Here is a 118,007-nt window from a genome sequence, read left to right on the forward strand (position 1 = left end):
GAAGGGCTTAGAACACTGCCTGGTACACATTAGGTGCTCCATGAAGTTAACATCATGTCTTCATCTCTGCAGGATGGTAACCTTGGCCCCAAACAACTGTTTGCTGAAAGACTGAATGAAAGAAGTAGTCCTCAGCCCTCTAGCTCAATGGGTGGGGTGAGGTTTTATTTTGTTTTGTTTTGTTTTTCCCCTGTGTGTGTGTGGGGGGGGGGGATTTACCCAGAGCTTTGTGCATGTAAGGCAAGTACTCTACCAACTGAGCTATATCCCCAACCCTGTGGGGTAAGTTTTGTCTGGAGAAGCTTGAATAGGTTTGAGAGGAGAAGGTTGTGGGTGGCTGGCAAAGGCTCTTTGTAGGGTAACATAGAGGATCACAGCTGTACTGCCATGGAATTTGGAAAAAGGAACAGAAAAGGGGCTGGGGATGTGGCTCAAGTGGTAGCACGCTCGCCTGGCATGCGTGCGGCCCGGGTTCGATCCTCAGCACCACATACAAACAAAGATGTTGTGTCCGCCAAAAACTAAAATAAATAAATAAATATTAAAAAAAAAAAAAAAAAAAAAGGAACAGAAAAGCATAAGGCCTGGATGATTCACAGCTGAAATGAAGTTTCTGTGGTTCAAAGAAGGTATCCGCAGGGTTGGGAACTTCAGAAAACCCTTCTCAAAACAGAGTGAAGTTCAGAATATCCTCCAACCATGGGTGATGTGGTTACTGAGAAAGGGACTAGTTGGGACAAAGGGTTTGATGGGAGGGTGGCCCAGGGCCTCTGGCGGGTATCCTCCTTCCTTTCTCCTTGCTGCCTAATTAGAGAAAGAAGTGGTTGAAAATTGCATTTTGAAGCCACAGTGCCCTCTGCTGGACCTGGGGTCCTGGGGGCAGCAGCAAGAGGAAGCATTGCTGGGTGATACAGGAAGCAAGTGACCAGATTGTGCACAGGGATGTTCTGCACCAGTTGTGGTCTTTCCCACTCCCTAGACACCCCTGAAAGATTGCACACTTGAAATCCCTTAATGAGAGTTCAGAAGCCTATGCCAATTGAGCAAGCCCTAAGTCTGATTGCCTATTGGTTCATCTTTATTTATCCACAGTTGGGGTAGTTAAACATGTATTATATTTAATTTATTCCACTTCATAATCCTTTGGTGTCATAGGACTGCAGGTAGAATTAAGTAATAATAGCAGCTGAAAATCTGATGGCTGTGCTATGTGGCAGATGTTGTTCTTACATTATTTTACAGATGAGGAAACCGAGTCACAGAGAGTTTTAAGTCACCTGCTAATGTGACACAGATGGAAGACCAAGCAAGCCACTGTTTCTCTGAAATAATTAAGACCATTTCCCCTTACCTGAGATAGGGCGACCTTCCTACGTTGTATGTGTCTGTGTGTGTGTGTGTGTGTGTGTGTGTGTGTGTGTGGATTTTTTGCGAGAGAAGGGGATGCTGGGAATCAAACCCAAGTTTTCTTACATTCTGGAAAAGTCATCTACCACTGACTTACACCCTTAACCCGAAGACCTTCCTACCTCTGTTTCTGATTTTTGAACCACTGATAGATAATTCCTTAAAAAAAAAAAAATTTTTTTTTTAGTTGTAGTTGGACATAATACCTTTATTTTATTTATTTATTTTTATGTGGTGCTGAGGATCGAACCCAGGGCCTCACACATGCTAGGAGAGCGCTCTACTGCTGAGCCACAACCTCAGCCCTGATAGAAAATCAGTGCTAACATTTATTGGTTTGTTGTTCATGTAAGGGAAAAAGAAGTAATACATTTTCTTCATCCATGGTAAGGTTCATGGCTGAGACCCCTGTCACAAAAGACAGACAATGAGAGAAAAGCATAATCTATTAATTTAACCAAAGTTTTATATGACAAGAAAAACTTTGAAAGACCGAAAGACCGCTGGGGATGTGGCTCAAGCGGTAGCGCGCTCGCCTGGCATGCGTGCGGCCCGGGTTCGATCCTCAGCACCACATACAAACAAAGACGTTGTATCCGCCGAAAACTAAAATGAATAAATAAATAAATATTTAAAAAAAAGAAAGACCGAAAGACCTAGGGAAAACTGTACACTTTTGTGCTGAGGCTGATGGAAGGATGGGTATTTGTGGAGAAACACAAAAGGAAGTAAGTTCTAGCTGGGTATGGTGGCGCACACCTGTAATCCCAGTGACTCAGGAGGCTGAGGCAGGAGGATCACAAATTCAAGGCCAGCCTGGGTAATTTAGTGAAAACTTATCTAAAAAAAAAAAAAAAACATCAAAAGGGCTAAAGATGTAGCTCAGTGATAAAGCACCCCTGGGTTCCAATCACCAGCATCCCATCCTGCCCCCCCACAAAAATAGGTATGATCTAATAGTATTAACCTGGGAAGTGGAGATTTGGCAAGACCTGGTTTTTCAGGTTCTTTCTTGTATGTCTATATGATATGCCCTCTTAGCTACAGGACAGGATACCTGTCAAATAAAGGGCTTATGACTTATTTTAAGGGAAGGTAGGTTAGGACAGCTGTCTCACCGAAGGCCATAAAAGGTCAGAAAGTGACTTTTCCAAGAGGGAACCTTTAGTTTTGTTCTTAAAGATTTTCAACTGATTGGATGAGGCCCACCCATATTACTGAGGATAATTTTTTTTTTATATATATCAGAAATTGAACCCAGGGGTACCTAACCACTGAGCCACATCCTCAGATATTTTTATTTTCTTTAATTTTGTTTTGTTTTTTGGTGCTGGGGATCGAACCCAGGGTCTTGTGCATGCAAGGCAAACACTCTACCAACTGAGCTATATCCCCAGCCCATTTTATTTCTTTAATTTTGAGACAGGGTTTACCTAAATTGTTTAGGGACTTGCTGAGTTGCTGAGGCTGACTTTGAACTTGTGATCCTCCTGCCTCAGCCCCCTGAGTCGCTGGGATTACAGGTGAGAGCCACTGTGTCCGGCAAGCTGAGGATAATCTTTAAAGTCAACTGATTGTGGATATTTTGTACCACATGTATCTCCACAGCAATGCCTACATTAGTGTTGGATGAAGTACCTGGGTACTAGTATTGTCTATTTGTTGCACCAAACCAGCAAGGAGAGTCTCTGGAGGGAGACAGCTAAAAACAGTGAGGTCTACACGACATAGGAAAGTGAGAAATGATTTTTCTTTGCCTTGGCCATATTCTGCTGGTTAGAGAAGCAAGTTGTGGGTCTTGCCCATGTCAAAGGGAGAGGATTACACAATGACATGAATACAAGGAAGGTGGGTCATCTTAGCTTGTCTGCTTAGAAGCTAAGCCTCAGAGAGGTCTGGAGAGCCCTGGGGCATGTGGTGGTGATGCTGGTGGTCTGCTAATGGCTCCTTGTTGGAAGCCTCTGCTCTACTCCTTGCTGGTTCCATTTCCACATGCCAGCTGGGGTGTGTGTCAAGGTTCCTATCTCCTTCACACTCTTGGACAACCTGACTTCTCCTGAATTCCATTGTCACAGGCAGGCCTAGGATGTCAAATCTGAGTCTTAGCTCCAGATGGTGTCTGGTTCTCATCTGCTGTATTTCTAATCAGGTGTCTCATAGTGTGGTGAAAAGACTCTGGCTCAGCCACAGCTCTCTCCCAGTCCCTGTCTGACGGCTGCTGCTTCTTCTTTTTTGTTTTATACTGTGGATTTAACCCAGAGCTGCTTAACTACTGAACTACATCCCCAACACTTTATTTATTTGCTTTGAGACAAGGTCTTGCTGAATTGCTTAGGGCCTCTCTAAGTTGCTGAGTGAGGCTGATCTTGAAATTGCAGTCCTCCTGCCTCAGCCTCTCTAGTTGCTGGGATTACAGGCCTGCATCACTGCACCCAGCCCTATCTGGCTTCTTTTCCTGGAAAGTTCCTTGACCTCTGTCCCTCATTTTCCTGGACTTCCTTTATCATTTATGTTGTCCACTCTCTTTCTTTTTAAAATCTCACTGGACAGGTGTGGTGGTGCACACCTGTGATCCTAGAGGCTTGGGAGGCTGAGGCAGGACTATGGCAAGTTCTAGGCCAGCCTCAGCAACTAAGTGAGGCTCTAAGTAATTTGTCTCAAAATAAAAAATAAAAAGGGGTGGGGATGTGACTCAGTGTTAAGTGCCCCTAGTTCTATCTCTAGTGACAATAAATAAATTAATTAAATTAAATATTACTTGGAAATTATTATTATTTACTTGGTGTTTGTTTAGATTTATTACTAGATTTATTACTCTTGTTTTTTTCTTTTAAAATAGTTTATTTGTTGAGATATAATTCACTATGATGAGTGTATAACATGGTGTTTTTTAGTATATTCACAAAGTTGTACAATGATCACCACTACTACTCTTCTTCGTCTTTTTTAGACATTGATAGACCTTTATTTTATTCACTTATTTATATGCAGTGCTGAGAATCGAACCCAGTGCCTGACATATGCTAGGCATGCGCTCTACCATTGAGCCACAATCCCAGCCCACCACTACCTAATTCTATAACATTTCATCACTCCCCACCAAAAATCCTGTATCTACTATCTGTCAATCCCCATTACTCCCTCCTCCTCCTACCCCTTAGCACCCACTAATATGCCTTCTGAATCTATGGACTTGTGATTATGGACATTTCATATAAAAAGAATTATACAATGTTACCTTTCGTGTATGGTTATGTGTGCACGTGGGTGTGCTAGGGACTGAACCCTGGATTTTGTGTAGGCCAAACAGGTACTCACTCTACCACTGAACTCCTACCCCAGTCCCTATCAGACTTCTTTTTTTGTTGTTTTTGGTACTGGGGATTGAACTCAGGGGTTCTCAACCACTGAGCCATATCCCCAGCCTTTTTTTTGTACTTTATTTAGAGACAGTGTCTCACTGAGTTGCTTAGTGCCTCACTATGGACTGCGGCTAGCTTTGAACTTGTGATCCTCCTACCTGAGCCTCCCGAGCTGCTGGGATTATAGGAATGTGCTACCACACCTGGCCTATCTGACTTCTTTCACTGAATATTTTCAGTGTCCATCCATGTGGTAACGTGTACTTCATTCCTTCTTATAGTTGAATACTATTTATTGGAGATTTTACATATATATAATTTTGACTATGTATTCATCTGTTGATAGGCATTTGGGTTGCTTCTAATTTTTGCCTGTTATTAATAATTCTGCTATGAACACTTGTATGCATGTCTTCATCCCTTCTGGCATCTTGGACCTTCCATATGATATCACTTCCCTTCTACCAGAATGGAATCATTTAGAATTCCTTTCAGTGAGGCTCTTTCAGTGAGACTGGTGATAAACTTTCTTGGTTTTTACTTGTTTGAAAATTCATTCTTGGGGTTGGGGTGATGGCTTAGTGGTAGAGCACTTACTTGCCTAGCATGTGTGAGGCCCTGGGTTTGAGTCTCAACACCATATATAGATAAAGTAAAGGTCCATTTACAACTAAAATGAATATATATTTTTTTAAAAAGAAATTCATTTTCTCTCTCTTTTTTTTTTTTGGTGGTAGTGGGGATTGAATTTGAAGTTGTTCTACCACTGAGTTTCATTCCTGGCCTTGAGACAGAGTCCACTAAGTTGTCAAGGCTGGCCTTGAATTGAGATCCTCCAGTCTCAGCCTCCTAAGTTGTTGGGATTTACAGGTATGTACCACCATGCCCGGCTATTTTATTTATCTTGTTTGTGATTGTCTGTATTTCTAGAACTGTGGAAAGATACTTCATCATTACTGAAAACTTCTCAGCCACTATATTTTCTTTCTTTTGTTTTTTGAGAGAGAGAGAGAATTTTTTAATATTTATTTTTTAGTTTTCGGTGGACACAACATCTTTATTTTATTTTTATGTGGTGCTGAGGATTGAACCCAGCTTCCCGCGCATGCCAGGCGAGCACGCTACCACTTGAGCCACATCCCCAGCCCAGCCATTATATTTTCAAAATCTTGAGTTTGTCACATCCTGTTGTTCTTTACATCTAGAACGCTGATTAAACTATTTCACTTCTTTTCAATGTATCTTCCACATCTCTCAAACTTTCTTCTTTTTTTTTTAAAGTATCTTTTTTTTAGTTGTAGATGGACACAATACCTTTATTTTATTTATTTTTCCGTGGTGCTAAGGATTGAGCAGAGCCTCACATGTGCTAGGCAAGCACTTTACCACTCAGGTATAACCCAGCCCCCTTCCTCCTCCCACCCCTTTTCTTCTGCATTCTGTGTAATTTTTTCTATTCTACTTTCCAATGTTTTTCTATGGTCCCACTTTCTTTTAGGTTTTGGCCTGGAAATTCATCTCTCTCTCTCTCTCTCTCTCTCTTTTTTTTTTGGTGCTGGGGATTGAACCCACGGCCTTGTGCATGTGAGGCAAGCACGCTACCTACTAAGTTATCCCCCCAGTCCCCTCATCTCTCTTATCATATATCTGTGATATTGTTAGGGAGGACTTTGTTTTGTTTTGTAAAAAAAAAAAAAATCCCTTATCTAGCATTTGAATTTGTTTTCAGTGGGAAAGTTAGTGAATAACTTATCATTACTGGAAGCGGAAGTCCTTCCATCCTCCTCATTCTGTTTGATGTGTTCCTTCTTCCTTGTGATCCAAGTTGGGGCCACTCTCCAAAGACTGCCTGGAGGATTATCTCTAATCCTACTATATTCCCACCAGCCCTTCGCTGTTGAACTTTCCTGCCTGAGAACCAGAACTGATTCTCCTATGAGTGGCAGCATCTTGGGACTTCTCTTGCATGGTTTAGGTGGGTATTGATTCATGTCTTCTATAGCAGATGATCATCTCAGAAAATGCAGGAATACTTTATCAGTCGCTTAAAAACCTATCAAATCAGAGGGTGTTGTGGGGACAGGGGAGATTAAGTTTTTGGTATCTAACCAGACATTTGATGATGCAGGATAAGACCCCTCTTCTTCCACACCACTGTACTAAACCCCTGTTGGCTCCCCCAGGACCTCCTACCCAGAGCTGGAGGCTGCCAGGAGAGGGAGTTAGGATTTATGCACCCCATGTCAGAGATCTATCTCTGGGGCCAAGGAGGAGGCTGAAGGCAACTACATTGCCTCCGTACGACAGTAGGTGGCAGCACATGCATTACTATGGCAGCCCTGGGACCTGTTTGCACACCTAACTTGAAAGACATGAAAGAATATGAATGCTCCAACTTGGAGCCTCTTTCAGCCCCCAAGATTCCAAACAGGATTCCTCTTCAACCCTCTCCCTCTCATATGCTAAGACCTCACCTACCAAATTAATTTCCGGTCCAGTGTTGTCTAAATCTCCTGAATTGCTGAGAGACAAGTGTGGGCCACTCTGTCTGGCTGATTAGAATTTTAAATTTAAGTAATAAATTAAAAGAATTTTATGAAAATCCAGAAGTCTGAACTGGGGTTTTAGCTCAGTGGTAGAGCACTTGGCTAGCATGTGTGAAGCACTGGGTTCCATCCTCAGCACCACATAAAAATAAATAAATAAGGGTATCATGTACATCTACAAATATATATATTTAAAATCTAGGCGTTCACCTATGTAAAACAAGCATGGTAAAATATTAAACAAGACTGAAACCCCAGAAACTATAATAGACTATGTAAAAGTTAAAATATTTTTTAGATGGAAAAATAGAACATAAACACTGTCATTTGAAAAACAGTAGATTTATAAAAAGAAATTTAATATAGATGGCAAACCATGGGTTTACAGCTGTACTATACAAAATGATATTACAAATTGACAAGAAAAAGACAAAACCACCCCATAGAAAAATAGCAATGTTGGGGCTGGGGTTGTGGCTCAGTGGTAGAGTATTTGCCTAGCATGTGTGAGGCCCTGGGTTCGATTCTCAGCACCACATATAAATACATTTAAAAAAAAGAATAAAGATACATTGAAAAATAGCAATGTCATGAATAAGTAATTCATGGGAGAATTATTTTTATTTTATTTATTTATTTATTTATTTTTTAAAATATGCATAGATCTTTTTTTTTTTTTAATATTTATTTATTTTTTTAGTTTTTCGGCGGACACAACATCTTTGTTTGTATGTGGTGCTGAGGATTGAACCCGGGCCGCATGCATGCCAGGCGAGCACGCTACCGCTTGAGCCACATCCCCAGCCCTGGAGAATTATTTTTAAAAAGACTCAAATTCACAATTAGACAAATAAATGAAATATCAAGTAAAAATAAAATGTTATTCTGTATCTACTAGAATAACTAAAACAAAAGGCACTGAATACTCTGCTTCCTGGCAGGAAAATGGAGATAGTTACACACTTGGATATTGTTGGGAGAAGAGGAGGGTGGTACAGACTGCCTGGAAAGCAACTTGGCAACTTCTATGAAAACACAGCTAGAAGCTGGGCCTGGTGTTGCATGCCTATAATCCCAGGAACTCCAAAGGCTGAGGCACAGTTTGAGGCTAGGTTAGCAAGGCCCTAAGCAATTTAGCAAAACCCTGTCTTAATACATAGGCAAATAAACAAATAAATAAAAAAGGACTGGGGATGAAGGTTAGTGATAGAGTTCTTGCCTACTATGCTCCAGGGCCCTGGATCTGGTCACCCCCATACAGCAAAGTAAAACAAAATAAAAACACCCCTCATCTAGCACCAGGCACAGTGGCATGACTGTAATTCCAGACACTTGGGAAGCTAAGGCAGGAGGATTGCAAGTCTGAGGCTAGCCTCAGCAACTTAGCAAGACCCTCAGCAACTTAATGAGACTCTGAAAATTAAAAAAAAAAAAATTAAAAAAAATATTTTTAAAGGACTGGAGATGTGGCTCAGTAGTAGAGTGCTTCTGGGTTCCATACTTAGTACTGAAAAAAAAGAAAGAAAGAAAAGAAAAAGAATTGACCTCTTCTGAGTTGCCCTTCGCCCACACTGTGCCCTTTACAGATTCCTTCCTTTCCCTATACCCATGTACCCATGGGCATTGAGGATCACATCTGAATCATGTCTGTCTCTTCCACAGATTAAATATTCAGTAAGTCTCTTTGAGTGATTGCTTCTTCACCCATCCTGGACAGTCTGCAGATGGAAGGTGGGTGCCATAGCCTCATGCCTCACAGAAACTCCTAGAGCAGTCCACCTCAAATTTCTTCTCCAACTCTTTCTTCTTGTGCTGGGGATCCAATCCAGGGCCTTGTGTATCACATGCCAACCATGTGCTCTATCACTGATCACCCACTCCAACACACCTAAAAAAATCTTTTTTTTTTTTTCTTTTTTGCTCTGCTGGGATTGAACCCAGGGGCCTTATACATGCTAGGCAAGCACCCTATCACTGAGCCATGCTCTCAGCCCTGGAAGCCATTTTTTTTTTTTTTAAGAGAGAAAGACTTTTAATATTTATTTATTTTTTTTTGTTTTCGGCGGACACAACATCTTTGTATGTGGTGCTGAGGATGGAACCCGGGCCGCACTCATGCCAGGCGAGCGTGCTACCGCTTGAGCCACATCCCCAGCCCCTGGAAGCCATTTTTCATTCCTTTTCATCCTTTCTCTCATTCCCAACATCTAATCCATTATCTTCCTGCCAAGTCATCTTCAAAATATACATTATTTATTATACGTAGGGGATACAGCTCAGTGACAGAGTGCTTGGCTAGCACACACTCCCCAGGACTGAAAATAAAACAAAAACCAAAAATGTTGCTTTCTATTTCTATTGCCACCACATTAGTCCAAGGCATCACTGTGTATCATCTCATTACTGCTTTTCTTGTATGGATCTTCCCTTATTTCCATTTTTTTTTTTTTGCTGTAGCTTTATTGAGGTAAAATTGAAGTACAACAAAATGCACATATTTGAAGTATGCAATTTGATCTGTTTTGACATATATGTAACCAATGCAATCAATATAAAAAGCATTTCCATTACTTTTTTAAAATTTGAAATCATGCAGACTGCGTTTCCTGCATGTTTTATTACATTAGAAATCAATTACCTTAAGCTAAATAGAAACCCACCCCCACATGTCAACTATTTCAAAATTAAATGGCACACTTACAAGTATTTCAGAAGAAAGCACAAGAAAAGTAAATAAAAAGTGCTTTGAACTGAGTAATAAGAGCTTCTGTAGGATGAAACAGTACTCAGATGAACATTTATGACTTAAAGTACTTGTATCAGAAAGAAGCTAGAATAACAATCAAATTATTTTCAAGTTATATAGTAGGAAGAAAAAATAAGAGCAGGGACAGAAATATATGAAATAGGGAAGAACTAATACAGCTAAAATTTGATAAAAAATAAACAAGTCTAATCAAGAAAAAAGCAAGAATATGAAAATTAATATCAGTGGAAAGGGAGCTATCAAAATAACCCTACAGATGCTAAAAATATATTAAGGTAATATTACAATTTTATGCCAACATATGTGATAGCTTACATAACATGGCCTTGATCCCTCATAATCCTTACTGGACACAGAGGTATTGATGGAGCTCTTGAAATATAAATAGGATCACACTGCTTCTTTTCTCTAAATCTGTCAAAAATGTCCCTCAGGCATAGAGTATGCTCCAACTCTTTACAGGAACTTCAATATGGTCCCAGGTGGGCTGGTGGTATTTGGCTGTCATTCTAGTGACTGGGGAGATAGAGACAGGAGGATCAAAAGTTCAAGGTCAGCCTTAGCTACTTAGTGAGGCCTTAAGTAACTTAGCAAGCCTGTCTCAAAATAATTATAAAAGTGTGGGGGAGAGATGTTGGGGATATGGCTCAGTGGAAGAGTACCTCAGGGTTCAATCCCCAGCAGTTGGGGGATCTGCTTCCCCCACTTCTTGCAGTGCCTCTAACCAGGGCTGGCACCTAGTAAATGATGAAAATGTGGGCCCTTTGTTTAAAAAAATAATTAAGAATTTCCAGGGGCTGGGGTCGTGGCTCATGGTAGAGCACTTGCTTCTCATGCATGAGACCCTGGGTTCGATCCTCAGGACCACATAAAAATAAATAAATAAAAATAAAGATTAAAAAAATAATAATTTCCAGGAAGCAACAGCAGAGTATTAAACCAAGCAAGAGATCCTTCGGAGTATGGGACCTTTCTGAGTATAGAGCCCTGAGTGACCATCCCTGCCTCTGTCTCTGGCGGTGCCTAAGCCTGGAATACTCTGCCCCAGTTTATAACTCCCAGTTCTCAGCTCAAATGTCACCTCCTCCTGAGGTCTCACCTGACTTGCTGAATTTAAAGTAGCCCCATCCAGTTCTTTTCTCTTACATCATCCAGTGTTATTATTTTTTCTTAAACACTTATCTGCCTGAAATGATCTTGTTTTTTCTTTGTGTTCTGTCTGTTTCCTCACCGGCTCCCCAGGCTAGAACATGAACTAGATGAGAACAGGGACTTTCTCTGTTAAGCTCAGTGCCTCTAGCACCCAGGATGGGCAGATTCAGACTAGGCACATGGTGTATATTTAATGAATAAGGGAATGGATATGATAAAGAATGCCCTCCAAGAAGCAAGTCTAGCATCCTGGCCCTCTATTGCAGGGTGGTGGTGGGGCTGTGTAGCAGCAGTGCTTTCTTTCTTTCTTTTTTTTTTTTTTTCTTTTGAAAATGCTCCTCTCCTCTACTGCTTTAATTCCATCCCTTTTCACACAGTTATGTTCCTGTTACTGGAGATGAAATTGATGACTACAATGAAGTCCTAGACCAGAGGTTCTGATAGAGTAGATTGAGAGACAGGTGCTGTGGTGCACACCGGTAATCCCAGCAGCTTGGGAGGCCGAGGCAAGGGAATTGTGGGTTCTAAGCTAGTCTCAGCAATTTAGCAAGGCTCTAAGCAACTTAGCAAGACCCTGTCTCTAATTAATTAAAATATTAAAAAAGGGCTCAGTGGTTAGGTGCCCCTGGCTTCAATCTCTGGTTTAAAAAAAAAAAATCAGGTCAGGTAATGGCCCCAAACACCAAACAGAAAAAGTTCATGGTGAAAATCAGGAGAGGAACCTTAATCAATATGGCTATATTGGCAAGGCAAAGTGAGATCAAGCATCTCAGCCCTGTGTTTGGAGTGTTGACATGAGCTGCAGGCTTAAAATGAGGAAGAATTAGGGCAGGGGATAAGAAGTATGCATAATTAAGCCATCTTGGTCAAACTGTGGTCTGGTTGATCATTATCTCAGTTCTGGTTCTGCCAGATGGCTCCAGAAAAGTCTTTATCAGTGGAGGGGGCAATCTTCATTTGATGCTCAGGATGTTTATCTATCAGACCTGTGATCCTGGAAAGAGGAAATCCGGTTCTCATGAGTCACTTGCTCCTTGTTTGGGTCCCGGGACAGTCTCATCATGTGTTATGCTCCTGCAAGGCTGCGCTGTTCCAAGAAGGTGTAGGGTAGTGACTGCAGACTTCCATGTATCATCCAGGGATCTGAAACAGGATGCTGTAAATGTTCCTACAAATCTTGTCTCAATCTTGAAGGGGAATGAAATAGATTAAATAAATTTAGGCTTCATAAGACATGCATTATATACATATATACATCTATCAATCTCTCTCTCTCTCTGTACTGGAGATTGATCCCAGGGCCTTGTGCATGGTAGATGAGCACTGTACAACCAAGCTGCATCCTTACCAATTTTTAGATGAATATTTCTTAAATAATTAATATGCCTATCTATATAACTGAGCAGGTCACAAATATAAGGTAATAAAGGAGACAGATACAAAATGAAGAAAGAGCTGACAAGATTTATCCTACTTTTAGTTATCCATTGGGCATCTTGCAAGTATAGCAAAGACAGTCTCTCTAACTTCCTTTATTATTATAAACAGACCATATTTGAACAAATTACTTGACCTCTCTGAGCTTTGCCTCTCTATCTGCCCAATGAGGATAATTATGCTATCACCTCTTTGCATCATTTTGGGACAAAAATGCTGTGATATCTATAAACTATGTTATTAGTTTAAGAGAGGCAGTGGTGAAAGTTGGGTGCAGTGACATGTGTCCCAGCTACTCAGGAGGCTGAGACAGGAGAATCACTTGAGCCCAGGAATTTGAGGCAAGCCTGGGCAAAATAACAAGACTTTGTCTCAAAAGAAAAGAAAATACCAGGTGCATTAGCAAATGCCTGTAGTCCCGGTGACTCAGAAGGCAAGCATGAGGATCACAAGTTTGAGGCCAGCCTCAACAACTTAGCAAGAGCCTCAGCAACTTAGCAAGATTCCATCGCAAAAAATAAAAAGGACTGGGATGTAGCTCAGTGGTAGAGCAACCCTGGGTTCAATCCCCAGTATCAAGGGGGAAGGAAAGGAAGGAGGAAGAGAGAATCAGTGGTAAAATGAGAAGGACACAGGGTTCTGGTTCTAACTCTTCACTGACTACTGTGTGACCCTGGTCAAGTGATTCTACCTGTTGGAGCCTCTACATCATTGTCCACAAAATGGTTGTGGTGATTAAATGTGGTGGTGCAGGCCTGTAATCTTAGTGACTCAGGAGGCTGAGGCAGGAGGTTCACAAATTCAAGGCCAGTCTGGGCAACTTACTGAGAGAGATGCCTGTCTCAAACTAAAAAATAAAAAGGTTGGGGATCTAACTCAATGGTAAAGTGCCCCTTGGTTCCAATTGGCAGTCACACACACACACACACACACATACACACACTCACACACACACACACGCTTTCCCTTGGCAAATATGGGACCATTTAAACATCAAAATGAGTAACAATTACATTGGTTTATAAAACTGAAGCAGAAGCAGCAGCAGCAGCAGCAGCAGTCACAAAACTATAGTGATATCCTAAAAGGGTGGAGAGGAGAAAACTCTTCTTTATAAAATTCCTGTTGTAAATGTAAGAGAAATGATAGAATTAGAGATGATAGAATTTTGTAACTATTGTTTGTAATAAAGTATTCAGGCAAAGGTCATATGTGGATGATAAAACCATTGAGTGAAAGGTGGTTGAAAAATAAGCTGGGCCTGGGCTGGGGATGTGGCTCAAGTGGTAGCGCACTCGCCTGGCATGCGTGCGGCCCGGGTTCGATCCTCAGCACCACATACAAACAAAGATGTTGTGTCCGCCGAAAACTAAAAAATAAATATTAAAAAGGCTCAGTGCTGAGCCCCTGAGTTCAATCCCCGGTAACGGAAAAAAAAAGAAAGAAAAAAAAAGATATTTACATGGTTTCAAAGTATTATCCTTTACAATGTAGCAATTGAACTGAAAACCCTTTAGACAAGAAATGAAACTCAACATTATCAAGATGGGGATAAATTGATACTATGTACCTCCTAACTGAGAAAAAGATACAACATCAGCTATTGAGTTTTAGTTTAGTTTTGTTTTTTGGACTTGACCACTGAGTCACATCCCAAGGCCATTTTTGTATTTTATTTAGAGACAGGGTTTCACTGAGTTGCTAAGCACCTGGATTTTGCTGAGGCTGGCTTTGAATTCACGATCCTCCTGCCTCAGCCTCCTGAGCCATTGCTATTACAGATGCACCATTGCATCTGGCCTGAATACTTTTTTTTTTCCTGACATTTCATGCTCTTTGATGTGTTCCCTGTTCTCTGATGCCATCATTTTTTTTTTTTTTGGGGGGGGGGGTGGTAGGAGGCAGTGCTGGGGATTGAACCCAGGGCCTTGTGCATGCGAGCCAAGCACTCTACCAACTGAAACTATATCCCCAGCTCTCTGATGCCATCTTTTGTCTCCATGGTTATTGTAATTCTTTTTATGATTTCTTCATCTCTTTTCATTATCTCTGGCTCCTCTGATTTTATTTTCTGTGTGTGTGTGTGTGTGTGTGTGTGTGTGTGTGGTCTCTTTCCTAGTACAGGTTCCCTTCAGATGTCTGGTAATTCTGATTTTATACATAAGAGGGAGGGACTAAAAAGCAGCTGAGTGGAGGGGCTGGGGATGTGGCTCAAGCAGTAACGCGCTCACCTAGCATGCACAAGACGCTGGGTTTGATCCTCAGCACCACATAAAAATAAAATAAAGATGTGTCCACTAAAAAATAAATATTAAAAAAATTTTAAAAAAGATGTTGTGTCCACCGAAAACTGAAAAATAAATATTAAAAAAAAATTCTCTCTCTCTTAAAAAAAAAAGCTGAGTGGAAGCTCTGTATGAATGGGGATTCCTGAAAGATGCACTTCTCTGCAGGGTACTTGAGCACGAACCTGATCTTCATGTTGGGGAGGACTACTCCCACCGTCTATTGTGGATACATGAAGATCTTTCTTCCCTAAAGCAATTTCCCAGAGAAGGTTCCTATGATCTCTTAGCTGGGAGAAATTCTGACTCTGACCAGACTGTTGGCCTTTGCCAAATCCTCCCATTTCAGCAGCTGTTTCCTCTTTGGTTGTGCCAGGTATGCTAAGATCCAGAGCCTACCTGGTTCAGTCTTTCCATGAGAAAACTCTCCAGACCTAGATGGTAAAAGGGATTTAGAGTCTAACTGCTCCCCAGCCTGCCTTGGAACCAACCCTCTGCTTTCACCCCCATCCAGACCCTCACCATCAGTGGGTACCAGGTGCTTCCAATAACTAGGCTTTGTTCATACTCCTCAGTGTTAATCAACTTTCCTGGCATCCTGCACTCCATCACTTAGTTTTCTCCACTCTACTAAAGCCATTTACTTACCTATGTTCTACAGTTTCCAAAATATTATTGACAAATCTTGTCTGATATTGATCCTTCTCCAGGGCTCTTTGTCCGTGAGAGTTTATGCTGTTTTCATTCATTTGTTATTTTAGTGGGGTTTGGAGAGAGGAGGTAAATGTGTGGTGTGTATACATGTGATTCAACCTCATCAATTACCCTAAAGTCTCTTTACACCATTTATTTTCCTTGCTTCCCCTTAGACAGGGAATTCACACTGTATTCTGCAAGGGCTGGAAGTTGTGTGTGGGCTGAGGGTAACAAAAGGGTGAAGGATATACACTCTTCCTCTGAAAAATTACATTCCACTTGACTCTTTCAGGGTAGAGTAGGGGCCATTTTTCTTTTTCTTTCCTTTTCTTTCTGGATTCACATGCTGAATCTGGAGCCTTGTGCATGTGACCCAAGCACTCTATCAACTGAGCTGTATCCCCAGCCCGCCATTTTTCCATTGTGTTATTTTTGACAACTATTCTTTTCAAAATCAGGGAAGTCCTGCTACGGATGTTGGAGGACTGGGTGAGGTCCTCAGAAAGGGCATAGGATGGAAAAACTTTTTTTTTTTTTAATACTCGGGATTGAACTTAGGGATACTTGAACACTGAGCCACACGGAGCCACATCCTCATCCTTTTTTTTTTTTTTTTTTTTGTATTTTATGTAGAAACAGGGTCTAACTGAGTTGTTTAGTGCCTCACCATTGCTGAGGCAGGCTTTGAACTCGCAATCCTCCTACCTCAGCTTCCCGAGGCACTGGGATTACAGGCATGTGCCACCATGCCCGGCTGAAAAACTGATTTTTTTTTTAAATTTATTTATTTATTTATTTTTAGCTTTAGGTGGACACAATATCTTTATTCTATTTGTATATGGTGCTGAGAATCGAACCCAGTGTCCCACGCATGCTAGGCGAGCGTGCTACCACTTGAGCCACATCCCCAGCCCCTGAAAAACTGATTCTTAACCCACAGAAAATCAACACTGGGCAGGCACAGTAGAGATTAATTACTAAATTCGATTTTCACAGTTTATAAAAAGCTTGCATGGCAGAGCAGGGCGACATATCCGTAATCCCAGTGATTTCCGAGGCTGAGGTAGGAGGATCACAAGTTGGAGACCCGCCTCAGCAATTTAACAAGAGGCACCTGTCTCAAAAAAAAAAAAAAAAAAAAAAAAAAAGGGCTGGGGACGTAGCTCAGTGGTAAAACACCCCTGGGTTCAATCCCCAGTACTCCCGCCAGGCTCTGGATTCAATCCCCAGCGCACACAAAGTAAACTGAAACCCAGAGAGCTTTAATTGATTTGGATCAACTTCAGTCCCTTGAGAAATACTTCTCTCTAAGGATTTCTGGAAAATGTCAAGCTCTTTGCAGCCTTGGGCTGTCAAGTCTAGTGTTCCCTCTGCCCCAAGGCTGCGAGCCCCTTGCTGTGCCTTAGGACCAAGGTCGTTTTAAGGTGGTCCTTCTCACTACTGCACCCAGTTACTTTTGACCGTCGTTAATGTTCAGTTATGCAATTATTTTACTAGTTACTTGACTTCTCTCGCTGGAATGTAAGCCCTATGAGAGAAGGGACTCTTCCTCTTTCGTCTTCAGGGTGAAAAAAGATTGGAAACTAAATAGGCCAATTACCGCGATTTGTTCATTACACATTGTCTACATGTATCGAACTGTGGTACTGTAAGTACCCTATAATAAGTACGAGTATTATGTCAGTTAAAAAAAAATACACTTAAAAAGAAACTGGTTCTAAAGTCTGCATTTCCAGTCATACATGATGCTGCCATTTGGTGAATAAAGGAAGACAGACTTCTGCGTACATAGAAAAACAACGATGAGAAAAGACAACTCGAGAAAGAGCAAAAGCAAAACATCCAAACTGAGCCGCACCTCGCCTTTCTGACCTTTCCCTCCGGAAGTGCTTCCGTCTTTCGGGCTCGAGGGCGCAAGCGCGGCCCCAGAGTTGCTCTGGGGGTTCGCGGAGCGGGGACTTGAAGGAAGGTTCCGCCTCCGGGGCTGGGAGACGCGTGCGCCGACGCAGCTCTCGTCAGGACGCGCATTTTCGCTCGCTCACTCCCCAGGCTGCGCGCGCCCGGTGGGCGTGGGAGGAGGCGGGGAACGAGGGAGGGGGGCGGGCGTCGCGGGAGGGAAGGAGCGAACCGGAGAGCGTTGTCCTGAGAGGAGTGAAGGCGGCAAAATGGCGGATCGCTTCTCCCGCTTCAACGAGGACCGAGACTTTCAGGTAAACACGGGCCTCGCCGAGGATCCGGGGAAGCCTCTGGCGGATCCCGGAACCTCCTTAGCTCCTGTCTCCCGGCCCGCTTTCCTTGTGGGCTCTGGTCGGGCTGGCGAACCGCCTCACTCTTCTGCCTCGGATTTCTCAAGGGGCCTCTCAGCTTGAGCCGAGGCCGCATCTCCTCTTACTTCCATTCTCCTATCTTTTAAACCCAGGTTTGGCTTTGCGTTTCGGAACCCCAGCCGGGCGCTTTTGTGGGGGGCTGTGTTTTCGTCGGATGACGGTCCTGTGCAGGCGCTGGACAGGCTCCCAGGGGAAAAGAGGGTTGGATGGGGTTGGAAAGGCTTGGGGTGAGTGTTGCCGAGGCCAGGGCTTTCAACGCCTGCCAGGTTTTGCTCACACGGATCTTCTTGGGGTTACTCTCCGCTTTTTCTTTACTGCGATAAATACATCCTTCTATTGTCTTGATTTTCCTTTTCTCTTATCCAGGAAAAGGGTACTTTAGCTATTATCCGCTTTTTTTGTTAGTCAAACATGGACATTTCTCCGGGTATTGATGCTGATGTTGTTATTAGGCCGTTATTTGGGCTTGGAAAACAATAAGTTATAGGAATGTGGACCGCTGTAAGCTTAACTGCAAATCCTACCTCCAAAGGAGATTTGTAAGAAGCATAATGATAATGGCTTTTCCAAGTGTGTGATAACAAGTGCCAAAAGCTTGATTTTGACCCCCCCCCCCCAGACGTTGGTATGGAAAAATACCCTTGTGATGGCAAGTTTTATTGGGCGGTGGGGGAGCCTGAATAGAAAACTCGTCTTTTGGCTGTTTAAAATACATAGCTGTTGGGCATTGTTACTGCAGAAATATCAGAGACTGAAAGATTTTGTAGAAATTGGCTATTTCTAGGTAAAATACGTCCTCAGAGTCCCAAAGAAACCACTGCATTACTACCGCATATCCTGGCAATAGCAATTTGGGTCAGGGGATGAACCTCAGAACTCAAGTTTTTAATCCCGCTGCAGATCTTCCTCAAAGCAACACGGGGATACTCTAAATGTGTTTCAGAGAGCAGTTTGAAGGTTTGGAATTCCTTGAGATGATTGGGTTGGTAAATAAACAGGTAAAGCAGCTTAACAGTTTAAAACCAACGCTGTTGACAGTGTAGTATATAGAGGGCCATGAGAAGTTTTGCAGCATTAAGGGATCTGGGGGTGTTGAAAAGCCTTGTGTCTGCTGTATAGCTGCAGCACAATACAGAACCTCAGGATATTGTAAGAATATCACGGAGGTCCACTGAAGTTTGAAGCAGTTTGTACTAGCCATTTGACCCCTGAGAAAGACTTTTTAAAAAAATTTATTTTTTAGTTGTAATTGGACACAATACCTTTATTTATTTACTTTTATGTGGTGCTGAGGATGCAACCCAGGGCCTTGCACATTCTAGGAGAGCGCTCTAGGGCTGAGCCACAACCCCAGCCCCAGAAATACTTTTTTTTTTTTTTTTTAAAGCACGCACCAGAAAACATGATTGGGCTGCAATGTGTGAAACCTTTTTTGGTAATTTCTAAGGAGACATATTGATAATGAAAACTTTCAAATGCCTTTTAGAAAAAAAAATTCCAGGACTGGGGACATAGCTCAGTTGGTAGAGTGCTTGCTTTGCATGCACAAGGCCCTGGGTTCAATCCCCAGCACCAAAAAAAAAAAAAAAAAAAAAAGAGAGAGAGAATTCCTAATAAAATTGAAAACATAATATGGACAGTTTTAAGTTTTGAGGAAAAATGGCTGTCAAACACAGAATTTCAGCCGGCTTATCAAACAGGGTTTGCAGGACCTTGAATGAAGATTTTGAAACTGTAGAAAGCAGGATGTGAATGCTGTTATACACACACACACGCACACCAAAAAAAAAAAAAAAATTGAGGTTATACTGTACCTTTTCAATATCCAGTTTCTGAGATGAATCTCTTCTGAGGGGGTTACTGTAGGACCTGATTTTAGTTGTTTAGTGGTCATTTGAAGATATATACGATTTAATTTTCTGCTTTTATGTTGAAATAACCCACTCTTGCTGTGTTGGGTCATCCAGGAAAATTTTGTTTTTTAAAATTCGTATGTTCCAGCATTTGGGGTAAATAAGAGTATTGGGAATGGAAACCTTTTAGACAATTATAAGATGTTAAAAACTTTTATGACCGCCCCCCTCCTCCTTTTGGTGGTGATTGGTAGCTAACCCAGGGAGGGCTTTGCACATGCTAAGCATGAGTTACATTCCCTGCCTGTTTTATAAGTATTATGCTAACATTTCTATAAAGCATTCATTTAAAAATACTTAGAGGCTGGGGGTGTAGCTCAGTGGTAGAACACTGCATGGGGGTGAGGTAGTGATGTGAAAACAGTGTGGTTTTTTTTTTTGGATGGTTTACTAAAGGGAAATATATAGATTGACTTTTATTAATGATGCCCTTTGATTTAAAGTTATTGGAGAGAAATGAAATGTAATAGAATGCTCCTGCAAATAATGTATCTGTAACATTTTTCAAGTTCAGATTATTCAAGATTAAAAGTGGCCTCTTTTTAAGGTTTAAGTGATAAATGAGGTTAAACCACTGACTACACTTGAAAACAAACCCATGGTAGGTTTCCAAACACAGTGAATAGGTCTTGTTGCTTTAAGCAGATCTCATAGCATTGGAAATTTCTCTGTTCATCTTCTCTGGTAAGTTCCAAATGATTCTCTCTCTCTCTCTCTCTCTCTCTCTCTCTCTCTCTTTTTTTCCTTTAATTTGGAAATATAATTTGAGATTTTAGAATTTCACTCTTTACCAATTTACTATGAAGTGCAAATTTTAGAGCGTTTGAATGTTATCTCTAAAATAGTTGGGCTTATTATTAGACTTTTGTGAACATCTAAAGTTTCAATTTTTCTTTCTTTCTTTTTTTTTTTTTTTTGGTGCTGAGGTCACACACAAGACCTCAGGGGTACTAGGCAAGGGCTGTACCACTGAGCTACACCTCAGCCCAAAGGTATTTTGTCTAATATAGTGAGAGGCTTAACTTGTATGCCATTTGAAGCATTTATGAATATAGGCAGTAATTGTTACCAGTGATATACATTTTTTAAATTTGGTAACTATTGTAATAATACAGAGGTGCCTGGTGTGGTGCATGTTTGTAATCTCAGTGACTTGAGAGGCTGAGACAGGAGGATCAAAGCCAGTCTCAGCAACTTGGAGAGGTCCTAAACAACTTAGTGAAACCCTATCACAAAGTGAAAAGGGTTGGGGATATAGGTAGCTCCTTAAGTTCTTAAGTTCTTATCACTGTCAAGAAGCCTCCCTAGATGGGTATTGGGGAATACCCCAAAACAAAACAAACCCCAGATACTTTTCTATGAGGCTTATGTGTGTTGTCATACTCTTCACAATAACCCTACAATGTAGTATTACTTCTATTTTCAGGTGAAATAGCTGAGGCACAGAAAGTTAAGGAAACAGATGTGTATAATACATCCATTAAATGGCAAAACCTGGATTCAGAATGACTTTTTGACTCCTGTGCTCAAATTATCTCTGCTGGCAATTACATATTTTATATAGCTGTACATGAGTCATCAAATGTGGAGGATAAACTTATAGGTCACAAAGTATAAGTGAGCTTTTAGAAAGGTGATACAATTACAGTTTTTACTCTGTTCTGTTTTGTCCAGATCTGTTTCTTTTTGATCTGCCAGAGGCTTTTAGGGAGGCTTCTTGACAGTGATAAGTTACACCGTGTCAAGGATATATTGTTAACTATTTTAGTTTAGTTTTGTCTAGGTTATCCCCTTGCTAGGAATCAAGCCTCAGGGCCTTGTCCATAGTAGGCAGGTGCTCTACCATTGAGCTATACTTCCAGCCCCTTGACTAACTTTTTAAAAGTTGATTTGATATATTTATTTATTCATTTATATATTTTTGTGGTGCTGGGATCAGACCCAGGGCCTCATGCCTACTAGGCAAGTTTTCTACCACTGAGCCACACTGTATCCTCCCCTAGGACACAACACCCTCACTTCATTTATCCACCCACCCACCTATCTATCTATCTATCTATTTATTTTTATGTGGCACTGAGGATCAAACCCAGTGCCTTGGTCTGGGGTTGTAGCGCAGTAGTAGAGTGCTGGCTTAGTATGTTCGAGGCCCTGGGTTCGATCCTCAGCACCACATAAAAATAAAATAAAAGTGTTGTGTTCCAGCTACAACTAAGAAATAAAATATTTAACAACAACAACAATATCAACAAAAACAAAAAAACAGTACCTCACATGTGCTGGGCAAGCACTCTACCACTGAGCCACAAACCCAGCCCCCCCCCCCCCTTAGTTTTTTATTTATTTATTAGTTGTAGTTGGAAACAATACCTTTATTTCACTTATTTATTCTTATGTGGTGCTGAGGATCGAACCCAGGGTCTCGCACGTGCGAGGCGAGCGCTCTACCTCTGAGCCACAACCCCAGCCCCTCTCTTAGCTTTTTAAAGTGGTATTTTATCTTTGGAAATCTGTGTTATCTAGGCTGACTTTTTTTTTTTTTTTAAATGTTTTTAAGAGTTTCAACTATTTCTTTAAGAATCTGACTTCAGTTTCTGAATGAGATGGGACTTCTACCTGTGTTTACCAAATAAGACATTTATTTACAGATCAAAGTGTTACACAAACTAATGGAAAATACATATTGTAATTTAAGATACAAATGTAGTCACCGTTTTGAATTTCAGATCCATTAAAGAAAGTTTTTTTTTTAATTTTTTAGTTGTAGATGGACTCAATATCATTTATTTATAAAATTTATTTTTTGTAGTTGTACATAATACCTTATTTATCTATCTATCTATCTATCTATCTATCTATTTATTTATGGTATTGAGGATTGAACACAGTGCCTCACACATGTGAAGCAAGTACTCTACCATTGAATTACAACCCTGGCCCCAAGAAAGTTTTGATCTACGTTGTTATGTAGCTCTAAGATGCTATTAAGATACAGTGCTTTGGTAGAGCAATTGCCTACCATTTGCAAGGCCCTGGGTTGAATCTCCAGCACAGGTTGGGGGCTGGTGTGTGGTGTTTTATATTTTATTGTTTTTTATTGTGCAGCCATTAATGGTGATGCAGCTGAATGCTAGTGAAGAAATGTTCTTTAGTATGTTTACTTGCAGAGGACTATTAGTTGTTGTTCTTAGTCTTTTTAGATTTTTTTTTTTTGTACTGGGGATTGAACGCAGGGGCACTCAACCACTGAGCCACATATGCAGCAGCCCTATTTTGTATTTTTTATTTAGAGACAGGGTTGCACTGAGTTGCTTAGTGCCTTGCTTTTGCTAAGGCTGGCTTTGAACTCTCAATCCTCCTGTCTCAGTCACTGATATTACAGGCTTGCATCACCACACCCAGCTTCTTTAGGGTTTTAATGACAGTAATTGATCAATGAGGCCAAGCATGGTGGCACACACCCGTAATCTCAGAGACTTGGAATGCTGCAGCAGGAGGATCACAAATTTGAGGTCAGCTTCAGCAATTTAGTAAGATCCTAAGCAATTTAGAGAGACCCTCTGTAAATAAAAGATAAAAGTACTGAGGTTGTACCCAGATTAAATCCCTCCTCCCAAAAAACAAGTAAAAGTTGCCCAAGAAATTTTTAGAATTCATATAAGTGATTATAATGTTAAATAGCAACAAGCAAGTTAATGTTTTATTTGTAGAATTCCTTCTTGTTTGTCTTTTTTTATTTTTAAGTGCTGGCAGTCAAACCCAGCCTTGTGCAAGCTAATACTGCTATACCTCCTGTCCCCTTATTATGTTTCATATGATTCTAGGATATGACCTTCAGATTTTTCTTAGTTGAAACATTAAATGAAGAGGTTCATACTTTTAAGATACTTAGGTCACAGAAGCCGATTAGTACATTGTGTGGTTCTATGGAATAGAATTGGCATTCTAAAGCAGGGATGCCAGAGATGACATATGGGCGAGTGTTTTAATCATTTCCTGTGTCTCTTTTCCTCATTTGGAAGAAATGCCACAAGCTATGAAAATCAGTGTTAGCTTTGCTCAGGATACTGAAACTTAGACAAAATCATTTCTGTTTCCAATCCCATAGTATGATAGGTCGCAAGGATTGGAACCAATAAAATACCAGTTTCAAAATGCTGATGATAAATCGGTATGATTATTAATATATGCAAAATGATAATATTATTGGATAATATATTCAAGAGTGACCAAAGATCAACATAGGGAAGGTTCCCTGAGTGAAGAGGTGTTCGCTTTGGCAGCACATATACTAAAATTGGAATGATACAGAGAAGATTAGCATGGCCCTGCTCAAGGATGATGCACAAATTTGTGAAGCGTTTCATTAAAAAACTAGAGTGAATGGTATATAGTTAAAAGTAGAAAACACTTGAACATGTGGGACATATCAATACCACAGAGACATAAGTTTTTTTTTTTTTTTTTGTGGGTTGGTTATATTGGGGTTGTGAAGAACTGTGATTGTAGGCTTCTCGTGTACTTAGGCATGAGAGGCCATTAAGAAGCATATTTGTACAAATATACTGTTGATTGGTATCTCAGGGCTGTTCTAGTACAGTCAAAAATATAGAAAAACAGAAGTCCCTATTGTATTTTTTCAAGTACAGTTCTCATTAGAATACTCTGCAGAGGGATTCTTTTATCACATTTTCTTAGGTCTTAATGATATGTTATATAGTGAACATGAAAATATTTGACTTAAAAATATAAAAAACATATGTAATTAGCCATTGTGATTATGCTGCTTTATATCTGAGATACATTCCCAAGTGATTTCTTCTGGGTTTGCAAAAAAATTTTTGTATTTTTAATTTTTTGTCTGAGACCGAGTTTTGCTAAGTGGCCTAGGCCAGTCTTGTGATCTTCCTGCCTAAGCCTCCTGAGTTGCTGGGATTACAGGTCTATACCACCATGCCCATCATGAAAAAAATTATTATTTTTGGTGCCAGGAATTTACTCCAGGGCCTTGAGTTTGCTAAAGCACATGCTCCATCATTGAGTTATACTCCCAGTCTCATGATAAAATTCTTTTTTTTTTTTAACCATACAATTTATTTATATTTTTTTTAGTCATACATGACAGCAGAGTGTATTTTGACATATAATACATACATGGAATCATAATGTCTATTCTATTCTGCTGCCCTTCCTATCCTCCCTACTGATAAAATTCTTTTAGGAGCTAAAAGGTATAGCTCATGATAAGAGCATGTGTGAGGCCCTGGGTTTGATCCCCAGCAATGCAAAGAAAGGGAAAAAAAAAAAAGTTTTCTGAAAGGAAGTAGCAGAAATTCATGAGATTTTGAATTATGGATCTGAAATTTATGTAGAGGTTTTGTCTTTGTTCTTATGACTTAATCAGTTTCTAATATTTTATTAATGAAAATGGGTTCTAGCTTGAGGTATATATATATATATATCTCCAGGTATTTTTTTGTTTTGTTTTGTTTTAAATATTAGGAGTTGAACCCAGGGGCACCTAACTACTGAGTCACATCCCCAGACCTTTTTATTTTTTATTTTGAGACCGGGTCTTAGTAAGTTGCTGAGGTTGGCTTTGAACTTTTGATATACCTGTCTCAGCTTCCTGGGCCACTTTGATTACAGACGTGCACCAATCCAGTTCTTGAATTCTATTAAGTACCTCCTTTGAAACAGCCTGGTACTTTTGCTTGTATGTCTGGCATTAATCCTTTTTTTTTCTTTTCTTTCTTTCTTTTTTCTTTTTTTGGTGGTGCTAGGGATTGAACCCAGGGCTTTGCATTTGAGGCAGAGAGGCAAGCACTCACCAACTGAGCTGTATCCCCAGCCCGGCATTAATCCTTTTCATATTAGCATTGCCATTTAGAATTAGTGAAAGCAGATTCATGATAATTACCAAAAGAATTACAAATGACCACCACAAATACTGAAAGAAGTCATTGATTTGATATTGCAGTGAATACCAGAAGATGTTGTAATGATTTTCCATTTATAAAAAGTGAATTGTCCATTTAACTGTGGAAGTCTAACCATATTTGTTTTAATGCATAGTGTTAGTACAAAAAGTTAAATATGCCCAACTTCAAAAAAGGAATATACTGTATTGACATGCTTATATTAAGTGATTTTTTTGAATTTTAAACAAATGTTTAGTATTTTTTTTAAAAATATTTTTTAGTTGTTGATGGACCTTTATTTATTTGTATGTGGTGCTGAGAATTGAACCCAGTGCCTCATGCATGCTAGGCAAGTACGCTACCACTGAGCCACAACCCCAGCCCAAATGTTTTTTTTTTTTGTGTGTGTATTTATTTATTTATTTATAGTTATACATGGACACAATATCTTTATTTTGTTTATTCATTTTTATGTGGCGCTGAGGATCGAACCCAGGGTCTCACATGTGCCAGGCAAGCGAGTGCTGTCTTTTACCTAATTTAGGAATGAATAGAAGAGAACATACCTAAAGTTGTTCTCGCATTGTAGGTAGATTTGTAGCACACAGTGTTTGAATAAATGTTATAGATAGTAAGGAATTAAAGTTGTTAGAGAGCAATACAGGAGATTCCTATTACTTTCCTTAATTATTCTTTTCTTATGACATCTCGAGGAAGGTAAATTCTGCATTGCACGTCACTAAAGCTACCAGAAAATCTTTATTTATTTATTTTTTTTCTTTAAATATTTATTTTTTTTTTAGTTCTCGGCAGACACAACATCTTTGTTTGTATGTGGTGCTGAGGATCGAACCTGGGCCGCACGCATGCCAGGCGAGTGCGCTACCACTTGAGCCACATCCCCAGCCCCAGAAAATCTTTATAATATTACATTTGGTCTCATTTCATGAGGTTCCAATTATTAGTTGTCATTAATTTGTCATTCTTTGGCAATTACATTGATTTCAAAGAGGAATTACAATTCATTTTAGTGTTTTATAGAATTGAAATACAAAATGGCTCTCCAATTTAAAAGTTATAATAAGAAAAAGTGGTCATGTCTTCTGACATTTTAATAATGATAGTAGGAAAAGTGAACACATCTTTTGGGTCATATAACATTATTTTTCCAGAGTTAATGAGGGAAGCAAAGCTTAATTTTTGTTTAATCATTTTGTAGACAGTGCTGATCAAAATTGAGAAATTAATTTGTTTGTTTTGTTTTTTGGTACTTGGGATTGAACTCAGGAGCAATTTACCACTGAGCTACATTTCTGGCCTTTTTTTTTTTTTTAAAGAGAGAGTGGGAGAGAGAGAGAGAGAAATTTTTTTTAATATTTATTTTTTAGTTCTCGGCAGACACAACAGCTTTGTTTGTATGTGGTGCTGAGGATCGAACCCGGGCCGCACGCATGCCAGGCAAGCGCGCTACCACTTGAGCCACATCCCCAGCCCCATTTCTGGCCCTTTTTAATTTTTAATTTTGAGACAGGGTCTCACCAAGTTGCTTGGGACCTCACTAAGTTTCTGAGGCTGACTTCAAATTTGTGATGCTCCAGCCTCCTGGGTTGCTGGAATTATAGGTGTACACCATAGTGTCTGGCTACTTTACATCTTTACAAATTTTGTGTGTGTGTGTGTGTGTGCGCGCGCTCACGCTAAGGATTAAACCCAGAGCTTCACACATTCTGACTAGACTATACCACTGAACCACACCCCTAACCCATTATACCAGGTCTTGACTATAGAAAAAGTTAAAGAAGATGCTTGCAGATTTTTTGGCTGTGGTCCAATAATTTTATTTTAGTTATAAGTAAAATTATGAGGTATCTTAAAGGGCAAAAATGGTTGAAATATTAATTCGCTTAATATTGCTTTAGGGTATCACCTGTGCAAGAGATATTTACCTTTTTTTTTTTTTTAATATTTATTTATTAGTTTTCAGCAGACACAACATCTTTGTTTGTATGTGGTGCTGAGGATCGAACCCGGGCTGCACGCATGCCAGGCAAGCTCGCTGCCGCTTGAGCCACATCCCCAGCCCCAAGAGATATTTACCTTGAGAATAATTTCTAGAATATAGACCAATTTCTGAAAACTTGGTTAAATAAAAAATATTTGGGACTGGGGGCATAACTAAGAGGTAGAGTGCTTGACTCCATGTATAAGGCCCTGGGTTTAATTTCTAGAATTACCAGGAAAAGAAGAAAAAAGTGATTGTACTAAGAAGTGTGTGTATGTCTGTGGGGAGGAGTTATTTAAGAAGTGTCTCCCCACTTCCTCAAGGACTTCTAGATCAAGGGGTAGGAAAAGTAATGATGATGTTTAGTTTGTTATTCTTAAGATTGACATGATTAACAAATGAATTGTACAGTTAGTAAATGCAAAACTCCTAAGGAAAGAATCTTTAAAGTGGGTTGATTAGACATGCTTTTATGGAGAAGCTAGTTTAAACTGGATCTTGAAGGATGGAATTGCATCTTTGCAAAGGAAAATAATGGGAGAACATTTATTTGGAGAAAATAGCCAGGGCAGAAGAAAACAAGTAGGAGCTGAGGATATAGCTCAGTGGTATTTTACTTGTCTACTATGTGTAAGGCCCTGGGTTGGATCTCCAGAACTGGAAAAAAGGGAGAGGGGAGGACAAAGCAAAAGCTAGGGCTGCAAAGTAAGTTTTATTTTAGTACTTTAAGCAGGAATGCACTAGTAATTTAAGATGTTTTTATTAATGGATAGACATTAAAATTCCTGCTTTCTTATATCAAGATTAATTGATATTTAGTTTTGTTGGATATGCTATATCCATACAATTAAAGGTCTTGATAACCAGTCTCTGTTCACCAAAGTTAATGTGAATGGAGCCCCATGAATTGAGGATATATATAGAGAAGTAATAATAATAATGGACCATCTGATTTTAAGCTTGGTAGGGTAATGAATGAAGACTTTGGGGTTGTGGGAGATGGTGGTAGTAATGGTGAGAAGGTGAAAAGTTGGTAGGATCAATATATTTTAGGTTCTGATGGGACTTAAGACTTGTTAGAGGGACTTGTTTGTGTGATTATACCAGAGAAAATGATCTGGGAAGATAGAAGTTGGTGGTGGTTGGATAGTACAATGTTGAAATTATTGTTTATGACCATGAAAGTGAATAACTAAGGTACAATGGAAGACAGGATGGTTGTAGGAAAGGAAGTTAAAGAACTGAGGCACCAGGACGTTATCAGATCATTTAACCTGGAGATGATAATGATAATATTGTATACTTGTATACTGTCATGGCTTAAGAAGCGCCTTTATTTCATTCTTTTCTGATTATTCTAGTACTTTAGGGAATTAAATAAAATAGTATTTCCATTTTATGGATGAGAAAATTGAGGCCCAGGTATATAGTTTATCTGGTGCCGAGCTGAATTTTATTTGTTTTGTTTCTTTTGTTTTGCAATATTAGGTATTACTTTCATTATTTTTTAATTATTTTTATTTTTGCATCCTCAATGGTAGCAGAGACCCTGTAGTTTAACAAACATTTGTTCAGATCAAATAAGTGGAAGAAATAGTCATTTGCTCATCTGAGTCATACTTCCCTGTATAAGTCTTTCCCTGGTTCAACATATGGATCTAAATAAAACCTTGCTTAGGGGGAGGGAGGAGGAGACGGAAAGAAGGTTCTGGGAAGGAGATTGAGCAATTAATGTTGCGTGCATGGACAATTAGAGCATTAAAAAAATCCCATTATGTACAATTATAATGCACTAATAAACTTTTTTTTTTTAAATGTTGCCTAGATTCTGACAAGATCAAGCACAATATAATTTCATATAAATTTAGTTAAAATGGGCCTCAGGGAGAGCAAATTCCACTTCATGAAGAGAAAGAATCCACCAGGTGTCTCATCAGGAGATTCAGCTTCAGTAATCGGCATTGTAGGGGTAGTCCGGCAAATTAGCCTGGTCAGCCGGGACACAGATCCTCCAGTTTCTGTTGAAGCTGAGTAAGGTAGCCATCTCCTCATCACTCAATTTGAAGTCAAAGACCTGAAAGTTCTCGAGAATACGTTCTGGGGTCACAGACTTGGGGATCACCACCACATTCCTCTGGATATGGAACCGGATCAGAACCTGGGCCGGGGATTTTTTGTGCCTTGCAGCAATCTTCTTGATCTTAGGGTCCTCCAATAGTGAAGGGTTTTCTGGTTTAGCCCAAGGTCTATCTGGAGAGCCCAGGGGGCTGTAGGCTGTGACAGTGATGCCCTTAGAATGGCAATATTGGATCAGTTTCTCCAGGGTGAGGTATGGGTGACACTCGACCTGGTTAGTCACTGGTTTATATTTGAGTCCAGGCTTATTCAAGATCTTTTCAATCTGGAAGTGGTTGAAGTTGGAAACACCAAGAGCTTTCACCAACCCCTCATCCACCAGCTCCTCCATGACCTCCCAGGCATCCAAGAATGTTTCTTTACTGATGAGGTTGTTGCCTTTATCATCTTTGGGGAATAAGTCCTTCCCAGCCTGAAATCCCTGGGGCCAATGAATAAGATAGACATCCAGATAGTCCAGTTTCAGATCCTTGAGGGTCTTCCGACAGGCTTCCTTCACAAGCTTCCTCTCAAAGAAGGTGCACCACAACTTGCTCACAATAAAGAGGTCCTCCCGCTTCACCACCTTCTCTTGGATCTTCTCTTGGATGGCTTCTCCCACCTCATTTTCATTCTGATAGATGTAGACACAGTCTATGTGGCGATATCCTGCATCAATGGCCACCTTCACGGCTTCTTTGACTTTGTTTGGGGAAGACTTCCAGGTGCCCAGACCCAAAATGGGCATCTTGGTTTTGGTGCTGAGCTCCACAAAGGTCGCCATGGTTGGTGCAGAAATGGCTTTGAGAGAGCAAATAGATGTCTGGCGTCCCCGAAGACAGGGTCTTGCTAAGTCGCCTAGACTTTCCTCCAGCTTGAACCTGTGATCCTCTTGCCTCAGCCTCTGGAGTAGCTGGGATTACTGCATCCAGTTTTTTGTTTTTTCTCTTGTGGGTCTGGGGATCTGACCCAGGGCCTTGTGCATATCAGGCAGGCACTTTACTAGTAGAGCTATAATCCTGGCTCTAGAGCTGAGTTTTAAACTCCAATCTTCTGATTTCTATTGTATTTTCTTTCTGCTGCACTGTGTAGCTTGGCCTCTCTTGAAGGAGATGAGTGTTGGTACCATATCAGTTTGCAAAGCATTGTTTCTCATGTGAGGTAGAGTTATCTGCCAATTAATTAACTGGTAAGAAGTAGTTGGTATACTTGTCTTTTTTTTGGTATTGGAGATTGAACTCGGGCACTCGACCACTGAGCCACATCCCCAGCCCTATATTTTTGAATTTTATAAAGAGACAGAGTCTCACTGAATTGCTTAGCGCCTCACTTTTGCTGAGGCTGGCTTTGAACTCACGATCCTCTTGCCTCAGCCTCCTGAGCGGCTACAGGCATTTGCCACGGTGCCCGACTGGTATAATTGTCTTTAAAGATGATTTTTTGTTGTTGTTTTAAAAATATCTTATGTAATAAAATTAATTGATTGTTTATGGCTTCTTGTTGACATTTTCACTATGTGTAGGTCTATCAGACAATCCCATTTAATTTCCCCAAAATTATTGCGTGTCCATTTGTTAGCTTGGCATCATAAAAAGATAGAAAACAGGGCTGGGGATATAGCTCAGTTAGTAGAGTGCTCGCCTTGCCTGCACAAGGCCCTGGGTTCAATCCCCTGCACCACAGGAAGAAAAAAGAAAAAACCGACCAAAGCAGTCCAGTTTGATCATTTGTTTCCAGAAAAAGCATAGATTGGGGCTGGGGTAATAGTTCAGTGGTAGAGTGCCTTGCCTAGCATATACAGAGAACCTGGGTTCAATCCCCAGCATCATCAAAACCAAAGAAAGAAAGAGACAAACAAACAAAAACCCCAACCATCACAGCAAGAACACAGAGTCAATTGGAAAGGAGTTTGATACTTCTACTTGAACTTGACAGTTCAAGTTAGAGGATATTATAAACTTACCCCTGACTATTATGATGTAAAAAATTGACTGCTCTGTTATCTGGTGAGAACAGAACAGTATCAGAGTAATATCAGCTACTATTTGTGGATTACGTATTTCATTCCAGCTCTAGTACCAAGGAATTTTAGGATATTTATCTAATCCAAGATACCCTCCAAACTAGATGGTGGTGGTGGTGGTATCCCCCATTTTACTGATGAAAAAGCTGAGTCTTAGAGAAATTTAGTCTACACAGTTAGTAAACTCAGATTTGAACCTTTTCTCTCTTAAGATGCGACTTTCTTTGTGGTTCCTGATATCATAAGTGTAAGATCCAAACTCACTAATCTGGCTTAAAACTATCTGATGCCATTATAACAACTGTACTTGATTTCTTCTTTTTTCTCCTTGTTGTCTGTATCCTGGGATTTTTATTGTTACCTGGACATGTTTAGGCTCTTTGATTATTCTTGCTTTTGCATATGTTGTCAAGAATGCTCTTCTCTCTAGCAAATTCCTACTTATTCAAGGGTTATGCAAATGAGCCGTTCTCTTGGTAACTAGTGCTGTCCCACAAGAGTGAGAATTTGTTCACTCCCATGAGACAGCATTAATCCAAGTATGAGAGCAGAGGCCAATACCTACCAAGACACCTCACATTAGGCCCTAGGGGACCGAGGCCATCTCTGAACTACAACAGCCCTCTACTGGGTACGGGCCCACATCCTTTTGCATCACAGTGCATGCTGTACCACCACATGGGGTTAGGGCTTAGTTCCTTTTTACAGGGGTCACAGCATACTTTCTATGGCAAGTACTAAATGCCACCTATAAAACAGTGGCTGCTGTGGTATTGGACCAAGCTCTTACCTTAATTTTGATAGTTATACATTCCTAGGAATTTGTTCATTTCTTCTAAATTTTCACATTTACCCTCATAAAGTGAGGGTAATATCTTATGATACCTTCAGTATCTGTACAGCTGTTAAATAATTGTTTTTAAACTTAAAAAAAAAAAAGACTCCATTTGATGTTATCTCTGACATTGATATCTTCCCTAGGCAGAGTTAGTTGCTTCATTTTCTGTGCTATTACAACATTTTGGTCTTATTTGAGTAATAATACTTTTATTAGTAATAGTAGCACCTGATACAGCACAGAGTACTTACTCTGTGTTCGGCAGTAAGTTATGCACTATTATCTCATGTAATCCCCACTAACCCCATAGAGTAGATTCTATTGTTACTCCCATTTTACAAATTAAAAACTTATCCAGGGTCACACAACTAACAAATCAAAAGAACTTCAGTAATTTTGGACTGGTCTCAGCCTTTAATCACTGTGTTGTTTTACCTCTCCTATTTTATACTTCTGATAATTTCTTACTTCCCTGGACTTAAGAACTCTTGGAATGCAAAGTCTTTCGTGTTTTCCTCATTTTTCTTGTATTGAGTCACAATTAGACACATAGAAGTTGGTTTTATATTTTAATTGATGAGTAAATAAAGACAGGCATTTAGCCTGTTTGCTTTAGATGCTCTGTGCTGAGCTGTAATAAGATGTTGCTTCTTTTGTTACATGTATATAGCTACATGCTTTGAATTAGTAAATTCTGAAATAGCTTTTCTTGCATGTCTGAAATAAAAGTGTTCCTTTTTTTTTTTTTTTTTAAAGGAAGTCATAGGAGAGAGAAGCTTAGTAGAATCTGAGAAAAATGTTCAGACCTAGGGACTCTCTGCTGTGTGGTGGATTATCTAGGTTGAACTGTTAGTTGCTGTGGTATCTTATAAAGTGAGTTGAGGGATATTTCAAGTATGAAGGTTGTGTTATGGATAGTTAGAATTTGAATTTGTTTTAATAATTACAATAATCACCTTTTAGTTGTGAGTTTCTTTCTGTGTGACATATTGTAAATACATGTGTTCTTCTGTGGACCATTGTGGAATTTTGGTCAAAGTGTCTGAATAGAGAATCTATCATATCAGCCAGTGAAAAGAAACAATGCAGCATTACTGTGGGTTCTAGAGGAATTCCTAACTATTATTTCTCACCTTTCTAAATGCTTTAAGAATTGTTGAGCCAGGCAAGGTGACACAAGCCTGTAGTCCCAGATACTTTGGAGGCCAAAGCAGGAGGATCGTAAATTCAAGGGCAGCCTAAGGAACTTAGCAAGACTGTTTCAAATTTAAAAATAAGGGCTGGGATGTAGCTCAGTTGTAAAGCGACCCTGGCTTCCATATCTATTACCAGAAAAATAATGTGGAATTCAATTACAATGAGTACATCAGACTGGCTTACTCCATCCTGGAACTTTTATCACTCCCACTCCCCATTCCCCATTCCTATAAGCAGGCCTACTCTTGACATTTGTAGGACTTGAGTCAAGAATCCAAATAAAAGGCCATAAGCAAAAAAAAAAAAAAATTATTCACAATACCTTTATTTCACTCATTTATTTTTTACGTGGTGCTGAGGATTGAACCCAGGGTCCCGCGCGTGTGAGATGAGTGCTCTACCACTGAGCCACAACCCCAGCCCCCCAAATTTTTGAATTTAATAAAAATATAAACCAAACAAATTGACACCAGGTGTGGTGGCACAAGCCTTAATATCAAAGACTCAGGGGGCTGAGGCAGGAGGATCACAGGTTCAAGGGCATCCTGGGCAATTTAGTAAGACCTTGTCTCAAAATAAAATGAAAAGAGCTGTGAATATAGCTCAATGGTCAAGTTACCCGGGAAAGACACAGCTGTGGGATTATGTGGATGCCAAAATCATCATCAGTTAACAAATAAGATTCTACTTATATTGATAGGGCAATCCCTGTCTATATTTAAATTATCATCAAAGCTAAATTTATTTTCACATTTGTCTCACATTTGGAAGCAGAATCCTTGACCTGTAAGCAACTAAAGCTACTGTGTATTTTCATGATACACAGGGCAGGTCAGCCAGGTTCTATTTTCTTGGATTTTTGTTTTTATTGTTTTTGGTACTGGGGATTGAACTTAGGGGCACTTGACCACTGAGCCACATCCCCAGCCCTATTTTGTATTTTATTTTAATTTTTTAAAATATTATTTATTTATTAGTTTTTCGGCAGACACAACATCTTTGTTTGTATGTGGTGCTAAGGATCGAACCTGGGCCGCACGCATGCCAGGCGGTGCGCTACTGCTTGAGCCACATCCCCAGCCCCCTATTTTGTATTTTATATAGAGACAGGGTCTCACTGATTTGCTTAGCCACCTCATCATTGCTGAGCCTGGCTTTGAACTCACGATTTTCCTGTCTCAGACTCCCAAACTGCTGGGATTACAGGTGAGCCTGGCTATTTTCTTGTTTTTGCTTACTGGGAATAGAACCTAGGGCTTCACACATGCTAGGCAAGTTCTACCACTGACCCACACACCCAATCCCATATTTTATTTATTTGTAATTAGAGCTAGCATAAATGGAGGCTTTTGAGGGAAGGTCAGTGGGTATACGTATATGCATATGTACACTTACAATTTCTTTCTTTTTTTTTTTTTTTTTGATACTGGGGATTGAACGCTGGGGTGTTTTACCACTGAGCTACATCCCTGGTTCTATTTGTTTACGTATTTATTTTATTTTGAGACAGAGTCTAACTAAATTACTGGCATTGGCCTTTAACTTGCCATCCTCCTGCCTCAGCCTCCCAAGTCCCTAGGATTACAGGCATGCACCACCATGCCTGGCCCATTAAAAAAAAAAAAATATATATATATATATGTATATATATATATATATATATATATACCCACACATACGTATGTGTGTGTGTGTGTGTGTGTGTGTGTGTGTATGTATTTGGGGGGTGGGTACCAGGGATTGAACTGAGGGACACTTGACTACTGAGCCACATTCCCAGCCCTTTTTGTATTTGATTTAGAGTCAGGGTCTCACTGAGTTGCTTAGCACCTTGCTTTTTGCTGAGGCTCGCTTTGAACTCATGATTCTCCTGCCTCAGCCTCTCAAGCTGCTGGGTTTACAAGCACAAGTGTGCCATCACGCCTGGCTCCCAGCTCCCCCCTCTTTTATTGGTGGTGCTGTACCTACCAACTGAGCTATATCCCTAGCCCTCCTAGCCCTTTTAAAATATTTTATTAGAGATAGGATCTTGCTCAGTTGCTTAGGGCCTTGCTGAATTGCTTAGGGCCTCACTAAGTTGCTGAGACTGGATTTGAACTCACCATCCTCCTGCCTCAGCCTTCCAAGTTGCTGGGATTACAGGTGTACACCACCATGCCCAACCCAACCAATTATTATTAAAACTAAATTTTAGTAATGCTCTATAGACATAGGATCTATTAATTTTACTAGGATGACCATATGTTCTGGTTTATATTTTTTGTCCTAGAATAATATTTATTTCCTTTTTATTCTCAAAGTGCCCTCCCTGGTTTGTATGATACATTATATGATCATCTAGCCCTAAAGGGATTTAATAGATTTAATGAGGTTTTGAAAGTGGTGGCAAGCAGTAAAAAATACTTTTCCAAATCTGTTAAGGCCTTCAAAGTAATCAGGTATCATACTGACTATTTTTGGAAAGAATGATTTGAAAAAAATTTGAAGGCAGGAGAGGAGACAAGAAATAAAATATCTATTATTATCACTCCACCTTTGATCACGATTATTACTATTGTAGTTTGTATCCTGAGAGTTAAAAATTACATCTTATTTTTCTTTCTTCCTCTTCTTTTTGATTTTCTAGCATAACATTAAAAAGAGTGAAAAGTAAATCACCTGTCAAAAATGACCACTCCAATTACATGGGTGTTCTTTTCACAGCTACACATATAAGCATTTTCTATTCTTCCTTCTTAAAGGATAGCATGCAGGCACATTGTTTTTAGCACTTAGGTATTTATATTTTGACAATATGTCTTGGAGATTATTCCATAATTTTGAAAATTTTTTTTTTTTACTTTAAAATTATTTTAGATTTGTAGAATAGTTGTAAAAATTGTACAGAGAATTCTGGTATACTGCTTGCTCATCTTTTCTTACTAAAATATCCACATAATCACCATAATAAAATTACCTAAACTAGGAAATTAACATGGCAGAGTATTAGTAACTAAACCACAGGTATTATTTTAACAGTTTTTATAATAATATCCTTTTTCTATTTTAGGATCCTACTCGGGATTTCACATTGATTACATTTAGTTATTTCTCCTTTGTCTCCTCTAATCTATAATACTTTGTCAATCTAGTCTTTGTCTTTTATGATAAGCAAAAGATTTTCACTAATTCTGCCTTCTATAGAGAATATTGTTTTAGAATTGTGGAGGTTTTTTAAATTTTTTAATTCTCTGTGTATAATACAGTGGTGGAAATATGGAACTAAAAATAGTATTTTTAGTTGTCAGTGAACCTCATTTTATTCATTTATTTACATGTGATGCTGAGAATTGAACACACTGCCTCACACATATGAGGCCAGCACTCTTACCACTGAGCCACAACCTCAGCCTACTTTTTTCTTTTTTAAATTTTTTTGTAGTTGTAGATGGACAGAATGCCTTTATTTTACTTGTTTATTTTTTTATGTGGTGCTGAGAATTGAACCCAGTACCTCATGCAAGCTAGGCAAGTGCTCTGCCACTGAGCCACAACCCCAGCCCCTACCCTCAGCCTACTTTTTTAGTTTGAGACAGGGTGTTGGTAAATTGCCAAGGCTAACCTTGAATTTGTGATCCTCCTACTTTAGCCTTCAAGTCACTATGATTACAGGCATGAGCCAGCTGTATCAGTTTTCTTATTATAAAATAGGAATGGTAAAAATGATCCTGGGGGCTGGGGATATACTTCAGTTGGTAGAGTGCTTGCCTCCCACGCATAAGGCCCTGGATTTAATCCCTAGCATCACCACCACCACCCCCCACCCCCGCCAAAAAAAAAAAAAAAAAATCCTGAATTCAGCAGCTGATTGCCAAATACTACACTGAGTATTTCACAAATTTATTAGGTAAAGATTTCTTGAAGGTATTATACAAACCTAAAAGAAGCTGAGTGTGTGTGTGTGTGTGTGTGTGTGTGTGTGTGTAGTGGTACTGACCATTCCAAAACCTTTATTTTAGTATGTAAATCTTTTTTTTCTTTTTAAAGAGAGAGAGAGGTAATTTTTATTTATTTATTTATTTTAAAAAAATTTTCGGTGGACACAACATCTTTGTTCGTATGTGGTGCTGAGGATCGAACCTGGGCCGCACGCATGGCAGGCGAGCGCGCTACCGCTTGAGCCACATCCCCAGTCCCTAATATGTAAATCTTTTATTTAAGGACAGTTTCAGATTTACAGAAAAATTGCTAAGACAGTATGGAGAATTCCCATGTACGTCTCATACCCTATACCCAGTTTCTCCTATTACTAAGATTTATGTAGTTTAGTACATTAGTTACCATACTAATGAACTAATAGTGATAAATTATCATTAACAGAGTTCCAAATTTTATTCAGATTTCCTTGGTGTTCCCTAATGACCATATTCTGTTCCAGGATCCCATACAGGATACTTCATTTTTTTTAGTTGTTATGTGTCTTTAAGCTCCTCTAGGTTGTGACAGATTCCACCCCCCCAACCCCCCACCTTTTTTTGAGGCCTGATCTTACTGTGGTGCCCAGGCTTACATTAAACTCCTGTACTAAAGTCATTCTCCTGCTTCAGACTCCTTAGAAGCTGGGACTATAGGTGTAGGCCACCACAACTCTTTAATTCCTTTTTTTTTTTTGGATAGAGCTATTTTAATCTTTAAGGCAATCCTCTCCAAATCTCCACTGTCATGTTCCACGATTAACCCTCAAGGTCACTCCAGGTGAACTGGGCTGCATGAAATAATCACATAGAGACAGAGAAATACCTTTTTCTTTGGGTACTGTGATGGCTCCTCTGATCTTAGGGGTCCTTGGATAAGTCGTTCAAATGAGGTAAGGGGTCAGGTTTCAGGGGGTTGAGTCTAGCTTCATGATGTTTGCTGTCAGCAGATTGACTGACATCAGGGAGTCTATACCCATCTCATGAGCTGTGTGGGGATCATGGCCGAGCAAGTAGAAGGACCAGAGCAAGGCCTACCCAAATGGAGGGGCAATGTCAGTTCAGTCCACTTTGTGCACTCAATGCTCATAGTTCACATACACAAAGCCCATGGCTGGCTTGCCACATCTCATCACTCAAGGCTAAGGGGTGCTCATTTCCTATGTGCCAGCTCCCGACATTACACTGTCTTTTATGTTCTCCAGAAGTTTTCCGTTACCTACTCCCAATCCCTAATAAACATTTTTTGTTTGTTTATTGGTGCTGGGGATTGAACATAGGACCTCTTTCTCTTGCTATCTCCCTAGTCCTCTATTAAACAGTTTTTAATGAAAAATCATATTGCTCTCTTACTCTTTTTTTCTTCTATCTTTGCTCATCTAGTAATCATACTATTCTTTCTCTTAATATCTGCAACTACCACATAGAATAAATATAGCTCAGAGAATAAATTCATACTCTATGAAGGCAGCCTTTGGTAGGATTGGTACTCTACCATTCCCCCTATGGGACAGACTGCATATTTCTCCTTAGCTCCCACTCTGGCTGAGCTCTAGCTCATTTCCATTTCCCAGTCTTGCCAGACGCTACTAATCTGTATTCCTCCAACTTTCTGTTTACCCCTCTGCTGTGGTACTTATCATATTATAATTCTCTGTTTACCATAAACCATGATTCCTTCCAGGTATTCTTTCTTTATTTATATGCCTTGTATCAAGACAATTACTAGTAGATGGCAGAAAAATTACTGAATGCTATGTGTTGGGTTACAATAATAACATGTCTTTATTAATTTTTTTTTTAGTTATAGAGGGACACAATATCTTTATTATGTTTATTTATTTTTATGTGGTGCTGAGGATTGAACGCAGTGCCTCACATGTGCAAGGCAAACCCCAGCCCCTCTTTATTCATTTTTAAAAAATATTTATTTTTTAGCTGTAGGTAGACACATAATATCCTTATTTCATTTTTATGTGGTGCTGAGGATCAAACCCAGTGCCTCATGTGTGCTAGGTGAGCACTCAACCACTGAGCCACAACCCCAGCCCTCTTTCTTCATTTTTGAGTGGGGAGGTACTAGGCATAGAAACAGGAGCACTTTACCCCTGAGCTACAGCCTCAACCATTTTTATTTCTTTTTTTTTTTTTTTTTGTACCAGGTATTGAACCCCCAGGGCTGCTCATTCCCAGCCCTTTTTTATGTATATATATATATATTTTAATTTGTAGTTATAGATGGATAGAAAAATAAATTAAAAAATGCCCAGGGCTGCTCATCCCCAGCCATTTTTTAAATATTTTATTTTTAATTTGTAATTATAGATGGACACAAATAATAAATTTAAAAATGCCTTTTTAAATTTTTTTAATATTTATTTTTTTAGTTGTAGTTGAACACAATACCTTTATTTTATTTATTTATTTTCTTATGTGGTGCTGAGGATTGAACCCAGGGCCTCACACGTGCTAGGCAAGCACTCTACTGCTGAGCCATAACTCCAGCCTCAGTATGCCTTTATTTTATTTGTTTATTTTTAATGTGGTGCTTAGGATCAAACCCAGTGCCTCACACATGCTAGGCAAATCTTCTGCCACGGAACTACAGCCCTGGCCCCATATTTTATTTTGAAATAGGATCTCACAAAGCTGCTTTGGGCCTCACTAAATTACTGAGGCTGGTGAACTTGCAATCCTCCTGCCTCAGGCTCCCAAGATGCTGGGATTATAGGAATGTTTTGAGATAGGGTCTCAATGAATTGCTGAGGTTGGCCTTGGACACCCCCTGCCCTGGTACTGGGGCTTAAACTCAGGAGTACTGGACCACTGAACCACTTCTCAGCCATATTTTGTATTTTATCTAGAGACAGGGTCTCACTGAATTGCTTAGTACCTTGCTTTTGCTGAGGCTGGCTTTGAACTCTTGATTCTCCTGCCTCAGCCTCCCGAGCCACTGGGATTACAGGCATGTGCCACCGTGCCCAGCAACCTTGGACTTTTGGTTCTTCTCTCAGCCTCCTGAGTCGTTGGGATTATGGGCATATGCCATTTTTCTTGGCAGAACACATCCTTTTTATATAAACACAATGAAAAGATGATGTTTGTAGTGGTTTTCCCCCCACATTTTCTATTGATGCATTATAGTTGTACATATTGATGGGATTGTTATTTTGTACAGGTTTTTTTTTTTTAAGTTAAGTCAGCCTCTTTATATCAGTGGTTTCATAGTTCTACCTTTTCCAGAATGTTATATGTCATTGTAAAGACTCAGTACTTTCATATTTTTGCTCTTACCCTAACCCCTCATATTTTCAATCTTTTAAGGTGATTTGTGCTCTAGAAATTGGGCCTCTTAAGTTGTTGTGTTTTGTGTGTGTGTGAAATGTTCCCCCCACCCCACCCCCGTGGTGCTAGGGATTGAACCCAGGGCTTGCATGTGAGGCAAGTACTCTACCAACTGAGCTATATCCCCAGCCCAAATGTTCTTGTTCAAACATTTTGTTAGACTGAAGCTTAATCATACATCTAGATATGTTACCTTTTGGAATAGCTTCTTGTCAGAAGTGAGGAAACTGTGCTAGAAGTGTCTTTAACTTTGGAACATTGTGATTCCCCACTTATAAAGGTATATTATTAAACACAAATAATAATAATGAAATACAAATAATATCTGGGTGCCATGGCATGTGCCTGTAATCCCTGTAATTTTGGAGGCTGAGGCAGGAGGGAGGATCTCAAATTCAAGACCATCCTCAGCAATTTAGCAAGGCCCTAAGCAATTTAGGGAGACCCTGTCTTAAAAAATAAAAAGGACTGAGGACATAGCTGAGTGGTAAAGCACCCTTGGGTTCAATCCCTAGTAAGGAAAATAATTATAGATATTGTTAAATGTTCAGGCTACATTGTAACAAGTAAAAAAAAAAAAAATGAGGGTTTCTTTCTCCATTTCATTTCTTAGAAGTAGCCATTTTTGTCAATTGGTTACCTGTCAGTTTTATGGTACATTTTAAAATTTAAATATTGTTTGGAAGAAATGCTTTAGAAATGTTGAATATGAGTTTATTCTCGTTTTTATTTATTTATTTTTTAAATTAAATACATAAACTATTTTTTCAAGCAGTTTTTAAAGATTCACAGCAAAGTTGAAGGAAAAGTAGAGTTCTCATATATCCAATCTCTCCTTTACAGACAGTGCCTCTCCTCCCCAGTCATCCTGCACATGTGTTACAGTACATTTGTACATTTGTTACAATAAGTGAATAAGTATGGATACTTCATTAGCAGTCAAAATACATGGTCTACTTTAGGGTTTACTTTTGATTTTGTAGTTCTATGGGTTTGTACAAATGACATGTGCACACCATTATATAGTATCATAGAGGATAGTTCCGCTTTCCTAAAAATCTCCTGTGCTCCACCTGTTCATTCCTTCTTCCCCACAACCCCTTAGGAACCACTAATCTTTTAGTAAATCTTTTTTTTTATTGATTAAAAAATGACAGCAGAATGCATTACAATTCTTATTGCATTACAATTCATATTACATATAACACAATTTTTCATATCTCTGTTCGTATATAAAGTATGTTGACACCCAATTCTGTCTTCATACGTGTTTTGAATAATGATGTCTATCACATTCCACCATCTTTGCTAATCCCCTGCCCTCTCCCTTCCCCTCCCACCCCTCTTCCCTATCTAGAATTCATCTATTCTTCCATCTATTCCTCCCATGCTTCTCCTCCCTACCCCACTAAGAGCCTCCTTATATCAGTGGTTTCATAGTTCTACCTTTTCCAAAATGTTGTATGTCATAAATTGTAGATTTTTCAGATGGTCTTGTATATGTGAATGCTGGGAATTGAACTGGGGACCTCTGTATGGGCTAAGCACACACTCTTACCAATGAGTTGCACCTTCAGCCCCTGTTTTTCTTTCATATAGTGTGTTTTTGTGTTGTGTCTTAGAAATCTTTGTCTAGCCTGAGGTCACAAACATATTCTCCTATATGTTTTCTTCGGGGTGGGGGGTACTATGTATTGAACCCAGATGTGTTTTATCCCTGAGTCACATCCCCAACTATTTTTATTTTGAGACAGAGTCTCACTAAGTTGTTTAGGGCCTTACTATGTTGTTCAGACTGACCTTGAACTTTAAATCCTCCTGTTTCACCCTCTGGAGGTTTGTATAACTGCACCCAGCTAGAATCTTTTGCCATTTTAGGTTTTATATTTAGGTCTACAAAGCATTTTTTTTTTTTTTTGTACCAGAAATTGAACCCAGTGGTGCTTAACCAGTGAGCCACATCCCCAGCCCTTTATTATGTTTTATTTAGAGACGAGTCTTGCTGAATTGCTTTAGGACTTTGAGGCTGACTTTAAACTTGCAATCCTCTTGCCTCAGCCTCCCTGGCTGCTGGGATTATAGGTATGCCACAGTGCCCAGTTTTTTTTTTTTTTCTTTTTAATGGGTATTGATTCCAGGGCCTTACACATGCTAGGCAAGCATACTATCACTGAACTACATTCCCAGCCCATATTAATTTTTTAAATTATGGTTTGTCACCATTTGACCCAGTCATCCCACCAGTTGGTATATACCCAAAAAACTTAAAATCAGTATTCTCTCGTGATGCAGTCACATCAATGTTTATAGCATCTCAATGCACAATATCTAAGCTATGGAACTAACCTAGGTACAACTTCAACAGATGAATGGATAAAGAAAATGTGTGTGTGTGTGTGTGTATACACACACACACACACATTGTGTGAGGCAAGCACTCTACCTCTGAGCCACAACCCCAGCCAGCTAAATTGATTTTTTTTCCCGCATGTAGATACCTGGTTCTAGCACCATCTATTGAAATTATAGATAATTATTATTATCTATAATAATAATGCTATTATTTCTTCATTAATTTGTCTTTGTACTTTGTTGAAGATCAATTAATTATAAATGTGTGTCTTTTCCTAGACGCAAACTATATTATTTATCCTGATTAGTAGCTCATAGATCCAGAATAATTTGGAAATCTAACTAGCTGTCTTTAGAAATTTAAGTATCTGTTATTTGTTGATTATAGTTTGTTACCTGTGGTATTTTCTAAAACAACTTTAAGCTTGTAAGATTTTGCTAATGATTCATCATCTGTTTGGAAAAAATGAGTAATTTTGTGTGACGGGGCAAGGATGATCTTGACTTTTCCTAGAAGATGTTCATTTCCTTTTCTTCCTATTTTTGTTTTTTTTTTTTTTTTGGTACTGAGAATTGAGCCCAGGATTGCTTGACCACCAAGGTATAGCCCCATCCCTGTTTTGGGGGTGGGGAATTCTGGGTATTGAACCCAGGGCCTGCTGGTGTGCTAGGCAAGCATTCTACCATTGAGCCCCCAGTCTCCCCAACCCTTTTTAAAAATTTCATTTTGCGTTAGTTACCTGATGTAATAAGTTGCTTTTCTTTTCTTTTCTGTGCTAAGGATCAAACTCAGGACCTTGTATCTGCTAGACAAGCGCTCTATTACTGAGCTATACTTCAGCTCCTAGTTGTTGATAGATTTTTTTTTTTTTTTAAGTCTAAATTTGTGCTGAATGTGATGAAGTGCTCCTGTAAACCCAGCTACTCGGGAGGCTGAGGCAGGAGGATCTGAAGTATTTGAGGCCAGTCAGCAATTTAGCAAGACCCTTTATCAAAATAAAAAGGGCCAGGGATGTGGCTCAATGGTAGAATGTCCCTGGAATCCCCAGTACTGGGGGGGGGGGGGGGGAGTCTGAATTTGTGATTTTTTTTGTAGTTGACTGAGAATGAAAAGCTTAAAGCTTAAAATAACCCCTCATTTGATTAGCTTATTAACAATTTTGATATTTATTGCTTTTGTAAAATAACTGTAGTCTTTTTTTTTTTTTCAGGGTAATCACTTTGATCAATATGAAGAAGGACATTTGGAAATTGAACAAGCATCACTTGACAAGCCTATAGAATCGGTAAGATGATCAGTGCTAAATTTTAGGTCTTAGCCAGTTAGTTAGGTAGTGTTCGTGTGACACTTGATGTGAGTGAAGTTAAGCTTATTAATAACTGATAGTATAGTTAGTTAGAGATATTTTCTTGCATGCCCTGCAGTAATCAAATGAGTTTGGGATGTGATTTGATATTTTTAATACATTGGGAAATTAGTCCAAAACATGGAAAAACAAATTGGAATTTCAATGGAAAAATATTATTTTGGCCCATATTGATATTCTGATAAAGATAGAAAGTTCAAGCTTAGTGTTTTTATAAATTAAATAAAGGAGTAAAATGTATTTTGATCCTTTAATACCTTTCTTGGGTGCCCAGTCATATGTGAAGTGATTAGAAATGGTTAAGAAATAATATATTTTTTTATCAGACTTTAGTGAAACATGATAAACATGGTTTCTGTAGCTTTAATTATGTCTCTCTTTTTTGTTGTTGTTGTTGGTCAAAAGTTAATTATATTTTTCCACACTGCTTAGTTTGGGGCATTAATGATACCAACTCGTAGAACAAGGAGATTTATTTTCCCTTTCTCTTAATTTAAAAAGAAATCTTGATTTTTTTAATATTATTTTTATTTTGAAAAACCCATATTTTAAAATAACACAGTCTGTTGTTACAATGTCTAAATGTCATTATTGTCAGCATTTAATATTTGTGCTTAAGTGTACATAATTAATAAGGGCTTCATTGAGTCATTGGAAAAACCTGATTGGGGAAAAATCACCAAAGAGGGAATCTTAATCTTTATAGTAGTCAAGACAAACCCCTTCTCTCCCTTTAAGAAACACTAGCTTCTTTTCCCTTAAGAAAAAAAGTCAATTTAGTGAGTACAGAGTACAAATACTTATAATTTTAGCTTTTTTGAAATTGTAACATAGTAAAGGATCAACATATATTTATGTTCCTAATTAGGTTGGTGTTGTGTGTGTTTGTGTGTGTGTGTTTAGATGTTTACAGAAATTTACACAACTTGGGGTGTTCGACATTTTTCTTCCACAGCAGTTGGCCCATATTAGCTAAGCAGCCATGATCTGGTTTGTATTGCACGGTCTGCCTTTTTTTAATTTCTTCTCTAGGGTTTCTTTCTCCCCCACCTCCCCTTCTTATTTCTGTCCTTCTGGTCCAGTGAACACTGCGTATAGTATCTTCTGTCTTAATGTGCTGGCATGATGCTAGACTTAGGCATGGCAGTAATTGATGACGCATGTGATAATGCTGCAGAGGGAGAAGTCACATCTGATGTGCTGAAAGTCCAGTCTTGAGTTTTGACATAAGGATAAATTGCCAAGCCCACTTTGCTAAGTTAAAACTCACTTTATGCCTTGCTCAGTATCATTTTGGGACTTATCATGAGGCAGAATTTTATAATGAAATCAGTAGCCATGATCAGTATCTTGTACTTGAGAAATAATTTTTTAAATTTAATAAATGTGGTTTTTTGGGGTCAAAGTTCAAGAACAAACTGTCAGCAGAAAAGCCCAGTACCATAGTCTATAAGGTGTATAGTTGGTTAATATACTTATATAAACTATAATTCTAAGTATTCTGACTTGGCAGTAGCAGGAAATTTATATTTAAATACTAGGCTGAATTTGCAGCCTAGTATTTATTATTATTATACTCAACAAAGTATTAAAAAGCATTAAGTGATACGTTTTATAATAAAAGCTTTCTTTTGGGGCCACAAAACTTATTTCTGTGGCACATAAGGCTAATGCTACTTTGCCTCACAATGTCCAGGATTTTTTTCTAGCACACATCATAGGGAGAGCACTGTCAGAAGAGAGTCGAAAGGGCTGGAGTTGTAGCTCAGCAGTAGAGCCCTTGCCTCATATGTGTGAGGCACTGTTTTCGATTCCCAGCACCACATATAAATAAGCAAATAAAATAAAGGTCCAACAACAACTAAAAAAGAAAAAGAAAAAAAGAAGGAGAAGACGACAGTTTGAGTAATCATTGTTGAGAAATCTCAATGAGGAGGAGAACTAATATATATATATATATATATGTCATTTATTAAATACTATTATCTTCTCCATTTAAAGTAGCAAGTAGTATAGTACTCAGACTGTATATTTATTTTTTTTTTGTAAATAAACACGTTCAAAGGTGTATATTATACTAATAAGTATGTTTCTAATGAAAATTTACTCCTGGAAACACATATATGCATTATTTAAGTTAAGTAGTAGTTACAGCTTCATGGCCTATATTGGGTTAGGTAGAAATGGGATTCACAAGATAAGCTACCTAATCATTTGGGTGTAAAACTTAAATTTTAAAAGAAACTCCCGTGATTGGCATCAAAGTAGTAGGTAGTTTTCCCCCACTTTTTCTCCCCCAAGAAAAAAATCCCCTGTTACCTAAGGAATTCCCACTAAATAATAAGTATATATTGCGTTATATGGCTGGCTGGCTATATTGAGCTATTTTTGTTCTTAGGGGGAAATGTCGTTGCTTCTAACACAGAAAGAGACTCTGCTGAATTAAAATCTTTCTCTGCAGCAATATCTATTGAGAGGTGCTGACTGTTTTGCTACAGCATGCAACTCAAAAGTGGCTGGAAATATGCAGCTTTGGGAGTCTACAGATCATTGCAGGAGCTAAAGGTCTAGTCATTTTTTTTTTTTAACAAAGGTAATCTGCAGCAGCTGGTAACCGTGGAAGTCTCTGCACAGGTTTGTGCCAAGAATATGCCCGTTGAAGGGTTATTGTGAGTATAGGATTAAGGTCTTTTTGTTTTGTAATAGGGTGAATTTGATGCAAACTAACAAGATGGGAAATGAGATTTGAAGATGTAATAATGCATTATATTTTTAGTGAACTTCTGAAGTTAGATTTCTTAGTGAGATGATACAAGTATTTCAGTTAAAAACACATGAAAATTTAACTTTTGTTAAGTATTTAATATCTACTGTAAAGTTCTATTTTCCTTTCTTTATTTCAACCAACCAAATATCCTTTGATGAAATTTCTGGTCAAGGGTGAAACACTTTTCTAAGAAAATTATGAAAGAATTGCTAGACAACTTGATTATTTGAATTAAAGTAAAAGTGCAAAGTATTAACTTTTATCCTTATTATAAAATCTCTTTTGAACTTGAATTTTAAAAAGCCATTATTGCTTTATGATTTTTAGATCCCAGCCATTATAATTATAACCTCCATGTACTTACAATATTTAGAAAACAAAATTTTATCTAAAGTCATAGATCAAGTTAGGATTGCATCATACTTTGAAGAATTGGTTGGTATGATTTAGGATGTCTGGTCCTTATGACTATAATTTGAAGATGTGAGAAATCAGATGGGGGAATGATGTTAAATTATATAGGTGGCAAGATACCTACATTATAGACTTAAAGTATGCAGTCATTGTTGCAGTTGGAAGTGCAACTACCAATAAGCATTAATTGGTTTTTGCTCTATCTTACTGATTAAAATCCTGGCTTAATAGTTGTCAGGTTGATTGAGTAGATTTTAAAAATTAGTGTCACTTCAAATTCTAGTTGCTGATGTTTAGTTTGCTTGTCTAGGGATTTAGAAGTATATGTATAGTTGGATTTTTGTCATGTTGCATTATCTGTTTAGATCTGTGGACTCCACTAGTTCCAAACTGTAACTCTATAAGACTGCTGATTTGACATTTAGCAGTGACCATATGTGGACTGCACTATAAATGTGCTTCTTGGAGCTGAATGGTGTAGCATTACTATATGGCTTTTCTCTCTAGTCTTCATTGTGTCATCTGTAGTGAGCTATAGATTTTTTTTGTTTTGTTTTGGGAATTTTTACAACCTGTTGTTTGCATGGGTTCACCTAGTAGCATTTGGTTCTTGCTTACACAGTCTTTGATACACAATCAGCAAAGCTTACAATCCACTCAAGAGACTTGCTATTTTTGTCACTATTGAAAATAAATATGCTAAAGTGTGTAAATTGAATGTGGCTGTCAACTAAAAGAAAATTCATTGTGAAATTCATCTAGTCACTTATATGCCTGTAGCATAACTTTCTCCTGAAATATAATACTGTGTTTCCTTGTATAAAAATTTGGATTCAGCCCCATACAATACAGTAAAATTTTATCTTTGATTTGGCAGGCACGTATCATACATGTTGGTGGTACTTTTGCAAAAATAGTCCTTATTACTGTGGTGGTATAAAACTACATGGAGCAGAGAGAACTTCCTGGGAAATTTTTCTGCTTGATAATTAATAAATTAAAATGTTGAGAAATACAAATAGTTAATGAATATTCCCCTTTCTACCCCCTTTATGGGGATCAAACCCATGGCCTCAGGCATGCTAGGTAAGCGCTACCACTGAGCTTCTCCCTCCACCCATCTTGCTTTTTAAATTTTATTTTGAGACTGAGCTTGCTAAGTGTTGCCCAGGCTGGCTTCTAATTTGCCATCCTCCTTTCATAAGCCTCCAAAGTAGCTGGAATTATAGGTATGCACTATCATACCTGGCAAGTGTTTTGTTTTTTTTTTTTTTTTTAATTGCTGATGTTGTTTTCAGCATATTCATAGTTTTTTTTTTTTAATATTTATTCTTTAGTTTTAGGTGGACACAACATCTTTATTTTATTTTTATGTGGTGCTGAGAATCGAATCCAGTGCCTCACACATGCTAGGTGAGCGTGCTACCAATTGAGCCACATTCCCAGCCCATATTCATAGGTTTTTATGATACACATTTGTTGCTTTCAAAGATCTTCCCATTTAAAAGTTGTACCTCTCTTCTCACATAATAGAGAAGAACAAAGGTTGGAAATATGGAAGTTTTACAGCTTTTTTCCCTGGTACTGTGAATGAAACCAAGGGGTGTTTACTACTGAGCTATATCTTCAACCCTTTTTTATTTTTTTTATATATTTTTTGGCAGCGGCAATAGGAGAAGGGTAACCAGAGATTGAACTCAGGGGCATTAAACCACTGAGCCACTTTCCCAGCCCTAATTTGAAGTTTATTTAGAAACAGAGTCTCTCACTGAGTTGCTCAGCACCTCGCCATTGCTAAGGCTGACTTTGAACTCGATTCTCCTGCCTCAGCCTCCTGAGTCACTGGCATTACAGGCAGGTGCCACTGTGCCAACCTTTTTTATTTTTAATTTTGAGACAGGGTCTTGCTCAGTTGCTTAGTGCCTTATTAGGTTGCCGAGGCTGGCCTCGAACTTGTAATCCTCCTGCCTCAGTCTCTCAAGTCACTGGGACTACAATCATGTGGCCACCACACCCAGCTTCAAAGTACAGCATTTTAATCGTACATTTAAATTGAGGGGGAAAAAATAAGCCAACTGAAGTAATTTTGGTGAAAAAAACATTGGCTTTTCAGTTCAGCTTTATTTTTTAACCACAATTAGAAGAACTTTATTTCCAACCAAAAAGCATGCCACATAGCCACCATTTTGAATCTTGAGAACAGTATGTAACAAATAGGTGGTGTGTGGGAACTCTCTGTGAATCATGTGGAAAACCAACTTTTTGCTTATCACCCTTGGGCAAAATACTGTTGACATATTAATTATCTTAAAATTTGGATTTCCTTGCAACTTTGTTAATAAATTAAAACGAATAAAAACTATTTTTTTTTTTTTTTGAGACCCCATCTTGTCATGTTGCCTAGATTGGTCTTGAATTCTTGGGCTGAAGTGATCCTCCTACCTCAGCCTCTCTAGTAGCTGGTGCTATAGGCATGTACCGTCATTCTTGGCTGGTTTTTAGTCACTATTATAGTGACTGAAATAGTAAAGAGTTCATTTAAAAAAATTTTTTCCTTATAGTTATTATTTTAGAGGTAAATTCAGTATATATTGAATTCTATCTAGATTACCTATTGGAGTTATAAGTTATTTATGTCAATTTACTGTTATAAATAGCATCCAGGAATAATTAGCAAAATCATATCCCTAAATAGGAAGAATATATTACTTTTTTAATATTTATTTTTCAGTTTTCGGTGGATACAACATCTTTATTTTATTTTTATGTGGTGATGAGGATTGAACCCAGTGCCCCGCACATGCCAGGCGAGTGTGTTACCACTTGAGCCACATCCCCAGCCCAAGAATATATTACTTTCTGTAGGTTGGTGATTGACTCCCTTTTTTAAAATTTATTTTTGTGGGATACCAGAAATTGAACCCTGGGAACTTAACCACTGAGCCACATCCCCAGCCCTTTACATTTTTTATTTTGAGACAGGATCTCGATAAGTTGCTGAGGCTGGCTTTGAACTTCCAGTCCTCCTGCCTCAGCCTCACTTGTACCACCAGGCCTGGCAGAGTCCCTTGGTTGTTTTTTTTTTTTTTAAATATTATTTTTAGTAATGAATACAACATCTTTATTTTATTTTTATGTGGTGCTGAGGATCAACCCAGTGCCTCACACGTGCGAGGCAGGTGCTCCGCCACTGAGCTACAACCCCAGCCCAAGTCCCTTGTGTTTTTTTTTTTTTTTTAATATTTTAAAATATTTTTTAGTTGTATTTGGACACAATGCCTTTATTTAATTTATTTATTTATTTCTATGTGGTACTGAGGATGAACCCAAGGCCTTGCACATGTTAGGTGAGCGCTCCACCACTGAGCCACAACCCCAACCCCCAAGTCCCTTGTTTTTTTGACAGTGAAAGTTTTGATCATTTCAGAGGTAGACAAGTCTGCTTTGTTGTACCTCATAAGTTTTTCTGCTGTGTGCTCCTTGTACTACCTATATTCTTATCGCATTTGGTTTTTGTTTTTGTTTTTTTGGTACCAGGGAGTGAACCTAGAGGTGCTTAACCACTGAGCCACATCCCCAGTCCTTTTTATTTTCTATTTTGAGACAGCTTCTCTCTAAGAGTTGCTTGGGGCCTTGCCAAGTTGCTGAGGCTGGCTTTGAACTTGCGATCCTCCTGCCTCAGCCTCCACAGCTGCTGGAATTACAGGCATGGGCTACCACACTTGACTCCCATTAGATTTTGACAAGTGTTTATAAAACTTTTTTTCGTTTGTTTTTTTAAAGAAAGGAACTATACTGAATAGTAGCTTTTTCTGGAGAGTCCCAGAACTGCTTTTTCCCCCTCCAAAAGCAGGTAGTTTAAAATGATAAGAAAGGTCCAGGTTTGCTGTATTAATTTACTCTAGGAGATTGGTGAGGAGGTTCTGGGAGATGTGTCTCTTTCTGTTGCCTTTATTTTAATCAGAAGGATTAAGAACTTAAGATGGCAGGTTAAATATTTGAATATAGCCCTGAACATTTCATTTCCTATTCATACTTGGGAAAATAGATTTAATTTTTTTTTTAAATTTTAACCTAAGTTTTAGAAGATAAATGTCATTATCATTTTGTATCAGTAGGTTTTTTTTTTTTTTAGAAAATGACAGCCATCCTCTTGAGTGGTTTTGTAAAAGTGGTGCTAATGTGTATAACTTTAATTTTTTCTTTTTTCTCCCTCTCCCTTTAACATTTGCTTTTCCTTTCACTGTTGTCAGTCACAACATGCTGCTCTTGAATCTCTCAGCTGGTCTTGACTCGTGAATTTACTTATGCTTTCACTCTTCTTTAATAAATACATTACTTGCAAGCAGTGAATTGAAAACAAGACAAAAAAAAAAAAAAAACGACCATTAGTGATCGGACAGTTTCTTACTTTGTGTTACATTTAACTGTTCTTTTGACAGCCCAGTTTTAAAGCCAGGTTCGTATGGAAATGCTTTCACTCCACTTGCACTGCTTTTGGAAATAGCATACTGCTTCATCTGTCTGTTTATTTTAGTGCATTCATAATATAATACAGTCAGCATAATGTCTCATCTCCACTTAGCCAAATTTTTTTTCTTTAAAAAAAAAAACACAAAACAACAACAAAACAACAAATGGGAGGGCAACAATTTTTGTCAGCATTAATGCCCAAGCCTTAGTGCCAAATATAGTTAATAGCGCTTATCTAGTAATAGATTAAATAATAATTTAACCAATTACAGAACTGTAGTCATTCTACTATCCTTATATTCTTTCTAGAGTTTTCAGTTATAAAAATTAGGATATGAAATAAAGATTTTTATATGCAGGTAAGTTTGTTTCCATGTTAAAACCATAAGGGCCTCTTTACCTTTCCATTTTCTGCTAGAATTACTTATTATTGAGATTTTTATTATTTTTTAATTTTAATTTTTTTGTGGTCTGGGGATTGACCTTGTGCATGCTAGGCAAACATTTTACCACTGAGCTACATTCTCAGTGCTTAATTTTTTTTTTTTTTTAAATAATAAAGTTAGTAAATACTTAGACACACTTAGTACTGGGATAGAAGATGCATTTCCAGGTCATACAGGGTAGAACAGAAGCTGTAACAGGTTGATTGTTTAATGTGAAAGTCATCTCTTGGGATTACACATACCATATAGTGTTTTCTAATTCTTAGTAAAAATAATTTCTAGTGCCCTTTTGTGAACCACACTTGTTTTATATGTATGTATAATGTTTTTCTTCCCCCTGTGACTCCAAAAAGCATTTTATCATTTGCATTTGGAACTGGGAAAGCAGCAGTTTAATATGAAATGTTTAGTTTTAGTGAAAGATTTGTGATTTTTTTTAGATTTGTAAATAGATTTTATTAACATATGGTTATTTCCAAATGGCAATACTAGATTAATATCATAAATTAAATGCATGTTGAACATTTTGTGTATACATATAGGTGTACATACACACACACATACATACATAGATACATATACACATACATGCAGTATAGTGATTGAGCCCAAGGACTTATGCATGCTAGGCCAAGTATTATACCACCAGCTATATCACTAGCCCTGGGTTTATAATTTTTTAGTGTTTTGTTGTTGTTGTTGTTGTTGTTTTTGAATGAGCAGCATCATTTTTTTTTTTTTTTTTTGGTACAGTTAGTGGTTGTTTAGTTTTATCTGAGTACTTTATAATAACTGTAAAAAGCAGAGAATTGGACAGAAGGCTGTAGAGGTTTCTGATACCTTGATCCTTTAGGCAAAAGCTGACACTTAATTGTTGTTTCTGGAATCTTTTTATACAGTTTACGTTGAAATACCTTTTCTGATTTCTCCTAGGAAGATGAGACATTATGTATGTTGGTTTTTTCCCCCCTACATGCACTAATGGTTCTTTACTGTTAACTTATTGCTAGGCCTGTTTCATTCTAACATCTTAGCATTTTTGTTAGACTACATGTTGAAATGCATCACTCAGACTGTGCTTGAGCTCATTTTATTTTTGTTTAATCAATTTAATTTCTTGTTTTACTAACCTCACTGTTTTTTCAGTTTAATATTGGCTGCATGCTAGTTAAATATTTATATTTTATATTATATATATTTAAAACACCAATCAAGTCTAGCCTGGATTTGCTGATTGTTTTTTTCATTTCTACTGGTGGGGTAGTCTTACACTTACAGCTTACTTTGTTTCTTGAAAGCCTGACACATAAACAAAATAACTAAACACAATGTAGATTTTTTTTTTTTAAAGAAAAATCTTAAAGTTGTGCTGTCTAGGTGGTGGATATGATTGTATAAGTACCTTGATTTTATGCTTTTTAATGTTAGTTTTAAAACTTCATAAATGTATTCTTCCCCCTTTTCCCTTCCCCTTTTTAAGTGTTATGTACAAAAGTTGCCCAGCACACTATCCAAAAGGACCCTTACCCAATATGTTCTTCCCATTTAAAATACTAGCCAGCATTTCTTTTACATTAATGTCCCTTTTATTGGGCACATTTACCCTGTTATCAGCACCTTTTTTGCATGCATATATGTAGAATTACCTCTTGCTCATCACCTGTTTAAATGTCACTAGGAAGGGAAGAATATATTATTGGAATATTTTTGGTTTGTCTCTCTGTTCTGTCTGTCAGGATAATATTGGACACCGCTTACTCCAGAAACATGGGTGGAAGCTGGGCCAGGGATTGGGAAAATCTCTTCAGGGTAAGTTTTTTAAATTTACCAAAACAAAGAAAGAAAACAATGTTTCTGATGCAAATCTTGTATCTGAATATATTTGTTGTCTTCTTAAAAAAGTGTTTGGGGTTTTCTTCCCACTTTTCCCCCACTAGAATAGTCCATTTTTTCTATGATTGTATTATAAGTTTCTGTATATCCTCCACATGTGCTAGTAATTTGCAGAAGCAAGCTGCTGTGTCATTAAAACTTTCAGGTCAAACATATTGTGTGCGGCTCAACTTGTTCAAAAACAACAACAAAAATTTTTAAATGGAGGTGGTAGGTTGGTGAAATAAAAATAATAAATAGTATCAGAGTTACACCTGGCTTCAGTATTATAAATAGAATTCAACACAGGGTTTTAACTTTTGTCCTTCCCAAGTCTGTCTGAAGCTTGTAGTTACTCTGGCTCTTTAGCTCTGTGATTAGAATCCATGTAGTGGTGTAGATAAAAAATTAACCTACATGAACTAGAATGAAAATTGTAGGGCTTTCTAAGCAGAGAGGTTCAGATCAGGCCTGAAAAATGTTTGGATTAAGGTTTGTATTGCATTTAGTTTTCTTTTTAACTATACTAGTTATATGAAGACAAAATACTAATATTTCTGCTTTTGAGTTGTTAATTGGAAAAAACATCCACCTGCATTTACTTTTTAGTTCTCTCAGATTCATTAGCTATTGTTTGATACACATGTAATATGGATGCTACCTCAGAAATGAGGGGAATCGTTATACTTCTGCATCTGATTATGGAGAGGCTCATTATAGAAAGGATGTTTGGAGTTAGGTATGCTAATGTTGATTTAACTCCTTTGAATTTTGAAAACAGATTTTCACCATTTGAATACAGGAGTGTTATCAGTTAAGCATGTTAAGAGAAATAAGAGGACAGAGAATGAAACAAGATGTTTCAAACATTAAAACCTTTGCTTTTAAGATTCTACTTCTGTAAATTCTATTCAGTGGTGATCCTTAGGCTCAACAAATATATTTTTATTGAATATTTATTACTAAGTATTAATCTTTTCTTGTGGTGAGAGAGGTTTGATTACCATAACTTGTTTTCCAAGTGGCAGAAAACTCTGCAGACAATACAAAGAATACTCTGACTGTGAATTTGTATGGCACAGACCACAGATTTTATCAGAGTCCAGAAGAGAGATGGAGTAATCAGGAGTGAAATAGAGATGGATTTTTGATAGACTTTGTCCCAGTTATATAGTAGTTGTGTTAGGTTCATTTGAGTGGAGGTGATTGCTTAGAAGAGGGTCAGAAGACTAGATGTGATCTTTTCTTCCAGTTTGAAACATCTCTTCCTAATTGAGGATGCTCAGGAGCTTGTTGATTGCTGCTATCTTTGTTTAGGCACACAAGATGGGGACATCTCATAGAAGTGAGCAGATCTGTTTGAATCCCAGAATTTTTAACGTTGAGAATCAAACACTTTTACCCAAATTGAACAACAAAGTTTTTATAGGTGTCCTATAAATAAGACTCTGGTACATAATAGATTAGAGTACCACTAGAGCCTGGTGGTGGAGTATGTGTGAGTGTGTGTGTTTATTAATTTGTATGTGTATCTTTAAGAAAGGATAGATAGCTGGGTGTAATAGGCAATGCCTCTAATCTTTAATCCCAGCAACTGAGAACACTGAGGCAGAAGGATCACAAGTTCCAGGCCAGTCTCCGCAACTTTCTGAGACCCTGTCTCAAAAAAAAAGGAAGGAAGGAAGGAAGGAAGAAAAAGATTGGAGATGTAGCTCCGTGGTAAAGTGCTCCTGGGTTCAAAATAAACAGACCAAAAAAAAAAAAAAAAAAAGATGGGTAAATTGATAGATGATCCAAAATAATAATAATTATTTAAGAACTCCTTTGAATTTTGGTTCTCTATTAACTTTGAGCACCTTGAAAAGAGAAATTAGGCTTTATTTGTATTTTCTGTCTCCTTAGTAATGGGCATATGGTAAGCACTTAATAGCTCATACATCTATTCATTTAAAATCTAAAGGAACACTTTATATTTTGAAGCCTTTTGGAAAAAACTTCCTCCTTTTTAATTATGGTAAAAAACACATGAAGTCTGCCACCTTACTCATTTTTCTTTTCTTTTTTTTGACTCTGGGAACTGAACCCCAGGACCTTGTTCTACCATTGAGCTGCACCACCATCCCTATAGCTTAACCATTTTCAAGTATATAGGTTAGTAGTGTTGAGTATATTCATATTGTTTTGTGAAGCTTATTTAAATGGTTAGTACATGTCTTTATCCTTGGAAAGAATGTTTCCAATATTAAGGGCAGAGTTTGTTTTGTAAATAAATTTTTACTTCCTAGTGTCAGATTTAACACTATCAGGTCTTATACTGTTTCTCTTACATAGCTGTTTCTGTAATTCATACATGATTTAACCTAGAACATAACCACATTATGGCATTTAGGTATTTTATGACATCTTCCCCCCCAAAAAAAAAAAACTTTGCTATAAATACCCACTGAAGAAAGCCCTATTACTATAGAGAAAATGATAATGCTTCTTTGGTAATTTCTAGACTGATCACTGTATGTAATTTTTAGGTTCAAGCTTTGTAAGTTTGTGTGTGTGTTTGTGCACGCGTGAGCACACTCACATGCTGGGGTTGAATCCAGGGCCTCATACATGCCAAGAAAGCGCTGTATCACTGAGCTACATCCCCAGCCCACTTTGTAAGTTCTTTATTTTCACTAGATTATTGTCAACTTTGAATTCTCCTTTTTATTTGAAACTCTTAACATGTTTAACATGCAACCATCCACTGAAATTTAAACCTGGTCTCATTAGGCTTCTTTGTCAAGTTTAAAAATTATTTTGACTTTTACAAGACTTTTACAGTGTTAGTCCTTGGGGCTCTAGTGTAGCTATCTTGTCACTGGATAGAGTGGGGAATAATAAAGCGTGTTAACTCTGGAATGAAGTTTCTTGTGCCAGGATATAAATTGCACTGGGTTTATTTTTGTATTTGAATTTTCATATTTAACTACCTTTTGTTCTCCCTTTGTATTTATTAAAATAATTGAAAAGTTTTTTTGGAAAAAGAACTTTTATTGTGTATCATAGATGATAGTATTAAGAGTTAAAAGTTATGTATAAAAATATGTTGACAAGGTATCATCTGAAGGAAATAACACAAAGAAAACTGTTAATGAGAAATATTATGGACAGTTGCTTATTGTAGAGGCAGAAGGATGTTTTTAACTGGAAATGAAGCAATAGTGAATGATAGTTGTATTTTGTACCAGTTGAACTGGATTCGGTTCTGGAAATTGTTTTAAACCTTTGAAATGCAGCTTTGAAATGTAATGGAATGTAGCTCAAAAATCTTTATTTTGTTGTGAAATAAGTTTAGTCTGTAGGTGTAATTCAGAAATGTTGCCCAAACTTCCTTTGTTGTGTTATTGCTAAGATCTATTTGATGATTTGACTGATTCTTTGGTCATAAACAAAAGTTCAGCTCTTGGGAAAAAATGAGTGAGGTCTGATACTATTTTCATTATTTAGCCTATAAAGGGGTTCAGTCAATACATTTAGATAACCAATAAATATACTGAGCTAATAAAATGTCTTAGTTGTGCTGGCTGTGAGTAATATAAGGCATGGATAAAGTAGATAAGATGGGGTTCCCGCCCCTCATTTTCTAGGGCCCCAAGACTTGCCCTTTTAAAAAAATATATTTTTTTAGTTGGACACAATATCATCTTATTTTATTTATTTATTTTTATGTGGTGCTGAGGATCGAACCCAGGACCTCACACGTGCTAGGTGAGCGCTCTACCACTGAGCCACAACCCCAGCCCCAAGACTTGCCTTTTTAACGTGTAGGTCTTGGAAGGATTCTTCAAGCAAAGAACCATGTTTTATAATTCTGTGGACTCATGTCATGTGTAGAATTAAGCATGCGATCAGTCTGAATTTTTGATGGACATATTGCTTCAAGCTCCTTGAGTAAGGATTCTCATTTATTTTGTGTAAAAACAATTGATAACAAAGTATAAAGGCAGTATGATAACGACATTTGGAAACAAGATCTGGGTTTGAGTTTTGTGCTGTGTTGCCATTTCCTTTAAGTAAAGGGAAAAGCCATCATCAGTGGATTATTTCCCTCAGTGATAGATGGAAATTAACTCTGCCCATCTTTTCTTAGTCATGGTTATGAGGATGTAGTAAATTAATGTAAGTGAAATCACTTTATGAAAACTGTAATATGCTATGTAAATGCTTACTGTTACCATCTCTATTGTATAGAGCATATTTAGATTTGGATATTTTTCCTCCTAGTGTTTGAACCCAGGGCCTTATTCATGCTAGGCATGTATTCTACCACTGAGCTACATCCTCAGCCCTTTTTATTTCATTTTGAGACAATGTTTTACTAAGTTGCCTAAATTGGCCTTGAACTTTCATTCTTCCTGCCCCAACCTCCTGGGTAGCTGGGATTATATGTGTGCACCACTATGTCCTACCATATTTAAGTATTTTAAGTGAATTAGAGAAAATCCATTTTTAAGTCTTAATCAGAACTAAATGTATAAAAATCATAAATAGGGATACTTGTGTCTTCTGTTCTCTGTTTCCCAGACTTAACAGTAATAATTAATATACATTATATGTGTTAGATATTTGACTATAGGATCTGTGCTTTTAATGTTGTATAGGTTTTAGGGCTCCTAAATCCCTTATCAGCTCCTGTCATACTGAGTCCGAGGAGCTCACTAGTCATCTCTGCTTTTGAATCTCTGACTTACATCTAAAAAGAACCTCAATCACTTAACAGTGCTGCTGGGACAACTGGATAACAATCTAGAGAAAAAGTCATATTCTCATTGTCATACTTTACCCCAAATTAGATTTTAGGTGAATAAAAATTTGTGCACTACTTGGGCTTGAACCCAGGATCTAAAGTCATATTCTCATTGTCATACTTTACCCCAAATTAGATTTCAGGTGAATAAATATTTGTGTACTACTTGGGCTTGAACCCAGGATCTTGTACATGCTAGGCAAGTGGTATACCATTTGAGCTATGCCCCCAGCCTCAGACGCAGAAAAGATTTAAAAAAATAAAATCATAAAATTATTAGGATGGCTCAATGGGAGAAATATTATTTTTAAAATAATATTTGAGTAAGGAATACTTTTCTAAATTTAACCTAAAACATAGAAAAAGATAACAGAGCTGAATGCAGTGCTGTAATCCCAGCACTGCACTCAGTTCTTTTATATTTATCTGTTATCTTACAGAGCTGTAATCCCAGATACTTGGAAGACTAAAGCAGGAGGATCATAATGTCAAGGCTAGCCTTATTATCAATTTAGCAAGACCCTATCTCAAAATAGAAAATAAAAATGGCTGAGAATGTATGGGGCTCAGTAGTTAAGCTCTGCAGGGTTCAATACCCAGTACCCACCCCCACCAAATGGATGAGATATTTGGCTATACTTCATCATAAATAAAGCCTAAAAACAAATAAACTTGGGGAAATATCTGTAATATTTCAGTATAGACATAGGACAGATTTCTTTTATGTATTTATTAGTATGAAAGATTAATTATCTAAATAGAAAAGGGGAAATAAAAACACTGTATATAGAAAAGCCATGAAGATGACTTTAAAACATAAAAATACCCTCAACCTCCTCCCACCCCCGCCCCGCCCTGCCCCATCTCTCAGGTACTGGGAATTGAACTTGGGAGCACTCAGCCACTGAGCCACAATCTCAGCCCTACTTTGTATGTTATTTAAAGACAGGGTCTCACTGAGTTGCTTAGCACCTCACTTTTGCTGAAGCTGGCTTTGAATTCATGATCCTCCTGCTTCAGCCTCCCAAGTCACTCGGATTACAGGTGTGCACCATGCACCTGGCCCTCAAACCCTTTTCTTAATAAGAGCTGTGCATATTAAACTATGAGATACCCTTTTTTACTTGGACTAAAAAAGGCAAAAAAAAAAAATAATAATAACCTAATTAGATATGGAAAAACAGCTAATTGCATTATAACCATGAGAATATAAATTGGCAAAACCATTACTGAGAACAGTTTGGATGGCTTAAAGGTTAACAAGCAGGGGGGAGAAAAAAAGTTTTAGGTTGGGCGTGGTGGCACATGCCTGTAAACCCAGTGACTCTGGAGGTTGAGGGAGGAGAACAGTGAGTTCAAAACCAGCCTCAGCAAAAGCCAGGTGCTAAGCAACTTAGAGAGACACTGTCTCTAATAAAAAATACAAAATGTCTGGGGATGTGGCTCAGTGGTTGAGTGCATCTGAATTTAATCCCTGGTACTGCCCCCTTACCGCCCCCTGCAAAAAAAAAAAAAAGAAAAAAAAATTAGAATGCAGGTATCCTTGAATCCAGTAATTCTATTTATAACCATCTATCTGAATGTATTCTGTACTGTACAAAATAACATATGATTGAGGTTATTCATATCACTGATTATAATAACAAAAGATTAGAAACAGTCTACCATATTTTATTGATACTAAGATTTTCCCCATATTTTAATAAAACTAAAATCAGATGCATTTTGTTAATGATGTTATAGTTACAATCAGCACCTTTTTAATTTCTTTTTTAGGGGCACATAAAATGTTTTATGATTAATGGCATTTTAGATTTGAAGAAATAGAATAATAAAATGGTATTAAGGGAAACCACATGGGTTTAAAAAGATTGGAGTAATTTAGTACATACTAAATATGTATAGAATAATTTCCAAGGATAGCATTGAGAGGAAAAGCAAGGTACAGAACAGTGCATAATATAGTAAACTACCATATGTGTTAAATGATCATAGATATTTAAATGCACTCTCTATATGAAAGTTTTACTTGAGAACCTGTTGCCCATTATGTTCTGAATTTATGTAATTATGTTTTTTTTTACATTACTGGGGATCAAACCCAGGGCCTCATGCATGCTTGCTAGGCAAGTGCTCTACCACTGAGCCATATTTTCAGCCCATTCCATTATTTTAAATGAACTACACACCAATCCCCAAATTTAACTATTTTCTGAAACACAGGAAACTGTCTCTTCATGAAGTTTTAAAGCTCATTATGATTTAAAGCTAAGTACAGTGGTGCATGCCTATAGATCAGCCACTCAGGGGGCTGAGACAAGAAAATCTCTTGAGCCCAGGAGTTTGAGGCCAGATTGGGCAATTTATTTTTTAGTTTTCGGCCTACACAACATCTTTGTATGTGGTGCTGAGGATCGAACCCGGGCTGCACGCATGCCAGGCGAGCGCGTTACCGCTTGAGCCACATCCCCAGCCCTATAAAATGCTTTTTAAAACAATTTTTTTTTATTGGGATCATAAGTATTCGGAAACTGGAGATTGGGTCCAGGGCTTTACTCATGTTAGGCAAGCACTTTAACACTGAACCATATCCCTAGTCCAGAATATAAGATACTTAAACTTATTTCTGTCTGATTACCAAATAGTTTATATGGTTTTTAATACACAGTTAATTTCTGAGCAGTAGCATGTACATCTCTTTTGTTTGTACTGAAGTAGCTTTTCCAAAGTTCTTATTTATTTGGAATGTGTTGCCAGACTTTTCATGCATCTTTTTCTGAATTGTATTATTTTAATTCATTTTAAACATAAAAATTTTACTATCTAAAATCATTGGTTGAGCCAGGTGTGGTAGCATACATATTCTTATAATCCCAGCAATTTGGGAGACTGAGCTGGGCACCATGGCACACACCTATAATCCCAGTGGTCCAGGAGGCAGAGGCAGGAGGATCAGGAGTTCAAAGGCAGTCTCAGCAATTTAGCAAGACACTAAGCAACTCAGTGAGACCCTGACTGTAAATAAAATACAAAAAATAAAAAATGGTGGGATGGGGATATGGCTCAGTAGTTGAGTGTCGTTGGGTTCGATCCCCAGTACCCCCCAAAATAAATAAATTTTTAAAAATGGGAGACTGAGTCAGGGGGATCACAAATTCAAGGCCAGCCTGAGTAATTTAGGGAGAATCTGTCTCAAAAATAAACAAAAAAGAAGTAACTTGCTTAGACTCACAAATCCAGTAGATGATCTACAAACCAGGCATGTGATGTTGTACTCCAAAACTTATGCTTCAGGTAGCTGCACTCTTGGCTGCAGTCATTGGCTGGCTGAAAAATATGTTGAGAGAACATTCTTTTTTTAAAAAAAAAAATATATTTTTAATTGTAGGTTAGATACAATATCTTTATTTTATTTATTTATTTTTATGTGGTGCTGAGGATCAAACCCAGTGCCTCACACATTCAGGGCAGGCGCCACTGAGCTACAACCCCAGCCCTGAGAGAGAACATCTTAATAGTTTGGGCATTAAAACTGAGGCATTCTTTTTTTTTTTTTTTTTTAGAGAGAGAGAATTTTTAATATTTATTTTTCAGTTTTCGGCGGACACAACATATTTATTTGTATGTGGTGCTGAAGATTGAACCCGGGCTGCACACATGCCAGGCGAGCGCACTACTGCTTGAGCCACATCCCCAGCCCCAAACTGAGGCATTCTAACATGAAAAATTAAAAGGATTAATTCTGTGGGAATTATATTTGTATTTACTTGATCATGCCAGGAAAGAGTTTTGTAAGGGCAGACTCAGTGAAGGGGAACTGAATTGCTTTTTACTGTAAGTTTTTAAATATCATGTACTTGTATTTACTGTTCAAAACAATATATAAAATTGTCTTAGGGAAGACCTAGAGTTGAAAATATCAGAGCAGAGTAGAGTTGGGGGTGTTTCTTTGGTTTTATGTATGTATACTCCCTTCCTTCTCTAGTTCTTAGGGAATAAATGGTGAAAGTAGTAGGTAAGGCCAGCATTAGTGTTCATACTACATTTTATTACCAAAGGAAAACAAAACTTCAGTACAATAGAATAGAAATATGTAGTGTTATAGTTTAGACTTTGTCATGACGTTGGAATGTTGATTTCTAAAACTTCACTAACTTGGGGATAGGGGTATGTAGTTGGTGGTAGAGTACTTAACTAGCATGTGTGAGACCTTGGGTTTGATCTCTAGCACCACATACACACACGTACAACAACAACCACAACAACCAAAAAGCAAACAAAACTTCACTGACTTCTTTTCAAAATTTTTATTTATTATTATTTTGTTTGTTTTTTGTTTTGTAGTGCTGGGATCAAAACCAGGGCCTTCACACATAGGGCAAGTGTTCAACCAGGCTGAGCTACAAACCCAGCCCTTTTTATTTTATTTTGAGACAGGGTCTTACTAAGTTGCTCAGGCTGGCCCCAAATTTGAGATCCTCCTGCCTCAGTCTCCCATGTAGCTGGAATTATTAGCATATGCCACAGCACCCAGCTTGCTTGCTTATTTATTTATTTGGTACCAGGGATTGAACTCAGGGCACTCACCCACTGAGCCACATCCCCAGCCCCATTTTGTAGTTTTATTTAGAAACAGGGTGTTTCTTAGCGCCTCACTGGCTGGCTTTGAACTCGCTGCCTCCCAAGCTGCTAGGATTATAGGCATGTGCCACTGCGCCCAGCTATTTATTTTTTGAGCAGTGCTGGATATTAAACCCAGGACCTCACACATGTTAGGCAAGTGTTCTACCACTGAACTGTATCCCCAGCTTCACAAACTTAGGAAAAAAAATTTTGTTTGTGAAAAAATAGTTTTCTTTTAATATTACAGTGACGTAGATACATTTTTATGGATAGAGCCTTTGCATAAAGAAAAGTTGGCCTTTTACTGTATTTTCCTTTTGAAATTTGTGTTTGCTTTTGGGGAAAAAAAAGTGCACATTATGGACCAAATATTGATCTAGAATCTAGATGATTCTTATTTTCCCATTTAATGAAATAGATATTAATATGCTTATTTTGTAAAGTGAAACAGTTTTGGAAATATCATGTAGCTACTGAGTCTCTGCCATTCAGTTTTAAGTCTGACTTTGAAATCAATGTTATTTTTATGCCTTTTCCTTTCTCAGAAAGATCTAATACTGAGAATGAGTGGATTGGGGGAGAACAACAAATGTAGGTCCCAGAACTGCAATATGGATTGTCAGAAAGGCATACTTATGCAGAACTCATCTAGTCCAGGGAGTGTGTAGCTAAGTTATAATAGCCTCTATTCCTTTCTGAAGGCAAGCATAATTTTAGAAGTTCACAATCAGATTTAGTGAAGTACGGGTTGTGAGAAAGCCTTTGATATTCTAAGTAGAATTTAATTAATATAATATAGATAAAAGAGATGAAGTCCAGGTAGTTAATAAAATTAGAATTGGCAGTCTACAGTAAGTTTGAGTTTAGGGCTTAAACAGAAAGGGATTGGGGCCAGGTGAGGTGGCACACGCCTCCTAGCGACTTGGGAGGCTGAGGCAGGAGGATTGTGAGTTCAAAGCCAGCCTCAGCAACTTAGCAAGACCCTCTCTCAAAATATAAAAGGGACTGGGATGTGGTTCAGTGGTTAAGTTAAAAAATATTAAATTCATGGCAAAGTAATCAGAAAACACAAGCATTTCAAATGAAGATTAGAACAAATATATTGTTTTACTAATACCTATTTTTAGAAAAGAGTGAATCATTACAACCAACAATAAAAATTAAAAAAAAAGAGTGAATCAGTTAAAAGAAGTAAATTGGACATTATTAAGATAGAGTAATTACTTTGAAGAGACAGTCACTGGTAAGAAATTAAATAGGTTGCATATTTATTTTAGAAGAAAAAGGAGGAAAGTCTTAATAGTAAATTCCATAAGAGCTCAAAAGAAGGAATGATTAGAAAAGTCTTCAAAGCTCTTTATTATACCAACCAGACGTTTGTTGTGGAAGTAAAATACTATCTAGTCAAAGTATGTTTGAGGATGAAGATGGGTGATTTAAAGAGGTCTGGGTATGAGCTGATAAAGATTTAGAATAGGGTGATACCAATAGAAATGCAAAGAAGGTGTAGATATTAAGGAGGATAAAAACAAATCAGCTCTGAAGCACAGTGTGTAGTCAATTCATGCTTGTGTCTGAATAGCAAGCCCCTGTTCACTGAGTTTTTATTGTTAATCCTTTAGCATAGCTAACTTGTGGTAAGCATTTACCAAGTGCTTACCCATGGATTTTCTCACTTAAATTTTCTTTGAAGTAGACATAATTTCCATTTTACAGATGAGGAAGTTGACATTCTGAGCAATAATTTGCTCAACAGCTTGGTAACAGGTAAGTGGTGTTGTCAAGATGTTAAAACCTATGCTTTTAATCAATATGCTATCATAAACCTAAACTGTAGGTAGGTATAGGCTCACTACAGTCTCCTGAACAGATATGAAGTGGTGAGAAATACCAGTATTGTACTACAGAATTAAATATATGGTAGCCATTCTGCCCAAAAATAAATAGATAAATGAAGCTGAGTGCAGTTGTACACACTTATAATACCAGCAACTCATGATTATAGACGCAGGAGGCTGAGGCAGTAACATCTCAAGTTTAAGGCCAGTTGTCTCAAAACAAAATCTTAAAAAGGGGCTAGGGCTGTAGCTTAGTGGTAAAGTGCCCCTGGGTTCAATTTCCAGTATCACAAAAAATAAAAAAATTGGAGATGACTCTAAATGTTACATATTTTATAGGCCACTTAAGGAGGTCCCATGTTTATTTTTCATGATGACTATAAATTCACTCGAAACTTGATGCTAAATGAGTGGTAAGAACCTTGGCCAAATTTTTAGGGATGGTAATTGGTCTCTAGGAAAAAAGCAAATATTGGGCCAGGGATATAGCTCGATGGTTAGACTACTTGGCTCGCATATATAAGGCCCATGGGTTCAATCCCCAGCTTTTTCCTATTTGGTCTTCTCTAATACTTGAATCTTGTGGGATTTTTAATATTTCATATTATATGAATTTTATTTATTTGTCTCTTTTATCCTCACTGGACTCTTAAGTTCCTAAAGAATGATAATTACTATGTGTTTTCTCATTACTTTCATGTTTTTTATTTCTGCATGTTTATTGAATTCATAGAATATACCAGATCTGTACTGAGTGTTCAGATGATTAAGATATAACCTCTATCTGCTTACATTTAAAAGGAAGATAAATGTAACAAATAAATACAATACAGTATAATGAATAACATAATGGTAAAGTTAAAGACATGCAGTAGGTGGCCTATGCCTGTAATCGAAGCATCTCAGGAGGTTGAGACAGAAAGATCAAAAGTTTGAGACCCATCTCAGCAACTCAGCAAGGCCCTGTCTCAAAATAAAAAATTAAAAGGACTGGGGATGTAACTCAATGATCGAATGCCCCTGGATTCAATCCCCAGTACTGAGGGGGCGGGCGGGCGGGCGGGCATATCAAACAATTTAACTTGGAATTTCAATTTATTTCTCTAATGATATAACCTGTGGAAAAATATCAGATTGTGAGGATGACGAAGCAAGCAACGGTTTCATATCTAAATAATTATCTACGGATTTTTCTGTGAACTCATTTGAAATATGCTTGTTAGTAGATGTATGGAACACAAGTATGTGTATGTTGGTGGAATCTCTTCATTCTTCAATAACTTGTTATTTTAAAGTAGATCAAAATGTGAAGATGATAATGCAAAGTAAAAAGTTTCTTATAAGAGACCAACTTCATTAAAAAATATTGCTGGGCATAGTAGCACACACCTATAATCCTAGTGACTCTGGAGGCTGAGGCAAGAGGATCACAAGTTTGAGGCCAGCCTCAGCAATTTGGCCAGACCCTGTCTTAAAATAAAAAGAGCTGGCCACACATACCCCCTCCTTTCCAGCCTCGCCCTCTGACCCTGAAGCCTCCAGGATGCTGTTGCCCAAGAAGAATCAGATGATTCCATCTATGAACGTTTTTTAAGGAGGGAGTGATGATAGCCAAGAAGGATGTCTACATGCCCAAGCACCTGGAACTGGCAGATGAGAATGTGCCCAACCTTCATGTTTTGAAGGCCATGCAGTCTTCAAGTCTTGAGACTTTGTGAAGAAACAGTTTGCCTGGAGACATTTCTACTGGTACCTTGTCAATGAGGGCATCCATATCTCTGCAATTAACTCTTTTTGCTGCCTGAGATTGTACCTGCTACTCTACGTCATAGCTGACCAGAGACTAGTAGGCTTTGCCCTAGAGGTCTGGAGGGCAAGCAGCCTGCAAGACTCACGAGAGGGGAGGCCCACAGAGATACCCATAGACAGAATGCTGTGCCCTCTGGTGCCAATAAAAAAGCTGGGGCGGGGTCAGCAACTGAATTCCAGTTTAGAGGCGGATTGGGTTGTGGACATGGTCAGCTACCTCAGTGAAGTTGAAGGGGATTATTTTATGCTGGATAAACTTGTAGAGGGGCGAGGAGAGCTAGGGTTGTGTTCAGAGGTAGAGTGCCCCTGGGTTCAACTCCCATTACTGCCAAAAAAAAAGCAAGCTTAAAAAGGAGTTTATTTAAAAATTACCACCAAAATCAAAATAATGGGACACATATGCCTAGAAAACAGAACAAAACAATATCTTTCATTTATAAATGTAGTTTCATTAGTTTTAACTCCTATCTTTCTGCTCCTAGTAAACCTTCTAAAACCTATAAAGGAGGTAGCTACCAAATGGGAGTTAACAGGAAAAAATCCAGCGGAAGCTTAGAAGGAGGGAGCAAAGAATGTAGACCTTGAAGTAAGAATTGGGGCCAGGGTTATTATATATGCAGTTGATGCCAACTAAGACTATAGGAAGTAGTGTGAGATATGCTATGATTGGAGAGGAGTCATTGCCATTCAGCTCTTGCTGATGCCACATAGAAATGTCTCAATGTCAGATCTTCTGAATATTTTAAAGGAAATCAGAAATCCTGATGGCTGTGAAACTTCCTAGTTGATAAATGTTGACCCGAAGTTTAAAATAATGTAAGTGTACCTTACCAGTCCTATGTTTTACCCACCTTGGGTTACTACTTTGTAAACTTCTTTGAAATCTGATCTGGGTTTAAATTCCAGCTCTGCAGTTAGTAAGCAGTGTGATCTTGTTAAGCACACAGGTTGTTTTATTTTTGGTTTGGTTTGGTTTGGTATAGTACTGGAGATTGAATTCGGGGACACTTGACCACTGAGCCACATCCCCAACTCCATTTTGTATTTTATTTAGAGACAGAGTCTCACTGAGTTGCTTAGTGCCTCACTCTTGCTGAGGCTTGCTTTGAACTTTCAATCCTCCTGCCTCAGCCTCCCAAGTGCTGGGATTACAGGTATGCACCACCGCACCCAGCCTTTTTTTTTTAGTTGTAGATGAACAGAATGCCTTTATTTTATTTTATTTTATTTATTTCTATGCAGTGCTAAGGATTGAACCCAGTGCCTCACACGTGCTAGCCAAGCGCTCTACCAGTGAGCCACAACCACAACTCCTTGTTTTTGTTTTTTAACCTGCTCCCCTTTTCTGTGATGTTAGAGATCAAACTCAGGGTCTCAAGCTTGCTAGCCAGGTGTTTTACCAATAAACTACAACCACAGCCCCACCCATAATTTTAAAAAGATTTGGGAGATGCTTCAGGAATTAAATATGATGGCATAAATGTTTTATATACCTGTGTCTTATTTTTCCTCTCCAACATACAGTGTAAGAAATAATGCCACTTCAGAGATTGGGAAATGTGATAGATGCAATGAATGATACATGCCCATAATCCCAGCACTCAGGAAGCTGAGGCATGAGGATCACAAATCCAAAGCCACCCTCAGCAGTTTAACAATGCCCTAAGCAATTTAGGTCATTGACTCTGTCACAAGACTCTGTCTCAACATAAAAAATAAAGAGGAGCCCGGATGTGGCTCAGTGGATTCAGTCCCCAGTACCATAAACAAGTAAACAAAAAAATCCTCCTAAAAATTGTAAAGCAAATAGAATAAACCATAGCTAGAAAAACATTGCTGTGGATCATATGAATAAAATGAGCTTTTAAACAAAATTACCTTTATTATAGCAAGTAGGGTAGATGATTCTTTCACTCATCAAAAGTATATTAGTGACTCAGGAGGCCTAGGCAGGAAGATCAAAGTTCAAAGCCAGCCTGAGCAATTTAGTAAGGCCTTCAGCAATTTAATGAGATCCTTGCCTCAAAATAAAAATGAAAATGGCTGAGGATGTAGATGAGTGGTAAAGTGTCCTGGGGTTCATTTTCTAGTACCCCCCAAAACAAAAACAAAATTGGAAATAAAAGGAATATTTTACTTTTTTTTTTTCCTGAAATCTTGAGATGGCGTTCTTAGAAAACTTAACAGCATTCTATATAGTGATTTGTAGTTTATAAACCATCTTCCATTTGTTGTCTCTTTTGATCTGTGTGCCAGTTCGGAAAGTGGGCATATCTGCATTTTGTAGAGAGGGCTGCTCAGACTCAAGCTCTGGTTGTAAAAAGTCACCGACCTATTTAGATATTGTCTCCTATTAGGAAATAGAATTTGGAGCCCAGCCTTATTTAGGTTCTACCTGGGACCTAACTCCTTTCTGGAAGGAGTTAAAAGATGAAATGAATTGTGGTGGGGGGAGGGTACTGTGAAAGGTAAAGAAAGAGCAGTTTAAAGGAAGTTGGAAAGTCTTTTCAGTTACAGAGTGATCCTGGAATAAAAAAATTCTCAGTGTGGTAAGGGACCACTGAGTCAGTCATAAGATAATTCTAAGAAGGCATTGGATTATTGACTTGCCACCATCTATATAACTCCCCTAAATATTTTCTACCCTTCAATTTTGGAATTGAAGTGAACCAACCAAGTATAGTTGTTTGTACATACCTAGAATCCAATCTTAGTAGGCTGAAGCAGGAGGATCATAAGTTCTAGGACAGCCTGGGTAATTAGATGCAACTCTGTATCAAAAAAATTAAAAGGGTAGGTGTGTAGCTTGGTGATAGAGCACTACCTAGCATGTGCAAGGCCTTGGCTTCTGTCACCACTTATCAAAAAAAAAAAGAAGAAGAAAGAAAGAAAGTAAACCCTGTAGACTATTAAATCTAACTCCTTTATTTTTGGATCGTGAAACAAACATAGCTAATGTCACATGCCCATTTAATGATAGAATTGTAGTTCACATCCTCTGAGTTCCAGGGCTATCACTCTTCATAAGTACATTCTTTTGGAATTCTTTAGTTAAGAGATATCCACATAGATTGGAAGTCCACCAGTAATTTTTGGTCCACCTACATGTACATTGGAGTGCACTCTAGGTACTTTAAGCAGCAATTAATTTTCACTTGGGGCTGGTTTTTTTTTTTTTTAAGAGGAAAAATGTCCCCAGAATTAACTAACTAAATAATTGGTGCTGGGGATTGAAACCAGGGACACTTAACTACTGAGCTATATCCTAAGCCCCTCCCCCCCTTTAAAAAATCTTTATTTTATTTATTTATTTATTTTTAATGTGGTACTGAGGATTGAACCCAGTGTCTCATGCATGTGAAGCAAGCATTCAACCACTGAGCCACAACACAGCCCATATCCTAAGCCCTTTTATTTTATATTTCAAGACAGGATCTTGGTGTAAGTTGCTGAGGCTGACCTCAAACTTGTGATCCTCCTGCCTCAGCCTCTAAGTCGCTGGGATTACAGGCATGTGTCACTGTGCCCAGCTGTTTCCATAATTTAATAGACCATTTGTCCTAATTTTCTGAAAACACTGTTGTTATGAGGGATGAATTAAGGTGTTCCCATCCCTGAAATGGGTTATAGCAACTAAGTGAACTTCCCTTCTCCTTCTCTCCCTTTCATCTTCCCTCCTGTCCTTCCTTCCTTCACTGAGGATTGAACCCAGGTACTCATGCATGCCAAACATACACACTACCACTGAGCTATATCCCCAGCCATGTGGACTCTAATTCAGATTTTTATAATATTTTATTATTAGATATTAAGTATAAGTTCTTTATCCAGTTTTCTTTTTCCTTAATTTTTTTTCTTTTTGAAAAAATGAAATGGGGTAACATTTCTATAGAGCTTTGGTGCTGGGATTGAATCCAAGTCCTTGCACATATGCTAACAAGCTCTCTACCATTGAGAGATCAATTTGATTTTTCCAGTGCAGATGTTTTATAAGGTACAGAAGTTTAACTGTGATCTTAAGGAATCTCCTTTTTTTTTTTCCTTAAACATTTGATGGCCAACTGAGCAAGATGGTGCATGCTGGTAATCCTAGAGACTCAGGGGGCTGAGGCAGAAGGATCACAAATTTGAGGCTGTTTTGGGCACCTTAGTGAGATGACCCTGTTTCAAAATAAAAAATGAAAAGTGCTGGGGATGTAACTCAGTGGTAGAGTATCCCTGGGTTCAGTCCCCAGGGTCCCTACCCTCTCAAAGTGATGCCTTCTGCCCCTTGACTGCTAAGGGACAGATAAGATAAATTGAACAAGTTGCTAATGAACAGTGGACGCAAAACTCAAGTATTTAATTTAGAACAGTTTGCATACTTTTTAAGATGGAGACCTGTATAATATAGTCATAGGTTCTACTTAGTAAAATAATTTCTTGATTACAAAAGAATTAAGTCATGAGTGTCTTGTGGTGGTAAGCAAAAAAGCACCACAATGATGGAATATTTACACCCGAGTAAGTTTTTTTTTTTTTTTTTGCGGGGTGGGGTGGGGTACTAGGGATTGAACACGGGAGCACTCAACCACGGAGCCACATCCCCAGTCCTATTTTGTATTTTATTTAGAGACAGGGTCTCACTGAGTTGCTTAGCGCCTTGCTTTTGCTAAGGCTGGCTTTGAACTTGAAATCCTCCTGCCTTGGCCTCCCAAGCCGCTGGAGTTACAGGCATATGCCACCACGCAAGATCCCTGAGTAAGTTTAAACCCACCTTGAACATGTTCATTCTGAGTCAACAAATGCTTTTTGAGTAAATGTTACTTTGCCCCACATAGTGTGTCAGGTATTAGTATGCAAACATAAGTAACTCAATAGAAGTGTTACCCCATTTCATTCTTTAAACTTTTTTTTTTTTTTTCAGTATTGGTGGTCAAACTCAAAGATGCTATCCTAATTCCTTTTAGCTACATCCCCAGCCCTTTTTCCTTTTTTTTGAGACATTGTCTCACTAAATTGCTTACACTGACCTCAAATTTGCAATCCTCCTGCCCCAGTCTCCTGAGTAGCTAAGATTTCAGGGGTATGCCACTGTGCCCAGCTCCAAAATTATTTATTTTTGTTTCTGGTTTTGTTTTTGTGGTGCTGGGGATTGAACCGGTGGCCTTGTGCATGTTAGGCAAACACTCTACCAACTGAGCTAAATCGCCTGCCCCAAAATTATTTATTTTTAAAAATTAGTATAGTATAATGGTTAGCATGAGAAGGCCTTCAACAAGTCAATATAAATTTAGTTCAAATAATTTTATCTCGGGTGAAAGTACTCTTCATTACTCTTGAATGGAAAGTACCTCATAGTTCTTTATTACTTCTTCTAAGGGCTTGAGGATCTCATTTTCCCTGGTTGAAATATCCTTTCCAGACTTTCTGATTCCATAACCCTTCTGCCTTTGCCTCACCTTTGTTCCTGTTTATTAACGTTATGGTTTTATGATTAAAATTAAACTGTTTATTCTGGAAAGTCAGCTGTGATAATTCTGTAAAGTATCAAATGGAGATTTCTTAAGGTCACAGTTAAACTTCTGTAACTTACAAAACATTTGCATGGGAAAAATCAAATTAATCTCTGGTTGTTTTGTAGGACATGGGAAGATTATAGTTAGCTTTTGTAGTACTGGATAATTAGAACTGTGTTTCAAGTAGAAAGTGTTTGTTTTTAGGGGCTGAGGTTGTGGCTCAGTGGTAGAGCGTTTGCCTTGCTTCTGTGAGGCATTGGGTTTGATCCTCTGCACCACATAAAATAAATAAATAAGTAAAACAAAGTTGTTCAACTAAAAAAGTTAAAAAAAAAAAAAAAGAAAGTGTTTGTTCTTATATAAACCTTATAATCTTGCTTGATATTTCTGTTTAGTGTTTCCTGAGATGTACTATAAAGAATATGCTACAGTTACAAAGAAAAATACCTAAATGATTCTGAAAGTAGTCACTTTGTTTGTTTGTTTTTTGGTACTAGGGATTGAATCCTCCTGCCTTAGCTTCCTGAGCCTCTGGGATTACAGGCAAGCACCTGGCTCCACTGCATTGACTTTTATGTTTACTTCTGCTTTATTAGTGTCAATCTTTTTTCTTTTGGCAGGGTGGGGGTTACCGGGGATTGAACTCAGGGGCACTTGACCACTGAGCCACATCCCCAGCTCTTTTTTGTATTTGTTTTAGAGACAGGGTCTCACTGAGTTGCTTTGCAACCTCACTTTTGCTGAGGCTGGCTTTGAACTCATGATCCTTCAGTCTTCTGAGCTGTTGCGATTACAGGTGTATGCCATTGCACCTAGCCTATTAGGGTCAATCTTTAGTCCTTACCCTTATTAAAGCAGACTGATACCAGGGCTCTTTACCACTGAACTACATCCCCAGCCCTTTTTAGTTTTTTATTTTGCGACAGGGTCTCAATTGCCCAGACTCCTCTTGAGCTTGCTATCCTCCTGCTTTAGTCTCACGAGTCTTTGGGATTCCAGGTGTGCACTACCATGTTCACTAACTTTTTAGACATTTCAAAGCTCTGTGACCTGCTTGTGCATTAGGTCCACAAATGTTCTATTTTATTCCCTTCACATGTTAAAAGAGGATTATTTTGTCTAATTATAGGTAATTCAGGAGGCATAACATCTTTATCACTGTTTTATGCCCAGTGCCTTGAACAGTGCCTGGAGTGTAGTAAGAGTTAATAAAATATTTGCAGTAAATATTTGCATTGAATGAATCTTTATAACAGCAACAGAAATAGTGGTTTTCTTACATCTATCTATAGACAGATCAATCATTTGAATAATCATTTTAAATACTTCTTTATTTCTATAGGGAAGTCATGTATATGTCTTCTCTTTCTAAAGTGTGGCTAATTACCAGAATATGATTGCTTTTTAAATATTTTCTTCCTAGAGTATGTTCCTTTAAATATAGTGTTTCTCTAAAAGAAAGTGTTTTTCTATAATCCAGTTCTTTGGGCTAGCTTTGTAGATTTGTATATCCTTAAATATTTTAAATTCACAATGAATTCTTAAGGATTTATTCTCAGAGACAAGGTGGCTATAGGTAATCAATGAGTTTTTATATTTTTTTTGTTGTTGAGGTTTTTGGTTGGTTAGTTTTTGTTCTTTGGTACCAGGGATTGAACATAGGGGCATTTAACCACTGAGGAACATCCTCAGCCTTTTTTTTTTTTTTTTTTTTGGGAGGCAGGGTCCTGCTAAGTTGCTTAGGATTTCTCAAAGTTTGCCAAGGCTGGCCTCAAACTTGCAGCCTCCTGAGTCACTGAAATTATACGCATTCACCACCATGCCCAGCTTGGTTGGTTGGTTTTTGAGACGGTGTCTCATGTTGCCTAGGCTGTCCTTGAACTGCACTCAAGCAGTCCTCCTGCCCAAGCCTCCCAAGTAGCTTGACAGCAGGGATACACCACCATGCCCAACTTTGTATTTTATCTTGTTCACTCTGGTTATAAATCTTAATGCATTTGCATTTTAATAAGACCTGTTATATAATAAGAGCGTTTATTTCTACTATGATAGAAATAAAATGACCTTTTAGTGTATAGACAAGTAGGACTCAATGGTAGAGCACTTTGTAATCCCAGTGACTCAGGAGGCTGAAACAGGAGGATCACACCATTCAAGGCCAGCCTCAGCAATTTAGCAAGGCCTGTCTCAAAAAAAAAAAAAAAAAAAAAAAAAGACTGGCGAAATCGATCAGTGATTAAGTGCCTTTAGGTTCAATCCCCATACCAAAAAAAACTTCGAGTTTTGTAGAGAACACATATTACCAGATAGTCTGCTACCTATCTTTTGAAAAGTTATCACTGCAAATTATTATTGATAGCAAAATTAATAATTAAGTTTGTTTGTTTTAAACTTGGTGCAGCCTCTGTCTGTATTATTTAGTGTCTTTTCCCATTGTGATTTTTCCATGGCCTATAGCCTCTTTAATAATGTTAAGAAACTAGTACTTGGCCCTCAGATTGCTTTGAAAGCCAAACTTTTTATTTTCTGTGAGTTAACTCTGAATGGGGTAATTGTAAATTTTATGGCTCTTCTGGTGCCCCCCCCCCTTTTTTTTTGAGACAAGGGTCTCACTAAATTGCCCAGCTGGCCCGGAACTGGTGATCCTCCCATCTCAGCCTTCTAGTAGTGAGGCTTAAGGCATGCAGCAAGGTGCCCTGCTTTAATGCTATTTTTTTACTGTAGTTTCTCTGAAGCTCTCCTTCAAAGGTTGGCTTTGTTGCTTGGAGAAAGATGAATGTTGGGTGGCCTGGGAAGTCTTCATTAGCAGGAAACAAAGGGGAGAACCACTTAAAGAGTTTTATTCGGTTATAAGAAAAATTCACAACATTCTCCAAGCATTGAATATACAAGATTGTTTTCTGGACCTCTTAATTGTTATATATTTTCAGAGAGGTCTTGAAACCCAACCCCTGTTCCCCATACTCTTCCCCAAACCTTCTTTTAGTGAAGCAAATGAGTTGATCACTGTCCAGTTGATCTGACCTGGTCTTTGATGTGATTTCTTTATGGAAAAATCCCATATTTGCCCCATTTGGTAATCCCATCATTAGTAGAACGAATAGTTAAATGAGAGATTAGAAGCTATAGCTAATTCTCTCCCTTTAAACTGACTGGCACCTCCACCCCATCCCCCAGCTCTTGCATTACTGAAAAGGAGAGTGTTCATGTTCTCAAGTAGCAGTACAAAAATCTCACACCCTTGTCTGACCAGTATGAAAACAGCTGTTACAGCACAAAATGTCCTTCCTCTGTCCTCAGCTGAAATTGGGGGAGGGACAAAGCCCAAATGGTACTTTACACTATCCTGTCTGCCTGCTAGAAGGCCTGTTTCCTACCCTAATGGTTTCTTCCTAACAAATGGTGTTTCTTTTTTACAGCATTATGATCCTGGACTTGTTGTGGTGATGGTAAACTTAGCAGTGGTAATTTTTTATTTTCAGACTGAATTACTCCTTTTGTCATCAGTGCACCAATATGTTAGGCTTACTTTCTCTGTTGTAGCCTTCATCCTTCTGCTTGGTCTTTTTCATTTTCCTTTCCTTTCCTTATGCAACTTGTCTGATCCTTGTTCATTAAAGGGTAATGTTAAGAAGGAATGTATCTGTGTTAGAACTGCCAAAAAAAAAAAAAAAATCAGTTACACATTAAATTCTAATACTGTCAAAAACTTGATTTCCCCCCAATGTAATGGGCACTAGCACTTGGCTACTGCAATTTATAAATAAATTAAAACAAACTTTGACTGCCTTAGAAGGCAAAAGTACTAATGCAGAGTTTATAAACAGGGGTTTACAGAGGTGATGAATTTGTACCAAAAATATTTTGATTCTTAAAAAACAAATTCTGATAGATCAAAAAAGAAACAAAAATAAATTTCTTTTCAATTCTGTCATTGGACCATTTGTTTTTACCAGTAAATCCCTGATTGAGACTTTATGAAAGTGATATTGCACTTAGGAAGTCATTTTTATAACCTGTCTTTAATTTGGTCCTTTTGCTAAAGATTGCAGTCACTGCTTATTTATTATACCATTGGGCATAAGGTAGTAGTGCATTTTCATTAGTATCTAAAAGAAGACTGTATTCTAGAAGTTTTTGGGGTTTTTGTTTTTTCCCCTGACATAAGATGTTATTTATTGACTTAAGCAGTTTTTTAAACTATAGTAATTATTCCTAATTATCTCCCTATTTATTGTTTAAAAACAATAATGGGATTGTGGTACTAAGTAGGTAAACTTCTGAATTTGTTTTTAGGACAAAAATTAAATCCCACAAATATGGAGCAACTGGATACAAGTGGTTGCTAGTCATTTCATTTTGAAAATGGTTTCTTCTTTTTTCTGCAGGACCCAAGCCAGTCATGATCATCAAATTTAAAAAAATTTTTTTTTCCATTACTTCAGATTTAGCCTGACAAAACTCAGTTTTTAGCCCAAAGGTATAATATATATGTATATATAACAAAACAACAACAGCAACAACAAAAACAAAACAAAAAAAAAAACAATTGTTTACACCAGCCTGAGTGAAATGATGAGGGAAGTAAACATTGTGTTTTTTCACTAAAGGTTTACAACGGATAAGGTAAGTCCTCTTTTCAGTGGGCTTACATCACAATGAACAGCGCAAGTTGTGATGTAAAACAGCTGTGGTAGTAAAGTGCTTGTCTGCCCCATTTTGCTTTGTTTGGCTGGTTATGAGTGGATTAAATATATATTTATAAAAAAAAAAATCTCCAGCATAGATCAATTAGTTTAAAGTCAATTTTCTTCGCAACTAGTCCTTTTCACAGCTTACTGTTGACCACAGCTGGTATTAAATCCACTTGGGGAAATGGGACCTCAAGCACCAGATTAAAACTAAAAAATTTTCACAGCCCCATTTAAAATTGTAAGCATCTTTCGAAAACAAAACAAACCCATACTGACTTGTAATTATAGAATTTTACTACATCATGTTTAAAAATATTACTTTGACTATTTTAGATTATCAGATGAGTTATTACCAGTTTTAAGTAAGGGGAGATATTAGTGGACAGGGTAAAGTGATTTTTGGTGGAAAGTTATTCTGGGATTGTTTCAAAAAAGAACTTCTAATGTTTTAAATTTTAAACCTCCTGGTGCCATTGCTTAGAATTGGTTTGCATTACTTACTATTTTAATTTTGCCATAGTAATGTGGAGTTGTCTCCAACTGGAAGATTAACCAAAGTGGTTAGTTGGGTTTAAACTAGGACAGGAAGTTTTGGATGTAAGCTGTGAGAATGGCTTGTATTTGGTTCACTGTAGCTTTCTGGTCTCTGCACTCCAAGGCAAGATCTCTAACCACCCAAACCTAATGTGTAAAGTGAGCTGTTGGCTTAGCTTTGTGTCTTACCTTTATTATGTGTTCCTGTTACAGGAAGAACAGATCCCATTCCAATTGTTGTCAAGTATGATGTCATGGGCATGGGTCGAATGGAAATGGAGGTAAATTGATCTCATTAACCACTAATTTAATGGATGTTTAAAATTGAGTTAACTCTAAATTTAAATGCCAATAGAGCATGCTTATGTGATGGAATATAGATTTTTTTTTGGGGGGGGGGGATCGCTGATTGAACTCAGGGGGCACTTAACCACTGAGCCACATCCCCAGCCATTTATATATATATGTATGTATACACACACACACACATATATATATATATATATTTGTGATGCTGGGGATTGAACCCTGGGCCTTGTGTGTGAGAGGCAAGAACACTCCCAGCTGAGCTATATCCCCAGCCCCATTTTTATATATACATATTTTAATATTTTTTAGTTATACATGGACACAATAGCTTTATTTTGTTTATTCATTTTTATGTGCTACTGAGGATCGAACCCAATGCCTCACATGTGCGAGGCAAGCGCTCTGCCACTGAGCCACAACCCCAGCCCCTCATTTTTTATGGTCTTGTAAATTGGTTAGGGCCTTGCTAAGTTGCTGAGGCTGGCTTTGAACTCATGATCCTCCTGCCTCAGCCTCCTGAGCTGCTGGGATTATAGGCGTTTGCTACTATACCCAACCAGATGGAATATAGTTTTAATAATTTCCCTTGGACAGTTAAAACTATTTTTTACAGTCTAATTTAGTACTATTTTCGAAGCAAATAGGATGTAAATAATGTCACTGTTTTAACTGGGGCATAAAGAGTGGCTTGCCCAGGATTATACAGCGAGGCAAGATCAGACTTAGACCCAGACCTAGTGCTTATTTCAATAGACAGTGTTAATTTTTTAAATATTTGTGGGGTAGAAAACTTCCCCTTGTAGAGTTGTGTATAGGTATCATCTGTGATGCCTGGGATTTTTCTTTTTTTGTTACTGGGGATTGAATCCAGAGGCGCTTTACCACTGAGTCACATCCCCAGCCCTTTTTTATTTTATTTAGAGACAGGGTCTCAATGAGTTGTGGAGGGCCTCACTAAATTTCTGAGGCTGCATTTGAACTCGAAATCCTCCTGCCTCAGCCTCCCAAGATGCTGGGATTACAGGCGTGTACCACTGTGCCTGGCAATACCTGCTTTTTTAATTGCCTCAAATATTTTATTAATTTACCCTTAATTCTTTGGTAGCAGAAAACTGCAGTCAATTATCATCAACAAATGTGCCTGTTGGGGGAGCCACCATCATGAAAGGATTAATGAGTTCTTTTTTTTTTTTTCTAATTTTTATTAGTTATTGATGGATCCCTATTCATTTATTTGTTTATATGTGGTGTTGAGAATTTAACCCAGTGCCTCACACGAGCTAGGCAAGTGATCCACCACTGAGCCACAGCCACAGCCCCAGATTAATGAATTCTTTTGCATGCTATTTTCTCTGTGGGGTGACAATAAAGCATGAGGTAGCTGAGCAAAATTAATAAGTTTTTATTTTCAAACATTGTAGTACAAATAACTTTTTCTTTCTTTTTTAATACTTATTTTTTTTAATTGTATTTGGACACATATTTACTTATTTTTATGTGGTGCTGAGGATCGAACCCAGCATGCTAGGCGAATGCTGTACCACTGAGCCACAACCCCAGCCCGCAAATAACTTTTTCATAGCTAATCTTAGGATACTTTAGGAAAAAAAACTAATTTTTATCTCTTTTGTCAAGCTCGATTATGCCGAAGATGCTACCGAACGCCGCCGTGTCTTAGAAGTAGAAAAAGAAGACACAGAAGAACTAAGACAAAAGTACAAGGTAACTAAATGAAGTCATTCTTGTGTCATTGGTCTTCACGCTGTAAAAGAGATACTCATTTTTGGTGAAATAGATCTCTCTTGATGACAGTATTTATTTACATTTGGTGGTGACTAGTAGTAGTTCTCAGGTTTCTGTTATTTTCCTGTTTATTGCCTCTGTAAAAATTATAAAGATACTACTACTACCTCATAAGTCTGTTGGTAAGATTACATTAGTTACTGATTTAGTTTTGTTTTTTGATTTTTGTACTGGCGAATGGACCCAGGTGTGCTTTACCACTGAGCTACATCCCTAGTACTTTTTATTTATAATTTTGAGACAGAGTCTTAGTTACTGAGGCTGACCTCAAACTTGTAATCTGCCTGTCTAACCCTACCAGGTTGCATGTGCTACCATGCCTTACTAGTTAGTACTTGAAAACACAGTACCTGGTACACATATAATCAAGCAGTAGCAGAGGTAAAATTGTTAGTGAAAGGACTGGGAATGTAGCTCAGTGTTAGAAAATTTGCCTAAAATGTTCAATGCACGGGGTTCAATCCCTAGTACCACCAGGAAAGAAAAAAGAAAAGTACTTTGAAAGCTTGATGCCAATGGATAAGGTTTTCCTTTTCTCTGTCTCTTAAATGAACAAGATAAATTTTAAAATAACTAGTTGAGAAATTTTTTTGTTCATTGCTAATTAAACTCAATTCTAAAGCACTGATTTATTATGCCCTGTGTAAGTATCAAGTTGAATTTTATTCTTTCGGTATTTTCCTTTTATAAGGACCTAGTTATATATAAAACTAGTTCAGAACATGTTGTAAGTTAGCTTTCAAAAAGCTGACCAGGTCAGGCTGGGCACAGTGGCACATGCCTGTAATCCTAGCATCTCGGTAGGCTAAGGCAAGAGGATTGCAAGTTGAGGCCAGCCTCAGCAATTTAGCAAAACCCTTTCTCAAAATTAAAAATAAAGGGCTAAGGTGGTAGCTCAGTGGTAAAGCACCCCTTGGTTCAATCCCCAATACCAAGGGGGTGGAAAAAGCCTGATCAGGGATCATTCCTTTTAAGTCATTATAGTGCACTAAGTCTCTTCCATAAAATAGGTAAATTAGAAGATATAAAACAGACTTAACTAAGATTATCATATAGAAACTTATTTTGCTCGTGATATTTAAGATGAAAAAGAAATGTGATTTAGTTTTAAAAATCTGTTCTACCATAAAAAGGAGGAGTTCAAGAAGCAAAACTATAGCCCATCAGCTGTGTGAGTTATCGTTACCCAGGAATTTATGAGAGCTTATAAGGTCTCACAACTACTTTGAACTGCCCATAAATTTAATCTAGGATCTTGACTTCTTTAAAGTAGTGTGGAAGAAGGAAAGGAGTAATATATTTCAGCCAGTGGTCATTAGAATTTATTGTCAGCCTTAAAAATCAAAGATCTGTTATTTTGCCAGGCATGATGACACATGCCTGTAATCTCAGTGACTCAGGTGGCTGGGGCTGTGGGATTGAAAGTTTGGGCAATTTAGGGAGAACCTGTCACAAAATAAACAAGTAAAGAGGGTTGGGGATATATAGTTCAGTGGTAGAGCACTTGCCTAGCATGACTCGAGATCCTCCTGCCTCAGCTTCCCATGCCCTTGGGATTACAGATGTGTGCCACTGTGCCCATCCAGCTGACTGTCAGTTTTTGATTTGTGTATTTTGATGTTAACAGTGTTTATCTTACCAGTGAAGTGAATTCTAGTGATAATGTCTGTTTTGCTGACAAAAGCTACAACTGGCTCTGTTTAATTTGTATGGTGTGTGTATTTGTATTTCCATTTCTTTAACATCCACCTCTGTAAGGTTTCAGGTACATCATTAGTAAACAGCATATAATTGGATTTTTTTAAATTAAGTTTAATAATCTTTGTCTTTTTGTTGGATATTTATTTAGTCCAATGGTTTCTAAACCTGTCTGAAGACAAGAAACGTTATTCAAAATATAGTGATGCCTGCAGATTGCAATTTATTGGATATTGCCAAATGTCAATTGGTCAATGGTGTAGTTGAGTTTTGGAATTTAAAAAGAAAAACAAAAGTTAAACTTTTTTTCTCCCCCGCTTTGATACTGGGTATTGAACTAAGGGTTGCTCTACCATTGAGCTACATCCCTGGCCCTTTTTTATTTTTTATCTTGAGACAGGCCAATGCTGGCCTCAAATTTGTGATCCTCTTGCCTTAGCCTCCCAAGTAGCTGAAGTTACAGGCATGTGCCTGACATCCTGCCTGAGTTTGACTATATTTAATTTATAACTACTGATATATTTGGGGCATTCTCTATTATCTTATCTTATGCTATTAATTATCCCAGGCATAATACATTTGAAGTCAAGGTTGAAGCCAGCCTGAGCAACTTAGGAAGACCATGTCTCAAAATAAAAAATAAGGACTGACAGTGCAGCTCAAGGTAGAGCACTGTGTTCAACCCCTAATACTGGAAATAAACAAAAATGAGAGAACTATAAAGAGAAATGTTGTATCAAACATTATAGGGAGATTTTAACATGGCTCTCATGTGATAGTAGTGGGGAAAAATCAACAACATTCACAAGACTTGAACAAACAACAAATTTTACTTAATCATTATATACAGTTAAGTATATACTTATGAACTTAATCAAAAAAATGAGAAATATAAAACATGGAACATTTGCTTGAACAGTTATCAAGCCACAAAGTGATCAATGAAAAGATAAGGAAAGTCCTGTGCTTGGAAATTAAATCACATCTTTACATATCCTTTAGAAAAGAAATCACAGTAGAAGTTGGTAAATATTTTGGACTGAAAGATAAAAAAAGTATTATCTATTAAAACTTGTATGATAAACTAGAGCAGTATGACACATGATAGCAAATATGTATATCATTAAATGCCATGTTAATGCTAAAGGTGTAACTCATGGTGGAGCACTTGCCTAGCATGTGTGAGACCCTGGATTCAGTGCCCAGTACCACAAAAATTCATACATATGATAAAGTTCTTAGGAATACATCTATTGAGATGTGAAAGGCTTAACAGCAAAAAGTCTACATGCAACATTATTGAAAGTTAATTTAAGAACAGTTGAATGAAATTTCAATTTAAAGTGATTTGTTTGTGGTAGCCAATTCAGTGTTGTAAAGATGTTGTTTTCCAAAAAAAAATTCTTCATATATAATTCCTCATATATTTCATTGTGTAATACACAATGAAATTCCCAATGGGATTTTGTTGGAACTTGATAGGCTGATTCTAAAATTTATATGGAACTGCCAAAAGCCAAGAATAGTCAAAGCAGTCATAAACAACTATGTAAGATAGAAGGACTTGCTCTACCAGTCATAAAAGTCTTCATAAAGCTATGATAAGTAAGATAGTATGATCTTGGCACAGGGATAGGCTAATGGAACAGAAAAAATAACCAAGATGCACACTCTTACATATTTTGCTACTAACTAAACAAAGAAGGTAGGGAAAAGAATAAACTTTTCAATAAGAGGAGGCTTTTTTGGGGGTAGTGGTGGTGCTAATGTTGAGTATTAAACACAGTGTCTTGTATACACTGTACACTTTAGGCAAGCACTTTACCCCTGAGCTACCCCCACCCAGCTCAATAAAAGGTTCTAAGATAAGTGGAACCTTTTGGTTCCAACCTTTTCATATGGAACATAACATTAATTTTGGAACATAACAATAATTTCACAACCTCAAATAATTAATTGAAGGTAAATTACATATTTAAAATGTAAAAGGAAAAAAGCAGGGACTGGGGTTGTGGCTCAGTGGTAACACGCTTGCCTAGCATGTGTGAGGCACTAGGTTCGATTCTCAGTATCACATACAAATAAATAAAATAAAGGTCCATCAACAACTAAAAAATATTAAAAAAAAAAAAAGCAAAGTTTATTTTTTTCTAGATGTCCCTATCAGGGTAGAAATGGAAAGAGTCCTATATAAGAAGTTAGAATTTCACACTTAAGTCACTTGTAGACCTTAAGGAATTTACATTTTTCATTCACAGCAGGAATTCTTGGCTTAGATATTAGCTTTCTAAAATCAGTCCATATCCAGTGAAGGCTCTGGACAAGGTATATATGGAAGTGACTCCTTCTAAAATCCAGGATGTGAGGAACTCCTACAGAGAATGGGATGGCAATCAAAATTACAAACCACAAAAGAAGACAAACCATGGTGAGAAAGTCAGGAGAAGCAACTAACTATAAAAACACTATTAAGTAGCCAGGCGTGGTGGCTCATGCCTATAATCCCAGTGACTTGGGAGGCTAAGCAGGAGGATCTTGAGTTCAAAGCCAGTCTCAGCAATTCAGAGGCCCTAAGCAACTTAGTGAGAAACTTAGTGACTCAAAAAAAAAAAAATTAAAAGGCTGGAGATGTGGTTTGGCTGTTAAGTGCCCCTGGGTTCAATCCCTAGTACCAAAAAACTAAATAAAACACATATAAAGTATTGCAGATAGATTTTGAAAAAAGCATAAGAATATCTAAAATATTCAAAAAGGCAGGAATAAATGAAAAAACAGCAAGAGCAGGGCATTATTTAAACAATAAAAAACGGTAAAATGGAGAAAAGAATAAAATTTTAGGGGAGGGGAGATAGGGAGGGCAGCAGAATACAACTGACACTAGGATTGCTGTATGTATACACATGGATGTATAAACAATGTGATCCTGCAATATGTACACGTGGAAAAATGAGAATTCATACCCTATTTGAATCAAATGTATGATATGTCAAGATCATTGTATTGTCTTCAGCAACTAATTTAAAAAAAAATAAAATTTTAACAGTTTTTAAAGAGGCATCAACTCTCAGAGCTTTTTAAAAAACATATTTACATAATCCTAATGTGTATTCATAGCATAGTTATTTCAACTTTTCTGTATGTTTGACAATTTCCATAATAAAATGCTGGGGAAAATATCACTTAAATGAAAAATAAATGGCAAGCTAGAGACCACTAGAAAAGCAATGGCAAATTTCTTAATGATTTCAAGGAGAGTGCTGTGTTTCTGGTCCTCATTTTAAGGATGAGACCAATCCTTCATATCTGAGATTTTTGTAGGCTCCTGAGACCTTATCATCATGTAACTAGGGGGCTATCCACTTGTTGTATTTGAACTCCGCAATATGTTAAATTTTTGTATGTTTTATTTTATCTGGAATTATAATATGGTGAAATCTCCCCCCTTCCAACTTCCTTCCCTCCCCATTTTCTTCTCCCTGTTGCTCTGTATTCACTCTTCAATGGCTTTTGTACTTTTTACTGAGCTACTTTATTCAAGACCACTAAATACCTCTGTTAAATCCAAAAGACCTTTTCAATATTTTTTTCCTATTCTGTTTCTTGGCAGCATTCAATACAATGGGCCATTATGTCTATTTAAAACATTTTCTTTTCATAAAAGGGAAAACATGAGGTTTATTACATGCCTAAGACATGAAAGTATCACATTCCTTTCTTTTTCTATGTATGTGTATGTGTGGGTGTAACTGGGGCTCAGATGTGCTTTACCACTGAGCTACAGTCCCAGTTCCTTTTCATTTTTTATTTTGAGACAGGGTCTCACTAAGTTGCCCAGACTGGCCTCAAACCAAGTCTCTAGGATTACAGGTGTGTGCCACCATACCCAGCTCCTTTAGTTTTAAAAGTTGATACTTTTGTGAATTTCTCTTTTTAATCTTTATTGTTGCTTCTGTGTAAATTCTCTTATTGTCTCCTTTTTCTGCCTGAACTTTGGATATGGCATTCTTCAGGTCCAGACTTGGACCCTGTTTTTCTTTCTGCACTGTCTATAGCCAAGAATTGTCATGATACCATGTTTCATCTTCTTTCAGAGTTCGTTTTTATCCTTTTTAGCTTCAATATTACCCTCATTAGACATCTTTACTAGTCAACCAATTTAAACAATTCTCCTTTCTACCTTATTCTCTTGTAACATCCTCTTTTATAATTATAAATTTTTGTACATTCACTTATTATTATACTGGTCAGAAAGGGCTTTGAGGAGAGACTGTGTCTATTGGCTTGCAAATAAAAACACTATATTCAATACTGTGCTTGGCATTTAAGTACTCTATATTGGTTGAATAAATAAATTATTTGAAATAATAGAAAAAGCCAGAGATATTTGGTGAATTGTCTGAAATATACACATTTTCATTTTTTATGTATTTTTTGAGATGTTGTCTCACTGTGTTGCCCAGGCTGATTTTAACTCCTGGGCACATGTGATCTTCCCACCTCCCACTCTAGAATAGTTGGGACAACTGGCACATCTCATTGCACCTGTTTAAAATTCCACCCCCCACCCCCCCACCCCATACTAGAGATGGAACCCTCTGCCATTGGGCTATATCCCCAGCTCTTGGGGTTTTTTTTTTTTTTTTGCTTGTTTGTTTTTTGTTTTTGTTTTTGTTTTGGTGGTGGTTGTTTTTTTGAGACAGGGTCACTAAGTTGCCCAGTTGACCTTGAACTTATAATCCTCCTGCTTCAACATCCCCAGTGGTTCTGAATGACAGACATTCTCTATTATGCTGGACTCAAAAGTTGTATACTTTTCAAGCTGGATAGCTATTTGGCCTTTAACAGAAAAAACAAAACAAACAAACAACAACAAAAAAAAAACTGTAGATCCATTTAGCACCTTATTATTTCATTAAATATTGACAAGGTATTTTTTTAAATATGTGTAAGATACAAAGAAAAACTATAAGCAATTGTTTGTCTTCTAGTTAATTTAGAAAAAAAGCATTATCATTAACTATATAATTACATTCCTTTTTTTCCTCCTTTAAAGCACTATCCTGAATTTTGGTTTATTATTATCTTGCATTTTTTAAGGTAGATTTTGTTGTTGTTATTGATAAAATTCATACAACACCATATTGACCAATTAACCATTTTATAGTAATATAGTTTAATGATTTTTAGCATATTCACAATGTTGTGTATCCATCACCACTAATTCTGGCACATTTATGTTACCCCAAAAAGAAACCCTTGTACCTTTCAGCCATTTGTTCTTCCTTCCTTCCCCATTCCCTTAGTAACCATTTAATCTACTTTAATATAATTTGAGTATTTCAAATATATGGAGTTGTACAATATGTTTTGGTGTCTGATTTCTTTCATTTATCTGTGTTTTCAAGGTTCTTCCATGTTATAGCATGTATCATCAGTAATTTCTATGGCAAAATTATATTATGATATTTTATGAAAGTGTGACAATTACTTGTTCATCGGTTGATGGACTTGTGAGTGTGTGTGTGTGTGATGAAAAATATCACTGGAACATTCTTATTCAAAATTTTCTATGATCCTGGAATTTCTCCATCCCATGTTCTTCTGTTTAATGAATGTTCTCGTACCTCATCTTGTTCAAATCCCAGTGACACATCCTTGTGTCATTCACATGTCCTAAGGAACTCAGGTTTCAATTTCAGTTCATAGTTTAGTTTTATTTTCTCCTATGGTTCCTTTTCGTGATTTACTTTTCTTCCTATGTTTCCAGGAATGCCTTAAAATTGTTGTAAGCCAGGAATGGTGGCTCACACCTGTAATCCCACTGATTGAGGAGGCTGAGGCAGTAGGATTGCAAGTTCAAGACCAACCTCAGCAATTTAGCAAGACCCTGTCTCAAAATAGAAAATGAGCCAGGCACGCCTGTAATCCCAGAAGTTTGGGAGGCTGAGACAGGACTATCACAAATTAAAGGCCAGCCTTAGCAATTCAGCCAGGCCCTAAGCAACTTAGTGAGACCCTGTGTCAAAATAAAAACAAAAAAGGCTGGGGATATAGCTCGGTGTTAAAGCACCCCTGGGTTAAATCTCTAGTACCTAAAAATTAAAAAGGGGGCTGGGGATGTACCTTAGTGGTTAAGCACCCCTGGGTTCAACTCAGTACTAAATAAATAAATATTGTTTTATATTGAATCTGTTGGTTTTTAGCCAGTGATGGAGTAGGACTGTTCAGAGTATTTTGTCTACCATATTGCCAAAGGGAAAGTAAAATTACGCTCTTAGATTTTTTATTTGAAATTAACTGTTAGTTCAACCACAAACAAATTGCCTCACCAAATTGCTACTTGTGTTTCATCCAGCTTTTACTAGTACCACTAAATTTTATGAAAGCTCTCTCTGCTAGATAAGACTGTAACATTCCTTTTAGGTTCTACCAAGTTTATTTTTTGTTATTTTCTGGTTCTTACAGGATTATGTCGACAAAGAGAAGGCAATTGCCAAAGCCTTGGAAGACCTCAGAGCCAACTTTTACTGTGAACTCTGTGATAAACAGTATCAGAAACATCAGGAATTTGACAACCACATTAACTCCTATGATCATGCACACAAGCAGGTGAGGGATAATTATTTCCTAACAAGGCTAAGGATACTTTATCTCTTGCTATCACTTTTGAATTTTTTGAGTGTACCCAAAAAACCTGGTGACTGTAGTTTCTGGTCTTCCAATCTTTATATGAAGTCATCTGACATACTTGATTTTTCTTAGTAGCAGAAGTCCTGACATAGACACCCCCTTCCTGTCCCTGCCACTCCCCACCCCTATGTTAAGTATAATGAAGAATTGTGAGTTTCATAAACCTTATGTATTTGTGGCTTTAAGGAATTTCTAAATTTTTATTTAATTTGGTAATTCAGTTAGGATTGCCAGAAGCTTTGTTTCCATTTCTCCCTTTGTTAAATTTAAAAGAGTTATTCTAAGCTGTGGTCTTTTTAACCTGTGAATCTAAGAGTTTATGTTTTATTCACTATTGTTTTCTACCAGTAAGTTGTTTTGTTATTCACTACCTTGGAAGGTGGATAAATCTTGAGAAGGAAAATAAAATTAGCTGCTATCTAACTTTTAAAATAAACAAAGAACATCTCTAATGCTGCACGTTGAAAGAGTTGAGAAATTAATTATTCTTTCTTTGCATTCTTTTGCTTTTATTGAGTTAGAAAAGAAACTTGTACCTGATTAATTTCTGGCAGTAATTCCCATGGGAAGTTTAGAAAGGGGAAAAGAATTTTTAGGATCTGTAGGACAAATCTGGCTCATTAAAGAATTTTGAGCCTTTTGATTTTGTAGGACTTTGCATGACTTGCTAGGACTTTGTGGGGTATAATATTTGTATTTGTTAGACTTATAATTTTGTGTCTTTAAGCTGGAACTGTTGAACCCGCAAAAAAATTTCTTTTTAATTTATTTATTTTTTAGCTTTTCCTTCATCTTCCATGTAACCAGTGGAAGATGAAGATTTCCATGCACAAAAGACAAGCTTTGACCAAGTTTTACTGTGACAAGGAGAGTTTGTAAGCTGGTTGTGATGGGCTTTTTTTTTTTTTTTTTGCAACAATCCTTTCAATATTTAATCATATATAACCAAGTTAAGATTCTTCTAGATAAAATTATATTCAAGGCAGCTTTTCAATTTATTACACTCCTTTGGGATATTGCTTTTAATATACTGTCAGCTGTGCTTGAGAAGGCTGGTTTTGAACTTGTGATCTTCTTATCTCAGCCTCCTGAGCTACTGTGATTACAGGTGTGTGCCCCCATGCCCAGTTTGAATACTGTTTATCAGTAACTTTTCCAGTTTTTCACTGTGTTTGTAATTTCCAATTTTCAAGTTATCATTTTTGATAGTATTAACAAAGACAGAGGTACTTGCCTACCTTTTTGGGCTCTTGAGAATTTCTTGGGTTAAGAAGTGTCTGTGAGGGCTGGGGATATAGCTCAGTTGGTAGAGTGCTTGCCTAGCATGTGTGAGGCACTAGGTTCGATCCTCAGCACCACATAAAAATGAAATAAAGGTATTGTGTCCATCTACTATAAAAAACATTTTTAAAAAAAGTGTCTGTGATATATTAAAAGGCCCCAGATGATACTTAAGGCATAAAAAGAACATATAGAAGGATTATACTTCTAGTTGATAGGAAGTCTTTTGAGTAAAGTTTCAGCTAGAAGTAAACCAGGGGAAGTGTAACTCAAACTTGAATACTATATAGAAAAATCATTATTTTTTATTTTTTTTTAAGTGAAGTCTTTTTTTTTTTTTTTTTTAGTTGCTTTTTACAGGGAAAAATTTGACCAAAACAGATTTACAAATTAAATCTGAACTATAGTATAGCACTAATAAAATTCCTGTGGACCTTAATTTAATTGACTTATGATAATGTTTTAGTAGTGTTGCTCCCATCCTGAGTGAGGTAGAAAATTATTGATAGCTTTGGTTTATTAAATCCACCTGTTTACTCTCCTGCTCACATTGTATTAACTCAGTTCTTTCACCACTGTTCTCTGTTGCAGTAGTTCTCAACCTGGGGAGATTTTGTCCCCCAGGAGCACTTGGCAATCTCTATAGACATTTTTGGTTGTCACAACTAGTGGGGTAGTGTTATTGACATGAAGTGAGTAAAGGCCATTCTTACAATGCATAGGAAAGCCCACTGAAACAAACAATTACCTGGACCAAAATGGCAATCAATAGTGCTGAGATTAAAAAGCCCTATACTGTTAGAACTACTGAAAACATTCAGATACATGTAATATTGTAATATCATTTGGCCTTTGCTTAGTACAAACATATCATCATTTTACATCCCTAATGATGTTGTAAACATTTATGAAGTGCTCATCAAAGTAACCCAAAATATTCACTGATTACTTGTTTAGATCATAATCAAAATCAAAATATAAAATTAAGAATTTCTCATAAAGGCAATGCTGTCCATCTACAACTACAAAAAAAAAAAAAAAAAAAAAAAAAAAAACCTTAAAAAAGAAAGAAAGAAAGAAAGAATTTCTCATTGAGAAATGAACTATACCTATCCGCTGAAACAGTGTCTGTGATCCCTGGTCTGGGAAAAATCTTTAGCTTATATGATTAATGAGCACATGAATTCATTTCTTCACCTTAATCAAAAACTCATCTTAACTATTAAAAGAACAGATGTACTTTAAGTTTATTTTTTGTTTTGTTTTTGATGGAGTGTTATTCATTTGGTTGAAATGTAGGCCTTTTCAAAACCTTTCTTCATATTGCTATCTTACTGCAAATGGTAGAATCTTGAAATAGGATGTTGTAAATTTATCAACATTAAGACCAGTACTAAATTTTTATGCAATTCTTTTCTTCACTTTGAATTTCTAAGGAACCTTTAATTGACCTTTGTATAACACAATTAAATAACCCCTAATAAGAGATAGGGTATTTTTCATTCCTCTTTCATGGACATGAACTCAGTGTACAAATGGGCCTACCATTTTCCCAAATTCATGCTCTAAAATCATAAAGACACCCTGTCTTGTCTTCCAGGAAGGCACACAGGATTATTATGAATCTGAGATAATAGGTAAGTACTTTACCCCACATTAGTAATCCTTAGTTTGCATCTTCCATCAAATTTTGACTATTGAAGTTTTTCAAAGAAATGACCTTTAAGTGGTAAACTACTAGTATATGCAGGACCTGAAAATACCCTTACCTTTACTAAGCTCAAATAATCCCTCAAAAAAAAAAGCTACATAGTTGCCCTTATTTATGGTGAGGGAAGGTGTCATATGCCTCTCCCTCTACTAGTTTTTCTCAAATTTTCTAAGGTCTTATGAAGTTATTAATGTAAAAATTTTGAGACCCAGCTTAGGGGGGCTGTGGCTCAGTAGTAGCGCCCTTGCCTGGCATGTGTGAAACACTGGCTTCCATTCTCAGCACCACATATAAATAAATAAAATAAAGGTCTATCAACAACTTAAAAAAAAAGAAGAAGAAAAAGACCCATCTTAATCTTCATAAATGTAAAAACTAGCAGAACATTTTGGCTCTTCTCAGTAGTTTAACATTAGTTTTCAAGTGATCACTTTTATTACATTTTGAAATCTCCAAAGATAGTCCCTACACTTCCTCAAAAGATAACCCATTTTTTGAAGCTATTTTATAAGTTCTAATGTGTACTCAGTGAACATTAAGTTGATCATCTCTTACCTCTCTTGGCTTTATTTTGAGTTAAATTGAAACTAAAGATTTTTCCATTCCCATCCTTAATCTTTTTAATCATTTGTATGTTTTTTAAAAATACTTGTCTGGAGCTGGGCACAGTGACACATCCCTATAATCCCAGTGACTCAGGAAGCTGAGGCAGGAGGATCTCAAGTTGAGGCCACTCTGGGTAGCTTTACAAGTTACTGTCTCAAAAAATTTTTTTAGCCAGGTTCAGTGGCCCATGCCTCTAATCCCAGCAGCTCTAGAGGCTGGGCTGGGAGGATTGTGAGTTCAAAGACAGCCTCAGGAACTGCAAGGTGCACAAGTCCGTGAGACCTTTTCTCTAAATAAAATACAAAATAGGACTGGGAATGTGGCTCAGTGGTCAAGTGCCCCTGAGTTCAACCCCGAGTACAAAAAAAAAAAAAAAAATTATATATATATATATTTTTTTAAAGGCTGGAGCCAGGTATGGGGGCACATGCTTATGATACCAGCAACTTGGGACTGGAAGGTAGGAGGACTGCCAATTCAAGGCCAGACTCAGCAACTTAATAAGTCCCTGTGTCAAAAGAAAAAATAAAAATTGTCAGGGAGCTGGGCACAGTGGTGCACACTTATAATCCCAGTGGCTCAGGAGGCTGAGGCAGGAGGATTGCGAGTTCAAAGCCAGCCTCTGCGAAAGTGAGGTGCTAAGGGACTCAGTGAGACCCTGTCTCTAAATAACATAACAAAACAGGGCTGGGGATGTAGCTCAGTGGCGAAGTGCCCCTGAGTTCAATCCCTAGTACTCCTCCCTCCCCCTAAAAAAGGGTCAGGGATGTAACTCAGTGGTAAATTGCCCCTAGTACTCCCATGCTCCCCAAAATAAAATAAATAAAAAGGCAAGAGATGTAGTTCAATAGTAGAGTGCTAGCCATGTATAAGGCCTTGGATTCAATCCCCAGTACTGGGAAAATGATAATAATAATAGTCAATGCCTTTTCCCCCCTTTCTTGGTCCCTTGTTACCTTTTCAGGAGTCGTCTTTTGTTTGTTTGTTTGCTTGTTTTTCTTTTCTTTCTTTTTTAATTCTTCTAATTTTATCTTCTATTTGTGCCACTAAGGGTCCTTCAGGTACATAAGCAGATCACAAATTGTCTCACCCATGTACTTTGTCTGGTCTTCATGGTGTTATTTTTCCCTCGTTAATTTTAATTGGTTCCCAATGTTTTAAAAAAAAATCGAAGCAGGTCACAGTGGTGCATATCTGTAGTTCTAGCTACTTGAGAGGCTGAGGTAGAAAGATCACTTGAGGCTAGCAGTTGAGGGCCAGTGTGCACAATATAGCAAGACCCTATCTCTTTATTTAAAAAACAAACAAACTTTATTCAGGAGAGTTTACATAATTCAGGCTTTGGCTTATCTTGAGAAAAATTGAAATATCTGACTTTGGGCCTACATTTCAACATAACCATTAATTAAAGTTGTCTCTTTGTTCATTGTACAATTAGCTCTGGTTTTCATCTTTTCTCATACATCCATCTATGTGACTGACCCATTATGTTATCTGCCATACCCCTCTGAACACTTGAGTTTCTGACACAGGCCTATTACCCCCACCCCCATGAGTTCTGACTGACTCTTGGGGAAGTAGCACATTGAAGAGTTGTGCCCTTACTGATGGTGTTGGAACCAGCTTCCTTGCTATTTCAGTGACCACTTGTCAAAACACATTGTAAAGAGGTTTCAGAAATCCCTTTAACTTGTAGAAGGAATCAGAATCTCAGTCAGGAAAGAATGTTTTCAGCTTGCCTTTTTTTTCTGCTAAAATAATCTTAGTATGAAAACCCCTGTACTTTTTACACATTCTGAAAAGACTGAAATCTTATTTACTACAAAGGTCTGTTTTAGCTGTGAATAATAGTACTAGTTTTCTAAGCTTTAAATAACTGAACTAACATGAATGAAGGCATTAACAGTAACCAGTGATTTCTCTAATTTGAGTTGTAGGATGGAATGTATTAATACATTATTTAGTTAACTTGTCTCAACTTGTTGCTGCTTTTTGATAATTACTTATTGTTAGTTGACTATTTCAGTACCCAGTAGTATATATTACAAAAGACAAAAGAATTTTAGAATTTCCCTCATTGCTCAAAAATAAAATAGGTTCTGAATTTAAATGTATTCTGAGAAATTCTTGATGATAGAAGGAATGATCATTTTTGGACTTCACAAAGACTTCATTAAAATTTGGAGTGGTCACTTTCCACTTGTGGTTTTACCATTTAGTTATTGGATATTTGTCTCTCAAGATATTTTCCAGCATTTGATTCTCTATATGCTTCATGCATATAGCATCAGGACAAATAGGCACAGCAAAGCAAGTTGTACTTCTGCCAAACCACTGCAGTTTTGAAGAAATGTAACCTTTTTTTTTTTTTTAAGTGTTGTTTTGATATTCAGTGAAGGAAGAACACAGAAGTAAATAAAAAAGGCAAGATAAGATACTCCTAAGAGCTAAAATTAAGAGACCATCACACTTAAAAGAATTTTTAAAACCACCAAGATCAGATACTCCTGAAGTTATTCTTTAGGTGCTCTGTATTTTGGGTGTTCCTAGAATGTTTATCCTTCAAAAAAATAAAGTAATTATTGGCAAAAATGGAAAATCACAGAACTTAGGAATCCCAGAGGTTCATAAATGTTGACTTAAACAACACAGTTCACTTTTGAAGCTATGCTTTGAGAAACAAAAAAGGGCTGTGGGCATAGCTCAGTGATAGAACACTTGCCTAGCATGTGTGAGGCACTGGATTTCATCTCTAGCATTGGGTAAAGAGTGGGAGAGAGAAAAACAAACAAATATGAAGAGAGGAATCCATCTCAGAACTTGAACATACTGTTGTTTTGTTTTACTAACCTCTGGCAGGAAGATGAAAATTTTAAATTCACTTGTGCTTAGTATTACTATAGATGCTATTTTCTTTGGGACTATTTTGCTTGATAGAACATTGAATCGTTTTATCAGTTTTCTATAAATTGAGCATGTTTTCAGCCTTTTCACCTTTTAAATCTTATGTACTCATACCCTATGCTTAACTTTGGAATTAGTCTACTTAAACCCAGCAATCACACCCTAATTAAGGGAAAAAAATCTTATGTCTACTTAGGGAAATGTTATGCTTTTATGAGTAGTGTTAATCTTATATCCTTCAGGAACTAATATTTCAGGTAAATAGGCATCCTCTTGTGTATTTCTAATTGTTATTCATCTTGCCACACAATCCCAATATAAATAAAAATGATTCAACCTTTTTCATGTTGTGCCATTTCAACCTGTTTTCTGCCCTGTAATCTTAAGTTCATCATAGTGATAGACTGTAGTTTGGAAATTCTGGGATTAGGCTGTTGTGTTCTATTGTAGTCTGAAAGATTAAAGCAAGATTAAAGATAAATACAAGTTTGTGAATGACAGTACTATAAAGAGAACTCTGAACTGAGATGCTGCTCTTATATTTTTTTTTAACCCAAGTATCCCTTATAAATTATGTTTCTTCAAATTTTACATACAGGGCAAATATTTGTCTCCAGGTATGATCTGGAGGGACATAGTCTATACTTAAACTCACAAAAACACAATGAGCTACCATTTCACACCCACTGGCATGTCTAAAATTTTAAAAAAGACACAAAGCTGGGGATATAGTTCAGTGGTAGAGCACATACTTAACATATATGAGCCCTGAGTTTCTTTCTCAACCCCATTCTACCCCCAAAAAAGGCAAGATATAATTAACCAGTTTAGGAGAGGTTTTGGAGAAGGTTGAACCCTCCTATATTGCTAATGAAATAATAAGGTGGTGCAGCCCTTCTGGAAAACAGATTGATACTTACTGAAAATATTAAAACCTAGAATTACCATATGACCAATTTTATCCAAGAGAAATGAAAACATGTCTACACAAACACTTGTTCAATAGTGTTCATAACAGCATTATTCGTAATAGCCAAACATAGAAATAACCCAAAATCCATGCATCAGTTGATGAATAAATAAACTATAGTATACCCATACAAGGAAATATTATTTTGTCAATAAAAAGGAATAACTCACTGCTTACAACATATATAAACCTTGAATATGCTTGCTGGGTGCAGTGGTACATGCTTGTTATCCCAGTGGGTCAGGAGGCTGAAGCAGGAGGGTCACAAGTCAAAGCCAGCTTCAGCAACTTAGTGAGACCCTATCTCAAAATAAAAAATAAAAAGAACTGGGTATGTTGCTCGGTGATAGAGTGTCCCTGGGTTCAATCCCCAGTGCTAATGAATGGGTGAATGAGTGAATGAAAGAAAGAAAACAAAAATCAAACCAATTTGATAAATATTTATTGAGCATCTCTCTTTTTTTTTGGTCAAACAAACAGTCTGGACATTGCAGTGTTAGGACAGCCTTAGTCCTTGTTCTGGGAGACTTGTTACTGTCTGGTCAGAGAAACAAACCGTGAATAATATTTTAATGCTAAAGAGACAAAATCAGGCTTTTTCTGTAGAGCTGAGTAAATACAGAACACAGGATTTTTAGTGGCATAGACTATTGAACTTTAAATTGTGCCTGCTTTATGATACCTAAAATACCTTTCACATGGGAACTTTGGTTTGTTTTTTTTTTTGTTTTGTTTTGTTGTTTTCTTTAAATTTAGATGGTAGAAGCTGGGTGCAACAGTGCACACTTGTAATCCCAGGTACTTAGAAGGCTGAAATAGGAGAGTTGCAAGTTTGAAAACAACTTAAGGCTGAAATAGGAGAGTTGCAAGTTTGAAAACAACTTCAGCAATTTAGCAAGACCCTTTCTCAAAATAAAAAGGGCTGGGGCTGTATCTCAGTGATAGGGTGCCACTGGGTTCAATCCTCAGTACTGCAGATAATTAATTAATTATTTAGTAGACTTTAAATACTTGAGAATAATAATTGAACTTATTCCTAGTTAAGTATATTCAATCAAATATAAACATCAAATTTAGTTTTGATAGAAGAAAGCGCCAGAAGATACAAAAAAAGATTAATAAAAGACTTTTATAAAAAGTCACTCTTTTGGACAGACTCTTACTATATTGTTAGGGAAATTATGTGCAGAAATATTTTTGTCTCATTTATTCCCAGTTCATACACAATTTAGAAGGAACAGTGCTGCTCCTTTCGATTGACAAAGTAATAACTGTCTTAAAAGTTCTAGAAACACAATAGAAAGAAGCCATATTTGGGGGAGGCTGAAGCAGGAGAACAACAAGTTTGATGCTAGCTTCAGCAACTTAGCAAGGCCCTAAGCAATTTATTGAGAACCTGTCTCAAAGAAGATAATACTGGGATATAGCTCAGTGGTAAAATGTCATATTTCTTAAGGGGTATTTTAAAGATGATCTGCTATGAAGCCCGATTACCATAGTTTCTCTGGTTTAGTAGACGTTATGAGGCAGAATGCTTCTGTTCATGAAATTTGCAATTAAAGAAAAGTACATGGCTACTGGGCTAGCCTTTTCTGTAAATTTGTACCCACATTGACATTTACCAGATTCACATTTTCCTCATAAAATCTGTTCTGAGTTAGTAGAGCAGAAACTGGTGTCTTAAGACATTTTTTCTGCCAGCCTAAGACCTGGAATATCATTTTCATTTGAAGATGTCTTTAACCCAAAGAGCCACAATTAATTTGTTGGTACTTAAAGTACTGAATCCTGGATCATTTGTGAAGAATTTGTTAAGGGGGCTGAGGTTGTGGCTCAGTGGTAGAGCACTTGCCTAGCATGTGTGAAGCCCTGGGTTCGAGTCTCAGTACCGCATATAAATAAAATAAAGGTCCATTTACATATAAAATATATATATATATATATAAAGAATTTGTTAAGGTCTTTTCTCTGCAGGTTTTTGTTTCTCAAAGAAATTTAATTCTTATATGAGTGATAGCTGGAAGAATATATTATATAATTTGATTATGTCACTACTAGAAATGTGAGAATATTTCATATCAACCTCTTCTATAAATAATAGAAATTTTATTGGGGGAAAAAAAATCACATTATCCACTAGACATTTGCCAGATCCCTTCTATAGATTTAATTCTGCTCTGTGCACTGCAGGGTTGATTATAAAGGTTATAATCCTATCCAACATAAAGGAAAAAGCAGTGTTGAACAGTTGTGACTTATTAAATGCTTTACATTTATTTTTACATTTAATCTGGTAAATCTATTGATGGATAGCCCTGTTTTTATAACAAGAGAATTGGAGCTACAAGGAGTGAAATCGCTTTATCCGTAATTAGTAATTGAACCAAGTCTTTCTAACTCTGAAGCTTTACCATACTGTCTTTCTGAAAGACAGGAATGAATAACTCTGACAGTTGCTAGATTGGAGTTATGACAAAGTGCTAACAGTTCAGTCTTCTTATGAGGGACTTCAGTAAGAAGGAGAGACTTGGAGTTAGATAAAAGAAAATATGAGCGTTAATGCATGGCTTTCCATTATTATCATCAGAATGTTGTTTCCTGAGAAACCTCAAATGTACATATTGGGTTTGGGAGTGTTTGCTGAATTCCATCTTAAGATTGGGGTAAAATTTGGGGTTCCCAGTTCTGCTTTTGAGAGTCCAGATTTGACTATAAAGTTTGTAAAGGTGACATGGGAGCGTTTGCTGTACCTTATAGAGTACCAAGATATATTTGCCTAGAGGGAACCTAGGCAATTTAGATTTTATTTTATTGGCATCATCCCATTTTTTTTCCATCCATGCCTTCATCTGTATGCTTGCACCAGGGATTTGAGGTAGGATGTCTTCAGGATGATGTGGACCTAAATGATTGAAAAGCCTGATTTCTGACTCAACCTGGAGGCTTCAGACTTTTTATAAAAAATCGTCCTTTTGGACAGTGCCCTGTAGGTTAATAAGTGACTCCTAAGAGTGATGAAATATTTTTAAGAAAGAAGGGAATGACTGGGCATGAAGAGACTTTTCAGGTTTATGAAGAGGCTTAGGAAAAGACAGCAGATAAGAGAAAAATACACATTCTATTTAAATTTGAGCTGGAAAACCTATTTGGAGAATTAAAAAACTAGGTTTGTAGCCTAAAATAAAGATATAATAGGCTGATGGATCCTTTCTGTCTGCCCCATCTCCATCATAAGGAGGAAACTAGAATTCTAAACATGAATCTCCCAGTATTTTACTATTTTAAGTAAACATCTTAAAATAGTTGATTCTCCATATTATAGTGGGCAGCACAACTCAGTAATAGTTTTGCCAGTTGTAGGTTATTTGAATTTCCCCAAAATAAAGATAAATGAAAATAAGACCAATGGCTTTTAGATAGCATTGGTCTTTTTCAAAGTTTGTAAGCATTTTTCTTGAAAAAATAGATAATTTCATTTATCTAGGTGGGTTTGCTGTGTCAGTCTGTGTGTATGTACACCTATATATGTTGTGTAGGTGCTTCCCCTTTCCCCAGCCCTTTTAGAGTTGACGGCTTTGTCCTTGATTGTTCAGTATAAGTTTGTAGACTTGACTAAGAGAGCTTGTGTAGTAATGCTTGCTTTATTTTTTTTTTTCTCTTCTACTCTTGTTTTATTTTTTACTTTTTTTTCTTTGTGATGTGACATTTTCAGCTGATGTATTGAAAGCAAATCCTTCTAATTTGGGAGCCCAGATCACAAGAGTGAGTTTTTCTACTAGTGTCTTTAGCTGTATATCTTTTTTTGTGTGTGTCTTTCTACCCTTCCTCCTCCCAATTAAAAAAGATTCAAAATACATTTCATAAATATTAGGTAAGAAAACTCCTTTGTCTGTTGAACATCATGCCTTTCCACAAAGCAATGTCCACTTTATATTGGGTCAAATTCCTTTTCTCAATGCTATTGTAAAAGCATAAGCTAATGAGTATGTTTTATCTTGTTTGTTTTTTAATATTGTCTAAGGTGTTGAAAATAATTTTAGTTCTGTCTTCATTACAGATAGATATGTCTGGACTCTGTCACCAGTGTGTCATGGCACTGTTCTTTTTTGGTTGTTGCTGTTTCTTTTGTTTTAAGGAAAATTGTATAGTAGCTTCTGAAAATAAAAGACCATTCTGTTATCTGGATTTTAAGTAATAAAATTTTTGACTTATCTCTATTTTCCCTCCCCACCCCCTGGATATTCCTCTCAGGGTCATGAAGGAATGAAAAGCTATACATATTACTCTCTAATTTCAACAGACTGACCAGATGAAATTGGTCAGACTGGTGAGCTCTGAACATGCTAGCATTAGAAGACCTCTCTTGGGTTTGTTTAATAGTTACCAAGAAATCTCCAATTGTGCTGAAAAGAGATAACACCTTTTATGGTGAAATAAAAATATGTTTTCTATTTATTCTGATTCAAATAACCTCCCTATGTAAGCTGTACATTGCTTTTTAAGATCTTGCACCTTGAGCGATTTTCTGTAATAGCCTAAACCCTTTCTGTTCTCTTTGACCTGTGTTACTGCAATTTATCTCATGTTCTGTTTGTCTAGTTTTGCATCCTGGAAGAGCAGGTGATTAAATAGTCCCTTTTCTTTCTTCCCAATATTATAAATTTCCTCATTGCTACTGAAATAATTTTATATTGCCCAATAAAGCAAATAATATGCTGTACTAATTAGAAATGCAGATAGTCCAAGTGTCATACACAAAGTAATCTGCTATTATGTTTTCAGTATGATAAGAGAGTCTAATGACATATTCTGCACTAGTACTATAAGCATTGGTTTACGGTAAATTTCTAAAGGCTTTGCTTTCAGTTACTCTTAAATCACCACCTTCTGTTTCTTTCTTTCCATTAACCCAGAGATTAAAAGATCTCAAACAGAGAGAGTTTGCCCGAAATGTCTCTTCAAGATCTCGCAAGGATGAGAAAAAACAAGAAAAAGCCCTTCGGCGGCTCCATGAGTTGGCAGAGCAAAGAAAACAAGCTGAATGGTAAGGAAATTTTCTTTCAGAGTGCTCTACAGATAATTACAGTCCTTAAGATTTTAAGTTAATAGATTTTAAGATTATACTTTAAAGTATTAGCCTTAAGATTTTCAGTAGAACCTTATTGATTATATGTTCTTTTCAGGCCATATTCTATTTACTATCTGTGTGACTTATTCAACTTGTATCTAAACTCTCTGTGCTTTAATTTCTCTATTTGTAGAATGAAGATAGTAACAATTTACTTCTCACAGTTGTAAGCACTTAAAAAGAGTGCCTGGCATGCTGATGGGTGGTGCATGCCTGTAATCCTGGAGGCTTAGGCAGGAGGATGGTGAGTTCAAAGCCAGCCTCAGCAACTTAGTGAAGCCCTAAGTAACCCAGTGAGACCCTGTCTCAAAATAAAATATAAAAATGGTTTGGGGATGTGGCTCAGTGGTTAAGCACCTCTGGGCTCAATCCCAGGTACCCCCCCCACCCCCACCCCCCCGCAAAAAAAAAAAAAAAAAGAGTGCCTGGCACATCTAAGAGGCACAGTAAATCAGTAAATGATGCCACTACTACTATTCACATTTTCCAATATTCCTCTTTTTATAGGAAAAAATGTTAGGGCACACATTTAAGGGTTGTCATTACCTTTTAAGTACTATATAGTTAGTACTCTGAAACCTACAGAATTCCATCAATTTATTTCTCTATAAGGTCCTGCCCCTTTGAGTGTTGTTTTTAATGTTCTTTTATGGTTCTTATTCATTATCAAATTTTTGTCTGGAATTTAGCCTTAAGAAGACTACCTCACCTAGGATAGAACAATTAGATTCTGGAGACCCAGTCTTCGAGTTGTTTTTTTGTTTGTTTGTTTGTTTGCTAGAGATCAAACCCAGGGCTTTGCACATGCTAGGCAAATACTCTACCACTGAACTTCATCCCCACTGGATTTACTAGTTTTATATTGTACCCACACCCACACACAAACACACACACCTCCTTCTTATTGACTTGCATTCTGGAGGAAGAAGGAAGGGAGAGAATATATATAGTATAAGTTTTTAACAGAATTAGCCTGCAATCTCTAATATTGAGTTAAACTGCCTATAAAATGATTCTGTACCTCCTTTTACTTTTTTTTGGTTTTTTTGTTTGTTTGTTTGTTTGTTTTGTACTGGGGATTGAACCCAGGGGCACTGAGCTATATCCCCAGCCCTTTTTATTATTTTACTGTGAGACAAGGTCTCTAAGTTGCAGAGGCTGGCATCAAATTTACAATCTTCCCAAGTCACTGGGATTACAGACAAGTGCCACCATGCCTGATTGGCAACTCTTTTTTAAATATATATATATATTTTTTTTTAAAATTGTCAATGGACCTTCACTTTATTTATTTATATGAGAATAAATAAAAGGTGCTAAGAATCAAACCCAGTGCCTCACACACCCTAGGCAAGTGCTCTACCACTGAGCCACAACCCCAGCCCCAACTGGCAACTCTTTATGTAGTAAACACAAAAGAAAGCTTGGGATTGTTGCAATGGTGCCTCCTTAAAATAGATACACTATGCCAGGTGTAATGATGGCACATACCTGTGATCCCAGTTACCTGGGAGGCTGAGGCAGGAGAATTACAAGTTCAAGGCCAACCTGGGCAATTTAGCAAGACCGTGTCTCAAAATAAAAAGGAGGGGGCTGGGGATGTGGCTCAAGCGGTAGCGCGCTCGCCTGGTATGCGTGCGGCCCGAGTTCAATCCTCAGCACCACATACACACAAAGATGTTGTGTCCGCCGAAAACTAAACAATAAAAATAAGTAAAAATTATTTTTAAAAAATAAAATAAAATAAAAAGGACTAGGAATAGAGCTCAGTGTAGAGCACCCCTCAGATCAAGCCCCATTACCACAAAAAAAGAAAAAAAAAATTGTACACCAAAGTTCAGGGCATCTTTTTCTTTAAAGGTAACTTTTAGTTCCCAGTTTTTTAAATGAATACTTAATAGATGACTAAGTAGGGCTGGAGGTGCAGTGGCAGAGTACTTGCCCAGCATGTGCAATGCCCTGGGTTTGATCCACAACACCATGAAAAGAAAAAAAAAGACCAAGTAGTTTCAAGAGAATTAAAAATATATATATTTGATCCATCATCAGATATTTCTTCATACTAGAAATAATGCATGACCCCATAGTAGTTATTGAAATAACGGCAAAGACTAGAGTCTAGGGTTATGGCTCAGTGGTAGTGCGCTTGCCTAGTATGTGTCTTTAGCTGTATAAATAATATACATATAAATATAAATAAATGAATAAAATAAAGGTCCGTCAGCATCCAAAAAATTTTTTTAAACATGGCAAAGACAAAAAAATCAAAACAAATATTTTTTTTCAGTTTGAGAGTTTTGTGCTGTATAGTATAGGTAGTTTGTTTCTGTGGGGTAGGCTTTATAACATAGCATATCTCTTACTATCCAAATCTGTTGGGTTCCCATTTTCCAATAGCAACAGTTCATGTAGCAAGAGATACCACCACATCATCTGAATGTTTTTGGTAACTGAGTTGAGGACACTTAGTAGCTTCTGGTCATATAACAAGGGTTTTTATCTAAATGGATATATAATTCTATTTAGTTCTTGAGTTTGGAATTCAAAGAATACTGGATAGTCCACACATGGTGAAATTTAGGCAATATAGGCAGTTTAGAATGCTACTCTTTTTTTAATATTTATTTTTTAGTCGTAGTTGGACACAATATCTTTAATTAACTTATTTATTTTTATGTGGTGCTGAGGATCAAACCCAGGGCCTCACCCATGCTAGGCAAGCACTCTACTGCTAAGCCACAACCCCAGTCCCTAGAATACTACTCTTTTGTATATACACACACACACACACACACACACTTTATTTATTTATTTTTATGTGGTACTGAGAATCGAACCCAAGGCCTCACATGTGCTAGGCGAGAGCTCTACCATTGAGCCACAATCTAGCCCTAGAATCCTACTCTTAAGACTTCTCACTGTACCTGTTGTCAAAGCTGAAGAGTGCTTGATAGCAATGTGGCCATTGTTCTGAGTACCCAGAAAATACAGTAGCCCCTATAGTATTACTTTCTATAGTTTCAGTTATCCACACTCAGCTGTGGTCTGAAAGTATTAATTTGAAATTCCAGAAATAAAGAATTTGTAAGTTTTTTTTAAATTGTGTGCTATTCTGAGTAGTGTGATGAAATCTCAAGCTGTCCCAGTCTGTCCTGCTGGGGACATGAAACATCCCTTTGTTCAACATATTCATGCTTCAGATGCTGTATGCCCACTAGACAGAGACTAAATACATATAACTTTTATTATTATCTTATTATAACTATTCTATTTTATTGTTGTTGTTGATCTCCTACTGTACCTAATTTATAAACTAAACTTCATTATAGATGAGAATGTGTGTGTGTGTGTGTGTGTGTGTGTGTATTGGGGCTGGGGTTGTGGCTCAGCAGTAGAGCTCTTGCCTAAAATGTGTGAGGCACTGGGTTTGATCCTCAGCACCACATAAAATAAATAAGATAAAGGTATTGTGTCCATCTACAACTAAAAAGATAATTTTTTTAAAAAAGCGTATGTGCGTACATGCACATGTGTGGTTAAGTACCTACAATTTCAGGCATCCACTGTGGGTTTTTGAAACTTCCCCCATGGATGAGGAGGTACTATTATTATATATAAAACCAAAGCAAATGTTTGGATGTAGTGCCCAGGATATATACACAGGCTATTTGCTTCAAAAACAGACATAACAACCTATGGTAGAAGTATCATGGTAGAAGTTTCTATGTTTAATACAGAATATGCCCATTTTTTGAAAAATGAAATCTGAGAAATTTGTTTTTGTTTTTGCTTTTGTTTTTTGGTACTGAGGATTCAATTAACTTACCACTGAGCTTTTTATTTTTTTATTTTTTATTTTTTGAGATGGGGTGTTTGTACAATACTTAGGGCTTCACTAAGTTGCTGAGACTGGCCTTGAACTTATAGTTCTTTTGCATTAGCCTCCTGAGTCTCTGGGATTACAGGTATTTGGCACCATGCATAGCATTTATTTATTTATTTTTTTTTTCTTTAGCTGAATGAAATATAACCTTGTGGATAGAGTTATATATAGCTGTACATTTCCTAGCATACCAATGGGTAAAATAATAATAGTAATAAATATGATCAGAAGCAGGTTGCGATAGACTACACAAGATGGTAATGATGGGGTACTTGAGATAAGCCTTATTTTTTTGTAATATAGACAGCTTAAGAAAAAACAACAGTAACTGGCTGGCCCTGGGAATTTAGGTTGGTTGGTTAATAGAGTGAGATGTTGCTTAACTTCCACTGAGCAGCTTCCTTCATTAGCACAGCGATACAGAATGGCCACCTCTTAGTGTCTTTGAGACCTACCTGTGATGAATGGTAGAACATAAAAGATGAGTACATTATAAGATATATAAAATGTACCCTTAAACCTGTTTTTGGTTTTTTTCTCACTTTTTTAAACCATTGTGCAGTGCACCTGGAAGTGGTCCTATGTTTAGACCAACCACGGTGGCTGTAGATGAAGAAGGTGGAGATGAAGACAAGGATGAATCAACTACAAACAGTGGCACAGGTACCACTGCTACTTGTAGCTTGGGATCTGAATTCTCCACAGATAAAGGAGGCCCCTTCACTGCAGTACAGATCACTAATCCCACTGGACTGGCACAAGCTTCTGGGTCATCCTCTCAAGGCATCAGCTTTGGCCTTAAGAATAATTTGGGGACCCCATTGCAAAAATTGGGAGTGTCATTTTCCTTTGCCAAGAAGGCTCCTGTTAAACTTGAATCAATAGCATCTGTTTTCAAGGATCATGCAGAGGAAGGGCCCTCTGAAGATGGAACAAAATCTGATGAGAAGGGTTCTGATCAAGGACTGCAAAAGGTGGGAGATGCTGATGGTAGCGGTAATCTTGATGGTAAAAAAGAAGATGAAGACCCTCAGGATGGAGGGTCTCTTGCCTCAACATTATCCAAGTTAAAAAGGATGAAGCGAGAGGAAGGAACTGGAGGTACAGAGCCAGAGTATTACCACTATATTCCCCCAGCGCACTGCAAAGTAAAACCTAATTTTCCCTTCTTACTCTTTATGAGAGCCAGTGAACAAATGGAAGGTGATACTACTACACACTCAAAGAATGCCCCAGAAAGCAAAAAAAGTAATTCTCCCAAGCCTAAAGGCTGTGTTAAGGTGACAGCAAGCCAAGGAGCAGAAAAGGCAGTTAGTGAAGTCTTTGAGCAGCAGAAGGAAGCCACTGTGACTGAGCCCTCAGAGCCTGGAAGCAAACCTGACACAAAAAAGACCACAGGAGGGGATATAAGTGAGCAGAGTTTAGAAAGTCAAAGTCAAAAGTCTTCAGAGATCCAAATGTGTGAGTCTAATCCTTCTAAAGAAACCTGTCAGGCCACCCCAGCTGGGAAAGAAAGCCAGGAAAGACCCAAACATCCTACTGGCCCCTTTTTCCCAGTTTTGAGCAAAGATGAAAGCACTGCCCTCCAGTGGCCATCAGAACTATTAATTTTCACCAAGGCCGAACCATCCATTTCCTACAGTTGTAACCCTTTATACTTTGACTTTAAACTTTCAAGGAACAAAGATGCCAGGGGTAAAGGGACAGAAAAACCAAAGGATATGGGAGGATCCTCAAAGGACCAGCTCCAAGGCCTTGATCCTGGTGAGCCAAATAAAAGCAAGGAAGTGGGAGAGAATGTAGTACATTCATCAGGAGGCAGAATGGAAGTACCTGCTTCAGGGCCTGCCTGTAGCAGCCTGAACAAACAGGAGCCTGGGGGCAGCCATGGGTCAGAGACTGAAGATATAGGGAAAAGCCTTCCTAGCAAGAAAGAACGATCTGGGAAGTCCCACCGACACAAAAAGAAAAAGAAACACAAAAAGTCCAGCAAACACAAACGGAAACACAAGGCTGACACAGAAGAAAAAAGCTCTAAGGCAGAGTCTGGGGAGAAGTCTAAGAAGCGTAAGAAACGAAAACGAAAGAAGAATAAGTCATCAGCCCCAGCAGATTCTGAACGAGGACCCAAACCAGAACCTCCTGGAAGTGGTAGCCCTGCACCACCAAGAAGACGGCGACGCGCCCAAGATGACTCCCAGAGGAGATCCCTCCCTGCTGAAGAAGGGAGCAGTAGCAAAAAAGATGAAGGTGGGGGTGGTAGCAGTTCCCAGGATCATGGTGGGAGGAAACACAAAGGTGAACCACCAGCTTCATCCTGCCAGCGGAGAGCTGGCACCAAACGGAGCAGCCGATCTAGCCATCGGAGCCGACCCAGTAGTGGAGATGAGGATAGTGATGATGCTTCATTACGCAGGCAGCACCCAAAGTCTCCATCCCAGTATAGTGAGGAGGAGGAGGAGGAAGAGGAGGAGGAAGACTCGGGCAGTGAGCATTCCCGAAGCCGCTCACGGTCTGGCCGGCACCATTCCTCACACCGTTCTTCCAGACGCTCTTACACAAGTAGTTCAGATGCTTCTTCAGACCAGAGCTGCTATAGTAGACAGCACAGTTACTCTGATGACAGTTATAGTGACTATAGTGACCGATCACGAAGACACTCTAAGCGCTCTCATGACTCAGATGACTCAGATTATGCCAGCTCCAAGCACCGATCCAAACGACACAAATATTCATCTTCTGATGATGACTATAGCCTCAGTTGCAGCCAGTCTCGAAGTCGTTCTCGGAGTCATACCAGAGAGCGCTCAAGATCCCGGGACCGCAGCCGTAGCAGCAGTTGTAGTCGCAGTCGGAGCAAGAGGAGAAGTCGCAGCACCACAGCCCATAGCTGGCAGAGGAGCCGGAGCTATAGCCGGGATCGCAGCCGTAGTACCAGGAGCCCTTCCCAGAGATCAGGCTCCAGAAAGGGATCGTGGGGTCATGAGAGTCCTGAGGAAAGGCGTTCTGGTCGTCGGGACTTCATTCGCTCAAAGATCTATCGCTCTCAGTCCCCCCACTATTTTCGATCAGGGCGGAGTGAAGGTCCTGGGAAAAAAGATGATGGCAGGGGAGATGACAATAAAGGGACAGGCCCACCCTCCCAGAATAGCAACACTGGCACAGGAAGGGGGTCAGAAAGTGACTGCAGTCCTGAAGACAAGAACTCTGTCACTGCCAAACTGCTGTTGGAGAAGATCCAGTCTAGGAAAGTGGAGAGGAAACCCAGTATGAGTGAGGAGGTGCAGGCCACCCCCAGTAAAGCTGGGCTCAAGCTCAAGGACCCACCACAAGGTTACTTCGGGCCCAAGCTTCCCCCTTCTCTTGGCAATAAGCCTGTTCTTCCACTAATAGGGAAGCTCCCAGCTACCCGAAAGCCTAACAACAAGAAATGTGAAGAGTCTGGCTTGGAAAGGGGGGAAGAACAAGAACAGTCGGAGACGGAAGAAGGGCCCTCAGGGAGTAGTGATGCACCCTTTGGGCATCAGTTCCCCTCAGAGGAAACAGCTGGCCCTTTATCAGACCCACCCCCAGAAGAGCCAAAGTCTGAAGAAGCTACTGCTGATCAAGCTGTGGCTCCACTAGGTACCCCAACACACTCTGACTGCTACTCTGGGGACCCAACCATCTCCCATAACTACCTCCCTGACCCCAGTGATGGGGACACCTTAGAGTCCCTGGATAGTGGCAGTCAGCCAGGTCCTGTGGAATCCAGCTTGCTGCCTATAGCACCAGACCTTGAGCACTTTCCCAGTTATGCACCTCCCAGTGGGGAACCTAGTATTGAGTCAACAGATGGGGCTGAGGATGCTTCCCTGGCCCCCCTGGAGAGCCAGCCCATCACCTTCACACCTGAGGAGATGGAGAAGTACAGCAAGCTCCAGCAGGCTGCACAGCAACACATCCAGCAGCAGCTTCTGGCCAAGCAAGTAAAGGCCTTTCCAGCCTCCGCAGCCCTGGCTCCAGCAACTCCAGCCCTGCAGCCCATCCACATTCAGCAGCCAGCCACAGCCTCTGCCACCTCCATCACAACTGTTCAGCATGCCATCCTACAACATCATGCTGCTGCTGCTGCTGCCGCCATTGGCATTCACCCCCACCCTCATCCCCAGCCACTTGCCCAAGTGCATCATATTCCTCAGCCCCATCTGACCCCAATTTCTTTGTCCCACCTCACTCACTCAATCATCCCTGGCCACCCTGCCACCTTTCTTGCTAGCCATCCCATCCACATCATTCCTGCCTCAGCCATTCATCCTGGACCCTTCACCTTCCACCCTGTCCCACATGCTGCCCTCTATCCTACCCTTCTTGCCCCACGGCCTGCTGCAGCAGCTGCTACTGCCCTCCACCTTCACCCACTACTTCACCCCATCTTCTCAGGTCAGGACCTGCAGCACCCCCCCAGCCATGGCACATGAATTGGGGGATGGGAGTATATGTAGGGCCAGGGAAGGTGACCCAGGATTCTTCCCTTGGGGGTGTTGAGCCATTAATACCAGCAAGCAAAAGCTGGGATGGGCAGTGTCTGACAGCCAAAGAATTGTTTTGGCTTGCAGGGATGGGTTTAGATTTGAGGTTTGCTTTGGGTTATTATCAGGGATTTACCTGCCCCCCTTCCTCCTTTCTATTTGTCCCTCCCTCTCCTGTGTTTCTAAGCTAGGAAACACCAGTAAGTGCTACCCAACCCTTTGCAGCAATGTCTCCAAAATGTCAAATTTAAATAGTTCCCTACTCTCTCTACTTTTTATCCTGTGCTCTTCCCTTCTATAAATTTTAAAACATTTTCCTCCTCTCTGGTGGGTTGTCACCAAAGCACTTGCCATGGGCCCATCTGGTCCTGCCTTCTCAGTGCCACAAAGAAAGGCCAAGCAGTCTCTCCAACAGTGAAAGATCTACCAGATCCTGTGGAATCCAGCTTGCTTCCTATAGCACCAGACCTTGGAGCACTTTCCCAGTTTCCCTGGGTACCTTTGGGCAGTGTCTTTGACTATCCCCTAGTGACATGTTATCCCAGGTGAGGTGGAAACGGAGTCTGACCTGGAACCAGATGCAACTCAGGCTGCCATTTGATCCACTTTCCACCCAAACAGCCACACATTTGGCACTACTCAAATCCCTCATCCCAGAAAAGGCATCTGCATATCTCAGAAAAGAAGATCCTATCATGAATTGAAGCTATGCGGAACATAGTCGCCCGTGTGCTTCCCCAGAGAGGAGCTCATGTGTCTGAAGGGTATATTTTCTTCTGTTGTGTTGATGTTTCCTTCTTAATTTATAGGATTTTTTAATGTAAAAATTGCACTGAACTCTATAAACGTAAAATGCTGCTTTTTGTAGCTCATATAAAAAGGTTCCATATTTGTAGTATACTGCAATAATATTTTTTACATCCAGCTCTTTAAGTGATCCTTGTTCTGGTGGCTTTGTGTAAATATGTTTGCCCTAGTTGAATTAAGAAACTTTAAAGGTTATAAAATGAAAACAACAAAAAAAATAAAGTATTTGTTTTCTGCTAGATACAAAAATGACTAAGCATGTATATTTTATCAAGCTCATGTATTTTTTGAAGTTATGAACTATAAAAATGTCAAAAACATTTTTTGCTGGGACAAAATGTTAGGTAATTTGCATTAAGTGGTGCCCCCAGCACTGGGATTTTTGAGTTAATGGGCAGCAGTCAGCTGCGGGTGTCAGAGGGATGCTCAGTTGTGATGGTCTCCCTCTTGTTCTTTGTTGTTTTACACAGAGAAACAGGTGGTCCCTGCAGAGGAAGGGTGAGATGCAGCTTGATTCTCTGGAAGCAGTGAGATTCATTGATTATCTGGGGGGAATTCCTGGGTTTCCCTGGGTACCTTATTCCAGGCACACCATTTGCCTTCCTAGAACTTAGCCCCTCTGACATTTTTTTTTTTTTTTAATGTGCCTTTTGGGTTGGCTAGAAACTGAAGTAGAAGTAGACCAGAGAGTAATAGAGTTGGGACAGTTTTCTCCTTTTGTTGGGAGGTGAACACATTTATAGATACCTTTTGCTTCATAGTTCCAGGCCTTCTACCCAGCTCAGTTTCAGCAGTAGAGGTTCCTATTTCTGTCTCTCCCACGACACTGACCAGAGGAATTGCCGCCTCAGCCCCATTTCCCCCTCTTCTTGCCTTTCACCCAGGCTCTCAGCTCTAATTAACACACCCAAAGGTGCTTGCTTGTATTGCAGGTCCCATCTCCTTTGGTGTAGTTAGTGATTTCCTCTGGCATTTCCTTACCAATTCCTGTGGCTAGAATTTGTTGAGTGGTCACCTGACAGAAAAAACAAACCATATTTACCTGGGCCAAGACTCTGCTCCTGCCTTTCTTCTCAAATTCCCAAAAGAAAAAGGCTTTGAGCTAATGAGAAGCAAGTGCTAGACAAACAAAGACTCTTGGCTGAACACCCCTTCTTGCCTCCTCAGTGCTCCTCATCTGATTCAGAAGTATCACTTTTTGGATAGCTAGCACTGGAAAAATGAAATCATCTGTTTGAAGTGAAGGGATTCATTTTTCTTTGCTTTCAGCCCATGTAAATATTTAAATAATACAGTATTAACATTTTTTGTGCTGCTTCCCTTTAGCCTGTAGATTGAGCCATACTCTGGCCACCTCTCTGCCTTCCTGGGGGCAGTTTTCTTTAACTTCCAGAATAGTGATTTTAAAAACCTAAAAAAAAGGAAAAACAAAATAACCTATCCTTACTTACAAGCATAACAGATTGTATTTAACTTTATCACATATGATAGAGCTATATATGCTGTAAAATGAGGGAAAGGAGCTTTCTAATAAACCAATGATTTGTGGAAACTAGCAGAGTCTGTCGTGATTGTTGCCCCATCTAATCAGGTTGGGAATGGTTGGAGTTTTGGTTTATAAATAACACCTTATTTGAAAATATTAAAGGATAGTTTCTTTTTTATTTTTATGTGGTGCTGAGGATCAAACCCAGGGCCTCGCACATGCTAGACGAGCGTTCTACTGCTGAGCCACAACTCCAACCCCAAAGGATAGTTTCTTGTGAATCAATTTGAGGTATTTGGAATTGTGTTTCTGAAAGTTCAGGTTTGTCCAAGGAGAGGGGAAAGATAGCCCTGGGAAGAAGACTGGTAGTGAGGTTTTTCTTAGTCTTAAGTAGATGATTTGGAATGTGTACCTTTCTGCTCCCTTTTTGCCACATGGCTTTTCTTCTATTCTTTTTTTTTTTCCCCCTCATTTTAGCTCTGTAATCTTTGTATAGTAGAATACATAGAATGTGGAGATGCTCACTAAATTGACATGGAACTTCCAACTTTTTAGAATTTGGGGTTAATTTAAGGACAGTGGGATTACAATAGTCATCTGCTTGGCTTTCGGTCTCCTGTTGAAGTTCTGTATAACTGGGCTTGAATTACCATTTTCAACCTTTTTAATACCACTACAATGTTTGAGCCATTCCACTTGTTTAAGAAAACAAGCCCAAATTGTTACTGAGACAAAACCCTACTCATCCATGTCAAAAAAAAATCACAAAGGGGCACATATGTGTAATCCCAGCTAATTGGGAAGGGTAAGGCAGGAGGATGACAAGTTCTAGGCCATCCTCAGCAACTTAGCAAGATCCTAGGATGTAGCTCAATGGTAGAGCACCCCTGGTTCAATCCCTAGTACTGTAAAAAAAAAAAAAAGAAAAAGAAAAGAAAAAAGTAAATTTCTGAGAACAAAGAAGGTGACAAGCAAAAGAGGCAAACTGACCTGTATAAAGTGTGGTGTGTAAGTATGTGCAGCTGCCTTGCTCTGATAAGGCCTCAACCACCTCGACTCCTCTTCTATACTCTTGAGGACTAAGTCAGGCCTTGTCAACCATTTCCATTTTTTTATTTGCCAGAAATACCCTCATGTCACCCTTATCAACCCAAATCTGAATTATTACAGCATTTTCCTGGCTGGCCTTCCTAAAACTAACTGGTGTTTCAGAATCCGTGTGGTTCTTTTATGAACATAAAATGATATTATGTTCACTGCTTCCTAGTAAGATTGTGAACTCTGGGATGGCGGGCTGATTCTTCTATCTATCTATCTACCTATTTAGAGGCAGAGTCTCTTTAAGTTGCTTAGGTTGATCTCAAACTTAGGGTCTTCCTGCTTTCCAAAGAGCTAGGATTATAGGTGTGCACCACTATGGTGGGTAATAGTAAACATTTTTTTAAAAATACACTCAAGAAAGAGGTGAGCAAAGTAAAATACTGTTAACTGAAGATTATACAAGGGAACATTAAAAAAGATTTGAAAAAAATTCTGTAAACAGGCACAGTGGCACATGCCTTTAGTAGTCCAAGCTACTGGGGAGGCTGAGACAGGAGGACTGTAAATTTGAGGCCTGCTTGAGCAAAACCCTGTCTTAAAAAATAAAGAAGGCTGGAGTTGTAGCTCAGTGATGAAGCGCCCCTGGTTCAATCCCTATTACTACCAAAAAAAAGTTTCTTTAACCTCCACATCACCTTGCTCAGTGCCAAGCAAGCACATGATTGAAGCAGTTGAGGTTATTTTAATAATTCCTAGCTAAATGAAACCTTAACAGAATTATGAATTCACTGAGGGATTCTAAGACTGGCTGGTAGGTTGGGAAGTGAGAACAAGGTGTCAGCATTCTGCTCACCTTTAGATGGGAGATCAACCCAACTCTGACACCAAAAAAACACAATCCATATTGAAAATCAACTCCTCTACTTTCCTAAATCTGATCCTCTTTGGGTTTTCAAAATTAGTGGTAACACTGTCCTAACAAGCCAGTCAAACACCCAAACTTTGAATTGCTTTTGACACCTCCCTACCACAACCAGCTTTTGTGTGTGTGTGTGGGGGGGGGGGGGGCTGCCAGATATTGAACTCAGGGGCACTCAACCACTAAGCCAAATCCCCACCCCTATTTTGTATTTAGAGACAGAGTCCCACTGAGTTGCTTAGTGCTTCACAGTTGCTGAGGCTGGCTTTGAACTCTCCTGCTGCTAGGATTATAGGCCTGTGCCACCACGCTGGACCGCAACCACCTATTGAGTCTAATTTCTGATCACTCTCATTCTTCCCCCCAGTACCCTGGTCCAGACCTCATCACCTATAACCCAGAACAGAATTGCAATCCCTACCCATCTGATTTTCCCACTAAATCCTTCCTTTACCAGTTCTTTCTCTCCACAGGCAGCTAGTACAGTCTTCCAAATTAGAGCACAATTGATCATTGGATCTCTTATTTCCCTGACTGAAAAGATGTTATGTTCTCCATCCCCTGCAAATCTAATAGGCATTAGAGGACCTCCAGTGATTTGAGCTCCATCCTCCTTTCCACCCTCATGCCCAAGTCTACACTTTTAAGCACTCTGTCCAGAATCCATTATTTGCCCTTCCTTTCTTGTAATTGACCTCTGTGTTCCTTCTCCCTTTTCTTATGTCATTCCTTATGCTGGAATATCAATTCAAACCTGTGTTTGAATCCTAGTTTTGTTACCCATTCACTTTGAAAAATTTGGCAATTCACTTAAAACTCCCTTGTGTCATAGATTTTGTGTTTATAATAAATTGTCGTAATAGTACCTATTTCATAGGATTGTTGTGAGAAACATTCTTTTCCTAATGAGACATACTTGTTATCCCTCTGCAGCAGTTATATGTGTTCAATATCTTAACTCCCTCTAGATTAAATGTAGGATCTTGAAGGTTATCTTTATATACCTTATCAACTCAGAGCTTTGAACAGAGTAAGTACATTTGAAAACTTGAATGAAATGTGAGTTAGTATTGGGCTACACAGAATACACCAGTAATACAGTAACCACTCAGTTGAGGACAGTGAGAGGGTGGGGATAAATAAAACACTGGGTGAAGGGCTGGGGTTGTGGCTCAATGATAGAGCGTTTGCCTAGCACATGGGAGGCACTGAGTTCAAACCTGGCACTGGATTTAATCTTCAGCACTACCTGAAAATAAACAAGTAAAGGTATCGTGTTCATCTACAACTAAAAAAAAAGACTGGGTTAAGTATTCATTCTAACAAATTGCATGCCTTGTAATTTTTTTTTTTTATTAGTGGTTAAAATGTATTTGATTAAAGAAATCTAAATGCTCAAAATCCATAGTGCAGAGAAACATGCAAACTCAAATGAACAGGCTGAGCACGAAGCCTCGCAGCTGAGACAAGCTGTCCTGTGTTCCTTTTCTGCGGAGAGTGCTTGCGGCCTGGTCCTTCTCCAGATAACCGAGCCATAGCTTCCACGAAGGAGTCCACTTGCATAAGGGAAAGGCCCTTGGTGCAGTTCAGGTGTATGGGAACGTCATGCAGGAGGCCAATGCCCGAGGGAGTCCTCTTCTCGGGCTTACCAAAGAACGTTTCCAAACTGTCCCATTTCAACAAGGAGTCTTAAAATGAACATTCATAAAATCAGACAGCAGCAACAAAATACTAAAAAATACTTAAAGTTTCAACACAGTAAGTACATTCTTAAAACTTTATCATACTTTAGAAAATATAAAAATACAAAACTTTGCATAAAACTGACTATATTTTTAATGTTTTCCTTTAGGTATATTTCTCAAAAATTTATAGACTAAAATCAAACCAAATACTGGTTTTATTAATATTGCAGAAACAAGTAATTCCATGAGAAAACAGTTGAAGAGGTCATACATTCACTGCCCAACATGCTCAGATAATGGCACAGGTGCACCACAGGCAGGAGACTTGAGGGATACCACCCGATATCTTTCCCCTAAATAAACCCAGAGTAGGTAACATCCAAACCCATTCAGATGCTAAACAATATATTCCACAGATGCCTACAAGAGGCGGCTGGTCTGGAGGAGCTGGCTCCAGTGTTCAATAGGGAAGGCAGTGTGGTGGCAGTGTAGCCACTGGTCCAAGAGCCACTGTGGGTAAACAGCCCAGATGTTGGCAAAACATTTTGTTTCTAATAACAAATTTCAGTATTCAAACAATAAATAACATTATTCCATTAACTTTTAAGTTCTAAAAACAAATGAAACCCTCAAAACATATAAACTTATTGCTATATTTGAAATAATTTACAACATTTTTGTAAAGAGTCCAAGGAGTAATTTAAAGATGCACACCTTTACTGAAGGGAGCCCAGCTGAGCTGCTGCAAAGAGCAACATCAGGGCCTGGAGAAGTAATGGTACAGTCCCACACCAACAGCCTCAATTCCCATCGGCCAATTGTCATTTCAGCTCTTACAGCTTCCCACAGATGTTTTAGAGAAAGGTACTGCATCTTTATTGTACAGGTACAGCAGTTTTAAGGGGACAAAGCCCAAGTCAAGACATTACCAACTCTAATCGATACAATTACCAAAGCACGACAGGATCAACAAGAAGCACAATCGTCAGAGAACCACAAGCAGCAGTCGGCCATGACTATACTATCGTACGCATACCACCAGTCTAGAGCCAGCCTTCGGTGGAGAGCCTGCACTGGGTTGGGTGGAGACGGCCGCTGTCCCTGCACCAAAGCGCTTGGACAGCAGAGGAGAAGTCTTAGTCACTTACCCTCAGAGGCTACCCATGCGGTCTGGACCAGGTGTTGGTTACGCTCACACTCTAACACCTGAAGGTACATAACGATTATCTTGTGAGGGTGCTTCACGTGGACACAGAAGCCCAGCTCCTTGAGGACTCGCCTTTCTGCCTTTATGATCTGGTTCTTCAAGTTGACATAATCTTGATCCAAAAGAAGGGGCACAGGCTTCTTTTTTTCTCTCAGGTGTCGAAGGCGATGAAACACATTGATGACGTCCCTAATTCGTCTGGGAGCCTCTTCTATTTTGGAGGCCAGGTGCACACAGGCATGCCTTGTAATTTGACACTGGGAATTCAGCAATGAAGAAGGCCCTGACTAAAGTTCAAGGATCTTTTAGCCTAGTCAGGGACAGGATTTTTAGCTGTGTGCTGAGATGAAGTACAAGAGGAAGGGAGGAGCTGAAGGGACTTCAGGATGGCACAGGGTGGCTGAGTTTGATCAGAAAATATAGATCAAAAGGAGGATGGGGCTGGGGATGTGGCTCAAGTGGTAGCGCGCTCGCCTGGCATGGGTGTGGCCCGGGTTCGATCCTCAGCACCACATACAAACAAAGATGTTGTGTCTGCCGAAAACTAAAATGTAAATAAAATATTTTTTAAAAAAAGATTACAGATCAGGGCTGAGAATATAGCTTAGT

The 118,007-nt window shown here is 38.1% G+C and overlaps 1 protein-coding gene, 1 non-coding gene and 1 pseudogene across 4 annotated transcripts; 2 read left to right on the forward strand and 1 right to left on the reverse strand.

Annotated features, from left to right (window-relative positions):
• The first annotated feature begins 17,773 nt into the window (after positions 1–17,773).
• On the forward strand, positions 17,774–112,612 carry Gpatch8 (G-patch domain containing 8). Of its 3 annotated transcripts, XM_071603717.1 has the most exons (9): positions 44,844–44,924; positions 52,629–52,645; positions 54,842–54,914; positions 76,951–76,995; positions 78,973–79,040; positions 80,704–80,790; positions 89,035–89,178; positions 101,645–101,775; positions 106,305–112,612. In XM_071603717.1, the coding sequence occupies exons 5-9, from the start codon at positions 79,014–79,016 to the stop codon at positions 110,200–110,202; spliced, it is 4,287 nt and encodes a 1,428-aa protein (XP_071459818.1). In that variant the 5' UTR covers positions 44,844–44,924; positions 52,629–52,645; positions 54,842–54,914; positions 76,951–76,995; positions 78,973–79,013; the 3' UTR covers positions 110,203–112,612. The 3 variants fall into 3 exon arrangements, with proteins under 3 accessions (XP_027802844.1, XP_071459818.1, XP_071459817.1); XM_027947043.2 differs by lacking the exons at positions 52,629–52,645; positions 76,951–76,995 and adding an exon at positions 17,774–17,862 and having other exon boundaries at positions 44,850–44,924; XM_071603716.1 differs by lacking the exon at positions 76,951–76,995.
• On the forward strand, positions 24,160–24,265 carry LOC114102059 (U6 spliceosomal RNA). Its single transcript, XR_003584433.1, has one exon. It is a non-coding gene; the product is annotated as a U6 spliceosomal RNA (small nuclear RNA).
• LOC114101897 (aldo-keto reductase family 1 member B10 pseudogene) lies at positions 29,307–30,732 on the reverse strand (annotated as a pseudogene).
• Positions 112,613–118,007: the final 5,395 nt, after the last annotated feature.

Source organism: Marmota flaviventris, chromosome 17 (genome assembly GCF_047511675.1).
Source record: "Marmota flaviventris isolate mMarFla1 chromosome 17, mMarFla1.hap1, whole genome shotgun sequence".
Lineage (NCBI taxonomy): Eukaryota > Metazoa > Chordata > Mammalia > Rodentia > Sciuridae > Marmota > Marmota flaviventris.

Bases quoted from the DNA above. Each gene is read 5' to 3' on its own strand.
- Gpatch8 (XM_027947043.2), top strand. From the start codon at position 17,818: ATGGCGGATCGCTTCTCCCGCTTCAACGAGGACCGAGACTTTCAG. The intron at 79,041-80,703 runs GTAAATTGATCT...TCTTTTGTCAAG, and splicing joins TGGGTCGAATGGAAATGGAG to CTCGATTATGCCGAAGATGC. The intron at 80,791-89,034 runs GTAACTAAATGA...TGGTTCTTACAG, and splicing joins AACTAAGACAAAAGTACAAG to GATTATGTCGACAAAGAGAA.